The sequence below is a fragment of the Asterias rubens genome, chromosome 13, assembly GCF_902459465.1.
Source record: "Asterias rubens chromosome 13, eAstRub1.3, whole genome shotgun sequence".
Taxonomy (NCBI): domain Eukaryota; kingdom Metazoa; phylum Echinodermata; class Asteroidea; order Forcipulatida; family Asteriidae; genus Asterias; species Asterias rubens.
The window spans coordinates 14,996,742-15,121,440 of NC_047074.1; the positions used below are offsets into that span (position 1 = coordinate 14,996,742).

Here is a 124,699-nt window from a genome sequence, read left to right on the forward strand (position 1 = left end):
GGTGAAGATCTCTAGTTGAGAGTGTGAAACAATAAGAGGCGATGCCGAAAAGAGACAAACAAAAGAGGATAATAGGGTCCCCATTTGGGTAAAGGTCTATACTTGGGTAAAAGTCCCCATTATGAGAGTGTGTACAAAACAAATGCGAGCTGTTGCCAAAAAACTGTACAACCAAAAATGGACAATAGGAACCTAGTTGGGTGTAGATCTCCAGTTGGAGAGTGTGAAACAATACGAGGTGATGCCGAAAAGAGAAAAATAGAAGAGGGGCAGTAGAAGGTTACCGATTCTAGATGTTGACACGTTTTGCTGCGCGTGGTTTGTTTGTCGAGGTGTTTTTGGTTGGTTGGTGTCCCCCTCCCCCTTATCTCTCCCTTTCTCTCATTGCCCACACATTATAGTTGCATCCACGAGAAATGTTGCTCTTAAACAATAATATATTAACAGGGGATTCAACCTATAAGTGGCAATCCCCTCGACATTTGTTTGTGGGAGTAACTAAAATAAAACCAGAGCCTTCATTCCCATCCCACTCTTCGTTCTGATTGCTCACATACTGGACCCCGCACTCTTAAAGGTCGTTACTTCATTTCACGACCGTCAGTAAAGCCAGTTTGCAGTCGGAAACGTGTGCCCTAACGGCGTGCTTGCTTCCGTATAGCCTTTGTTAGCAATGCTGTCTGTGTGATAGGAAAAGTGTGCCCTAACGGCGTGCTTGCTCCCGTATAGCCTTTGTAAGCAATGCTGTCTGTGTGATAGGAAAAGTGTGCCCTAACGGCGTGCTTGCTCCCGTATAGCCTTTGTTAGCAATGCTGTCTGTGTGATAGGAAAAGTGTGCCCTAACGGCGTGCTTGCTCCCGTATAGCCTTTGTAAGCAATGCTGTCTGTGTGATAGGAAAAGTGTGCCCTAACGGCGTGCTTGCTCCCGTATAGCCTTTGTTAGCAATGCTGTCTGTGTGATAGGAAAAGTGTGCCCTAACGGCGTGCTTGCTTCCGTATAGCCTTTGTAAGCAATGCTGTCTGTGTGATAGGAAAAGTGTGCCCTAACGGCGTGCTTGCTTCCGTATAGCCTTTGTAAGCAATGCTGTCTGTGTGATAGGAAAAGTGTGCCCTAACGGCGTGCTTGCTCCCGTATAGCCTTTGTAAGCAATGCTGTCTGTGTGATAGGAAAAGTGTGCCCTAACGGCGTGCTTGCTCCCGTATAGCCTTTGTAAGCAATGCTGTCTGTGTGATAGGAAAAGTGTGCCCTAACGGCGTGCTTGCTCCCGTATAGCCTTTGTTAGCAATGCTGTCTGTGTGATAGGAAAAGTGTGCCCTAACGGCGTGCTTGCTCCCGTATAGCCTTTGTAAGCAATGCTGTCTGTGTGATAGGAAAAGTGTGCCCTAACGGCGTGCTTGCTCCCGTATAGCCTTTGTTAGCAATGCTGTCTGTGTGATAGGAAAAGTGTGCCCTAACGGCGTGCTTGCTTCCGTATAGCCTTTGTTAGCAATGCTGTCTGTGTGATAGGAAAACTGTGCCCTAACGGCGTGCTTGCTCCCGTATAGCCTTTGTTAGCAATGCTGTCTGTGTGATAGGAAAAGTGTGCCCTAACGGCGTGCTTGCTCCCGTATAGCCTTTGTAAGCAATGCTGTCTGTGTGATAGGAAAAGTGTGCCCTAACGGTGTGCTTGCTCCCGTATAGCCTTTGTTAGCAATGCTGTCTGTGTGATAGGAAAAGTGAGCCCTAACGGTGTGCTTGCTCCCGTATAGCCTTTGTAAGCAATGCTGTCTGTGTGATAGGAAAAGTGTGCCCTAACGGTGTGCTTGCTCCCGTATAGCCTTTGTAAGCAATGCTGTCTGTGTGATAGGAAAAGTGTGCCCTAACGGTGTGCTTGCTCCCGTATAGCCTTTGTTAGCAATGCTGTCTGTGTGATAGGAAAAGTGTGCCCTAACGGCGTGCTTGCTCCCGTATAGCCTTTGTTAGCAATGCTGTCTGTGTGATAGGAAAAGTGTGCCCTAACGGCGTGCTTGCTCCCGTATAGCCTTTGTTAGCAATGCTGTCTGTGTGATAGGAAAAGTGTGCCCTAACGGTGTGCTTGCTCCCGTATAGCCTTTGTAAGCAATGCTGTCTGTGTGATAGGAAAAGTGTGCCCTAACGGTGTGCTTGCTCCCGTATAGCCTTTGTAAGCAATGCTGTCTGTGTGATAGGAAAAGTGTGCCCTAACGGTGTGCTTGCTCCCGTATAGCCTTTGTAAGCAATGCTGTCTGTGTGATAGGAAAAGTGTGCCCTAACGGTGTGCTTGCTTCCGTATAGCCTTTGTAAGCAATGCTGTCTGTGTGATAGGAAAAGTGTGCCCTAACAGCGTGCTTGCTTCCGTATAGCATTTGTTAGCAATGCTGTCTGTGTGATAGGAAAAGTGTGCCCTAACGGTGTGCTTGCTTCCGTATAGCCTTTGTAAGCAATGCTGTCTGTGTGATAGGAAAAGTGTGCCCTAACAGCGTGCTTGCTTCCGTATAGCCTTTGTAAAAGCAATGCTGTCTGTGTGATATTCCCCCGTTAGCCCCCCTGCGGCCCTGCACTGCGTCCCCGATCAACTTGCCCCGCAAAAACAGTCATCCTCTGCTGACTTAAATTACCCTGCCTTGGAGGCATGCATCGTCGAAATTGGACACAATTCAAAATCATAACACTGGAGAAATACAATAATGGACCCTGGGATTGGCTTTTGCAATGAAATAAATTTTGGAACAGATTCTGTGAGGTCTTGGTAATCCCTTATACGGATCGTGAAAGCAAAGTGCTTCGCTGAGCCGCCCCGATGGAAAAGCAATTTCAACTTTTATTTGTACAAGCTGTTCGAACTATTTCTCTCATCAGGAGCAGCATGTTTATTTATATGCTACGTTTTACTTGAATGATGGAATAAGTCATTTGAGAGTTTGTGGGCTTTGCTCCATAAAGCTCAATTTGCCAGCGGAATCGAAGCTTTCTGACTTGTTTGTTATTCAACGGTAAATACATAATATTGATACACGATTTGAAAAGAGCTAAAAAGGCAGTCTTTTAAGGGTCTCCAGGCCCGTTTGTGTCCTTAAAAAACGGAGGTACTAAAACTGTAATCAAAGTAATTGCCCCGAATGAATTTTAAAATTTGGTTGTTGTGTCTTGTTACTATGAAACTACAAAACTGTCCATGTAATTTTGTGTAAAAGCCCTCAATCCATCACAACACATTTACCTGTTATCCTTTGTAAACAAAGAATATATTTTTAGTGTGTTTCCCTTCTGAAAAGGGGTAAGTACGTTGCCTTTATAGGTGAATGAAACATGACTAAACTTGTGAAAAATGATTGTTTCATTTATTTATAAATAAGGGTACTTATTTAGCTTATTGTTTATACTCTTTTGTTCAACTTTTTGTTTTGACTATCCGGTATGTTGGTCATTTTGTTTTGTGTTTGTGCAAAATAAGTATCATTCCACAAAATTTCGTTTTAACCGTACATTATGACACCGCTTACTTATTAAGTGCCTATTTTTAAACGGTCGGTACACCGCCATTTTGAATTGTAAAATTAAAAAAGGGACTGATATAAAGAAGCCAATATTTGTATATGTGAATGTGCTACAGAATTTGCCGAGTTGATTGTTGTCTTATAGCTACAATGTTACAACACGCGTCTGTTGGATGGTTGATTTTTGAAGCTCATTTAAATTCATCAAAATGTCAAACATAAATGTTTACCTTGTAAAATTAAAGTATAGCTTTAGCTTATTCTACTTTTCAGTCTTCACAGAAATTGTATTGGAATGTATTTAAATTGCTGTAGTAATTTACTAGTGTCTTCAATTTGTCAAGGGATTTATTGCTAAAACTGACATGTTATTCCTGCGAGACCTCGCAGATTGCTCAAGATGGTGAAATCCTTGCATCTTTTATTTAGTATTTATCAGTTCAATGGGAGCATGACTGTCCTGGCGTTCAGAAGAACTGTTCAGACCCTACTCAACATCCGCCATCCTAAATGTACCCATTTGTACCCCCTATGTGAAGAAAAAAGGACACAGCATCTTGCTTGGGGACTTTTTGAATCACCTTAACTTAAAATCATCGATGCTCAAAAACCGCTCGGACATGACAGTTTAGGGTGAAATCCTTCACAATGCTATTTGTTCACAGCCGTCTATTTCTATTTTACCTCCTAATCATTCGGCGTGATTGAAGTATTTACAAAGGGATCGTTATAAATATCTAGCCTTGGCCAAGTTCGAGGTGACCGGGAAATCCAAACTGCCTATCCTCAGAAAGCGTAATACTGGTCGGTACTTTAAGACTGTTATAAGTGAAGATGGATTAATTGAACGGACTTCGGGAACACTGGACAATAAAGGGAGGGACAACACACCTACAAGAAAGAACCGAATGATGACCTGATGAGGTTCGGGGTGTTTATTTTGTATTTATTTGTTAGGGGTCTTGTAGGGGTCTACATAAATTGTAACCTAAATGGAACCCATTGTTAAAGGACATTCTACTAAGTTCATACTTGGGTATTTTAATTTGATTAGGGTCCTTCGATATGCTTCTGAAATTACATTCACAATTTAGAAGAGTGTAAACTGATAATTCAATAACTGCGGTTTTATTTTTCATTCCTTTTTTCACGAAATAAAACAAAATCCTCAAAACATATAACACAGTACATAAGTCGTTTAAGGTAAACTTTCATGGCGTGTGTTATAAATGCACATGAGAAAGGCACATAAGAAAGACATCCCAATATTTATAAAATAGTGAAACAGATGTGAAAAGTACTACCTAGGATTTTATGACATTTAATCAACAAATGCAGAAAACCGTCAAAAAAATTGCATTGGTTTTTATACAAAACCTGTGCAAAAATCAACATTTAAACGCTTGGCATCACAACACAAATAACTCCCCGTTCATATAGTGATTGAGGCTCTCTTCACACAGTCACAATTTATACACAACCAACTGAATACAAAATTATATCCTACATATATTATTACAGATCGTAGAGTAGGATTTTTTGCCACAAAACGGATTCTGCCAACAATTCATCGGTTTCTTGTTTGTATAACTCTGGATTTATATTTGCCTTTTGGAGATATGTTGGATATCATAATAGGAGTGCACTTTTTGGTTTGGTTTGTACAGACACATGTACCCAAACCAAACAGTAACATAGTTATGTGTTCACCGTACCTTATTATGGCTTATTTGAGATACACGCTGTGTTTCCTGTAGGGAATGCAGCAGAACTTAACCCATAATAGGAGTGCACTTTTTGGTTTGGTTTGTACAGACACATGTACCCAAACCAAACAGTAACAGTAATGTGTTCACCGTACCTTATTATGGCTTATTTATTTGAGATACACGCTGTGTTTCATGTAAGAAATGCACCAGAATTCACAACGTTTATGTTTGTCGTAGACGAAGTGGAATGAGCCTTCAGGTAAAATCGACCAACGCCTCAAGCACAAAATGAGCAACTCAAGCTGAAAATATGAAGTGTGCACTAGACGTCATTTATCGGTAACCAACTCTTTTGATTTTATTACACAAAATACTGAAAAGGTGCACATACCTTACGTTTTAACAATAAATAATAGTTACCTAACTGTAGCCTATCTTTCCTAGATCTGTCTGATTAACTGTATTATTTTTTAGATAATATCTCTTCTGCATCAGCGGGAAAAAAAAAACGACCTACCGAAACGAGAAGGAAGAAATCGTTAAACATTGCACGGAGCGGCGAAATGTAAATTAACAGAAAAAGGAAATCGATCTAAATATCTTGACAGATGTTGATCCCACCGCTGCACCCTTTTCGTCTTATCTTTTGTTTATTGATCGACACTGTTGAATGTGCTGTAATTAAAGTACTAACATTATATTCTACGTGACCTAGTTATTATAAATACAATAAGTGTGCCTGAATATAAACCCACAGGATACAGAGCAGCTCAGATGGATGAACATTGTGTTATAAAGCAGACATGTGCAGCGATCACATGCGGTAAACGGGGTAGTTGGTAGATGGGTATTAGTGGGTGTGTACTGTTATGGGTAGAACAGCTCAGTAATGAAGTGGACTGCGTGTAAAAATGTCATACGATAGTGTGAGAGTCTCCAGCCGGCTAGTCGGTGTGTACGACTTTATCCCAGAATCCCCTGCCATTCAGTATTAACCGATCGGCTGAGGCTTACTCTCTCTATGTGTGCAGCCATACAACATTAATGTTGGCATAATTTCACCGCAGAACTCGTTAACATTACTTGTGTCAAGTACTTATTCACATTATTTGATGAGGATTCAATCCGTAACATGGCCGTCGGTTTCGGTATGTTGAAACAAACGCATGAAATAAACATGCAGAATGAAACTCAAACATTTCCTTCTGGTGCCGTCTTTAAAGCAATCCGTCAGATTGACAACGACACTTCTAATCTAAATCTGACAGTCATGCATAGTGGTTTGAAGGGATGTGACTTTTCACAGCTCAGTCGATCCCGATTAAAGGTCTCCGTCAGATTGACAACGACGCTTCTAATCTAAATCTGACAGTCATGCATAGTGGTTTGAAGGGATGTGACTTTTCACAGCTCAGTCGATCCCGATTAAAGGTCTCCGTCAGATTGACAACGACGCTTCTTATCTAAACCTGACAGTCATGCATAGTGGTTTGAAGGGATGTGACTTTTCACAGCTCAGTCGATCCCGATTAAAGGTCTCCGTCAGATTGACAACGACGCTTCTAATCTAAATCTGACAGTCATGCATAGTGGTTTGAAGGGATGTGACTTTTCACAGCTCAGTTGATCCCGATTATAGGTCTTTGGAGACAGGGTTTACAATTATTAATGGGATGCTATTTTACGCGGGTATATTTACTTATTGTTCATATTACTCGTGGTGCACACAGCTAGTAACCCGTTTGTGCTTGGCCAAGCACTGTACTGAAGTGTTTCCGAGCAGCAGAGTGTGTGTGTTCGAGTCCTGGTCGCGGCACCTGTGTCATTTGTCAAGATATTTTTTGTTGCATGATTTCTTTGCCCTTCAAGTTTTGCAGGAGTGTACCAGACAAATCATAATAATTATAAATCCGGCTTAAACGGCAAACCGGATTTGTGTCTTCCAAAAAAACAAACAAAAAACACCATTGTTCTTAGAATTTGACGGCCAGAAAGGATCTAGAAGTGCATCGTACCTTTTAAACTGTGCCACATTGATGACCCTTTATCAAACCGCACCGTGACTAAGCCGGGCGTGTCATGGCCGAGTGGTCAAGTTCTGGTCAAATTTTATAGTCTTGGAGAAACTGTAGCAAAACTAGTTGTGATATGTGTGATTGTTTATACCGGCATAAAAATGTTGCTTCCATTCATTTCTGCTGATTAAACTTAATAGGAGACCAGTCAAATTATTATATTTTGACATTTATAGCCAGTAATGGTTAGTTTTATACACCTTATGTTGAGTTTTTTTTTAACCAGTTTACAGTTAATTTTCTTTTTTATTCATTGCTGTGATATGTGTGATTGTTTATACCGGCATAAAAATGTTGCTTCCATTCATTTCTGCTGATTAAACTTAATAGGAGACCAGTCAAATTATTATATTTTGACATTTATAGCCATTAATGGTTAGTTTTATACACCTTATGTTGATTTTTTTTTTAACCAGTTTACAGTTAATTTTCTTTTTTATTCATTTCAGATGGTGGAATGAACACAAAGAACCCGAGCTCCTCTAACATCCGGAGCATGATGGGACTCGAACCGTGGTGTGGTGGAAAGAACACAAAGAACCCGAGCTCCTCTAACATCCGGAGCATGATGGGACTCGAACCGTGGTGTGCAGGAATGAACACAAAGAACCCGAGCTCCTCTAACATCCGGAGCATGATGGGACTCGAACCGTGGTGTGGTGGAATGAACACAAAGAACCCGAGCTCCTCTAACATCCGGAGCATGATGGGACTCGAACCGTGGTGTGGTGGAATGAACACAAAGAACCCGAGCTCCTCTAACATCCGGAGCATGATGGGACTCGAACCGTGGTGTGCAGGAATGAACACAAAGAACCCGAGCTCCTCTAACATCCGGAGCATGATGGGACTCGAACCGTGGTGTGGTGGAATGAACACAAAGAACCCGAGCTCCTCTAACATCCGGAGCATGATGGGACTCGAACCGTGGTGTGGTGGAATGAACACAAAGAACCCGAGCTCCTCTAACATCCGGAGCATGATGGGACTCGAACCGTGGTGTGGTGGAATGAACACAAAGAACCCGAGCTCCTCTAACATCCGGAGCATGATGGGACTCGAACCGTGGTGTGGTGGAATGAACACATAGAACCCGAGCTCCTCTAACATCCGGAGCATGATGGGACTCGAACCGTGGTGTGGTGGAATGAACACAAAGAACCCGAGCTCCTCTAACATCCGGAGCATGATGGGACTCGAACCGTGGTGTGGTGGAATGAACACAAAGAACCCGAGCTCCTCTAACATCCGGAGCATGATGGGACTCGAACCGTGGTGTGGTGGAATGAACACAAAGAACCCGAGCTCCTCTAACATCCGGAGCATGATGGGACTCGAACCGTGGTGTGGTGGAATGAACACATAGAACCCGAGCTCCTCTAACATCCGGAGCATGATGGGACTCGAACCGTGGTGTGGTGGAATGAACACAAAGAACCCGAGCTCCTCTAACATCCGGAGCATGATGGGACTCGAACCGTGGTGTGGTGGAATGAACACAAAGAACCCGAGCTCCTCTAACATCCGGAGCATGATGGGACTCGAACCGTGGTGTGGTGGAATGAACACAAAGAACCCGAGCTCCTCTAACATCCGGAGCATGATGGGACTCGAACCGTGGTGTGGTGGAATGAACACAAAGAACCCGAGCTCCTCTAACATCCGGAGCATGATGGGACTCGAACCGTGGTGTGGTGGAATGAACACAAAGAACCCGAGCTCCTCTAACATCCGGAGCATGATGGGACTCGAACCGTGGTGTGGTGGAATGAACACAAAGAACCCGAGCTCCTCTAACATCCGGAGCATGATGGGACTCGAACCGTGGTGTGGTGGAATGAACACAAAGAACCCGAGCTCCTCTAACATCCGGAGCATGATGGGACTCGAACCGTGGTGTGGTGGAATGAACACAAAGAACCCGAGCTCCTCTAACATCCGGAGCATGATGGGACTCGAACCGTGGTGTGGTGGAATGAACACAAAGAACCCGAGCTCCTCTAACATCCGGAGCATGATGGGACTCGAACCGTGGTGTGGTGGAATGAACACATAGAACCCGAGCTCCTCTAACATCCGGAGCATGATGGGACTCGAACCGTGGTGTGGTGGAATGAACACAAAGAACCCGAGCTCCTCTAACATCCGGAGCATGATGGGACTCGAACCGTGGTGTGGTGGAATGAACACAAAGAACCCGAGCTCCTCTAACATCCGGAGCATGATGGGACTTGAACCGTGGTGTGGTGGAATGAACACAAAGAACCCGAGCTCCTCTAACATCCGGAGCATGATGGGACTCGAACCGTGGTGTGGTGGAATGAACACAAAGAACCCGAGCTCCTCTAACATCCGGAGCATGATGGGACTCGAACCGTGGTGTGGTGGAATGATCACAAAGAACCCGAGCTCCTCTAACATCCGGAGCATGATGGGACTCGAACCGTGGTGTGGTGGAATGAACACAAAGAACCCGAGCTCCTCTAACATCCGGAGCATGATGGGACTCGAACCGTGGTGTGGTGGAATGAACACAAAGAACCCGAGCTCCTCTAACATCCGGAGCATGATGGGACTCGAACCGTGGTGTGGTGGAATGAACACAAAGAACCCGAGCTCCTCTAACATCCGGAGCATGATGGGACTCGAACCGTGGTGTGGTGGAATGAACACAAAGAACCCGAGCTCCTCTAACATCCGGAGCATGATGGGACTCGAACCGTAGTGTGGTGGAATGAACACAAAGAACCCGAGCTCCTCTAACATCCGGAGCATGATGGGACTCGAACCGTGGTGTGGTGGAATGAACACAAAGAACCCGAGCTCCTCTAACATCCGGAGCATGATGGGACTCGAACCGTGGTGTGGTGGAATGAACACAAAGAACCCGAGCTCCTCTAACATCCGGAGCATGATGGGACTCGAACCGTGGTGTGGTGGAATGAACACAAAGAACCCGAGCTCCTCTAACATCCGGAGCATGATGGGACTCGAACCGTGGTGTGGTGGAATGAACACAAAGAACCCGAGCTCCTCTAACATCCGGAGCATGATGGGACTCGAACCGTGGTGTGGTGGAATGAACACAAAGAACCCGAGCTCCTCTAACATCCGGAGCATGATGGGACTCGAACCGTGGTGTGGTGGAATGAACACAAAGAACCCGAGCTCCTCTAACATCCGGAGCATGATGGGACTCGAACCGTGGTGTGGTGGAATGAACACAAAGAACCCGAGCTCCTCTAACATCCGGAGCATGATGGGACTTGAACCGTGGTGTGGTGGAATGAACACAAAGAACCCGAGCTCCTCTAACATCCGGAGCATGATGGGACTCGAACCGTGGTGTGGTGGAATGAACACAAAGAACCCGAGCTCCTCTAACATCCGGAGCATGATGGGACTCGAACCGTGGTGTGGTGGAATGAACACAAAGAACCCGAGCTCCTCTAACATCCGGAGCATGATGGGACTCGAACCGTGGTGTGGTGGAATGAACACAAAGAACCCGAGCTCCTCTAACATCCGGAGCATGATGGGACTCGAACCGTGGTGTGGTGGAATGAACACATAGAACCCGAGCTCCTCTAACATCCGGAGCATGATGGGACTCGAACCGTGGTGTGGTGGAATGAACACATAGAACCCGAGCTCCTCTAACATCCGGAGCATGATGGGACTCGAACCGTGGTGTGGTGGAATGAACACAAAGAACCCGAGCTCCTCTAACATCCGGAGCATGATGGGACTCGAACCGTGGTGTGGTGGAATGAACACAAAGAACCCGAGCTCCTCTAACATCCGGAGCATGATGGGACTCGAACCGTGGTGTGGTGGAATGAACACAAAGAACCCGAGCTCCTCTAACATCCGGAGCATGATGGGACTCGAACCGTGGTGTGGTGGAATGAACACATAGAACCCGAGCTCCTCTAACATCCGGAGCATGATGGGACTGGAACCGTGGTGTGGTGGAATGAACACATAGAACCCGAGCTCCTCTAACATCCGGAGCATGATGGGACTGGAACCGTGGTGTGGTGGAATGAACACAAAGAACCCGAGCTCCTCTAACATCCGGAGCATGATGGGACTCGAACCGTGGTGTGGTGGAATGAACACAAAGAACCCGAGCTCCTCTAACATCCGGAGCATGATGGGACTCGAACCGTGGTGTGGTGGAATGAACACATAGAACCCGAGCTCCTCTAACATCCGGAGCATGATGGGACTCGAACCGTGGTGTGGTGGAATGAACACAATGAACCCGAGCTCCTCTAACATCCGGAGCATGATGGGACTCGAACCGTGGTGTGGTGGAATGAACACAAAGAACCCGAGCTCCTCTAACATCCGGAGCATGATGGGACTCGAACCGTGGTGTGGTGGAATGAACACAAAGAACCCGAGCTCCTCTAACATCCGGAGCATGATGGGACTCGAACCGTGGTGTGGTGGAAAGAACACATAGAACCCGAGCTCCTCTAACATCCGGAGCATGATGGGACTCGAACCGTGGTGTGGTGGAATGAACACAAAGAACCCGAGCTCCTCTAACATCCGGAGCATGATGGGACTTGAACCGTGGTGTGGTGGAATGAACACAAAGAACCCGAGCTCCTCTAACATCCGGAGCATGATGGGACTCGAACCGTGGTGTAAAAGAGATTACAAATGGAAAATAATATACCATTCCTATGGAAATCCCATCCCTATATATTTATCATTGTAGGCCAACAGAATGATGCCGTTGAATGAAATGACTTTTAAAACATGTTTTTATTATTGATTATATTTAAATATTGTGTAAACTCTTTCAATATTTTATTTCACCTCAACTCTACTTCACCCTTTCTCGGTAAAACCACGCAGTGTAAGTTCACGTACTCTCGGCTAGAATATACTACGTGATTGATTCTTAGGGAAAAGTTGTGTCGGAAGAGAGGAGAGGGGATCTTATGTCTCCATGCCTCACTCTATCTATCTTAACGCAATAGCGGGTACGTCGATTACATCGTTCAAGTGTCAAATCATCTTAATGGTGAATGTGATAATACGATTGTCAGCAACTGGCGTGTCTGGTAAGATTGTATTATGCTGTATGTGCCTCAGTTCGTTAATGAGTGATGCATTGTGATCAAGTGTCATGTGATCGATAACAGTAGCGTTTTCGAAATCAAGTCATGGGTATACACCGCGGCTTTGGTTATTCATCTTCTTATTATTAACTATTAAAAGAGATATGGCATGTGCCATTAATATTATAACACAATTTAGGTGGTCATAGTTTTGAAAATAACATTTAAACAAAAATTAAAACAAATCATTCGGGGTGCAACAAAATCTTTGGATTAGTAAAGAGCCGTTGCGGTCTCGATGTTTCGAATAGTAGTATACTCTGCTTGTCTTCGGGGGGAAAAAGCCTCTCTCCTAAGACAAACAGAGTAAACTTTTCTAAACGTTGTGACCACGTGCTCTTTTCAGAGCCAATAATCACCAACAAGGATTATTATACGTGGTGGGACCCGCAAGTTTACTACCTGAAGTTAAATCTTATTTTATGTCATATTTTGTTTGTTTTACCAGTTCATCCAAAGTGTGATGACCTTGTGAGCCAATATCATTGGTATCCCATACTGGAAAATTCCACTTTCTAGGTTTTTTTTTACCACTCAAATCAATGAAAGCGAAAATGAGGCTTCATGGGTAAAATAGTCTGGTCACCTTAAAGACACTGGACACTATTGGTAATTGGTCAAAGACCAGTCTTCTCACTTGGTGTATCTCAACATATGCACAAAAATAATAACAAACCTGTAAAAATTTTGCTCAATTGGTCGTCGAATTTGCGAGGAAATAGTGAAAGAACAAATACCATTGTCACACGAAGTTGTGTGCTCTCAGATGCTTGATTTCGAGACGTCAAATTTTAAATCTGAGGTCTTGATATCAAATTTGTGGAAAATTACTTCTTTCACGAAAACTACGTCACTTCAGAGGGAGCCGTATTATCCAGTAATACTATTGCAGACATAACAGGATACTGGTAATATTTTAATAAAGCACACCACAATCTAATATCATTCTGACCTCAATTTTAAAGAAGGGACAATTCATCTCCTAATAAATAAATAAAAACTAAACAAAAAAATATATATATATATAAAGCTCAAAGCTTTAAACTGTTTTTTTTTTTTTTTTTGTCAAATGTTTGAGCTCCTTGTGATATGGGTTCATGATCAAGAATGGTCTTAAAAGTATGTTTGGCGTCTCCATGTAACGACCTTGTGATCATTATACATTAAATTGCCCTTAATGACCTTATAGTACTGAGCAAACGAATCGCTTTGTTTCTGATTGGATCTTCTGTATCCAATTAACTTCACTCTGTCTACCAAGATTAAAATATGGAGTCCAACAGTCTTAGATTCGTTTGTGTTTTTGTTTTGAATTTTACCTGCGAAGCACAGTTATTTGATTTGAATACTTTGTAGTCTGGTTTCTGTGCGGCTTCTGGATTACCTCGGCGTCGAGATAGCGAAGCGATGTCTCTCATCAAACGGCTAAAACGCGCCGGCACACGAGATGCAAGGTATGAGTGCAAAGGCAAACGTGTTCTCGCATGATCTCGGAGGATTACACGTGACTTGCATAAGGTAATGGGTTTAGATACTTTGTGTATTCCCAATCTGACGTAATTAAGAGGCAAATTATACGCCTGTAAATTCCCGTATTTTCCTCTTCAGCACCACCTTGGAAGTCTTTAACGATACAGGACGTCCACCATATGTTTGCAGACAGGCAAGAAGGAAACAACCAGGGAAGTCTTTAAGATACAAGACGTCCACCATATGCTTGCAGACAGGCAAGAAGGAAACAACCTTGGAAGTCTTTAACGATACAGGACGTCCACCATATGTTTGCAGACAGGCAAGAAGGAAACAACCAGGGAAGTCTTTAAGATACAAGACGTCCACCATTGTTGCAGATAGGCAAGAATAAAACACCCTGGGTCGTCTTTGATTGTTTTGTTTACATATGTAAACTTGCTGCCTAAAATCGTCACCGTTTTTAGGAATTTAGAGACACTTTGGCCTCTCTGCAGCCAAAGCTTCATTACTAAATTAAAATATACGTTTGAAGCTAAACTAAGGGGACAATATAGCATTTTAAGAAAAAAATCACAAGGGGTGAAATTAATGCAAAACTGAAGAAAATTACAAGGAGTAGGCCTAAGGCCAGCATTTTTATCACATTATTGCCAAAAACTGAAAAAACTACAAGGGGTAAGTCCAGCATTTATGATTTTTATCAAATTTAGGCCAAAAACTGAACAAATCACAAGGGGTAAGTCCAGCATTTTTATCAAATTTAGGCAAAAGACTAAAACAATCACAAGGGTAAGTCCAGTATGTTTATCAAATTTATGCCAAAAACTAAACAAATCACAAGGGGTAAGTCCAGCATTTTTATTAAATTTAGGCAAAAGACTAAAACAATCACAAGGGTAAGTCCAGTATGTTTATCAAATTTATGCCAAAAACTGAACAAATCACAAGGGGTAAGTCCAGCATTTTTATCAAATTTAGGCAAAATACTAAAACAATCACAAGGGGTAAGTCCAGTATGTTTATCAAATTTATGCCAAAAACTGAACAAATCACAAGGGGTAAGTCCAGCATTTTTATCAAATTTATTCCAAAAACTGAACAAATTACAAGGGGTAAGTCCAGCATTTTTATCAAATTTATGCCAAAAACTGAACAAATTACAAGGGGTAAGTCCATCATTTTTATCAAATTTAGGCAAAAGACTTAAACAATCACAAGGGGTAAATCCAGCATCAATTTTAGGTCAAAAGTGAAAAAAAATTACAATGGTTAAGTCCAGTAATTTCATTAAATTAAGGTCAAAACTGAAGCAAAAAATCACATGGGTATTACAAGAGGTAGGTCTTATATTTTAACAAATTAAGTTCAAAAAGTGAGGGGAAAAATGGGGGTTAGTCCAGTACCCTTATCAGTTTGGGTTCCAAAGTGAAAAAAATCACAAGTAATTTTATCGAATTTAGGTTAAAAGTGAGAAAAAACAAATTAGAAGGGGTAAGTCCAGTAATTTTGTCGAAATTAAGTTCAAAACTGAAAAAAAAATTCACATGGGTTAGTTCACTAATTTATCATAATTAGTCCAAAAGTGAAAGTCCAGGATTTTATCAAATGTAGGTAAAACAAATATATATAAAAATAAAAAATAAATCACAATTACGGTCAAAAAGCGCAATAAAAGCACAAAGGGTAAGTCCAGCAATTGTGTCGTATTTAGGTCAAAAATTAAACAAAGAAGTGTTACAGTCGGTTATTTGTTATTTTAAATGAAGGACGTATGTCAGGACCTATCGATTTGACAGAAATTGCTGGATGAGAGTTACCCTCAAAATAATATTTGTTATTTTGGGAAAAATACTTGAAGAAGAGTCAGCAAAAGAGTCAGGGAGATTCTGGCGGCACACCATGGAAAGCTATTACGGAATTTTGTAATGCAATACGGGTACGGAATATTGTGCACGGTAATCCGACATGTCAACGCCGCGACACTGTGGCGACCTTAAGACAGCGTCAACCCCAAATGAGAAACAAGAAAGAAGACATTCTCACGACTAAATCTCTTACCAAGTTAATATCTAATTCTACAGCATCATCCGAAAACTTGGAAGCTAGCTTGGAAGCTGATTACAAATTAAATTCCTAGAGTATTTGTTTCGTCGACGTAACGGAGTACGGGGTAGCCAAGTATATATGTAAAGGGCTTGCGATTCAATCTCAGACAAAATGATGACACGACTTTGAAGCATGGCATTTTATGTTACCAGTCACTACACGTTAGAGGGGTTACCTATGAAGGGTTTAGAAATGCTCCTGAATTTGAATTAAGTATTACTTGTTATTACTCATCAAAAATAATTTTGGTAATGAAACCAAGGATGCCTCGTGAAATTAATCATTACAGCAGAGGAAACCTACCATAAAGACTTGCTATAAGTGAACCAGAATAAACCCTTTCTCTTACACGATGTTCTGGCTTATGTTATGTGCATGTCACAAGACAGTATAAGACACCAACAGCTTATAATGTCCTATCGAAACGATAAATCTTTATCTTTCTCAAGGACACAAGTGCCACGACCGGGACTCGAACCATTACTCTTCTTATTATGAAACGAGGGGTAGCTCGTAGCCTGAAACAAACTTGTAAAAAAAAAGGTACAGTTTGCTATGCGAGCTGAAACACCGCCGGATTAACCATACTCTTTCACGATGTTCGAGGTTCTCTTATGTGCACCATATCCAAGTACACGGGCAAAGTACACCTCGATCAAGAACACAAATGCCACGACCAGCACTCTAACCCAAGTCTGGTCTTCTCACAACTGCTCTGCCAGGACACGCCAGAAAGTGTCTCGTTGTCCATGATCAACGGCATTATTCGGCAAAGACTTGCGTCCGTGGCCACCTCGTCCTCGGATTGTAATGGGAGTGCACTCCTGGAGTCGCCACCATCACCATGGTGTCTTTCAATCGCTGCTCTTCTCAGCTCTCCGATGCTTCTTTTAGTCCACTTTGTAACGTTGTCTATCTGGTTTTCCCCGATGCTTAACATATGAATGTAGTTCGGATTTGTTCAACTCTGAGAACTTGATTATTGAATTATTGTACTGTTTGACCATTTTATCATTACCGAACTTTAATAACAAAACTGTCGAACTCAATAGTCTCCCGTCATTCACAAAAGCCTCATCAACCACTTCACATTACGCGATATAGACGTCAACTCTCGGACATTCATTTAAACAACTTGTAGTATTTATGATCGTGTGCAATTCCCGTTGAGTTCAATGACATTACCTCAAACACTCATCACACCCGGCCAAGTTCCCAAGCACTCAACAATCATCCCCTGATCTGGCCATATATTGATGACTGGGCAAGGATCTTTTCAATTAGTTACAGAAGGCATAAACCTTTCTCTCAGCGTTGAGGACTGACATTGATGTATACTCCATTACATGTTGTGGTAGGGGAAGGTATTCTGTTACAATTACAGATACTAATTTGAATCCACCTGCTCATTGGAGGATGTTATATGACAAAACAAAAGTCTTTAGCACAACAGGTACAGTTTCAATTTCACCTTTACTGTCTAACTGTAGAGACCCTGTAGGAACACCTTAGGGTGCGTAATCAGACAAAGAACAACTCTAGTGCGGATAAATAATGGAAACAATACTCCGCAAGTCTCGGTGAGGGTAGTGACTTTTAGTTCTCAATAATATTAATTGCCGGTACGGCTCGGCGATCGTTTAGCCAATCGATTTAAATCGACTTAATATCAGTATTAGTTTACAATATACAACACACGATTTGACTGTTGATATGTATCGGGGGGGGGGGCTTCTTCTTTTAAAGAGATGCTAGCTTTCAGTCCTTGATATTAATAAAAGTTTTAAAAACAAGTTGGTTGCCTAGGGACAGAGGATTTGTTACAAGCCATCTCACCGTCAATATTTGACTCAATATTTTTGCAAATCTTTCCAAAGATCACAAAGGAACAACAGTGATACTCAATTTTAAAAATGTGTTGTTTTCGACAGCTAAATGTAGAAAATATGAGGCTCTTATTTCAAACGGGAATACACTTGAATACTTTTTTTCAAAACTTTGTATAGAAAGAAAACAAGGAAAAAAATTGTCTTTGTCATGCAGTTTAATCTTTCCTTTCCTTAGCTGTTGAAACCTTCTATACAGCCAGGATCCATTTGCCGGTTGTGAAGTTTTCTTGTTCTGAAATAATGATATAGGCAGCGGCAAAGCGTTCAGTGAACTCAGTCACTCATGGCTCTGCTCTCACTACCCTTGGAAGGCTCAGTCTTAAACTATTCGTAAGCCATTATGTAAGCCCATGCTATAGGTAGATTGGTCCCCAGTCTTTATCCGCAAGACAGGCAATGGTCCAACGGGCTCTATCTATGATTTCATTCAATACAATTGTTCTGGTGGAACGCGCAATGAGTAATATAAGCTGAATGACCATTATGTTGATTAGTCCGATGTGATTTTTAGCAACTGCACTTTTGGCCGGTCGTCGGCATACAGCCTACAATGTACATGCGTAAAATGTGTTTTACTAAGTGAAGCCGTTGAAGGAATTGACTGACAATCTCCATGCCAAATGATTGTAAGGTCATAAGGTACATACGTACGGATCGAAACGTATGCGCAAGACTGGTATCAGGCGTAATTCACGAGCCTCAAAGTGTGACGTCAGATATTGAGTATTATGGCAATGGTATGGTCTGAGAGCAATGATGTGATTTCACTGTAACAGTCTCTAATGTGATAGTGACATGCTTATCTTATCATGAATGATCGCTCATTGAAATAGATGGCAATGTCATGGAGCGTTGTGTTAACGGAGCGCCTATTAAAGAGACACGTTCAACCTCGTTTCCAGTGATGTACGATCTCGCCGCGCCATTTTATTTGTTTCCTGTCCCAGACTGCCTTGACGAGAGGTTTCGACATTGCGCGCTGTTCAGGGAACTTGGGAATGGTCGTCACTATTTTTCTCCTGACTCAAAAAACGGAACAAACCCCATATGTCATGGGTTTGTTATTTCATGGGTTTTGATGGTTGATCATTAAAAAACATGAAATGCATTGGAATGTTTTTCTTTAATGCCATGTATAAAACAAAGATATACGAACAAAATAATAATAATGTTTAACAAAATCGTGAGTAAACCAATTTCAAATTAGTGAAAATGGTAAACGCACATTATGTGGGAGACAGTTTTGATCCCGACTTGCTGCAATGCGGTAATGAAACAAATTATCCTTTCTCCTCCTTAACTGTCCCACTCTTCAAACACGCTCGAATCTTGCACAGTCGCCGGGGATTTTGAGCACGTTTTTATAAGTTCATTAATTTTGATTGCGCCAAACGAAGACAAGCAACGGATATTTGGAACTCTTCAAAACGCTGTTAGAGTTATCGACTTTGACAGCGTTTTAGACTGTGAGGTTGGTACGTGTAGTGATAGCATCAAAGCATTTACAGACTTTAACCATAACAAGTTTTGTTTTTCTTGATTTGTACCAATTTGACTCGTTTTAAAGGCCCTGGACACGGTTGGTAAGCGCTAAATATGCAGATAACAATTTATTTGGTAACAAACAATGGAGAGCTGTTGATGTAAAACACATTGTGAGAAAGGACTACCTCTCATTTAATGTATATTTTGAGAAAGAAAATTTCTCACTAACATATTTTAACCTAACATATATAATGCCTCAGATTACATCTGATGAAGAAGTTATTGCTACGACACCTTTATGTGGTGTTTATGTAAAATCAGTTAACCTTTAGGTTTATCTACAACCTTCCTTGTTTTATCTATCAGACTTATTTTCTATGTTTACGACTCCTTTGTCAGCTGCTTGTTTCTTAGCCAAATCGCCACTTAGCCCGACATTGCGTTTAGAAGGTACTTGGCCCGACATTGCGTTTAGAAGGTACTCGACTACCCAACACATTTACTCAGCAAAACTGTACATTTCTTGTTTAGAGTCTATTACCTTTAAGGAAGAGAGTAATAGCCGGAGAGGCCAATGCTTTCCCCTCTCGCAAGACGGAGCAGTCGATTTGATAAGAGGCAAGATCTATAAAAGGTCAATCCAGGTTTCCAATCATCCATAGGAATAGTTTATCCCGGACTGGATAAAGATCAAGAAACGAATTTTATTAGCTCGAATTCAGAATCATTCGAGCTGAATAATTACTTTTTTCACTTCTCCGGCTTAGGATGCTGCTCAAAATGTGGTTAAAAAATAAAGACTACAATTTTCTATTTTCTTGTGGTTTCAGTTTATCTCAGTGTTTTCCTATGCATTTGTACAAGGTTTTATTATATTAAAATAAGGCTCTTAAAGGGAACTTACGCTCGGTACTCTTCAAATTGTCGGCAACACAAACTTACGTGGCAAGAAGTACAACAACTTTAGATAAAGCATTTTGAGAACCGTTTGCTTTGAAATGATGTGGTAATAGTTTAATACATCAGTTTTAAATTTCCAAAACTTGAATAATGTTACTGCCAGTAACGTCTCGCATAGTTTGTTCCAACACCGGGTTATTCTTCATGCGTGGACATAATCGCCCCGGATTGTCCGCGACCTTTTAAGAATTACTGTTCAAAGTTAGTGTTATTGTATGTACATATCTATTTTTTTTATCGGATTTTAATAATCAAACGTTTCTAGAAATCAATTGTATATTTCCCTTTAAACGTTGCACGGTTGTAGCCCATGTACTAGTCTTAAAACAGCATTAAGAGTCGTTCAAACATGAAATACATTGATCCGTAATAATGTTTATATATAAATCAAAATACTTTATAGTTACAGCCAACCCACTGCTTGTCACTTTCACTTTAATTCAGGTTCAGACGACTAACTTCGGGAAAAAGTATCACGGGTAGATCTGACATCTTAATTAAAATTCCTCAAATTGATATAAAGTAAAGCAAAAAACTCAAAACAATTCGTATAGTAAAGATATATTTATGACTACCGTGATTTGGTGGGATGGTTAAAGGGACACACTGTCTTTCGATTGAAAATAGGTAAGACGTAATGACTAACAAAAACTAATCTCGAAATTGTGTTGTTTCCTTTTACTTCGTGAACTAACACGGTTCCTGGAGTCAACAAACATTTTGTTAATGAAAATGACGGACAAATATTGGCAATTGATTTTCACAATAGATCCACGTCATTGTTTATACTGTATAGGTTATAAAGAATGGTCCAATGCGTGTGTATGTGTACGTCAGCCAATGTAGTGCCTTTGGACGGCAGTGACGACGCTTGGTCACCCGACCAATCCAGCAATCGGGCGTGGCTGACAAAGTTTTATGAATAGGCATAAAAACGCTTCAACTTGAAGATTAAGCTCTTTTTTTACCCTTTGGCATCCCTTTAATGTCAACATATCACTCTTTCAAAGCGCCCTCTTCGGTTCTTGATGTTTATGTGGAGGGTGTGGAGAGGTAACCTAAGCCTGTATCAAGTCAACCTGCGTTGACCTATATTGTAGAGTATACTGCCCTAAGCTCCGGTCAATATCAACGGAGCCAATCTGAAGGATTGTAGGATGTCTCTACTTCCGTATACCAGCGGTAAAGATTGATCGACGGTAGGCCATAGATACTTAGGGCTTCAGCTGCAGTGTGTGCACCTGACATGTCCGCAGGCTACCAGTTCACACGAAACGCCTTGGGTATGATCGGCCGTCAATATTTGCTCTGGAGGCGTTTTATACATTGACTTGGTGCCACTTTCCATGACACCTGTAAAACACTCTATCTGAATGGGATGTACAACGTTTGTAATTACCAAAGGCACGACTTAAAGGTGTGACAATGCATCATGTTTAGAAGAGTAAATCAATCTTCATCTTTCTCAACATTGGATCTTTCTGGAAAAGTGAATTAATATCAACCCACTAGTTAGTAGTGCCCAAAGTGTGTCATGTTGTGCACAACTTTGTTCAAAAATTACAATATATAGAGAGGAGTAGAGCAAGGTAGACGTTTCAATAAGGAGACAGAATCCAAACACACAAGAACAAGACAACTCTATGGGCAAGAACGGCAAAAGATAAGAGAACGGGGGGGGGGCACACATCAGTGGATTATAAAGCCTGATGATAAGGAATCAAAGTTTCTGAAAGAGAAAGTTACAACACAATGTAAAAGTTGATGTTGTTGTGAATGTTCTTCTTGTTGTTATTCTCGATGTTGAAATGAAATAAAAATACAAAATAATGTCAATTATCGATATTTAGGCTACCTGGCAACAGTTATAGGCAACAGTTACTACCGGGAAAAAAATGCAGGATTTAAGACATACACGGGTGTTCGTCTGAATGCTAAAACCAGATTCGTCAAATTAATATGACCAGAATATGAGTAAAGGTACAATATTTGTTATCAGTGAGAAATAAATGTTTGGTCTGACTTCAGTTTATTGAAGAATCGTCGTTTTAGTCAATGCTATCAGTACGGTTCATATTCAAGCCCCACGCAAAGCCATTCCCAATGTTGGTCAGTAACGCCTGGTGCAAGTGAATCCGCTTCATTGCGACAATAAACGTGAAGTAGATCTTTACATAACCGTCAGAGCGATCCAGCTCTTAAACCCCAGCACAAAAAGAGTAGACATTATTTATTCTATAAAACTCAACACCGTAACTGTTTCTTTAGCAAGAAGCCGTGAGCCTTTTGCTTCTTATGTTTGCCCTTAATTTGGGCTAATCACCTCTAGACAGTCACACATGATCTATTTATGTCAGCCACGATTAAACCATAACCCAATTCGTCACATTGGCGCGGACCACGATGCCCCCAGCGATCTAGATTCCAAAAACAAAATCAAAGTATAAAGAAAACGATGATAGTGAATCCTTCGTGGGAAATCCACAATCCTAAGTCAGGACATGGTGCTGCCACCACGTTGTGTTTCTCCGCGAACCTTCTCATGATGGCGTATAGGCCTACTGTCTGACCGGTAACAAACGAAGTTCCATGGTAAACGCTCCTCTAAATATTGAGATCCAATGCTTCGAGCTAAAGGAAATTGTGTATTCGATTTGCCTCAGACGGGAAAGTGGTTCGCGTTGTAACCTATTGATTTTTTTTTTTTTTTTTTTTTTTTTGGTCTATTGGCATGAAGAAAAAAAAAATTCCCTCGAAACCAAAACAAAGTATTCCCCAAGAAACACAAATCCAGCGCTTGCATGCATTTTTAACGAGTCCCATTTAGGAGAAAGTCCCTGGTTGGACTGGATACAGGCTATCAACCAGAAAGAATAGAAGAGCAAACAGCCGTAGACTCTACTATCTAACAGCTAGCAATAGTTATTACTCACTGTTTGACCGGCAACTTCCAAGCCCGTTAATTCTATTTGAATAGTTCAGATACAAAGACGTTTCCTCTGAAGAAAAGACTGCCACCCTAATGACACCAAATTAGGCTAAAATTTCATGCGGTAGACTCAAACTTATTGCATTGGAATGAGCAAGGCTTACCTTAATTTGTAATGAAATCAATAAAACAAGATACGTTGCTCACAAACTGAGATCTGTAAATCTAGCGAGCCATTGGAAACCCAGTAGTATTAATTGCATTTGCCCGGTGCACACACGGCCGACAGTTGCTTCTCAACAATAAAAGAAAGAAAAAAAGGCACCGGGTGCATTTCTTGTTAATGGTTTTAAAAATTGATTCTTTTAATTAATTTGTGGGCCGATGATCTAGTTTCAACCGGCGTTCTTCTGTGGAGATGCCGGTAGTAATTGAATAACGGTTCATATGGGATCCCGAACGCATGGAGGGGGGGACCAATTAACCAGGAACATAGTACAGAATACGGATCTCTACCCACAAGATCCAGTGGCAAATAATACGGGCTCAAACCCTAGTGGCACATTTCGACTACAAAGAGTTAATTCATAATTTTTTGGCGAAGTTATTTATTCAGGCGGGCCAGGCGAAGCTATGCAATTTTCATTTATCCACGATTGGGGCGGAGTGGGAGTGATAAAATGCTTGAACATGGTTGTGGATTGCTATTTTTTATATTAATAAATGGATACTCTGGGGTCGAGGCCACTCTGTTGTTTAGCACTGATTAAAAAGTATCAGAAAAACAATCAAGAAGGATTTGCAGTTTGCATGAAATGAAGAAGGGCAATAAAGAGGTCATGTTGATAACCACCTCGACCCACCCACATCCAAATCATAGTGTAATCCAAGACTGCTCAATCTTCTACATGTTAAGTTAACTTCAATCAGTCCGTTGAACTTATTCATCATAAGAGTGAAGCTTATTCCGTTCTCCAAGGTTCAAAAAGATATCAATATAAATAAATATGACTTGAAAGTCAAATTTAAACATGTCATTTAATAAAAGGGTTCTGTTTGAACTAGAATTGTATTTAATAAAACAATCTTTTTTTTGTCCTTGATTTTTTTTAAAGTGATTTTGCTGGCACCATTTGAAACAACAATCAATGGAAATATTTCTCACGAGAACTCAGGGAGATTTCTGATTTGAGTCGATAATGTTTCATGCATTACTGCAATATGAGATCTCAGTTTCCAATCAATATCAATTATTGTCGAAGAATTCCTTGCCCTTTGCCTTTATACCATTTGAAAGTTCACTCCTAATAGGTTTGGTTCTTCCCCAGTGAATCCTATGGGACATGTCATACGTCAGAGAAGTCAACAAATAAATGACGGGTACAAGATGTTCTCTCTTTGTTCACCTGTATTAAGAAGGGGTGAAACCTTGGATGTACGTGTGCTCATCACAAAGGAGCACTAGCAGAGTTAAAAATAGACCGTCATACTTCCGACGTCAAACTGCTTCCCATGTGGGCGGTCCCTCCACTTTCTGAAATATTCTCCAACGTGCAACGCTGAGCATGTTTTTTTGTATTAAAGGTAAACTATACCTTTGGTTTTCGGAACCGTTTTTGTTTTTTAAGGCCTATGTAAATGAACACGTATACATTAAACTAATTATATATGAAAGTCTTATTTCAAATGGTGGTCGCGGTTTTCTTGTTCGATCCGAGAAGAGACTGGTTGGAGTCAAACTGGGTTATTAGAGTCAATGACATGACATGGTATCAACAGACCTTCCTCACTGTACTAAGATTTGAGAGTACTACCCCTGGCATGATTTGAACTGGGACCCTAAAGGTGCAAGTCGAGGATACCAATGCGCCGACCTGACCCCCCCCCCCCTCGATTCAAGAAGAGGTTGGAGTCAGACTGAGCCATTAGAGTCAATGACATGGTATCTACAAACCTTCCTCACTGTACTAAGATTTGAGAGTACTGCCCCTGGCATGATTCGAACTGGGATCCTATAAAGGTGCAAGTCGAGGACACCAATGCGCCAACACGACCCCACCCCCCCCCCTCGATTCAATAAGAGGTTGGAGTCCAACTGAGCCACTAGAGTCAATGACATGGTATCAACAGACCTTCGTCACTGTACTTAGGTTTGAGAGTTAACCCCCCCCTCCCGATGTTTCATTAGTGTATTCATCGTCCGCCCCAAGTTCAACTCGTATAACATAAAATTACATGTAAAGATGCGCTTGTAAACGTATAGGCTTCGTTTAAAATTCCATTCAAAGGAGCGTGTGCGAGAATATTGAATAACACCAAAATATTTACTCGCTGTGCAACCAAGATATGGAGTGGTGGTGGCGTAAGATGAAGTAGGTCAATACAGCATAACAAAGTCACCTAACAGTTCGACCCCCACCCTCACTCCAACGTCTTCCATACCAAACACCATTTGGTCGTCATGCAAGAAACAGACAGAGGCGTGTTTCAAACCCTTTTGGTACTAGACCACGCTAATGACATTCCCTGGGCGGGAGACAAATTGCCTTCATACGTTCACCTTAACATTACCATGGCAACCGATTTGTCACCTTTCGTTAAAGTCAAAGCAGTGATGCACGTGTGCAGTGGATGAAACGTGGACCTAATAACCGTTTATATTCAATTGGGCGGGAAAGTGAATCACGCATTCGTCTTGTTTGAAGGTTGCATTTTGTACGTAGCGCACGTCCCACCATAGGAGTGGGAGGCAAGACAAATAAAATACGCCTTTCGTTAAACAATTTCAAAGTTTGCATTTTGCGCCATATGCAAAACATGACCATGACCAAAAAAACGAGTTCTGTACCATGCATTAAGATGAAGAAAATTTGATTACAAATCGGGGTCCCTTAAATTGATTAGATTTTATCCTTTTGTTGGGCTACTATAATTTCATAGTTCGCGGTTATTAGAATGTTGACGACGATTTGAATAAGACGTAATAGAAGAAAATGTAATAAGCCAACCATTTGGGTTCGCTCACAAATCGCACATTTCCATGTAGCAATTTCAGAATAATGGCAGCATGCAATAATGACATTTTAGAAAACACTTACTAGCTAGACAAAAGCAAATATTTTTAACACAATTACCGAATGGTTTTGGAATGTTCGAACCTTTTCGCCCCTTACTTTCATCCATTTGCGTGTAGAGTCTCTTGGGGACTTGATAATGTGGTGAAACTTTAAATCAAACAGATACATAAATACAATACATTCAAATGAAGCATGATAAGTCGATGTTGTAAACGCACAACATCTTGCAAGTAGCGAACGATGAGGCAACCAACCAGTGCAGTGGTACGCCAAAGAACAAAACCACGCATCCCAAACACACGCTTTACGATAATCCGGGTCAAGGTTCGGTTCAGCGACCCATTTCTTATGCACACAAACCAAACACACGCTTTACGATAATCCGGGTCAAGGTTCGGTTCAGCGACCCATTTCTATGCACGCAAACCAAACACACGCTTTACGATAATCCGGGTCAAGGTTCGGTTCAGCGACCCATTTCTATGTGAGTGCCATTCGGAGTGTGTTTTTGGAATGGACCTGAAACGGCCCTAACTAAGAAATCCTTTTTTGTTTAACCAGTTTCTGGGTCAGCACCCCTGATGGAACCCAGAGTTTGGGTCAATTCCGACCGATGGGGTCTATTTCACAAAGACGGTCCTAACGTAGTCCTAGGGATCTTTAGCAGTTATTAAAAACCTAAGGGTAGTCAATAGAGTAACTCGTCCTAGCTTAAGATAAGACTAGTCTCAACTCTTTTTGAAATCCAGAAGATGCAGAAAGTCTGGTTTCACACTCAAACAGTATAATAGTATTAGGAACTAGGTCGGACATTCACTGAGATACCCACAGTTCGTGCTTTGATAATCCATTATACAGTGGAAGAGCAGTAACGGAAAACACAATACGAGGGAATGCATTTAATTTCTTTAATTTTATTTATAAGATATAAAAGGAGCCAAAGGTTCTCAGCAAAGGACGCCGAGAATAGCGTCGGACTTTAACCACTGAACTGGCAAAAACCACACGGAGACAAAAATAATGAAGTCTTAGTTTTAGATTTGAGAGGAAAACGCAGAGAGTTGTTCCAGGAAAAACCAATGCAATCAGAAAACCCAATACACAAAGTGCCCCCGGTGGGATTTGAACCGGGTCCCCAGAGGTGAAAGGAGGGAAACGAGGAAAGAAACCAGAACCCAAACCCAACCCCTGTACACATTTCAGTTATTGTGATACTACAGGAAATATTCGGGTCACTATTGACTGTAGACAACACCTCAATTAAGTAACGCAAACCAGTAACAACCATGGTGAGAGTAAAAAGCAAAATGAGGAACTCAACAAACACCGCCGCAGTTAGCTCTTAAACACCAACAACAGCCTACAGAATAAGTTCATTATAATGTTAATCTTGATAATGTAATTAATTAAACAAGGCAGAGCAGAATTAAACACACTGCAGGGCAAATGGAAATCAAAGCGGATTTTACAAGGAGATACTGGACGAAAATAAAAAACAAACTTCAATTCATCGACTTAGAACAGATGGAAAAAGTACCGCACTCTTCTTTTCCCGCCAAGAGTTGACACAGCTTGATATCCCAAATACTGTAGGTCGATAGAGAGGCATAATAAGTACAGTGAACAATTGCGCTGGGGAGAGATAGTAGGTCTAGGAGTGTTTAGTCAATAGTATGGTACTCTTCGTTTGCCTTTTACCTTCTTCTCGGTACACTTGAATGGATGCAGAGGGTTGCAAATATTTCTCAGGTAATGCTGATGTGGATCGGTAGATACTAGATTGAAGTTTCATGCCCGGTCTACGTCATCATCTTGTTAGAGGTAACCATCGGGGAGCAGGGCGTGGTGATAAAAACAAGACGAGACAAGCCAAGTATGACCTGAAAACAAAGCATGTGGAGGCCTACTCCTTGCAAAGCAGAGTTTTCAAAATCACAAAGAATTGGGGGGAAATGAAGCATTATTTAGAAATCGCACTCTTCTAAACCGGTTTGGTTTATCCTGATACGGAAATGGGTCAGGCCCGTGACCCAGAATCCCGGAATCCGGGTCACTCTCCCGGGAGTGTCTACTTTTAATAAGGGGAAGGGGTTGGGGCATTTACAGATGACGTGTCCATCGTCTAAGCTCAAGTTCTACGTCAGAAGATCAAGAGTCGTTCGAGCAAGCATCATGCCCCTTCTCCTTCCCGCCCCCCCCCCCACCCCCACTTTCCAAACACACCGTTACTGTCTAGATATTCTTCGTTCCGGAATATCCCTAAACCCCAACATGTTTTCTCAAGAGCCGGAAGGTATCATTCTTGATATAAAAACATTCCTTCTAGGAACTCTTGTGAAGCGTGTTCAATAAAATGCAATCAACTGCAATGTATAATTTATATATATAGAGAGAAACCATGTATCCGAGAAGAACCCCCCAAAAGCAATCAGAGCCAAATACTCCATTTCATGATTGCCGTTTCTGCAATGTTGGAGTTATTGAACTGCTGGAGCAGCACACCTCGGACTTTTCCTCGAGGGACCAGTTCACACTCATCGACTGTACCGGGTCATAAACGAAATCTCATCGGTAGGACGAACGAACCATAAACACCCCCGAGCCCCAAGCCTCGTTTAATTATTTTCACCTCGACGGAATGTGTACGTCTTCCCCAAACACCCTAAAACCATGCAATAATTTGTTCATCCAATGATTCGTTTCAGTATATAGTTTCTGATTATGATTCTGTGGCTGTGAGGTGATAGTTTCAAGATTTGTTGTGTCGACCAGTGTGGATGCTCGTTCTTGGGGCGCCAGGGCTAGGGGGCGATGGTAAAATAACACTCTGCGAATCTTCACAGCATGCCTGAAAAACAGTTAATTTTCTGACGTGATGCTTTCGGCTTTGCCTTTCCGAATAACAGAAACCATTGTCGTGGTACCAAAGATGGACGATTCAGATTCAGAAAACTACCAAATAAATCCGTCAGGAAAATCTCTTCCGAACTTGCAAGAGTCAGTAAAAACATTTGGGTGTTAGAATTGACACCATGCAATGCATAATAATAATCGAAATGGAAGTCTTACATCCTACGGTGTCAAAATAACACTTATTTCAAAACAAACAAAACTACAATTCTGTTACTTTAACACCCTAAGATGTTACTTTAACACCCTAAGATGTTATTTGTTATTCTCTCCTCGGTATCTATATGTGATATTATCCATGCGGGGTTCGTTTCTATCACCCCGGTTTTGGGTTGAGTGTTATGGGTGCTACGCGCCGAGTAAAACAAACGTGCATACTCCTTATTACAAGAAGTTGTTTTCAACACTGCAAAAACAAATTGTAAAAAAACAGTATCTGGAAAAAAGAGAGAGAAGAAAATTAATAGAATCTTAGTTTCCACATCAACCTCATCTCCAGACGGCGACAATCGCATGCGTGCAAGTGTTTTTCCAAGTTGATCTTCAATATAAATGGTTGGAATATGATAAGGGTTATTTAAAAGTGTTTATGTGAAAAGCTATGCCAAAGAGAAAGTCCTCTCGCAAGGGTCTCAAATAAGCAAAGAGCTCAAAAATACCAAATTTAGAACAAACAAAGTAAAGTAAGCACTTAGTACAAACTTTGAAAGTCCTACTTTTTACTTATCTACTGATGGGAATTATAGTAGAGTCTGAAATAATTTGGATCGCAATAAATTTTGACCCCGGGTAAAGGAGATGCACGACTTGACAAAAACAAAGTCACACACGGGAGTGCACCGATTGGCAAAACATCTTTAAAGACACTGGACACTATTGGTAATTGTCAAACACCAGTCTTCTCACTTAGTGTATCTCAATACAATGCATAAAATAAAAAACTTGTGAACATTTTTAGCTCAATTGGTCGTCGGAGTTGCGAGATAACTATTAAAGAAAAAAACACCCTTGTCATACGAAGTTGTGTGCTTTCAGATGCTTGATTTCGAGACCTCAAATTCTAAACTTGAGGTCTCGAAATCAAATACGTGGAAAATTACTTCTTTCTCGAAAACAATGTCACTTCAGAGGGAGCCGTTTCTCACAATGTTTTATACTATCAACCTCTCCCTATTACTCGTTACCAAGTGAGGTTTTATGGTGATAATTATTTTGGTTAATTACCAATAGTGTCCACTACCTTTAAAACACAGAATGTACAAACTATTCTTAAGGAGGCTGCTTTCTGAAGTTAAAAAATCATGAGTAAAACACAAAATGGCGACATCGTTTTATTTTTCTAAAAAAAGATAAGTATTAATGACACCTTACGTCTGAAATAGAGTCATCACCCTACCTACCAAGTCAGCGTATCGAATCTTTTAATATTATTATCAAGGGACGCACGGGTGAAACTTCAAGCTTGATCGGCTCCAATCAATGTGCAATGAGTTTATAGAAGGCGTAGATTAAACTCACAGTGGTTGACTGCGGAGGTAGTTGCCCTGTTTGTTATTGGTTAGCCTTTTGTCGAGGCCCTCGTGGCTTGGACAGCTTCGTTTAGCCGCGATCCCAAGCGACTGGAAGTTTAGACCAACCACCAAGTGGTGGCGCTGCACACAGAGTGGCGACAAGCGCCTATAAAGGTCTCCACTTCAATCGCTTCGTTAGTTGGCCTTTTGTCGAGGCCGTGGTGGCTTGGACAGCTTCGTTTAGCCGCGATCCCAAGCGACTGAAAGTTGAGACCATTTAGAAGAGTGGTGGCACACAAAGTGGCGACCAGCTCACATGGTCTCCACTTCAATCGCTTCGTTAGTTGGCCTTTTGTCGAGGCCGTGGTTGCTTGGACAGCTTCGTTTAGCCGCGATCCCAAGCGACTGAAAGTTGAGACCATTTAGAAGAGTGGTGGCACACAAAGTGGCGACCAGCTCACATGGTCTCCACTTCAATCGCTTCGTTAGTTGGCCTTTTGTCGAGGCCGTGGTGGCTTGGACAGCTTCGTTTAGCCGCAATCCCAAGCGACTGGAAGTTGAGACCATTTAGAAGAGTGGTGGCACACAGAGTGGCGACAAGCTCACATGGTCTCCACTTCAATCGCTTCGTTAGTTGGCCTTTTGTCGAGGCCGTGGTTGCTTGGACAGCTTCGTTTAGCCGCGATCCCAAGCGACTGGAAGTTGAGACCATTTAGAAGAGTGGTGGCACACAGAGTGGCGACAAGCTCACATGGTCTCCACTTCAATCACTTCGTTAGTTGGCCTTTTGTCGAGGCCGTGGTTGCTTGGACAGCTTCGTTTAGCGGCGATCCCAAGCGACTGGAAGTTGAGACCATTTAGAAGAGTGGTGGCACACAGAGTGGCGACAAGCTCACATGGTCTCCACTTCAATCGCTTGGTGGACAGCTTCGTTGAGCCGCGATCCCAAGCGACTGGAAGTTTAGACCAACCACCAAGTGGTGGCGCTGCACACAGAGTGGCGACAAGCGCCTATATGGTCTCCACTTCAATCGCTTCGGATAGCTCTATGAAGCTGAAGGCCTTGGCAAGAGGCTAACTAACAACCACTAACTGTTAATGTGCTTATTATTGGGTGCATTGGAAAGACATAAACAAATGGGGAAATAAAAGGTTTAATTGATGGACTTTACGATATTAATGTGTGCAATGGGAAGATGTTAAGTTGGCTGGTAATAACAAAGTAATGCTCCACAGGGATGCAAATTAATTTTTTGAGAATTATTTGATGACTTTATTAAAGAGGGCGCCCTTGCTGTGAGCAGTTCTGTTACAGTTGACGTTACGTGCACGATGCCAGCATTTAACCTTTATCCTAAAACAAAATGGTTATAAAACCAAATCTTGGTAAACATGCCAAGATATGGTTTGGGTGAAATATTGTATTATCTTCTCATAACGAGATGACGGCCCTACATATGCGAGAACCTGGTCCCCTGTGTTTCTAAAACGTTTCATGTCAGTCTTGAATTTGAGTGTTTCTTCTAGACTTCCGCTGTATTATTGATCATAACACACTTTCAAATGGACTTTCGGCTTTCCCTCTAGCTGATATCGAAAAATCAAAATTCCAGAGAGTCACAGAGGAACGGATGTACTTCAGCGCTGACGTCATAATGTAAACAGATTTAAAGTGAAGGTATAAGTTTGGTTATCATTCTTAACATTAATGGCAATACCTTTGGTATGAAGTAAAGCTTTCAATTATTGCAAAAACGCATTTTGAGAAGTAATGTGGGAATGTAAAGAGATATAAGTTGTTATTCCCCAAAACTTGAATATGAGAAGTGTTGCTGTGGTAGCGCTCGTCAGATATAAAGAATCATGTTTTATTGTCACTTGTAAAAAACAAATATATGTACAGTGAAATGCGTTTTGGTTTTGCGTGTCTAAATATATATTACATGAAATTAAAAAAAAATTTAGTTATAAAAGAAAACCACGTGTGTTCGTTGTTAATTGGTGGTTATTGTTTCTGCGTGGACATACTCAGCGATATATACAAAACGCGACTACTTTGTTAAATAAAGTTTCCACATTATAGTTTTACTATGTACATTTATAGAGGATTAAAACAATTGAAATGTTTCAGAATCCAAATGTATGCCTTGCCTTTAAGATAGCGGGTTTCAATGCATGAATACTCATAGTTCGAATGGCCTGTGGGTATTTATGACAGTTACTGCATGTTTAACATTTTGTGGATTTAATCAAGGGTCATAATGTATTATCGACGGACACTCGAAGTCTAGCGAGAAATAGGATCTGTACAGCCCGGGGTATAGCCCGAGGTTAAGCGGCGTGTGAACAAGTCATTACATTGGATATGGCATGAGAAAAGTGTTTCGAGGAAAAGCAAGAGTTTATTTTGACACTAATGCGCTTTGGGTTAAATTTTATTGTGAAAACAAAACAAAACTAGATTGCCTTAGCTTTCGATCCAAACCGGACCTTCTACAAAGGCACAAAACAAGTACAAACATACATCCATTTATAGAAAGAGAGAGGGGAAAGGGATAAAGGGAAGGATCCAGAGAGACGTGGGAAAATAACAGCCAATCAAAGTTTCTATTTCAGAAACAATTGGTTGCTATTAACCAATAGGAGTAAAGTGGCGAGGACAAAGGATGTTTAGTATGAAAGGATGGGTTACTGGACCATATAAGTGGTAAATGCAATGCAGGGAAACATGAAAAAGTAGAATTAGAGAGCAAGTTGCATCATGATGCAACTAACAATGGTCAATTTATTAAGAAGAGCAAGATCAAAGGTAGGATGGTATTAAAAATAGGTATGAGGGACCTGTGGAAAAAGGGGGGGGGGGTACTTACATGAGATGGTTATAGTAACAAATTTATAAAAACAACTTAAAAAAAAAATTAATTTATACTTTATTTGCAGAATAAACAACATATAAGTTCTCAGGCAGGAGTGAAGTGGAGGGTAATGGGAAGTTATTTAACACCAGTGTTTATGTTAAGTCCAAAGGGTTTGACTGTCTTGAGTTGGTGAATCCAGTGTGATTCTCTATGCTATGCTTGCGGTGTGTATCATCACCATTGCAAGCTTCAATCACCAGAAGTTCATTATCATTGACACTATGATTGGGGCTGTTAAGAGACATAATGATTCGCAAAGCGAAGACTGAGTTTTGGTCTTAGTCTCTCCCACATATTGCAGCCCTCATGTTGTGAATGCGTGTGAATTTATTTATGGTTCAGTGAGTATAGGTGGGTGGTTGGGGGCGACAATTAACTTTTATTTATATTTGAACTGAATGTGTGATTTATTATCAGTTCCTCTCAAAACGTGAGGCCATGCAGTAACAACATTTTGCACATCATCTTATGTGCACCATGAAGTTGTGGTTGGAAGCAGTTTGTAAACAGTAACATCTATCATCTTTTGAAATAAAAACCAGAAATGACTAATGCCTATTTACTAGCCCTAAAGTGCTGGAATGTGACAACCGAAACCACCCTATAGTTTGAATTTGTCGTGTGACATTGTGTCGTTACAGACGTCGGGTTGCAAGTCTACAAAACCCTGAACCGAACTCCCTCTTACGAGTTGTCTGATTGGCTGGAGTCACGAGCGCTATCTCCTTACATGTGTTGTTGTCTGGTTTTGATATGGGCCACTTGTTGGTCGAAGGGGGAAGCCGTAGGCTGCACACAGAGTCACCTCTGTGGTTGTCTGGTTTTGATATGGGCCACCCGTTGGTCTAAGGGGGTGGCAACCTCGGACTCCCATTAACATTCCAGAGTGACTCATTGATGTTTCGCAGTTATACCATTATGTACAGGGGGGGTTTAATTTCGCGTGTTAAATAAGAAACATTAGGCTTTAATACATGCATCTGTTACATATGTGTTTATTACAATTAAGTCACTCATGCAGGCCTACCCAACTTTCCAGCATTTTTTAAACGCATCAAACAGCAACCCACTGTTGTGAAACTTTATTTGTTCCATTTAACTCTGCACCATTAGTGGTACAGTCCATAGTCATCCCCCACACACAGAACGTATACACGCACAAGTTGAAACATTTTCAACAAGAAAGTAAATACATTACTGATTCTTTTCATATACATTGTATAGGTTTTGCCAGTTAAACCTACAGAAGAGTACATGAAATCACCGTTTAAGAATAGTATGCTTTCATAATTACGAACTTTGTGAAACATCAACGGCTGTTTTGAAGCTGTAAATTAATAAGGCCGACGCTCTGTTACTCCCAAAAGCGGTGGTAAAAACAGTAAATTAGATGTTGCACAGCATGTTCCGAAAACTCGCTTTATTTGGTGCTCAGACAACTTTGTGTGCGTCGTTGGACGTACGCTCAATAAATCACGATGAATGGGGCCTTAGATTCTAAAATCGTGTACACGTCATTGGAAACAAAGCAAAAATCATTCAACAGTTATAGCAACCAACAGTTATACACAACCCACTGCACTATACGTGACATAACTTCCTAACTGAATGTTTGTTAATGCGCTACTGTGACCGACAACTCCTACGCGATGGCTTCTCAATTAGTGTCTCACAAACTTCACCAAGTTTTCTCACGTGCTTTTTGTTTTACAAAACACAGGGCTTGGTATGGATGTTTACAGCGGGCAAATGGGAATTACAATCAAGCAGCAATGGCCACCAGGGGAATATCCTCAGCACTTGGGTTGAATAGACAACCAAGCACCCCAGAGCAGGTACCATCAGAGGCTGATGTTGTAGTCGTCGGGAGTGGAATAGTAGGGACAAGTTTGGCTTATTTCTTGGGGAGTATGGATGCTGCTAGGCGTACCCCTGGACAGCCTCCCCTCAGGGTACTGGTCATCCAAGGAGATGACAACGTAAGTATATTACCTTCTTTCTTACATAACTATTACGTCAGCTTAAGCTTCTAGCGGCCTTCCGTCACATCAAGTATTTATTTTCCTTTCATTTTATAACATTTTGTGTTTTTGCTAAAGTTTGCAGAAACTGCCTCCTTCAGTTCGTTTGGTGGTATTCGTCAGCAGTTTTTGACGCCAGAGAATATCCTGATGCCATTGTTTACTTCTAACTTCGTCAAAAACGCTCAGGTAGGCCAGCAATATAATTGGTTAAAGGGGCAGTATTGTAATGATTAAAGGTACAGGTATTGTCATTATTAAAGACGGCCAGATTGTACATGGATTCTGACCTTTCACCCATACAGCGAGCACGCGCATTCACCACGGTAGTACGGAGCTTTACAGCTGTACGTTATGCGAGCAAAAGCGTGCACGTGAACGTCAGAAAATTGTGTCATTTCCAGGCGACGTCACCACTTTGGGCTTATTTCAGGCTCACGTATGTCGTCTGCACATGACGTGAGAAATAGTATCTTCACGTGTATATACTTAAAATGTGATACTTTTACAAAATTGTTGACGTTCACGTTCATGTTCACGTGTCTGCTCGCGTACCGTTCTGCAGCTAAACTTCCATAATGTTAGGGCGTGGCTGTAACTGGGTGAGTTCATAACTCCGTATACACAATCAGTCTGCTTTGATCATGACGTCACAGTTTCCATATCAGCTCAAGCACAAGAGTCACCAGCATGGTGGTTCGAATCCCGTCTTGCTCCATGCACGATTATATTTGCCTATTTTCACTTATTGTTGGAGGTGTGTGTTTATTTGTTTGTTTGAAACCTTTCCTATACCTGGTTCCCGGTTTTATAGAAAAATCTTCATGTTGAAGGCGAAGATGTCCCAGATGTTGAGTGGCGTGAACAGGGCTACCTTTTCTTGACCTCTGACCCAACTATCGCCGAGAAGATGGTAACGGGCAACAAACTACAAAGGTAATTTGAATAGAACAATTCAATGTAACATTCAAGTCATTGATTTGTGTTTCTAGCTTCTCTGAAAAGGGTCAGAACTAAACCTTTCCCGGGTCGCGGCGTCAGGCTGACCCGGAGAATTGAAGGGTCACACCTAAACCCTTCGGTTATTTGAATCATTCTGACAAATTGCTGGGTTCAGTCAGTTGAATTTAATTCTAGAAATTTCTAATTAGGTAGGGTTTATAAAGAACATACAATTAATATACAGCATTTACAATTTATTCGATTGTCTGTAATTTGTTCTAGGGAGTTAGGGGCTCATACTGACCTGCTGACACCAGATATGATCAAGGAAAGATACCCGTGGGTCCACACAGATGATGTTCTCCTTGGATCGTTAGGTAAGTCGTACGTTGTAGTGGATAAAGATTAAGGGATTTACAAACCAGTACACAGTTCCTGAGCTTACAATGCGAGTATAACACACTGAAAACATTCCACCATCTATAGAAGGGGTAGACGGAACCTGTTGTGTGGGGTCGTGGGCGTGAACACTAGCAACCTTTTCATATCCAGGCACCTTTGAATATGGTTCCAAGAGCATACACACACAACCTTGAATCACAAAGCCACTGACTGCCTAAGGGTGAAGGCTTAGTTGGTTATTGTTCAACTGATTTAGGCTATTGACCAAACTCAACTTTACAATGGGAGCCTGTCACATAACCACGGGATGTGGCTCCAAACAACAAATGTTGTCTGACCTCCCTGATAGCAGACCAGGTATAATTTACAATACCAGATTACTAGTGACAGAGCCTGTACGTATTGTGACAGAGCCTATAAATGCAAATGGCCAGCGATCAAATTTCTTTTTACAATGATTCATATTGTGTTATATAACACCCAAGCAGATCCTTGCCATTTGATTGGAGGATTGTCCGTCACGTGATAGCAAATAAAAGTACCATTGCACGCTGAGTCACTCACCGTGCTTTTTCGTTCCATCTGAAAAGTACCTATGCACACTGCCAGCGTGCAATGGTACTTTTCGGATGGAACGAAAAAGCTGAGTAAAACATCACTGCGTGCGCGTGCCTTTGGTAACGCTGCAGCAGTGTTACTGCAAGGCATACAAATTAGTCAAATTACTAGCATTCGGCTTCTACAATTAAAAATTGTAGGCCTACGCTTTGTTTGTTTTGAAAGTTGTATCTTTCAATCAAAATGACAAAGGTCTACTTGGATGTTATATAAAACAAATAATGAATGTTTTTCATTCGTGCAATGGTGCGAGTATGTTCATTCGTTGAAAGCTGGAATGTTCCATTCAACTCGGCTATATACGCCTCGTTGAATAGAACATCCAATCTTTTAACTCATGAACATATTATTCGCACCATTGCATTCATAAACATTCATTATGTGTATATTTTATTCTATTGCAACAATATTGTTCGTTTATCATCATATCACATCAGGAATATAGGTAAGATTCGCAAGTACTTGGACAAAAGTGCCACTGAAAAGGTCATTCGTGCATTTGTTACTTCTCGTCTTGACAACGGCAATGCTCTTCTCTACAGTCTTCCTAACAACCAGATTTCCCGAATTCAACGGCTCCAAATAACTGCTGCCCGCATTGTGACATTGTCTAGAAAATCCTGTTCTATCACCCCCATTCTGAAACAACTACACTGGCTCCCTTTCTCTCAACGAATCATCTTCAAGCTGATGCTCATTGTCCACAAAGCTCTAAATGGCAAGGCTCCCCACTATATTTCTGAACTGCTTCAAGTTTACACTCCATCAAGGAATCTTCGATCAAGTTCCATGCTTCTCCTCATTGAACCCAAGTCTCGACACTCATGGGGTGACAGGTCTTTTTCTTCAGCCGCGCCACGCATCTGGAACTCTCTACCACTTAATCTTCGATCTTGTGTTTGTACCGCAAAATTCAAGTCTCTTCTCAAAACTTATCTTATGTCACAGGTTTTCAATGACTAATTTTGTTGTGTCTGTTTTTCTTTGTGTTGTGTTTTGTTTTTGTTTTGTTTTTGGTTTTACTGCGCCTTGAACACCCAGCAGGGTGGATATGTGCGCATTACAAGTCGTATTATTATTCTTATTAAAGAATAGCTTATAGAAAGCATCTGACGAATTCCCAGGCGCGTGTATGAAAACGAAACAAGCACTATAAAGAAATCAGGCAAGCGTCGAGATCGAGGTCTTAAAAATGCTTTATTATTTATAGTATTAATACTTCTCGATTTCTGTTTTTTTCCGTACAAGGTTCGAAAAATGAGGGTTGGTTAAACTCGACGAAAATGATGGCGGCCCTTCGACTTAAATCCCAGTCGCAAGGATGTAGATTCATACATGGTCGTGTGACTGGTTTTGGTATCCAGGGTATTAATGGAGACTCCAATCTTGATTATGATTGTGAAACGGCTGATCGAAGAGTTCAGTCAGTTCAGGTAAACAGCTCTACAATGGTCACGTGGTAGCGTTTCTCTTTGACGTGGCTCAATATTTATTACTATGTATTTAAGCAGCGCAATCCGCAACTGCATTTAATAAATATAAGTTAACTTGTTCCATTCGATATAAGATTGTTGGTCGTTAAACCCGGTATTAAGAACAATATTTGAATTGTATAATTATAGTAAAGTTTAATTTGCAGTAACACCTTGTAATGATAGTCTCTAAATGAGTTGGGCGTTGGTTCTGAAGATGACTGTTGGTCTCACTCTCAACTCAAATTTTCGATCAGTGCTCTGATCGTCCTCTAGAGAAAGCTGATTTGGAACTCTGTTGTGTTTTCATCTTCAGGTTAAGCTGGCAGACAGCACTAAGAATGAAACTGTTGAGATACGAAGTTCAGCCGTTGTTCTTGCTGCTGGTGCAGCGAGCAAGGCTCTCGCGAGATTAATGGGTATAGGGGAGGGTCCAGTAGGGTCACTTCTACACTCTCCGATACCAAGTGAATCTGTAGTACGTCATGCCTTCATCGTACACATTCCTGGTGGCTTGGGCCCTGTAGACACACTGCCGTTCTTTGTGGATATCAAGGGTACCTATTTCAGGCCAGATTCACAGCTGCATGATCACTTCGTCATATGTCGTGGTCCAAAGGAAGGGGTACGTATACCAATGGCAACGTGGGGATGGTTATATTATAATGTTGACTGCAGTGCATGAACTATATGACCTAGGTAGTGGTTTTCTTAAAACCTCCAGGTCAGTATTGACCCGGATCCCGTGAACTTGACAAATTAGAGTCAATGACTCACCGCAGTCCTAGTTAAACCGTCTTCTGCATGTTCCGTCGGCCGGGTCATTCTAACCTCGAAATAGGTCAGGCCCCTGAAACCCTGAAACACAGGTCAATGATTTGACCCGGGTGTTTTTAAAGTGTAAGATACCAATAATAATTAGGAAGATTATAAGGCGTGTACTTCAAACAAATCAATTGCAAAAGGGAAATTTCATCTGATAAAAAAAAAATGAATAAACCCGGCGTTGAGGGAAGCAAACGGGCCAAATGCTCAATAATATCGCTTGGAATGATTTCTTCTGTAGGTTGTTCAAGCCTGGAATGAAGTGGATTACGACTTGTACAATGACGCCATCTTTCCAGAGCTGTCACATCGTATTCCAAAAATGAAGAAGATGAAGGTAAAATAATGTGGTTACATGTATTTTAATAATCTTTTACCCATATCAACATACAGCAACAGTGGTCAATATATCAATCATTATTGTAACCAATTGGCAGGCAAGACAACAACAAAAAACATGATCGGAAACCTCCAGATAGGCCTATAGTTGACTATTAATGATCAGGAAAAGCTGTCGTTGTTGTTGTTGTTGTTGTTGTTGTTGTCGTTGTCGTTGTTCTTGTTGTTCTTGTTCTTGTTGTTGACAAGCCTCTCGCCTCTCGTCCTGCAGGTTGTGAAGGGCTTCAGTGGGGCTTACGATGCAAACAGCTATGACAGCAACTCAATCATTGGTGGTCATCCAGCATTCACAAATCTCTATATGGCAACGGCCTTTAGCGGACACGGTACCATGCAATCAGCAGCTGCCGCAAGAGGGCTCTCTGAGCTGATTCTCTTTGGGGGTTATCGAACTCTGGACCTTTCTAGGTTTGGGTTTGAACGGTGTATGGCAGTGCAAGAACACTCCATCGAAAGTGAGTTAAACTTCTGTTAGTAATAGCAATGTCATAAGGTTACCGGTCTTGCTTTATCCATGCGTCACGCAAGATGGCACAGAGACACTTTTTTAAATAACAAACCATGAGACAGATTTGAAAGAGCATGGGTGTTGGGAGTTAGATACACATATGAAAATAGGGGGAAATAAACAATTGAAATAGTAATCATAAAAATAACGGTTTTGTAATAAATCAAGGCGAAACATTACGCCTGAGGAAAATGTCTGGCGAGAAAGAATAAATAAAAAATAATGACAATTTATATAGCGCCTGTCCTTGAAACATGCTCCTGGGCGCTGAACAATTGAAAAGAAAACATATTAATATCCGTACAGTGATAAAAACTATAAAAACTCAGAGAAAATACAGTTAAAATGTAATTTAAAAAAATCGGAACCGGTACACCAAGAATTAAACACGGCGAGGGTAAACACTAATTAAAGAGCTGGCAGTGATACAGGAAATAAATATGTTAAAGGTTTCTAATCTTAGATAAGTTGAATTAACACAAATTAATCAAAATGAGAGGAGACATTATGAGAAAAAGGAAAGTTTATTGGCAACGTGGTTGTAGTAAAAGGTCACAGTGTAATATAATTTTTTACTTAACAGATACATTTATTAAACACAGCACTGCCCTTAATAAACTTCATGTGGCAAGGTGTTTGTTTCTTTCATTATTAGGGACTTTTCGTTTTCGACAACGAATGGTTCTGCGACGGTAAAGATGACATTTGGCGTCATCTGCGCATGCGTCGGCTTTGAGGACGGTCGTCTCTCAATTTCTATGACAGTACTTGGGATGAATCTTCGTTGTGCTGAAAACGACAACGTTTAGCTGAACAACCGTCGCAGAACCATCCGTCGTCGAAAACGAAAAGTCCCTATTGTTAAGACACTGTAGAACAGCCACTGTGCTGATATTTGTATTCTATGTATAAAATCATAAACACAAAAAAATATATAAACATAGCAAACAAATTCCCGGTTATTGCTCAGAGTTCTCATCACACACGTAGCTGAAAAACATCCTTAGTTCTTCTAGAATTACGGGCAGGGGCATATGGATTGAGTTCTCTGTAGGGTACGCCATGTTCATCGCCCAAATCGGCAAGTACCACACCCCAATTCCAGAGAAAGCATCGCGGTTAATTTCATCAATTTCCTTGAGGAAGAAATCGCTAGAATACAGTACTGACGAGAAAGACTCGTGGTCTCGAGCGTGCGAACCTTTCAAGACGATTTTTACGTCAGGGCACTTTTTGCGCATGCGTAATAGCGCTTTCCGTAGGAGTTGCGTCCTCTGTACGTAGTTTGACCTCACCCATTGCGTGTAGTGCGCCCAGGGACTGATAAGAATTATGTAGTTGCAATATGAGTCGTTTAATCCGTCTAAAACATCTACTTCATAATTGACTTCATCAGTGAAGACTACGAGACTACCGACCAGCTGAGGTGGGGACGTGAATAAAATGGTTGCGTTTAAAGACCTGTGATACCGCCGCCACGTAAAGTTCTTTTCGTTTTTCCCCCGGTTGAAGGGACTTAGCAAAAGTCTATGAATCAATACAAACCACTGGCGTGTCGTTGAATCTCCTAAAAGAATAAGGTTTTTATTACGTAAGCATGACGACAGCTTTCCTAGACTCGTCCAGTCGGTTATACTGCAGATTAGAGAAATCCAGTGGTCTTCAATCCAGTAACCATGGCTCGGTGGTAACTTCTCATCCGGTAAACACCTAAGAAGCTTCGCCTTGCCAGCTGCGGCCCGGAATGTTCCTGTATGGTAAAAGAATTATCACTATTAAAAACATTATTTTTAATCTTACAACCCTCCCGATTACTGAACCAAAGCTGCAATAAAAATGTTGTTATAAGACCTTCTGGGAGGGTTTGATGTGTATGCTGTGTGCTGACCCTTAAATGGTGGGAGCTGACCACCAACCCCCCCCCCCCAATCCTCAGTGGAATAGTCCAGTCTAGGGTATCAAGTAAATTCAAGTTGCTCTGGGAATTGCAACTGGAGGGAAAGACGCAATACAATGTTCACAGCTTGTGACGCCTGTCAGTGGGAAATGGGACTCGCTTAAAGGGTTTGTGATTGCGAATCAATTTTAGTTCCTCTAAAATTGAAAAGAACTCAGTATTGCATTGGATAAATAAAGCAACAAACTGTCGTTATAAATGTGGTTGCTGCAGCTACATTAGAGATACAGTACCCGATATAGTAATGGTTGAATTTTCCACATGAATTTGATGTCGGTAATCTCGGTTTCTGTGGGGGAAAAAATAGAAGTAAAGATACGTATACAAAGTTCAAAATGAATTACAAAAGACGTTAAGCATACTTCTTACATAAAATGCAACGTTTTTAAATTTATTAAATGTTTTCGTTTGTGTACATTTTGCGTACATGTTGTGGCTCGTTAAAAAGGAAAACTATAGTATAATATTAATAATAACAAATAACAGAAATGTCTCACTTGTCAAACAGCTTCTCTTTTCCAATAGCCAGCTCGGTCATCTTCTTTTCTATTAGAGCCCCATCACTCTTGGTTGCATACAGAGAGTTGCAGTTAATCCCCGGCAGTTTCTCGCATAGAAACACAGTGCTACCGAGAGCTTTTAGGTGCGGATAAACACACATTCCCGACCAGTTCCCATGACTACGTAGTGTACACAAAGCGGTCTTTGACTGCTTCGTACTGGTGTTGGTGCCTTCAACGTAGAAGAAGCCCTGCCATACAACTCTATCTTCCGCATTCCACATCACATCTTTTAAAAACGTAACTGCTTCGCGGGTAAATACTCGTACTATTGAAAGAGTTGCTTGGCCGCTCCATCCAGCGTAGAAATACGCACTGTAGGTCCCGTTGGTGTGATCTACGAAATGACCGGCGGTACTGGCTTTGGGGTGGTGCCGTGATGATAACGTGGCTTGGTAAAACTCACCGCCAGTGTCTGTTAGTTTGGAGTGGATGTGATAATGGAGAAGGTCGCCAATTCGAATGGAATCGTACCTTGGTGAAACTAGGGTCACCTCGTGTGTGATTTGATGGGGTACAAAGTTTGGACTGGGTTTTGAAAGTCGATGAGTCCCAATGAGTTCGCCATTCGGGATGTAAGAGATTATCTGCATACAATAAGGAACATGTTCAACAGTGTACAACTATAGGCCTACGTTAATACGTCATAATTCTGCTCAGATTTTTACTTCTTTTCTTGAAACATTAATAAACTATTTAGAAAATAATATGAACATTGATTAGACTGTACACTGCGAATATTTTGCCTGTTTGCCTTTGTATTGTTTTTGTCACAGTCAACCTGGGGCGACTTTAAACCGATAGACTCTAGCTATTCTTGAATGAAAGTCTGTTGACATAAAACTATTAAATGTTTACCGTTGTGTACATTATTATCCAATTTGCTATTTTTACGGTGTGGATAAACTTTTTTTTCTTTTTTTCAATTTAAGCTCAAGTCTTGATCCAGAGTCCGGGACTAGGCCTTTCCTTATCCATATATAACATTACATACACCCGGTACATTTTGAACAGGTACATTAGTTTAAGTTTAATAGAATAAGCTGGTTTACTCACCACTAAACAGAGTACCGCCAAAAGGGCACAAAAGGCGAAACCAGTTTGGGTTCGAACGGTAGGCAGGAGGTTGAACAACATGCTGATATAAGCGGAGACTCAACGTTTCGTTTGGTTGTTCTGCATGGATGCAAACATCTATCTGTCCATAAGTACGACGCGATTTATTTACATGGGTAAGTACCTGAAAACGACGTAGAAACAATCGGGCCGATGCATTTTTCACCCGTCGTACATCGAGATGTTCAAGCAGAATAAACGCTACGGATGAAAACAGCCGAGTTCCATTGTCGTTCTATCCCAAAGTACGCACTAGGTTATATTGCGATCCCTTGAGGGCGTTTTAGAGTTGTTCAAGTCTGTATAGAGGCAAGTATGTATCCAAGCGCTAACCAGGAAGGAACTCATTAGGACGTGAACCTTCAACTTCTGACTCGTCACACCGGAAGATGTTATTAGATTCCCACATCATGCCTCGTTCACAGTGAAGGGGGGGGGGGGTTATGACGAATCGAGGTCAATTAAGGTCAATTGGCGTCATTCCTTGACTCATACCAACTATATAGCTGGTCAAGAGAAGTAAGAGATGTAAGATTGGGATCCTATAATTTCTGTTTTGTTCTCTTTGAACTTTACTACTCGACTCGGTGTTACTCTATATTATACCGTAAACTCTGTTCTGGAATACAGTTTGCGGATTAGCACATTCTGTTCGGAGAGTGCACTCGTCCGTCAGACCTACGATCCCTTTAATTTATCATTAACTAAGTTAATATTTAGCAGTTCAATCATTGCTTCGATGCAACATTGTACAAGTGATCAGTGCTTATTTTGGTTTTACCCTTATTATGCACCGATGTGTGTTAGCAATATATAATCGGTACTTTACCGAGCTCTGCGAAACAAATTTATCGCAGGCATATTACTCGGGTGGGATTCGAACCCACGACCTTTAAGAGCAGTGTTTTACCAACAAAAGATATCCCCGTACACATTCACAGTACAACCCTTTTGTTCAAAATGGCACGCCCCAATAAACACGTGGCTTCTCTCATGCCATAGGCAAAATCGCAATATAAATGCTATTAGAACTGAAATGTTTTCTCGATATTTTCAACGTTAATAAGACATTCAACTTATTTGTTTAACACACCGAATAATTGATTAGTTACTGATTAACAATATATGTTATTTCCAAAGTCATACTTACAGTTTAATTGCAGGAAATCAGGCAAAGAATGGAGAGTGTAGCAGGTTGCCGAAGTGCAAATCGCACGTGGGGAAATTTATTTGTTTGACACAAGATCAGACGGTCTAACTTATTGGCCAATATTTCTTTATAAAATATGGTGAGTTTTTGTCTCGACCAATCAGAGTATACTTTACATCAATGGAAAAAATAAGATGTTGCGGATCTTTACTCGGTTGAAATAGTACTCCATTGAGGAAATACGGTAAACAAACGACGCGCTGTGGTGTCTAAAATAAGATGTTGTGGATCTTTACTCGGTTGAAATAGTACTCCATTGAGGAAATACGGTAAACAAACGACGCGCTGTGGTGTCTAAAATAAGCTGCCCCAATAAGATGTTGTGGATCTTTACTCGGTTGAAATAGTACTCCATTGAGGAAATACGGTAAACAAACGACGCGCTGTGGTGTCTAAAATAAGCTGCCCCATAGGAAAACAAACCAAACTCACAATTTTGAAACCCCGAAATACGTGGTGGGGGGAGGGGTTTCTTTGATATCATGTTTTGATTAAATCTATTGTACAAAAAATAACACTTCAGGAAACCGTTTTACTCGTTTGAATAGGCGGAGAGGTTAAAGAGTTATGTTAAAAAGTGTAAAAATATGAAACCTTTTACCCGGTTTTACTACCAAGACAGTGCGTTCCGACAAAAATCACTTGTTAGAAGGGAACATAAATAATTCAGCTGCTTGCCGCTGCTTTACCGCGGAAGTCTTCTTTTGGTTTTCAATGATTTTCCGCTCATGTATACGGTGTGTCGAAGGTCCGAGTTTTATGGCATTAAAGAAGGGCCTAAAATTAAAGAGCTTCATAAAACAGAGAAAGTCAAACTCAAGAGCAGATCCAGGGCAACTACAAGTGCAATCTGACAAACTGCTTGGACTAATCATAACGTCATAATATTAAGGAAGCTTACGTCACAGCACGTTTATCCAATGAAATCAGTGCATCCAATGAAATCATTGAGCGTGCGCACGACCGGTATTCTTGCGGATAGAGAAAGGGGACCTGTCTGGCTTCAGAGAGTTACTTGCCAGTAATTGGACGCTTTCAAACGTTAGGTGACAGTTCAGTTCATTACAGTTCAATTTATTTCCACTCAATCGGTTTGCTTGTACACAATACAACATAATACAAAGTCACAATTACGTGATAGGAGTTTCATACAAGCAAGGCTGGGTGAGGACCCCGATATTTATGTCACTGAGTTTAGAAAATACTAAAGAAGCCTACAAGAATAATAACATCAAATTAAAAACATTGTGTATATTATGGTATGCTCACATGGTGTCCAAGCAAATGCACAAAAAAGCAAACCTGCAAAAAGTTGGGCTCAGTTGGTCATCGAAGTTGCAAAATAAAAACAAAAGAAAAACATTATGAAGCCTTTCTCAGATATAACTTTTGCGAAAAATTGCATCTTTGTTTTAAAACTACAGTTTTGTAGTTGTTTTATAATATCCACAGCTCTCCAGTGCTCGTTACGGAGTAAGTTGTTATGATTATTAATAGTTTTTGGAGTTATTAACAAAAGGTAAACTACCCACACAAAGTGGACACTGGGAAACAGTAACAGGACAGCACTATACATGAGGAGGCCCACTGAACGGCAAATACGTGAGTACAAGAGACTTGACAGGTTTTCAATGTTATCATTCAACATTCGGTGTAGGCCTATACTATGGTGGCCCTGAAAGGACATTGAACATATATATTTACGAGATCATTCACGTAAATATATATGTTTGATGTCCCTTCATGACCACCATACTATACACAGGGCATTAAATACACTTCATACATTATTAACCTATAATAAATACTAACAAATTCTTAAAATAAAATACTCAATAAATACTTCAGCAGTCTCGCAAACTCTTCAAAACAAACCATAGGACTATTATCAACTTCAGATTTTTTTTTTTTTTTTGCCAGCCGGCCATTTGGACTTTTTGCTTATTTCACAAGAAAGTACCCCTTTACCCCCCCCCCCCTCAAAAAATAATAATAATACTAATACTAATAGTAATACTAATAATAATAATAATAATAATAAATAATAATAATAATAATAATAACAATGTAGTTTTTTGTTCGAAACCGACGCTGCCAGTTTAAAATAACGATTTATCAGATCTCAACAAAATTAAAGATTTGCCGCAACAAAATAAAAGTTTAATGTAAGCACAAAGGACAAAGGTTACTCTTTTTGTACACGTCACGAGGTGATACAGTACTACGTAATAAAGACAACTATTATAACACAATTAAACTAGTTTCTTAAAATGATAACAGTTACCACAAAACAGTGAGCATTTTTTGGGAACAGAGGTAGAGCCAATTAAATGTTTAATATACCTTCATTATACTTGCCTTGATTCAAACATTAGGAAAATAGGTTGACTGGCTATTGTTTAGATTTAATTACTTCAATTCATTTGAACAATTCACAATATGTATCTGCATCAATATCTGACAGCTACTGTTTACATAGGCTGTCAAAAACAAAGTCAAACACATTAATTAAACCACAGCACAACATAAAACAACTGCTCCACAAAGCAAACAAAATGTTCATAGGATATGGATAACTTAAACAAAAAATTCACACAGACACTAATAACACAAGCTTCTTAAAAAGCGTTGTTTTGAAAAGGTGATCCAAGATCAAAACAATTTATGATCATTTTCCTTAAAATATATAAAGTCATAATGAAAACAGGGAGGAATTTAAAATCTTTGCTCTTTGAACCTTGTGATGTTCCATTTTCATTTTCATTTAATTCATTCTTCTAAGACTCTTAGAAAAGTGAACTTAATCACTGTATTAGCCAATAAATAGATGGAGATAAGTCAGGGAAGAGGTTTCAGTTATGTAGGAGGAAAACCCATGAGAATTATTCTCGTGAAATTCCACGCAGTCTGGTAGGGACTGAAAACCCAATCCACATAGTGTCTCGGGCTCAAGCATTTTTGTATTCAATTTTTTTATTTTTTTTTGACAAAGCGATTGTTAATTTGTATAAATTACATTGAAATAGCTGATACATGAGTGGTTTGCAAACTGTTATTCATAAAATGGACAGGAACAAAGTGTATATCCCTATTGTGGCTGTTCAATATTTATTCTGGTATGTTGCCCCATAGAGTAAGGACTCTGTTCACTATTTATTCTGGTATGTTGCCCCATAGAGTAAGGACTCTGTTCACTATTTATTCTGGTATGTTGCCCCATAGAGTAAGGACTCTGTTCAATATTTATTCTGGTATGTTGCCCCATAGAGTAAGGACTCTGTTCACTATTTATTCTGGTATGTTGCCCCATAGAGTAAGGACTCTGTTCACTATTTATTCTGGTATGTTGCCCCATAGAGTAAGGACTCTGTTCACTATTTATTCTGGTATGTTGCCCCATAGAGTAAGGACTCTGTTCACTATTTATTCTGGTATGTTGCCCCATAGAGTATATAAGGACTCTATGGTTACCCTAATATTCCGTGAGCCATGGTTTGTTGCGCTTGTCTAGTCGACCCTGTCTGTACTGGATCCTCCCCGTATAGGACTGGGCGTACATGTGTTCATACATGTACTTCAATTCATGGTAACCACCTCTGAACTCAGGAGTAAGTTGCTTAGTCTTGAAATCATCTCTGCTTACCAGCCAGTAAGTCTGGGGAAATGAACTCTGGTATAGTGGTTTGGAAAACAGAGAATAAATAGATAAATAAATAAAACCAGATCTTTTATAGCGCAATTCCAAAGAAATTATCAATGAGCTTTACACCCAAAACAATAGCAAAACATATTTAAAAAGATATTAAAATAGGAGAAGTGTCTTTATTTATGCAATATTTAGAATTATAGTTATTGTCAACTTTCGGTTACCCCCTTCACAGTCCGTATAAGGATATAGGCATTTGTATCATCCACTAGGTTCATAGAGCAACCAGCTCACTTCCTAACAAGATAATAAGTCTAAATTAAGACTCACTTAATACCGGTCGAAAGTGAGAGATAAAAGTCAAAGTAATAACGTCTAAGTAACTAAAAAAAAACTTAACATATTTAATTGTGAGATGGTTTCAAAACAACGAAAATACGTAGAAAATTGCATTAGGCTAACCTTCGACTAAAATTCGTGGAAAATTATTTCTTTCTCGAAAACTACTCCACTTCAGAGGGAGCCGTTTCTCACAATGATTTATATGTCCAACCTCCCCCTTTACTTGTTACCAAGTAAGGTTTTATGCTAATAATTATTTTGAGTAATTACCAAAAAATAGTGTCCACTGCCTTAAAGTAACCTTTCTTAATTTAAACTCAAACTGAATACAAAACTTTAACATTTTTAGGAAATAAATATAGAAGTGAATTTACATGGCTTACAGTGTCCTTCCGTTTCATCAGATAGAACCCTCCTAACTCCAGTAGAGCCATGTATGATGCATCACTGACTTGAATACGGCTGGCTGTAGCAATCATGGGGGCAATATTGAGATAATTATATTAACTTGGTTTATTCGACCTGTGTTCTGGGTAATGTCTTTAATGGTTGCTAGTCAGACAGCCGAATTAGCCATGTCTGATATCATGATCGACGTATCGTTATGGTCAATCCATTAAGTTCGACAGTTTTTTTTTATGTTCGACCCTCGTGTACCAATGCACATACTCTGACCTATAGTTGATACTGTCCAATAGGCATTTGCCTAATAACTACCAGTATTGGTAGCGTTTGTCGATCGCGCTTCCTTGTTTTAACACACTTTTAAGTGTAAACCAAAATGATTGACTGGCGCGGTATTGGTCATAACAATGTGTCGGGCATAATTGGGTTTCATTTCGATTGTCGAACATAATAATCATGTCGGCCAAAAGATTATCTCGAACAAAGCTTAATCTTACAATATTGTTATAAGTGATCCAATTTAAAAAATATTGTTTTTGGTTTTTTTTTTTGACAAATTTACTCACAGAGTCCGGTGGATTGCATGCGGGATGCCATGGTAACAGTTTTACCGAAGATACAATAACGTGGAATGTCCAAACCAACAACGCCCGCAACGACTGGACCTGGACAGGAAAACAAATAACGATAAAACAGGGAAATATCGGTTACATTATTGATAAGTAGGCCTATGTTCATTTTGATGTATTTTTTTTTCTTTTTTTCTCTTTGGACAAACAATAAAACAAGCACAGGCCATCAAGGGACGGGCAAAAGTAAAAAAAAAAAAACTGTCATAAAAAAGATGTGCCCTCCCAGACCAATCCCTTGTTTCCAAGAGTTTCGAATATTTATCAATCTTGTCAAGGAAATCGACAAACAACGGGCAATTACTTCAATGACGAACACCTGTCCGCAACTCTGTTCATTCTGACAATTTATTATATCCATCTGACCAGTTTATAAAGCAAATTACTTTATGACTATACATTTTGTTGAACGATTTCAAATTATAGCTGCGTAAATGAATGGTCGACATACAGCACTAATCGACCCAAATTGATCTGTTATTGGCGGATTGTTCGCGATCAATACTAATTATTATGGTTATCTATGCAATGGTAAAAGTTATTGATCGACATCACTTATTGACATGATCGACAAATTTAGGTGGCACGGTTGGCTTGTGCGTAAGGCGCTCGCCTCTCACCAAGGTGACCCGGTTCGATTCCCGGTCGGGGCTATATGTGAGTTGAGTTGTGCGTTGGTTCTCTGCTGTGCCACGAGGGTTTTCCAGACTATCCGGTTTTCCTCCCTCAGAAAAAAATCAAGCACTTTCGATCTTGGCTGTGCTCCGTGGTCATAATGGGTTGATGTGGCTGGCAGCTGAATGCGCCCTTGCATGCCTGCTTCTCGAACACGTTGTAGCCGCGTCCTTCGCAATTCAGCTCTTAGCTGCGAGTAAGGATGATTAGCCCCCCAAATTATTATTATTATTATTATTATTATTATTATTATTATTATTATTATTATTATTATTATTATTATTATTATTATTATTATTATTATTATTATTATTATTATTATTATTATTATTATTATTATTATTATTATTATTATTATTATTATTATTATTATATTATTATTATTATTATTATTATTATTATTATTATTATTATTATTATTATTATTATTATTATTATTATTATTATTATTATTATTATTATTATTATTATTATTATTATTATTATTATTATTATTATTATTATTATTATTATTATTATTATTATTATTATTATTATTATTATTATTATTATTATTATTATTATTATTATTATTATTATTATTATTATTATTATTATTATTATTATTATTATTATTATTAACTGTTCGTTATCGCCGTACTGATTTATTTTTAGTGGTTGATACTTCTATTTGGGTATTATGTCACCGACTGATCAGCAATACTGATCGACATTAATGGTCGACAACCTTGATCGACATCATGCTTACCTGTATGGAAACCAATCCGAACCCGGAAGCCAGATTGTGGTTTATGAGGCACCTCTAGAAGACTGATGTGATGAACAATATCAAGAGAGACTGAAGCGATCTCAGCTACGTGTTTATCGCCATTACGATTCGGAATACCTATAGACAACCAATGTATAATCAAACAAACAAACAAACAAACGTATTCTAAGTAGGATGACAACTATATATGGAATGTCAGAGAGGTTTGCGGAAACACCATGCGAATAATGTATGTCTTTGTGAGTAGTTTTAGTTTTTAAAAGAACCGATGGTTAACGACTCCACATCCCAATAATGCTGGCTTTGTATATAGAGCTAGTAAGTGACGCTCAAGAGGCTTTAACACACAGTTTATTCCTACAGGGTATGTGGGACTGCGATTGAATTATGAAATATATTCCTTTTACATAGCACCATGTAATGGTTTACAAGGTGCTTTGGCACAAATGCTGCCAATCAAACCAGGGACACGGGGCAAACCCGTTCTTGTAAACCATTACATAGCATTATGTAAAACGAGTAGAGGTATCATAATTCAAACAGAGTCCCACATACATTGCAGGAAACACTGTATGTTAAAGCATATTGAGCGCCACTGAGTGACGATACGCGCGCTATTAATTATCGACTTGTAATCTATAATGTATACCTGAGGCCAGCATGAAGGTACCACCGAGGGTCTCAGCATTGTAGACGTCATAATTCTCAATGCAGGAATCAAAGACAATATAAAGTCCATTGACCATCTCCACCACCTAAGAATAGCAAAACAAAAAGAACATTACTGGGGAGCCCCAAGGTGCCTGGTCAATAACAAGGGGTGAATGTTTTAATAAAAGGAGATTAAGCAATGGGTTAAGGTTCAGGCTGCAAAATTAATTAGGTATGACGACAGAGCTGATGTCACATTGGGGCTTGATGGGTGTAAGATTTATTGCTTCACAACTAAACAAAAAAAATTAAAACAAATTAGAGATTTCAAAATGACGTTAAGTGTGTCAAAGATTGCATCTTGATAGTCTGGCGCACTAAAGTTAAGTTCTGTAATGTTCTGTTACTAGCGTATCGTATCTAGTGATACGTAAGTCGTGCTAATTACTGTCATTATACGAAGCTATGTGTTAGGTCCTGACTTTGTTCGATAGACATAAATAATTTGATACAACTCGATTTGCAAAATTGTGTGAACTTTCAACCCATGAAAAATCTCTGACTTACTTCATTTGGAGTACTCTGTGTGCAGATGCGCCCAAACCCTACCAGATCACAGAACAACAGAGTGACATACTCATAGAAGGAGGGTTTAACGGATCGCTTCAACATCAACTCTGCTGCCACCGTCTTCGGTAACAGGGAATACAACAACCAATTAGACTTCTTACGTTGCTTGTTGAGTGCTTTGGTCTGGCTGGCTAGGTTGAGGGCGTAGTTCTGGATGTCAGTAGTGAGAGACCAGAAGGCTCTAAGAATTAGAGGACAGGTGACAATGACGATGACAACCAGGCAGATACTGACAGCGATGGAACTGGTGTCGTTGTCCAGGTCGCTCTCTAACCGTTGCAGGATTTGGTTCGCCATTTTCTTCTGCATGCTCTCCAGGATGTTGATGTATACGGTCATGCTGTCAAAATATCGGGTAGCTGCCTCAAAGTTGGGTTCTAAACCATCGACAGCATTGTCGAGAATCTCCTGCCTCAGGTCATCAATGGTGCTGGTGAAGTTAGCATCCATGGTTGTCTGGAACTCTTCGTAAAGACTATTGATGAGTGGAGAGTACTTCTTCGATGCCTCGAAGTTCCACGTTCCCACGTCGTTCTTGCCAAGGTACCAGACATAATCATTGAAGCTACTGAAGCCACCACGGGCAAAGAAGATTGAGCCTAGAGTACGGGCGATACCAATGTCGACGTTACTAACTATAAGGAGCTGATAGGATACCAGGGTCTGCCACAATCCATGCCCATTGGAATTACCCACGCTGTCGTAAAGCCAGTCGATGAAGATTTGCAATACATCCGTATAGAAGTCGATTTCCTGGTAGGCCGTAGTGTTGGAGCGGTGGAGATTGTGTCGGTGCTGCGAGAGGTAACCCTTGAAGTCTTCCTTCTGTCGGAAGAAGGGTAACTCCTCCACGATGTACGTCTTGACTGGCCAGTCTCTCAGCTCATCTAGGGCCTCGTCAGTCTGCGGGTAGGTGGCGGTTACAAAGGAGTCCTGCTCGGGGCTGATTGCACTGACGAACAGGGCAACCATGTCTCGTTCACGCTGGAGACAGCTGAGAAGAACCCCAATATCTCGACTGAATCTGATGACATTGCGAACCTGAGAAAGTAGTCAGAGGTTATTAACATAGTTTAATCTTTAGTGAATTTTTCCAAGTTGCGTAACGTAATTTAAAGATTAAGTGGTCAGGTCAAGTTGTTTACCCACTGGATTTTTACCAACATACACTGGTCCATTGTTTCGAGTGTGTTTCACATTGACTCGTCCTCACCCGTGGAAATATTCATGGCTCCGCCCCTTGAATGGCGAAATACAATCTTTTCAGACCATCTGACCAATATTATAGCTTATCCTCGGTATAGACCTTTCTTTTGTTGATAAACAAACCGCCTTGGTTGGCATGGTTGGCCGAATGTTAGTAAAATACTCAATCGTAAAAACAGATGTTTCAACAAAATTCAACAATTTCAGCAAATTTTCAATTAAATAAAATACCTCTCATGATAAGTTCCTTTGTTTTAAACAAAATCAACAAAAAATTTGAATAGAAAAATGAAACAAATTGTGTTACATTGTTACCAAAAATAGCGATCTATTCTTGATTTGCACTAATGGCTCTCTATAGTTTTCCAATCTGGGTTGGCAAAAACTCGGGCTGTGACGTTGCAAAAGAAAGGTCTATAGTCGTCATCTGACGGTCATTATCTTGCAGGGGTTATAATCCTGCAGGGTTCATTATCCTGCAGGGGTCATTATCTTGCAGGGTCATTATCCTGCAGGGGTCATTATCTTGCAGGGGTCATTATCATGCAGTGGTCATTATCCTGCAGGGGTCATTATCTTGCAGGGGTCATTATCCTGCAGGGGTCATTATTCTGCAGGGGTCATTATCTTGCAGGGCTCATTTCCTGCAGGGCTCATTATCCTGCAGGGGTTGTCTCTTCAGCATCTCAACATGGGTTATTTAGTCACAGATTCCGGGTCACACTAAACCCAGATTTGAGTCAGGCCCCTCTGAACCCGGATCTAAGACAACTTTATATATGACCCAGTAGTTTAAGTGTGCACAGTTCTCATCGGTATTAAGATTATAAGCTTGTAGTGAATCTTAATTACCTCTACATTAAGACGGTTATTGAAGGCGATACCATGGAGATCAATACCAGCCAGTACGGCTAGTGAGATGATAGGGATGATGATAAGGAGAAGCATCTTAGCAAGTTGGATCCGCTTCCCTTTATGTGTCAATGGGTTCTCACGGCACCGGCCGATTTCATTCGGATGGAGGAGTAGGTCTCGAACAGCATCATCAACCTAGAACGGAGGATTTTCACTGATAATAAGCATTTACATAATAGCCCTATAATGCACATTACTACTAGACAACATAAAGGCCCTATCACAGGCATGTGATCACCAGACAACATAAAGGCCCTATCACAGGCATGTGATCACCAGACAAGTTTTTCGGTCATCTTGCAGTCAACCACTATTGCATTATTTGCAAAAGGCACATTTTCGGCAACACAAAAGACAATCTTCTCGATATACCATTCCCAAGAAAATGAATCTTATTGGAGATTTGGTGGCATTTAAACTAGTTACCTGAATCGACTTTATAATAATATGTTCGCTTATTGGTTGACCGCCTAATTTGATATTATCAATGCAAATTAAGTTAAAGTCACCTGGAAGTGGTATTTTTTCAAATTAAAGCTTTTGTCACTAATGTATGTGTTTTGATTAGTGGAATGTGAATAAACAGTTAGCTAAAGTTTTAAAAAATCAGCTCTGATGTTATTTACAAATTTAAGAGTAGACCCCGACCTGAGAGGGCGCTGTTCGTGACGTCAATCGAGGCAGACTTTGCCTGTAATGCGTAGAGTAAACACAATTGCAAAGTACATGTACGGACCAAATCGTGAGTTTGTACGTTTCAAAAAAAAATAAAAACGTTTTTTTCCGGCAATGCCGACCAGGTGTATTGCTGCTGAATGCAGAAAAACACTTTTTGAAATGTACCAACTCACGACTTGGACGTACATGTACTTTGCACGTGTGTTTACTATACGCATTGCAGGCAAAGTCTGCCTCGATTGACGTCACAAAAGAGGTAGGCGGAGTCAGCCCCCAAACAACTTTATATTTTGTAAATTCAATGTAATTTTGCCTATGGCAACTAATTTGAATGTTTTTAATAAACCATGAATAATAATAATAATATATTTTTTAAACATAATATAAATCGTGACAAACAATTACTAAAAAAAAAGTTTTATTGTTCGTAAGCATATTTATACTCTTATGTTTGAAAGAAAAACATTTCCAGGTGACTTTAAATTTTCAATAGGTGGATTATGGAAAACATGCAAGGAGATAACAAACAGCTTTTAGCCTAGAATGTTCAAGATTCCATTTTGCATTAGTTAACATTAAAACCCGCATTTATTTCGGGTGAATGTAGAACTTGCCTGTGACAGTGAACCAAACGACGACTGCGAATTATCCACTCTGACCTGTCCGTCTTCAATGACCTCCCGATAAAGGTTCCCACCAGACGGGCTGGCCATCTTAGCACCAACAAACGTTAGCGCCGAAGACGCTTTATAAGAATCTGACGATTCCACGCTACACCACGGTAAGGCCTTTTATGGCCGATCAATGTGGAATTGTTTCTAGTTCTGTCAAGGCAAACGCGCTCTCACTGTAGTGGCCGCTTCAAGATTTGCGAGACAATACTGTTGAAATTGTACTTATGGCTGCTACTTCGACAGTCGGAGCTCAGAGTCGAGACAAACATACATCACGCCTCGTTTGGGTGTGGTCTCCCCCGGGTTGGGCGAAGTCTCTTCCCGTTTGGGTGCGGTCTCTCCCCGTGGCCCTTCAATGTTTGCAAGACGACAATGGTGTTAAAATCGTCCTGATGGCAATTGTCCTAGGAGAAAAGACAACATTCCTCGTTTGGGAGAAATGAGTGGAGATAAAAATGCCCACTTGCAAGGGAAGAGACGAGGCATGTATGTTTCTTAAGAACAGACTGTGTTCTTCCCAAGACGATGATAATTATTGTTGTCCTCGTATAGACGGTAAGGGAAGAATACTCCCCTGGTCAGATGACGTATTGCGGACAGAAAATAGCTTTTGGAGAAGATGTAGATCTAAATGACATTACCATCAAAGATCACTGATGACTCCTCTATATAATACCAAAGGAAACACTATTACATAAAAGACTAGTAATTACTGACAGGTAGTGGAAAGTGTTCACACAGATGTGGCATTCAAGAGAGCAAGATATTCTACTCCTCCAGAAGCAGATAGGTCTACTCTAAAAGTGGAAGATTTTAGTTCTTCGATTTCATCTGTATTCTTTGAAAACAGTCAAACTTCAACACTGCTGAAAGCAATAACTCTACAAGAGTTTTCCGTATGTCGTGCATAAATGATTGTCAACCAAAAGAAATACTTTTGCGGTTCCTTACACAAGTACGGCTGTTGACATGCAAAGAAAACACATCCAATATCTCCTCAAGTATTACTAACATGCCTTGAAGAGACTGACAAACACTCTGGCGCACAGACCAGCAGCAACTTCGTCCGTTTTGAAACTATCGAGCGCTTCTTAAAATGGCCTTTACTAACTGAGTGACATTCAATTTTAGGACAACGGTTTCCACGGCAACCTCTCATTAATTTGTGTACATGTATTGTGAAAAAAATTGTTTCTTGAAGAGGTACAAGTGTAGATAAGTGTTCGGTTAGGACAGGCCGCAGAAGGGCACGAAGCTAATGAGGGAGGGCTGTAGTTGTAGGCTTTGCGGGGGAGATATTGTTTTTGGAAGTGTGCGCATGCTCAGAGTTACATAAACAACATTGAAAATGTCATAATCTACTGCCACCTAGAGTCGCACAGTCCCACATTGGTTGGGGTTTTCGTTTGTTAGTTGAGTTTTTCCCCATTCTCATTGTGGATTGTGCGTTACCATGGAATGGGGTGTGTTCCTTGTATAAACTTAGACGTTGGTCATAAATTGTCGAATCCGTCTTAATGTGCCTATTATTTGTTTCTGAGACACACAGTTCTAACACACATCGGTGTATATTATGGTTAAAACCAAAGTTAATATTCTTTAGCCTAATGCATATTTAACATGTTTTAATATGCCATAAAATTATAGGTTTGTTCACAACACACTCTTCTTGATTTGTTCAATTGATTGAAGAAAACGCCAAAGTGAACAACACGACGGTGACTGCCCGGCGCTATAGTTTCAAACTTAAATTCAATGGTACAGGCTATAGCTAACAGAAACATACACACAAAAATACATTATATTTAAAATACAATGTTTTCATTTTGTCTGCGTGATTATTGTTAAGAGGAAAACGTCCTGCGCATTTGTTGAGCTTCCTAAACCCCCCCACCCCACCCCACCCCACTGTGGTTGAGAAAGTTAATGAGGAAGACATAAACCATAATGCCAGAGCTTGTTAGAAATAAATCAATGGTCTCTGATCAACATCGTAAATGGTTTCTGTCGTTCACGGATAATTATTTTTATGTCGTCTCCCTCAGTCGATTTCAAGCATGGAATTTCAGCTTTGAGAGAGCAATGTCGATGTTATAAATATATCTTTTGGTTAACAAGGGGCACTTCCAATCACATTGGAGATATTAAAGTAAACGCCAACCATATGATGGGGCAGAAACGGCACGAGATGGGGATAAAGATGCGTATTCCAGGCCTTCGATCTACATGTATTACCAAAGCCAGGCCGATGCGACAGCTTGCATTCTCTTCTCTATAATGTTGTATTGTCCATTGAGAATTCCATTTATATTTCAATAAATGTAGACAGGAGTGAATGCTATCTATACATCACAACAAGGGGGGGGGGGGTCTGCAGTGTTTTCGGTGGCAGTGTCTTCTCATGCATCACTTTGAACCCTTATCAGACAGTCCGAGAAAGTAATAATTACGAATGTCGGAGTGTAAAACACAAACAGAATCAATTAATTAACCAAATGAATTAATATCCTCTGGGACAATCCAGTTTTTTTTTACCAAAGAATGTTTATTATTACTTATATGATGCTTGACATATGAATACAAATAGTACATGTTCTTAGGTTGGCCAATAATGACCTAATAATAATGAAAATATTCTTGTCATGTAGTGGTGTGTCGAAGGCCGCAGACAGTTTACTGGAAATGTTTACTTTAAATGGGATAGCACAACAAAAATAAATGGGCAGGGATATGATATAATTGGTTTTACCCTCAGACTGGCGTTTCCTCAGTGGGAATTTCAGTGGGAATTAGAACCCTGGTTTGACATCAATGAAGTCTCAACCTGCAGACAACAAAGCGTACTGGTTTAGCAGGAGGTTCAGCCCACATGTGGATTGGGATGACATTTCATCTGATGCCATCTTTTGACTAAACTTCATTAAGCCATTACATAGTAATCACAGTAACTTTATCAGTGACTATCCAGTAGGACCAATAAGCTTGTCACCCCACCAGTCCCCCAGATTGTCCATACATTACATTAAATAGGATGCTTTTTAACATTGAACTGACCACCTTGATTGACTACTCGGAGAGACTTTTGACTGGCTGTCCTGTGACTCTACTAACACTTGGCCAGCGAGCTATACAGTTAAGGGAGAATGCTGTATAGGTGGTTGAGAATAACCCCTGACTTAAGGTACAAGCACCAAGATATAACATGCCGTCTTACGTTGCAGTACTCTGATAAATATTGGCAGGCTAAAGGTGGGACAGACCAGAAGTGAATGTTTTTACCTCAAATACTTTTGGGTGAAGGTATCACTGAAATGTACTAAACCTTCAGCAAGACACATCCAATCATTAGTATGTCATGTGAAAATTGTTTATTTATGTGAACATATCTGCAACCAATAACAATGCATTTTTCTGCAAGCCATTTGTGGATGAGAGACGCACAAAGCCAGCAGGAATCTGGCTTTCACTTGATATTCCCTCTAATTGAAACTCATGAGTTAGTTCAACTCGAGTTGCATATAACATTAGTTTAAACCCCAAAAAAATCTCAGCTTTGATTTAAATAGATTTATATGAAAAATTTTACTTTTATGAAGTATTGTCGAGAAGATGATCTGAGGTGCTATTTACAAACAAGGTTTTCAAATCTCTTGAATTTCTACACAAAGAAAAAAATCCAAAGTGGCAGTTACTGTACAAAGTGGATTGTCTCAATTTCATCTTCTTCGTTTCTTATGAGATGAAGTTGAGTGCCTACTTGGGGATTTGGACCGTGACCTTCTTGACCTATGGGGTGACCCTGATCTCGACCTTGACCTCCGGGATCGACGGGGTGACCTAGATCGAGATCTATGGGACCTCTTAGGGGAGGAGCGGGACCTGGCATGGGAGGACCTCTTAGGGGAACCTGATCTAGACTTCTGGATGGGAGAGTCGGAGTATTCACGAATGATGGAGAGGGGAGAGCGATCCATCGGGGTTGAGTGGATCTGACGCCTTTCAGAGACGGGTGATCGGGACGGGGAGTGGCTGCGCTTGCCGACAGGGCTTCCTGATCGACTACGACGACGTTTTCGCTCTCGGCGTGATGGTGGTGCTTCATCTGCAGAATCATCAGATACGTGGCTAAGTCTCTCTCTCTCTCGCTCCCTTGCTCGTTCAAATTCCCGAACACGGTCCAGCTTCTTTTCTCGCTGGCGTTCCTTCTCTTTATCTCTTTGCTTCTCAAGATCCTTCTCTTGTTCCTGAAGAAAAATAAGAAATCCAGTGTGTACTTCTCAAATACTTTTAGTGGTTTTGTTTGCCCAAGTTCCTGGAGTATCTTATTTCTAAATTATACCTTGTAACTAAATTCCAATGGTTTGTAGAGTGACATTCAAGTTTGAATGGCACATAAGAGAATATATAAAGAGGAATTCAGCTGATCCGAGGAAAAGTTGCATGCATTACAAGACTATAGTTTGGACCCCTTGCTACTGAACAAATAAACTCACCTTCTGAAGGAGCTTGGCTCTGTATTTGCTGACCTGATCTTGAATGGTTAAGCCATGTTTACGACTCCTTCTACCCGCCTCCAAGTCATCTTGAAACTTCATCACCTTAACCTGTCAAGAAAGTGAAGCAAGAAGAGGTCAAGAAAGTTCCACTCAGGCAAATTGCACTACTTTTAAGAAGAAAAAAAATATATAATAATATTAGTAAGTCGGTATTTATAAAGCGCCTTATGCTACGCCTCAAAGCGCTGAACACAAAACAAAAATACATTTACGTAAAAAGCAACATGTAATACAGAAGAACAGTTCAAAACCACATAGAAGAAAACAAAATATTAAAACTAAACAAAACAACAAGGAGCAAAAATTAGATACTCATTCGAAATTAACTAAAGTAATTAACAGAAAAAAAGTAGTAGAGATGAGAGGCTGCCAGCACCTCACCCTATACGTAGAGATCCTCAGCATCTGACATTTAGGAAAATACTTAAACAGTTCTGCATATGTGGCTTCTGACTGGCTTCATTCAGAGTGCCCAAAGAGGGTGCCATAATTTACCTCAATCTCCCGAAGCTTGGCTCTTCTCTCTTCAGTCATCTCAGTACTCTTCAGTGGAATGTCTTGAGATGTAACTTCATGCTCTGGACTCTCCTCTTGCCAATCTCCTTCAGCATCATCCTCATCTTGACCTCTGCAAAGACACAAACACACCAAAGATGACAATTATGATGTTTATTTTATTTTGATTTTATTTAATTTAATTTCATACAACATCCAACATTGCAAGGATGGATACCAGATTTCATAAACACGTCAAAATTAAACACATTAGATACATGGTACATGTACATGGTGACAAAAAATAAACCCAGAAACTACAATGGACCCAGACTAGTTCAGACTAGGAGAACTAGATAGATGATGGGGTCATCAGCTGAAATACTTGATCAATTCAATGAAGGTCTAATCCAAATTTCAAAGAGCTGCTTAATTATATAAAGTTGCTAAGCACAATAACATTATGCTTATCAAAATCAGGTTAGCAGCCATACTACCATGCCCATGTACAAATTGTGACTGGTATCCTAAACATCTAGAGAAACCAATGTCAGACACTTACCCCGTCTCCTTATCATCTCCATCTTCATCTTCATCTCCCTCTTCATCCTTCTCAAGTAACTCCCACTTAGAGGAGGTCATGGCCTGAGCTTCAAGAACTGAAGCGTCTACCGTCTCCCACTTGGAAGGAGCAATCTTGAATCCTGGGGGTTTCTTGTCTTTAAGATGTTCTGAGATTGGAGTACCGTCAAGATCTACTTCCTCTTTAACTGGCAGAGAGGACAGAGATTAACGAGTTGAAGAGTGATCAATGGTTGGAAATGAAATCAAGTGCCTCTAGCAGTTACTACAGCCGACACCTGAAAATCAGGGCCCGAGAAGTTCTTAAAGACACGCCCCGAGTAAAAGTTCAATCCACACCCGAGCATTACCTAGAATGCAAACATGTCTTAAAGGCAAGGTTTAGAGAACCAAATAAGTTTGAAGTTAAATGTTTCTTAAACTACCAAAAGCTGCTGAACTTCTTAACAAAATTGTTTCCATCGCCATTAATTGTAAGAGTGATGTACCTTCTCTTTAAATACTACTTACTTGGCGCTCCATCATAGTCCTCTACCACCCCAAGGGGCATCCCATCTAGATCCATGCCACCATCCTTCAACGGCATCCCATCTAGATCTGAGTTTCCCTCAGCGAGTGACTCCCCATCCATGCTATCATCATATGGCAATGGGGCTCCGTCTAGATCTGAAGACTCTTCCTCAACGACTACTGGTGGTAAGATCTCTGGGGCTTGTGGCTCTGCAATATCCTGATCCAAGAGTGCATTCAAAGACAAAATACAGAATACAATATATCCAATTATCAGAGAATTATCCAAGAAAATTAAATCAAATAAAAACTTCATCTGACACCAAACTTTTCACAATCCACGTACACACCACTCTGATACTTCTCAAACTCTGTTCTAATGTTTCGGAATGAACTCCTTTCCGATATCACTACATATACCAGCTTCAAAACACACTTGATCAGTCTCATGTACCTTACAGTACTGGCTATAGCAGAGTTTGTACTACGCACCAGTGGTGTCTTCCTGACAAACATGGTGCTTTACTAATGCCCATTATTGTTATTTTGACTCAGTAGATGTAACAAGAATCTTACCTCGTCATCTTCTCCTTCTTCATCTTCTGCTCCTTTCATTGGCATGAGACCCAGGAAGACATTCTGAAGACGTACCAAGATGTCATACTGGTAGATGGCCCACTCATCCCATGAACGAAAACAGGCCATTACCTTTTGCTGCAATTGTAAAGGAAGGAGTCTGGTAATCAGTCTTTAGATTAATTGTAAAGGAAGGAGTCTGGTAATCAGTCTTTAGATTAATTGTAAAGGAAGGAGTCTGGTAATCAGTCTTTAGATTAATTGTAAAGGAAGGAGTCTGGTAATCAGTCTTTAGATTAATTGTAAAGGAAGGAGTCTGGTAATCAGTCTTTAGATTAATTGTAAAGGAAGGAGTCTGGTAATCAGTCTTTAGATTAATTGTAAAGGAAGGAGTCTGGTAATCAGTCTTTAGATTAATTGTAAAGGAAGGAGTCTGGTAATCAGTCTTTAGATTAATTGTAAAGGAAGGAGTCTGGTAATCAGTCTTTAGATTAATTGTAAAGGAAGGAGTCTGGTAATCAGTCTTTAGATTAATTGTAAAGGAAGGTATAAGTCTGGTAATCAGTCTTTAGATTAATTGTAAAGGAAGGAGTCTGGTAATCAGTCTTTAGATTAATTGTAAAGGAAGGAGTCTGGTAATCAGTCTTTAGATTAATTGTAAAGGAAGGAGTCTGGTAATCAGTCTTTAGATTAATTGTAAAGGAAGGTATAAGTCTGGTAATCAGTCTTTAGATTAATTGTAAAGGAAGGAGTCTGGTAATCAGTCTTTAGATTAATTGTAAAGGAAGGAGTCTGGTAATCAGTCTTTAGATTAATTGTAAAGGAAGGTATAAGTCTGGTAATCAGTCTTTAGATTAATTGTAAAGGAAGGTATAAGTCTGGTAATCAGTCTTTAGATTAATTGTAAAGGAAGGAGTCTGGTAATCAGTCTTTAGATTAATTGTAAAGGAAGGAGTCTGGTAATCAGTCTTTAGATTAATTGTAAAGGAAGGAGTCTGGTAATCAGTCTTTAGATTAATTGTAAAGGAAGGAGTCTGGTAATCAGTCTTTAGATTAATTGTAAAGGAAGGAGTCTGGTAATCAGTCTTTAGATTAATTGTAAAGGAAGGAGTCTGGTAATCAGTCTTTAGATTAATTGTAAAGGAAGGAGTCTGGTAATCAGTCTTTAGATTAGTTGTAAAGGAAGGTATAAGTCTGGTAATCAGTCTTTAGATTAATGGGAATAAAACATTATTTGACAGTACATGTACATTGTATAAAGGATTTTGAGAAACATTTAACTTTGAAGTAATGTGAATATAAGTACAAATATGTCAGTTTTTATGCCAAAACTGCTTCTAAACCAAAACCATGTAAACTAGGGATTATTCTTTCTGCATGGACATATCCGCTCCGGATTTTCAGCGATTTATTAAAAGACGACCGCCTTTTGAACTTAAATGTGCACATGTGTGCACAGGCTACACAGCTTTGTCTATATCACAAAGGCGTTAATGAATGGCTAGTGTTTCTGTATAACAAAATGATGGATGGATTTGAACTTCACCTTGAACTGCTCTGCTCTCAATCGTTGCTGGATCCTGACGTGAGCTTCTCTAAGATTCACAACGATGACTGGTAACTTCACCTCAATAAACTTACGGAAGTATGAAGCGTTGGCCACTTTGGTGTTGGTGTTGAATAAGATATCGGAAATCAAGAACAGTCTACCGAGCTGGAAAAGAAAGAGACCACGAGAAAAACAAGGGATTAGTTAAAGGGAAAGTGTAATTGTTTACTGGAAGAGAAAATTCCTTAATCCCATGGTCTAGTTGCCTACAGGTGACTACGATCCTCCCAATATGCTCCTGTTCAAAAATCCAGAGCTAACATTATGTCCATAGTCTTGAACTCATACAAGGGGCTAAGATTGAGCTAAACTGCAAATCAATCTCTTATGTCCATATTCTTGAACTCATACAAGGGGCTAAGATTGAGCTAAACTGCAAATCAATCTGAACTCATACAAGGGGCTAAGATTGAGCTAAACTGCAAATCAATCTGAACTCATACAAGGGGCTAAGATTGAGCTAAACTGCAAATCAATCTCTTTTGCTAAAGCGAAGTGTGGTGGCACATTACAAATCACTATGGTAATACAGACAACACGTTTGTGAAACCAAGCCCTGAAATAATCTAAGATTGAGCTAAACTGCAAATCAATCTCTTTTGCTAAAGTGAAGTGTGGTGGCACATTACAAATCACTATGGTAATACAGACAACACGTTTGAGAAACAAAGCCCTGAAATAATCTAAGAGCATCAACCCAATAACCCTCAAAGACAAATACTTGGAAAAATCACTTCTTCTAAATTAGATTTGAAATATCATTCTGATTCCTCTCACAAAACCAACATGTTCTTCCCAAACCTGTTATTTTCTTACCTTTTTATGGATTGGAGTTTCCAGGATAGACAGTGATTCTGAGATGCATTCAACGATCTCCTCAGCCGACTCAGCATGGTCCAGACAGAAGACCATAGATTCAGCAATCTTAGATCTCTCCATGGTAAGACCTCTCAGCATCTCCTCAAGCTTGTCTCGTTGGCTGCCGGAGAAAAACAAAATAAGATAACATGCTTTTAAGGGAAAATATGCGCTTGGTTTAAAAAAAAATGGCTTGGTTTAAAATTAATGGCAATACAAACTTTAGGTTAGGCCAAAAAAAATTAAATAATTAAATAAGTTACAATTAATGGTATGTTGGCGTGTAACCCCTCTCAACTCAGCAAGAGTATTTTGTGCCAAGCAATTTGCGATTATGAAATTGAGCCTTGCTTGGGCAAACATTTGGTTAATTTTCTGCTTAGCAAAACTAACCACAAAAAATAATTTTAACCTCATTCTAGTAAGCATTATTGATTTGTGCTTAGATACATTGTTGTACTGAAGCAGCTTCATGCAATTGGCCATGGGCCCAATCTCCAAGCACCCCAACTTGCTAAGCATATAAAAGTATTGTTTAACAGCAACATGTTACCATCTGAAATCACACTAAGTTTACATTGTTGTGACTGGTGCCCAACTCAATGTTTGCTTAGCAAAGAAAGTTTATCCAGCTCAGATGTTTACCTGTCACTGAGTGATCCTTTCTTCATTGGCTCAGGTTTAGGAGCTAGTTCCTCAGGCATGCCCCGTGTGTATGGATTAATGGGTGGGGGTCGCCATATTGAACCAATCTTAAACATCCGGAAGTCTTCTGTTCTCCATTTGCCGATTGAGTCTCCCTAAAAGTAAATAAAGACAACAGGGCAAACAAAAATATTGAATTACAATAGAAATATTGATTCCTTTGGTCCGTGTAGCGTTTGAGTTTAGGGTTAACATAATTTTAATAAACATGTTAATTGCAAAAATAGAATTATGATTTTTGTTTTTTTCAAACTGACTAGGCCTCTCAAACAGGGATGAGGTTTTCCAGATGTGAAAATTCCTGACAGATTGCTTGCAGGCCTCTAGGATACCAAGAACCCTCACCACGATACATAATTAATCAGCTGGTTAGATGTATATCTGTCCATCACCAGAAATACAGAACTACAGATTCAGACACAATGTAGAATATTTCTTTCCCCCATTGGTGAGTGCTTTACTTAAGCTGGTTACATCTGTCCATCACCAGAAATACAGAACTACAGATTCAGACACAATGTAGAATATTTCTTTCCCCCATTGGTGAGTGCTTTACTTAAGCTGGTTACATCTGTCCATCACCAGAAATACAGAACTACAGATTCAGACACAATGTAGAATATTTCTTTCTCTGCCCATTGGCTATTGGTTAACTTTTCTAGGAAAATGTGAATGCTAAAGGATAATTAAAAAAAAAATCCTTAAATCAGAAGTAAACAAAATATTAAGAAACCACAAACTTGTCTCAAAGTACCTTTACTACACTATTACTAACCTGTTCACCAAGCCCTTAGGTTGCCTATTATTTACAATGATTTATAGATCAAATATCAAGTTGATGGCAGGAAACAAGAGAAAGACTCAGCGACTACTTGTTAAGTAAAGACAAACAGTTTGGGATGTCTGGACCTGAAAGATGATAAACTTATTATTCATACCTGAAGTATGGAATACAACTTCCAACGATAGTATATATGAGCTGGTGACTTGTTGTCAAACAGAAATCTAAAAAGATACAAAGTTAATATTATTACATGTATATGTTTCTGGTAAAGAAACCAAGGATGCCACGGCAGTGGCTCACATCCAAGGTTTGGGAAATATCTCAACTTTCTCTCTAGACAACATTAAATTTTAAAACTATGGGCACCGTTGTTTTCTTTTCTTTGTCAAGTCAGTGTTTCAAGAAGCTCCAAAAAGAACTACGGGTGGAAACAGAACTAACATTGGACATAACCATTGTCAAACCGTCTCGAGCCGAGTTCGGTACGAGTAGCTTACTTTATATAATGTAATGTACCAATCAATACATTCACAAAATACTACCTAGGTGTAAAAAGCCTCACCTGTACAACGGAGTCTCCAACTCTCTATTCATGATCATAGCTTCAAACATAGGACCTTCACGAACCACAAACTCGATCACTCGATGGATTGCTAAGAGCAGAGACCTGTAAGAAAAATTCAAACATTGTTTTCCCCAATTGGCCCTAACCTAAAGTTAAACATCACTCTCCTACACTATTTAAAATAAACCTACTAGAAACAAAAACCAAAGTTATTCTGTTGTGTGGATTTATCGTAACATAACATCAATGGTTTCCAAGCTACTGAGAATTTTTTTAGCAGCAAAAACTAGGTTTAAAAAAATAATAATAATTTGGGGAGAAGATGCAGGCATTGATAAGAAGCTTATGTTTGTGTTGTGTTTTGATTTGAAAGCATCTGAATTAAGTACATGAGTCAGGAGTTTGCTCAAAGTCTTATAGACTCATCCACACCGCAAAACTTTTGAAAACTTCTTACACTGATAAGAGACCCTTGTACAACATAAGAGGTTCGTACACAACTCTCCAGTTTAATGAAATCTTTGAGATCAGAGGTTCATTTGAGGTTTTGACGAGGTTTTGACAGAATCTCAAGTTCACAATTTTAGTTTTCTTAGTAATTTAAAACTGACGAGGCTCATTTAGCACCTCAAGACCCAAGACAAACTTCCCTCATTCTATAAACATTCTGAGCAAACGCCAAAGGGGGTTTCCCTCTACAGATCTACAGAATATAGTCAAGATTTGATGTATTTAGGTTTCACTGAGAGAATGTACCATACCAGTACTAACTCAATACTTATACCGTACAGTTCATCAAACAAATTGGCATTTTGTTATCAAGCTTATTGCTAGGCCTTGCAAGGTATATTGACTTCATAATTCAAAGCCTGATACAATCTAAAGCAAACAATCTCATTGTACCAAGTCCACAAGGGAGAAGTGCAAAATTAAACGGGTGGTAACTCAAGATAAGCCAGACTTGAGGTTTACTAGGGTTTTTTCAGGGTTCAACCTGAAACTACCTTTTGCTCAACTCTGCAATTTTCCCAAAACATTTGTCAATGTGTTCATCAACTAGTGAGCCAAATACTAGTATATAAACCATCAATAATCATTTTAAACATTACATTTGAAATTATATACCCTCCTAATAAAGTTAAACCTGAAGTACTCAAATAAGTTAATATAAATTTATGATATGAAATTTGTCAGAAATCTCGTCGCTATTTTGCTATTGGTTTACTTCTGTCCATTTATATGATATCAAGTGTGATTGAACTGTATCTGGCAAATTTAATTCCGAAAGGAAGTTTCTCATTTGACTTTGTACAGTACAGCCCCCATACATGCTCAATGCTCAACGCATCAACACACACCCATCCTGCCCGCCATTATGCGAGTCAAAATGTACACAAAGGAAAACAGATTGTTGACTACTGTCCTGTTTGTGCAAGTGCAACGTTGATGATGTATTTTTTTGTTTATTCTATTTTCCAAATTGAATAAAGAACCATAGAATACGTGCAATCTTTCGCCTCATCACAACTAAAAACTATTTCCGTTCTTTTTCTTGTCCCCCCCCCCCCTTCTTCCTTGTTCGAGTACATTGAGTGTACTTTTTCTACCTAGATGTATTATACCTAACCTTATAGCTGTTTGGATCTTTTTTACACAACAAGCGACGCCATAAACATTACATGTGATGTCATAAAAGTATGCACCATCTCTTAAAGACCCTTATCACGCCACAACCATTTTGGTCTGAATCCCAACTCGCAATAATATCCAAAGCATAAAACATGCTCCTGGAAACCAGACTATTTTCTAGCCTCACTCTGGTCCTGTGGCTTTGTATGGCAGACAGACAAAATGGCCGCATCGTGAAAGACCAAACTCATCATCTATAGAATAATCCATACTGAATTGCTCTAATAACCTACATAGCTACTCTACGTACCTGTTGTTGAGATGGCCGCATGATGTGACGATGGGTAGGTTTTGTTTTATAGGGGACTAAATTTGGCGGATTTCACAGCCATTGCTTTGGGTGCTGTTTGGCAGCCTTTAAATCAATTTTCTTAATATTTGCAAAAAGAATGTGTGGGTTTGTGTGAGAAAAAAATGTTTCTGAGAGCTCTGATAACATACTCACGAAATATTTTAGGAATTACAGGGGAAAAAAAGGTAAGCTCAAATGTGATCTTTCCATTAAAACAATTTAACTTCTCAATAGTTTGAAGGGTTTATAAAATGCTAAGAATTTTTGAACTTTCAAAATTTGTATAAATAAATTCCCGATTTAAAAAATGCATTTTAGGATTCTCAGCTTTCACAGATGAAGTTGTTATTTTAGAATACAAACTAGTTTTAACATCAATGTATGTCAAAGGTTACCAAACAGCAGCTTACATCAATGTCCACAAAGCAAGGGCTGTAGATGTGATTTTTGTTTTGTCTTTCTTTCACAAAATTGTTTAACTTCAATCTTTGTTCTGTCTAGTGTGAAGTGAAAAAAAATCGGAGTAGAGAAAAAAAAAGCCTTTTTGGGGGCGTGTACCTTTCGGTCGGGATAACCACTTTTACAACTGCATCTTTTAAGGTCTGGTGGAAGAATAGGTTTAACAGGCCAGAACAAGAAGACGAAAAGATGAGTCAATTGATTCACACAACAACAAATTGAAACAACTTTCAAAAAAACAAAATTGCTGTGTTTTGTATCAAGTGTTTTGAAATGCTTAGCTGAGTGTGTGTCAATTAGAGACAAGATGTAAAACCATGTTACATCATCAAGGGATAACTTTTATAATCTTTCATTTTTGGATACAATTGATACTTTCTGTCTTTATCTACAGGGCACACTTTGTTTTATAATCTTTCATTTTTTGAGACAATTGATACTTTCTGTCTTTATCTACAGGGCACACTTTGTTTTATAATCTTTCATTTTTTGAGACAATTGATACTTTCTGTCTTTATCTACAGGACACACTTTGTTTTATAATCTTTCACTTTTGGATACAATTGATACTTTCTGTCTTTATCTACAGGGCACACTTTGTTTTATTGTGAATGTGTCTCAAACACTCGGCCAGACATTAAAGACAGACAATGTATAGCCACTACCGCCTCCATCACTGAGCTTGTCCTGGTGCCCCTGTTCAATGTCTCTGTGCCACCGGCTGACTTTTAAAAGTTATCCCTCAAGAATGTTTTTAGTTAATTGTATAAAAATTGTACTTGAAAAGATTTACACAAATGTAATAAAATTCAAATTTAAGTGTAAAAAATACAACCACAAAGGGAATTTTTTAATGGACTACTAATACATAATTTTTGTTAAAAAAACATTATGACAATAATAACTGATTTCAGTTTTTAAAAGAAGGGTGGAGTTCTGTATCTGTTTGGATTTTGGTTTCCATTAAAAAGCCAAATAATGTTTTAGCAAGGAATTTTTTTTCAGATAAATTCAGCATTACCTGCATGTGGCTTGTACTCACTTAACAGAAGTTCTTAGAGGTATAATTTTTTTTATAGAATAAACACGGAAGGCCAGTATGGTATTCTTGGAAGTGTCCACATGCAAGCACGAGAAGAAAAGAAAATTAAGAGAAAAAAAGCTTTTGCAGTCAAACCAGGAAAGAGCAAATACCTTCAGAATCTCTGGATCCTCTTCAGAGACAAGTGGGTTGATCGGAGGTTGCCTTGTCTTCTTATCCTTGCTTTGGGCATTGAAGGGTAGACCAGATTGAGGGGGTGGTATGGTGAGGTCCAACATCGCCTTAGGGATGTAGACTGGATTGGGTGGGATGGGTACAGCCTTTCCCCAGCCTAGTTTCATCTCATAGTTCATGAATTCCACACCTTGGTAGTGTGGGAAGAGGAGGCAGCAAGCACAATCATTGAAAAGGAACAATAGGATCACATAGCAAGATCTTCACGCATTGCGGAGCAGCCAACATTGACATCTTGCAACCAGGAAGACTTTAGGTAGGGTTTGGGTAGCACTGTGTGTAAATCTTATCTTAGTAGTGTTGATTCTGAAAAGAACTCATGGTTGACAGCTAAACATACTATAGACAAAGTTTTTAAGCTAAGGAGTTTTACAAGTGACAGTTAGAGTTCCTTTGTTTCATAATCAGAATGCGATGATAACAGTAAAGCACATCTGTGCTAAGAAACTTTCTGTGCTTACCACCAAATTAAACAGTGGCCTCAAACGAGGGGTAACACCTGACTTACCATTTAATGCTTTAATGGCTCTCTCTGCATCTTTTCGCGTCATGAAGGCGACGAAACCGCAATTACGATTCCTACTTCTCTCTTCATCCGTCCTGGGCCACATGATCTTGACGCTGGCTAGAGGGCCGTACTTCCCAAACTCTTCACATAACATTTCCTCATCCATCTGGAATCATGCAGTGTGGTGTTATTGTCATTTCATTTTGGTCTTTATTAGTGTTTGGAGCATTATTGGCGTTTGTTAAGTTCAGGTGGAAATTGTTAGGAATGATTTTATGAGACGGTGGCAACATAATACAACGACTTGAAAGGGATACAGTGAGTTTGTGTTTTGCTGCTAGGCAATGCAAGAACCATAAGGAAAAACCCCCATCTCTTGTTGATAGGTGCACTTGGTTCTTGTACGTGCATATCAACAGGATCTATGGCAATAATGGTTAAGTGTCAAGACCGGAACTCAAACCCACACTCTGCTGCTCAAAAACACCACAGCTTGAGTCCAGTGCACTGACCTTAGTCATGGCACGCACAATTGAACAAACTTATTTGGACGTAGGAATTTAGCAAAATCACTAAACACTCTCTTCTCAGATACTGTACCTTTGGATTGATGCTCCCCAAGAAAATATTTGTTGTACTTGGATCTCCGTAGTCATGGGAACCATAGGAATAATCTTCCATTCCGGCTACAATAAGGACAGAGTTGAAACAAAGTGTTACAAATGTTATAATACTTCGGGAGTGAACTTGGAACATTTTTAGTTCATTTTAAAGTCAATAACCTTAACGCGCGTGAGTGATTTACATTGCTCTTTCCTCACTCTCACAATTCCAACACCAAGCTTGTCTTGACCTATGTTGATCTACTTTAGAAGGGACATTGGTTTTGTGACAGCAGGAGGGACAGGGACTCAATGGTGGATTGTGCTTACCTGGTACCCTGACATCCCCTGAGGATGAGGATTGTGACATTTCATGATGGTCTTCAGAATCATGGTACGATGACGAGGACTTGTCTCTCTTCTGTCGATGGCGTTCTTCTCTTGCTTGCTGAATACTGAGAACAAATTACAATATTACTTGCCAATGTAAACCTACGACAGATACTTCATGACTGAGAAAAGATGAAAATATTACTTGCCAATGTAAACCTACGACGGATACTTCATGACTGAGAAAAGATGGAAATATTACTTGCCAATGTAAACCTATGCCTGGTACTTCACGGAGGCAACGACAGCAATTACCTCCATTGCCCCTGGTCGTTGCCTCGGTGCCCCTCCAAATGTTCCAATAGAAAATTTACAATTTCCTTATAGAGCTGCCCTTCACCAAGGACAAAACGACTAGATGCCCTAAACACCAGTTTAGATAAATTTGGCAAGTTTACATGTCAGTCGACGTGAAGTGGTTAAATAAAACATATTATTAAATTATGCAGGAAACTTTTTCAAAAGTCACATCCCCTTGCTGCCGCTTCCCAGATTGCATCGTAACCTTGGGTGTGATCCCTGGTAACATGGCAGTTAAACGGGTTGCATGGCTTCTTACTGCCACCCCGAATAAAGATATTGACCTAAAAGAGGGACCGCCAACATATGGCTAGATAGATTAATCAGTTGGTAGAGCACAGGCACATAAATCCTGAGGTCATTGGTTCAACTCCAGCTCAAGTCAATTTGTCTTTATTCATCACCAAATCAGTAAATATTTTACTTACACTTTGAGTTCTTCCTTGAAGAGTTCGAGATTACTCTTGGACTTCTCCTTCTCCTTTTTCTTCTTGGGAAACTCCTGCAAGAAATAATAGAAACAATAATGTTGTTTGAATGACAGATGTGCTATGCAAACCTGGAGTATGATATGGTAATACAAAACACAGGCACGCAGTGCTGTGGTCAGTTACTCTAACCTGTGCAAGTTGAATGGTTGCAAATAGTTGATCAATGCACTGGCAAATGCTGTGTTAACCCTGCTTATACACTGGTACCATGGACTGCCACAACACAGTTTCAAATATCATTTGGTAATTTTTAAATTTGAATGTCCATATTAAACAGCAGAAATATATAAAAACATATGACCTCCATTACAATTAAAAATTCTCTGTATTATTTGAAGTTTGGTGCCTCCAACGTTTGACAATAATTTTTCTTTCTAGATCATGTACACATAGCGTGGAATATAGATCACTCATTTTCTAACGCTTTATTTGTTTGATCTTACTGGTCTATCTTGTCTTTCTCTTTCTGCTCTGATCTCCGCAGCTTCTTTTTCTCGTTGTTTGCGAGCGATGATCGCTTCAGAAACCTTAGATGATGGTCTGTACAACTTTCCAGATTTATGCTCCGACTTCTCCTCTGAATTTGACAAAAAAGACGCAAACGATCTAATATTTGAATGACGTTGCAACCTGACAACTAACCACACTGAGCTGTTTTTGGAACAAGCATTAAGAGAAGATTTATCAACTTTTTTCCATACTCAATGGAATTGAAACATATATTTATCAGTTTAAGTTAAAAATTCAAAAACACAATACTGCCGAATTTGTACGGTGCCAAGTTTAATGGCCCGATGCTAAAAGCACTGGCTTTGCGCCTGCAGTAAAGTGTAACTTTTGAGCATAGTAGTAAGCCATGCAAAATAAATGACTTTGGTTCCTTCGGTTGTGGTCTTCTCAAAACTACGACATTAATGTTGATGACAGCTATCAGGGTATAAAATAAATCTGATATGGCATACCATCTGTATTAATTGTTGACCCTCTAACAAATGTTTTGGCGAGGTTGGAAGTGTCTTCAAAGGATGCAACAAATTCTTCGTAAACTTTGGCAGCCTCCTTTTCTTGCGCCTGGAGATAAAAAAAGAAAATTCCGAACAAACATTAAATTGCATTAGTTTATACACCTGGGTGAAGGGAAGCGATCATGCTTTACAATGCCAATAATCAGGTAAATTGCATTAGTTTATACACCTGGGTGAAGGGAAGCGATCATGCTTTACAATGCCAATAATCAGGTAACTTGTATTCAACTGCCTGGGTGAAGGGAAGCGATCATGCTTTACAATGCCAATAATCAGGTAACTTGCATTAGTTTATACACCTGGGTGAAGGGAAGCGATCATGCTTTACAATGCCAATAATCAGGTAACTTGTATTCAACTTTTGTTTACCTTTTTTCGATGTTCTTCTTCGGCTCGTTTGGAAAGCTTTTTCCCAAGATTCATCTGCCCCACGCTGAAGGCTTTCAACTTGTTCTGGGAAATGGTCTGCAAATCAAACAAAAAAATAACAATCTGAGATGTAGTGTCCATTACACTCCAAGACCATTTAAAAATAGCTCCCATTTTAATTATACAATACATTCGTGTACAATGTTGCACTCACTGGCCTAGCCCTAGCTAGCTAGGATGGTCTGGAACTTTTTCTGTCAGGGAGGAGAGGGGACTGGGAGGGGATTTTGACTTTGAGGGGGGGCGGCAACTTTTTGTAGTGTAGAGGAACCTCTACACTACAAAAAAATGTCGTGACTTTGCTGTGGGGGAGTTGAATGGCATTCAGGCAGACATGACAGACCAGACAACAGATTCAAAAGTCAATCATGTTTTTTATATTATTTTTAATATTTTTTAATTAGGGCCTAGCGTAGACTAATAATACGGTCCCCGATGCGATCGGCGATAGTTTATTTAATTTTTTTGATCAGGACATGCTTACAATATCCTGGTGTCATGTGTTTTCAGTAGGATAACAGGAAAATTGTTCACAATCAAAAACTAAATATTTTTTTTTTTCAAATCATCTATCCAATTTTTTAACAATAACCATTTCACTTCATGGTGTGTTGAAAATTTTTAAAGTTTTGGTTTTACGTTGCGAGAGACAGTCCGCCATTAACAGTGCTTATGCATGCACGACATTGGAGCAACGTCATGTTTTCACACCTTTCATTGGTTGGTATTTTATTGAATATTCAGAAGCTAGTATGGCGTGCAAAATAAATCAAAAATATTATTCAATTACTACTTAACAAATTTAATTACATTTTTGTCCTAAGGCATTATGGCTACTATATTAAAATCCAGAGATATCATAAGGCATGAAAGTAAAACACCCCACCCCCCCCCCCCTTGATGCACTCACACTTCATAACAATCCTTTTTCCCCCATTTCAGACCAGTAATGTTTGGTTTCAGGAGATAAGAAACCAATCTATGATATTTTCTCTTTAATGTAGACTTAATATTTATAACGCTTATCGGAATTTATTACAGTATGCAGTAAATCAACAACAAAAAATTGTTGTCATTTTCACTTAAAATATTTTAATATTTTCCCCACATTTACACACCATAGAATCCCAAATATTAACCACCTCACGTGATCCATCTAGTGACTAAAGTAGAATGAAACTCAATCTAGCTGATAGTAATTTTGCTTTGAACTTTCGAGGTTGGATGTTTCTTTGACTCATTTGAATGTTGGCATAATAATGCAGTGATTAGTACCAAAAATCAATCATTTTATAAATGTTTGAGCATAACCAACGACAGGAAACTTTATTCTCAGCATGATTAAGCCTAATGAAAATACAGACCGTGAGTAAACTGCATAGCTTCTGTCACCGGTGCAGCTTGCACAATTTCGCGGTAAACGGGAATCAAAGTTGGGGACCGAAAACATATGAGGGTCAATAACGTATGACGCTACGATACATTCATCACTCAACAACGAACCATGCAAACAGCAAAGTATGACTAGCTAGGGAGGGCTGTAGTGTAAACTAGAAAACTTGAAAACGCACGTCATGGGCTGACGTGCTGGGGACGGTCGACGACGGACGACGACGGGCAGTCACTGTGTCCAGTGGCAGTGCATTGGCCAATGCATTAAATATGCAGGGGGCGACGTGGAAATGGGGCGAATTAAACAACACGCTATTTAGTATTTCTGTGTCCGATCAAAAATGTTACACCGTTTGGTTTTACAGTATTTTTTTAGACAATAAATTTCAAATTAAAACATATTGAAGTTAATAAACTAATCTTAAGAATTAGTTTTCAAATGAGACAAAAATACGTTATTTATACCTTCATTGACCCTGGCGTTATTCCCTCGTTCTGCATACCCCACGGAAGTTTATCCGCCATTTTTGCAGAAATTGGTACCTAATGATATAGCTGGTAACCTTACATACGCTTCTTTGTATATATCTTCACAACGTCCGGGTACCACTGAAAATATTTTTTTCTGCGTACTCCTTCACAAGAGGGCGCTCTAAAAAAAAACACATAATTGATAACTGGTAATCATTTGCAAAATCAGTATTGCATAGTGGAAAGCTTAGGTACCAGCGGGTTTCTAAATTTGCAGACAATTTTCGCGAACTTTTTGTCTTCCCGCGGAAAACAGAAGCCGGAGGTAAATATACATATTTTTTTATTTTTCTAAGCAATATTATTTAAAATGCTGTATGCAATATTGAAGAGAGATGGTATATAGTGTTGTTTTTTAGTTTTTCAAGGCAACAACCGTGACAATTCGTTCAATTTGTGTTCATTGGACATTTGGGTTGGCTCAATATTTCCCGGGAAAACACACACAGATGCAGGGGGATCGGACCGTCGACCGTGCGTGTAAACAACAGTCAACACACGTCCAAAAAAGACGTAGCGCATCATGATGATGATGATGTCTAGATCATGATCAGAGCATCAGAGACAATGATTACCAATGCCAATGTGGAAAACTTTCCGTAGTCCTTCATACATCATGTATGATCCTGCCAGTGCCAACACTTTTTCAAAGTAATTTTTTTATAATTTTTTATTAAAAAGAAAAACTAAATCACTTCATTTGTTCATCAGGACAGAAGTTCCGTCTTCATCATAAATTATATAAACAATCATAATGAACAAGATTTAAAGCAATCGCACAACATCGGTAAAGAGCATTGTCCAAAGGCCCACACTTCGTGTATCACAACTTGTTAGAAAATTTAGGCTCAATCGGTTATCGGAATTTGGGAGAAAATAACGGGAAAACCCACCCTTGTTGTTTCTGCACGTTTCGCGGTGTCATGACTTGTGTTTAAATCAAATCCGTTATTCTCGAGATCGAGAATTGATAATTGTTTGAATGTTTTCTCAAAAAGTAAAGCTTTTTATGGAATAATATTTCAAGGAAGTGAAGTCTTTCACCATTTAGGCCTACCTTCTGTAAACTCTGTAAGTTATTTGTAAATCTGTGAACTTTTAATTTTTGTTCTGTTCAGAAAGTGTCCAATGGTTTTAATATAACTTATAAGTAAACTAAGTAAGATTGAAATGAAAGTGGTCACAGGATGCAGACAACATTCACCTTGTATATTGTCTACCATACCATCCTTATGATATTGTATTGATGATAGACAATTGAAAGGTTCTCTTTTTTGTTTATTTTAAAGACAGGACAAGGTTCAGGAAGTATTTCTTTAGTTGGAGGTTGTTTTCAGGACTGAAAACATAGAAGGGAGCAAGAGAAAGGTTGTTTCTAAAAACAAAGGAGTGCTCGTTTGAGATTGTCAACAATATGGACGTGCCACAGTAAGAGATCACTTAGGCCTGGGCGAATTATTCGAATATCCGGTTAATGGCAAACAGGTTTTCCTATCCGTAACCGCGAATGCCTTTTTTTTCTTAACCGGATATCTGCATAGGGCGCGAATACCTATTTATATAAACCGGATAGTTCTGTAATTACAACCAAGTAACCGGATATTCTTTAATATCCGAATATCCGCGAACGTCGGGCGACAACTGATATGAATGTTTTGTCTGAATCCTTATGAAACTTCTATTAAGACAGCATAAAACAGCATAAATTAAGTATTTATCTATGCTCACCTCCGTGAAGAGTTAAAACAATGACATTTCCGACGTATTTTGTTTAAAGATTACAAAAGTTTTCCTTCACGTAGAGTCAATCACGATCAAAAGAAAAAGCAAATCGCCATCTTTAAATTAGATCCGGTCATTTTTATGAATGAACCGAGTGACACTGTCTAAAACTAATATCAATCCGCCCATAAGGTCTCATTCACAAACGAACAACGCCCTCTAGCGGCAAAAAAACTATTCGAATATCCGGTTAATTTCGGATAGTTGGCCAGCGGTATCCGAATAACAAAATTTCACTATTCGCCCAGCACTAATCACACTGTTATTCCCAAATCCCCAATATTGATGCAACAGGGCTCGATTTTTGGCCATGATTTTTTGGTTAAGTATTGTTGTAACCTTTCACTTCTAAGGTTCCTCTGTATGGCAGGCCTTGAATTATTTTAAACCCCCTTGAATTAAACCACAGAACAGTGGTTGCCATGGTTCCCCAAGCTTTTGCTGTGATGCCCTTTGCAAATAGCCCTTTGCAAATATCCAATACAAATATAAATTTTCCTTATTGAAGTGCCCCTTACGCTATGGTAAAACTCTGTATTGAACATTATGAACATCCACAAATCTGGTCCGCTGTTAGTTTGGTAAAAATCACCACTACTATTTTTATTCTTTTCCATCCAGGGCAGAGCACTCTGATGACAGTGATTTTGATGAAGGAAGAGGGAAGAAGAGATCGAAACATGAAGGGGTAAGTCAAGATGTACCTTCCCTCCCCCCCATCCTTTTTCTCATGACTGGAAACACCCACCAGATGGCTGCTTTTTTTGTATCTGAGAGTCATTAAATGAATGAAATGAAATTTATTACACTGAATGTAAACACTTAAGCATTTTACTAAATGAAAGGTCCACAAGACTACCAGACTTTGCCTGTTGTGAGTTTACTGGCCCGACATTATAATCACTGGCCTCGGGCCTGCATTCAAGTCTTATTGTTTGAGCCTTGAATTGAATTTTTTTTTTTTTTTTCAGGCTGGGAAGAAGAGTAAGAAACATAAGAGCAAACCAAGACCAGAAGTGGAAGTAGAGAACGTTGGAGAACCCGTCACCCTCTTTGAGATCGTCAGACAAGGAAAAGGAGCTCTCCAGGTTGGTCCAATAAATGCTTTCATTAGAAAAAAATTATGCAATCAAGCTTAGTGAGTTTTTTGTCGGAAATACCGTTATGAATAAACACACTAAACAGGCCAACAATGAAACTGAAAAAAATGTGTGTCTTTTTGTAAACTTTATGTAACTTATTTTATATTTGAATCCCAGTCGTGACACTTGTGTCCTTGAGAAAGATGCTTTACTACTATTGCTTCTCTTCACCCAGGGGTATAAATGGGTACCTGCGAGATTAGAGGTTGATATTGTGTAACAGCCTTCGGAGAGCCACAGCAGCCCAGGGCTGTATACTCACAGGGAGCTGAGAAAGATTAAAGGGATGTTATTGGCCAAATGACCAGGACACTAATGTAAAGTGCATTGATAGGGTTATTGTAAAATGCGCTGTATGAGAACTAGTAATTAGTATTATTTTTATTATTTCATTTTATAGACCGTTGTGGATGAATGGATCGAGTCATACAAAGCGAACCGCGACACAGCTCTCCTAGATCTGATTAACTTCTTCATCCAATGCTCTGGATGTAAAGGAACCGTCACTCTTGAGATGTATTCCAACATGGAGCATAGTGACATCATCAGACGGATGACGGAGGAATTTGACGAGGTACATGAGGACAAAGATAATCTTTTCATAATCAGAGGCAGTTGCATGTGAGACTGGTGCAAGCTGTGTAACTGTATTCAGTTCAGATATACATTTATTTCCTTACTTATATGAAAAATAACGACAAATACATGTAAATATGGAGAAAAGCAAAAATATCATTAAGTAGCAGGAAGCAAAATTTGTACCTTATAGTTCTGAACAGAAGATAAGTGAAGTATTGTTTTATGACCATAATATGTTTTCTATTATTTATTATACATTTTTTATTTCCTAGGAGAGTGGTGACTATCCACTGATAATCAACGGCCCGCTCTACAAGAAGTTCAGACAGAATTTCTGTGATTTCATTTCTGTGTTGGTGCGCCAATGCCAGTACAGCATTCTGTATGATCAGTTTATGATGGATAATGTCATCTCGCTGCTGACTGGTCTCAGCGATTCACAGGTCCGAGCTTTCAGACACACTAGCACGTTGGCAGGTATGTACAAGCTGGCAATTTGGATTTACTGCTTCCAAATTGTATTGTACATTGATCACTCGAACTATAATTAGAATAGTTCTTTTTATTTTTTTTATTTTTTATGGAATAGTGACAATAATGGTCTTAACCAACTCAAGCTGGGACCATTAATTGTGTATTCAGAAAATGAGTTTGGCACGATTGTTAACTCAATACAGCATTGCAGCCAAACTAATAAATAGTAACTTGTCTGTAAGTTTCCCTCTGACTATTTTACTGTGATCCTTTTCTTGACAGCTATGAAACTCATGACGTCGCTAGTAAATGTCGCCCTCAATCTCAGTGTCAATTTGGACAACACGCAGCGACAGCACGACACAGAGCGTGCAAAGCAGTCCTCTAAACGAGCCAGCGAGAGAATCGAGATGCTGCTGGCCAAGAGGCAGGAAATCATTGAAAATACCGAAGAAGTCCAACAGATGATGAATAACATCTTCAAAGGCATCTTTGTTCATCGTTATCGGTAAGGATACAAGGTTTTTTTTCTTCACTTTGGTCAAGTTGAGCTGGGCAGCTAACATTTGGCTGCCCAAACTAAGCGCTCACAACAAGTGTATTAGACAAATTAAAGCACATACACTCACTCCAAATAAAGTAACAGTAGACACATTAGAAAAATATATGATTCACATGTGAATAGAAAGAAATGTACGCATTTTAAACATTTATCCAAATTATATTACTCCAAAAGGAATCCTTTCTCAAAACTTGTATACTATCAACAGCTGCACTATTTCTCAGCAAATAAGTTTTTAGTCATTCATTTTTGTTGTTTGTGTTTGATATTAGTGATACACAGCCAGAGATTCGTTCCATCTGTATGGGAGAGATTGGTCTATGGATGAAGAACTATAGTGAGATGTTTCTGAGTGATAGTTACCTTAAATACATCGGATGGACTCTTCACGACAAGGTACTGCAACAAAGCTGAAACTTTCTCTTGATTAGAGGAGACTGATGAGGAGGGGGATAAGTCAACTCCTTTTTGACTGGAGTACTTTGAGTGTGCAAGTTTGGTTATTTAGAGATTGCAGGTTTGAATCCTTGCCAGTCATGGTATTCTTGCTACCTTTAGTCCGAATTCTCTTGGGGAAAATTCAGACAAAATTGTGATTGAATAACTCAAAAATCTATCTATCTGTCGATCTATTTGAATTTTGTTATGGTAAATGGTGTCAGAGTTTCAGAAAATTGTGGACTTTGGAGGATTTAGGAAGGTTTCCATTGAACATTTACAGAACTAGAGCTAAGCAAGAAAATGTTACCATAATTTGCTTTTTAATTCTTTGGGATTGAGTATAAGTAAATGATCTTGATCTAAATCTACATTCTACCCCAAACCAGGTCGGTGACGTTAGGCTCAAGTGCCTCTCTGCCTTACAGACTCTCTTCAGCATCACAGAGCTCGTCCCAAAGTTGGAGCTCTTCACAAATCGCTTTAAGGATCGCATTGTTTCCATGACACTGGACAAAGAGACTGAAGTAGCTGTGCATGCCATCAAACTGACCACTCTAGTTCTAAAGTAAGGAATGAGACAATGTCAATCAAATAAATGTATGGGCTCGTAGACATTTTTACTCTACTAAAATCCCTGGAATTGTGTAAATTTAACTAAGTGAGCTCCTAAAAACTTGGTCACGTTCCTGACACAAACAAAATACATTTCCGTAGGCACACGTTGAAACCCGTTGCTAGACAGCATCATTGTACGGAGTTATTCTACAAAACCTGCTGGCATCCTTGGAACGTCAAACTACATATGTATATTCACTTCAGTACATGTAGTTTTGCTCCTGTAATTCGCAGGTCAATCCCCAAACACATACGGTGGAGTTGATGGCCGTCTAAACACAGACAAATCAGGTCCGAAGTTTCCTCGTAAGTTACTTCACTGCCAATCTCCTATTAATGCCTCTTTGTTCCTCTTTAGAATCAACGATGAAATCTTATCAGCTGAAGACTGTGAGAATGTTTACCAGCTAGTCTATGCCTCAAGCCGTGCCGTTGCCCAAGCTGCTGGGGAGTTCTTGAATGAGAGACTATTCAAGAGGGAAGATCCAGACAGTAGTAAAGCTAAGAGAACCAAAAGACGGAGTGCTAATGCACCCCTCATTAAGGACTTGGTGCAGTTCTTCATTGAGAGCGAGGTAGGATTCTGAAGAGACATTTGTTGTGTTGTGCCAAAACCGTGATTTTTTAATTACACTGACACACATCGATGTAAGGGTAAAACCAAAATTAATATGACTTGTTTTTGTTTTATCTTAGCTCCATGAACATGCAGCTTATCTAGTGGATTCTCTATGGGATATCAATGATATGGTAAGAGATTGGGATTGTATGACGGAACTCCTTCTTGAAGAGCCTGGACGTGGTGAAGAAGGTTAGTGTAACAGGGTTTACCCTTAATCTGTGACTAGCCATCAGAATCGGGCTTTCTTTTCTATTTTTTTTTTTTATGATGTGGCATGTCTTGCCCGAGCGGCATAGAGCATTGTGGAGTTCTTGTTGAGATGACACGTTTTGATAAAGTGTGTTTATTTCATTTGCAGCGATGGACGATCGACAGGAAACTGCACTGATTGAGATCATGGTTAGTGCGGTGCGCCAGGCAGCACAGGGTCATCCTCCAGTCGGCCGTGGCTCTGCCAAAAGAGTAAGAATTAAAACGCAGAAAGTCTCAAAGTTTGTAAAATGTTAATATGCTATCCGAGCAGACATATAGTTTCCTCTGTTACATGTATTTAAAAACTTGCTGCATGTATTTCCAAAAAATCATATGTGACTCGTCTTTAATTTCAGCAGCAGATGTTGACCAGTAAAGAGAAGAAAACAGTGCAAGACGATCGACTCAAACTCACAGAGCATTTCATCGTTAAACTACCAGAACTCCTCTCCAAGGTACGTCAATATCGTTCCCAAGGATGTATGATCTCGCCCTCATTCCACCAGAATGCCTTGCGCTATCATAACCCCTGGAAGTGACTTTGAAATGTCCAATTATTGATAATTTTAAATCCTGTGGTTGATCTACACACTCTGCACACACTCTCAAAAGGGTCACAGCCCACACCCCCCTTCACTATAAAGCGTCAAATCACAAAGCAACTGGTTCCCTCTCATTCCTTTGATCTTGTAACATGGTCCAATTAAGTCCACTGTTTGGAAAAGTAGCTACTTGGAGATAACAGGTGTAAGTTGACAGATGGAAAGATGTGTCTTTTTAGCCTCTTTCTTTAATTTTTATTCCTGTTATTGTTGTGCGTTGAAGAATAACACATCTTAGCAACAACCTTAGCAAGAGTTGCAGCCGTAGCTGCCAAATTCCAATACGGCTTTACATTCACAAGCAGACACTCTCCTCTTTCTTTACAGTACAAAGTGGATTGGGATAAAGTGTCTAATCTTCTGGAGATCCCACAACATTTTGAGGTTGAGATCTACACAACGAGTCGTCTTGAGAAACATCTGGACTCACTCCTCAGAGAGATGAAGGAGATTGTTGAGAGACACACAGAGAGTGAGGTCAGTCATTTCATGAATATTCAACAAGTGGCAAGCAAGGTCGTATGGCTTTTGTTGCCCCAGGTCTCGGCCTTTCAATGGAGGTGCCCTTTGCAAAATGAAAATGGCCTTGCCCTCTTAAAGACCTGTAGTTGCCAAATCATTTTTCCAGTTTTATTAACCCTATCCCCTAGGTCAACCAAGGCTCGACCAAGGCTCAAATTTTGGCGGGAAAAACAAGACTGCAGGGCTTGTTACTCAAAAAAAAGTAAAAGTGTCTTCTGATTGATTGATTGATAATTGATTGATCGATTTATACTGTTGTTCACAGGTTTTGAACGCTTGCTCCAAGACCTATGAGTGCTTAATGAGAGAGCAGTACAGCACAACGCCTAAAGTAGACGTAGCTAGGAGTACTTTACTGGATAGCATTGCTGAACGATTCAATCTTAGTTATGATGTTTTCCAAACTGTGAGTATACTGTTCCTTTGAGTTGTGGCTCTTTATATGTATTACTTAAGTTGTGTTCGCATTGGCCTTGAAGCATGTTTGTCACTACATCCTCTCTGAGAAAATTTGAATCAAGTCTAATGAAATTGGCCAAAATCAGTTTTTTTATCATTTGTTCAATTCAATTTCTTTGCTTTTCGCTATAAATGTTTAATGCACAGTGTTTGTGTTCTGTTCCAGACAAGCCAACCGAATGAAGATGAAGTGTATGCTTTGTCATCTAGCATCAAAAGGATAACCGCATTCTTTGTGTACGTATTTGTTTCTATTTTAATCTTTAAGGGTCCACTATTTACTGGCTCCCACAGGAAGCCAACAACTTTTAATGGCAGGGAGGAGGGGTGTCTTTGCAAGATATCTGTAATCCTGCTACAAAGAACTGATTGCTTCACTTTATCAGAGGGTTAGATCAGGGTTTGTCTGTATGTTGGTACAATGTTGTCAAGATCACTGTTCAAAGTGCCACTCATTTTCAGCACAATCTCAACTAGACATTGTATTTTGATTGTGTTTTCTGTGTTTTCTCACCAGCTGTCATGATTTGACGCCATGGCAACTGTTTGACATGTTATTTGGATTAGTGAAGAAGTCTCCAGAGCGAGGGGATCTACCTGAGTCAATCTTCACCAATGCTGTGGCATGTACTCATTACTCTTTACTGTGGAGTCTAACAAGATTGAATGAACACAACCCAGATAAGGTAGGGATTGAGGCTTGTTATGCCCAAGCAAACTAGAGTATTGGACTCCAGTTTTGGTGGCTGTGGCCATAGCACATAGTGCAACTTCAAGGATGACATTTTGGAGACCTTTTGTTGAAAATCCCACTTTGTGATCTAAATGACAATCCAACTCAAAAAATCAGTCCTGGTTTTCTGCCTTGGGAATTATTGTTTGGGGGTGGGGGGGGTCCATCTGTCATCAGGCTGATTGTTCTAAAACTTGAAATGCTTTGATGAAGACGAACACTTCTAGTGTCATGTGTGGTCATGTAAAAGAAGTTTTTGATTGAACTTTGCAGCAGTCACATTCACTTTCCGTCCTTTTTGAGTGGTTAATGCAATCGCCAAGAAGAAAAGCCATTCAAATTACAATATTCACAGCATTTACTTTGGGATTGTCAATTATTGTTAAACAAATCTAAATTCTTGTATGAAACTGTGTTCTATTTGTATTCCAAATTTTCTTCAGTCTGAAATGTTACATCTTCGTAAGCGAACCAGTGAGGTAATCCGAACCTGCTCCAAGCTTCTCTTAGACAGCAGTGATGCCATCAAGGAAGAAGGCTTCATCACTATCTGTGATCTCCTCATTGTCTTTGGGAAGCAGATGGGTTCCAATGCTGTCCTGGCGCCACTCATCTATGACCCTAATGAGAACCTGCAAAACATGCTCTCAGACTTCGTCCAGGAACATGTCTTCATTGAGGAGGAGGAAGATGGTAAGCAGGAAATAATTGCTAAACAGGAAATTCTAAGTGTCTTCCAAATTGCAAGTCAAGGATCGACTTCTTCACGGTATTGGGTTCCCAAAAACATAACAATATATAAATAAATAATAATAACCAGTTCTTATATAGCGCATTTTACAATAACCTATCAATGGTCTTTCCATTTGTGTCCTGGTCGTAGGGCCAATAACATTCCTTGAATCTTTCTCAGTTCCTTCGGGAGCTATCTATCCCTGTGTTGACGGCCTCCCTAACTATGTTACATGGTAACTATTCTTGTACTCTGTATTTGTGTCTCTCCTTTGTTGTTTTTTTCTCCTATAAATGTCATCTTTTCTTATTTTCTTGAAGATGATGATGAAGAAGGAGATGATTCCCATAAGATTGAGATTCTTCATAAGAGACGTAATCTCCTCGCCTCCTTCTGTAAGCTCATTGTCTTCAATGTTATCGAGATGAAGAATGCTGCTGGAATCTTTAAGCACTACATGAAGGTATGTCGCTCAAGATGTTATAGTTTTGTCTTTGTGTATTGTTATGTTAACCTGTGTAGGTTTGCTGCTAATTTCTTAAAGTGACTGGGGAAGTCCCCTTGTGGCACATTTATTGCATAACTTCAGAGCTTGAACTAAACAAAATTATATATAAAAATTAACTTAATTGTGTTTTGTTTTTGCTTGTATGATAGTACTACAATGACTACGGAGACATCATTAAGATGACACTTGCCAAATCCAGGGAGAATAACAAGATTGCTTGCGCCCAAACCCTCGGACTTAGCTTGACTCAGGTGAGTAGAAAACACAGGATTTATCTGGGTTTTGTCTTGATTTTAAAATTTAAATCTTTTTTTGAGTTATGTTGGTTCTGAAAAGAACCGGTTGTTGATACTCTTCGCATTGATCTCATTGTTTTGTTAATTTCATTTTGATTTAGTTGTTCCGTGACATGAAGAGTGAAGAAGGTTATGACGATGTGCGAACCCAAGCTCAGCTCAACGCCATCAAGGAGCTGGCTAGAAGGTTCTCTCTTACCTTTGGCTTGGACCAGATTAAGACCAGAGATGCCGTGGCTGCACTTCACAAGTAAGTTCGAATTACTTGTTGCAAAATTGTGACCTCAAAATTTGTATCGCACCCGCATACGCAGGAAGTATGAATCGGGTTTAAGGGCACAAGTGAAGCAAATTTCTATTGTTTTTCTGCTTCTATTTCTGTTATTCAGGGAAGGTATTCACTTCAGCCTAACCCCGATGGACAATCCAAACGAAGCAGACGGCCCGCCACCAAACCTCGGCTACTTAGAAATACTGGCTGAGTTCACAACCAAACTCATGAAGATGGACAAGAAAACTGTGTAAGTCTTAAAATTCACTTGACCTCGTTTCACACTATTCTTTTCCTGGAAATAACGACCGGTTCTTCATCACACTTGGATTGCTTTACCCCTGATCTACCCACCAAATGGGCTTACATTCCGGGGGAAAAAGACAATCTGGAGTAGGGATAAGGGTAAGGGATAAAACCCTGAGGTATTCTTGAAACATGCAACAGTAAGTCCTTGGAAAAGGGAACCCCTGTAATCGCACATACTTTAACCCTGATTTTCGGCGTCAACAAATTTCCTGCAAATGCTTTTACCGATTTGATCCAATTTTCACAGTTTGATTGGGCGGTGTGTTGATTGCAAACTGGAGGACATTATACATCTTTGGAAGAAAAGAAAAAAAATTCTGTATTGGATTCTTTAGAGAATTTGAATGCTTAAACACTTTCAAAAGTAAAGCCGAACTATTCTGTCTCTGTTTTCATCACAGCTTAACCTACCTTGAGAAGAATCTGAAAGAAGGCATGCTAGGCAGACAAGAAGATCCGTGGGCTCCACTGCGGACGTATCGCAACAGCTTACTACAAGAGGCTCCTGGTGAACAATCTGGAAAGTCTCATAAACACATAAAGAAACATCGCAAGGGTGGTGTCAAGAGAAAGCTAGCCATGCAAGGAGGTGAGTATTTACTGCCAAGTCTTCAACTTTTACTTCTTCATCCATACTCGGCATTAGTGGCGTGTCGTTGTAGAGCAGATAAGAACAACTGACTCAAACTCTGGTGTTTCTGATCCCCCTGAGTGTGGGTTCGAGTCCCAGCAAGACACCTAAACTTTACTGCTGCATCCTTTGGATGGGAACCCAGCACACTTCTTAAGAGATGGGGTTCAACCCGGTGTTCCTGGTTTGATTGACAGCATACTGTGCCACAGCACCTTGTAAACCATTTCATTGTGCTTTAAAGGAATAGACCTCATACTTCAAACGTTGTTCTACAGTTATGAAAGCTTGCAGTAGTTATTCATGTTTTTTGTGTCTTCCAATCCTACAGTTGATGATGGTACAGACAGTCAATGGATGTCTAAGCATCCTCACATGGGTGGCAACCAAAGCATGATGAAGCGCCCTCGCTTGGAGGAAGAAATCTCATCCACGCAAGGATCTGAACGAGATTTTGAGTAAGTTATACACCCTAACCCACTCTATGGAATGTGTTTTAATTGATCCCAAAGTTTGTTTGTTGCATGTCTGTAAAAGCAGAGATAAGAAATTTCTGACTTAATGTCTGCTTGTTGAAGAAAAATGCTGCCATCTTTTCAGTTATAGATAAATCCTGCTCTCTGATTTACTTCTGTGATGCTGAAGATACTGTTCCCACAAGCTCCTTGAAATATTGAACTCCAGGGATTACTAATAATTAAATGTGGAAATGCCATCATTTTAACATATGTGTACCTCCTACATTGTGTATTCTGCTGGTTTAAGACCTTTTGTCCACAATGACTCTCGCCTCTGGTAAAAGTGGTAGAAACACTTTATGAAAGTTTTCCTGTTTGACATTGACTCTGGCTGTGGCATTGTGGCTGCTGCCCTAGCCATAGCTAAAGTCACTTTATGAAAGTTTTCCTGTTTGACATTGACTCTGGCTGTGGCATTGTGGCTGCTGCCCTAGCCATAGCTAAAGTCACTTAATCCATAAATCCAGACACAGTCTTTCTCTTAAGTTTCTTTTCACTGATACATTTACTGTGTTATTAGAATTAGATGAATGGATCAAAAAAATATGGATAAAAGAAACTAAAGTTTATAATTAGAAATAGCTTGTTAACCCTATTGAATAATTTGAATAATAGCAATGCAAAACTCAAAACAAACTAGTGTTTGGTTATAATCAATTGTACTAGAAGTCAACCCATCTCCCAGAGTTCAACATCATCATGGTTAAGAAGCCAACCCAAGAAGAGTCGCCAGGCAAAGAATAAGAAAAGTTATCCCGGCGTTGGCTCCCGGACCAGATCCGGCAGATCAGCGTCTAGGTAGTCCTTCATTCTAAACTCAAGTTTTGAAGTTCAGTTCCGTGTTGATGAAGTTTATTGTTTTTATATATCAGACCTTGAATATTCATGCTAACAAAGGGTGAAGTTGACGGATCCTTTTAGCTCCATCATCCTGCATGCTCTGGACACATCACAACCAACAAGAAAGATTTTAGACAATGTTGACAACCGCTTTGTTTCATCATTTCAATAGTTTTGTTTTTTGTTGAAATTAATTCATCTTTTATTTTTTCAAAGGAAGGTACGATATTGGTTTTCATTTTCACTCTTTCAGTGCCAAGGTTGCACATGTATGATCTATTTTTGTATATTCCGAAAGGGGCTTTATCACAGATGTGCAAGCTTTTTATGCATCCACAAACTGTCATCAATCGTACATGTACGACCCATATGTTTTCACAAGAGGGCATTATCACTCAAGAATTACACACAAGAGCATCATACATTTTGTTTGTAAAAAAATGACTTTTGTTAACAGAATTGCGAAAAGTAACCTGAAAAAGCTGGTAAATTTTCTGTTGAAAACACAAAAGAAAAGCGGGCACTGAAAGAGAAACAAAATGTTTACAATGTTTGTTTGCTGAAGTCTTTGGCACTTAAATGTAATTCGTCAGGCGTGATATTGTTCCAACTACAGTCAAGTTTTCCCAAGTTGTTTGCCTTTGGAAAACGTTGTTCTTGAGGCCTGAAAAATTAACTAAAGCCTACACCATGTGTACATGTACTTGTTGCCAATGAAATGGCCCTACTTTTCCCCCAAATGGACACATATCATGCGATAGTGATAACCAATGTTGGACCTTCCAAAGTATCCCCTATTTTTTTATTTTTTATTTATTTTTTTTTTTTTTTCTTCCCCCGCACCTCTCATTGGTTTCCTCTTTTCATCCATAGTTATGGCTCACAATGGACACCAAGGTACTAATTCATCCATAATTCCTGTCTGTCTTTGAGTTCATCTTAGTCTTCGATTTTCAATGCTTCCATCTCTCATTCTCTTTCACTGTTCCGTACTAATTCATTCATAATTCCTGTCTGTCTTTGAGTTCATCTTAGTCTTCTCTTTTCAATGCTTCCATCTCTTGCTCTCTTTCACTGTTCCGTACTAATTCATCCATAATTCCTGTCTGTCTTTGAGTTCAGCTCATTCTCTTTCACCGTTTCCAACTCCGTTCTTGTCTTCACCCTAATGTCCCTCCTCTCGGTAATGTCTGATGGGTTTTGTCCAATGTCACACACTTTGCACGTTTTTTGTTTGTGGCTGAAGAACCCGACACTTACACATGTACATGTAGAAACCAAACCTAGAAAACAAAACAAAAACACTGCCTTGTTTTGTACCCTCGCATGTACAGGTACATATCTTGTTAGTTTACATAAGTCTTCTCTGTTGAATACCTAGGGCCTTACCCTTAATACAGAAATGTATTATACTGGTCTCTTTCTATTTCATCAAGAACTTGTTTTTTTTTTTAATGATGTTGTTTAATGATATTATAAATTGTAGTTAAAAACACCTAGATAGTACTATGTATTTACCCAGTGCTTTTTAAGTACTAGAGAACGAACAATCCACAGGCATACAATACTTGAGTGGGATTTGAACCCGGAACCCTCAGTAATCTAAGGCAGAGTTCTGAGCTACTCTAGACCAGTAAGCATGTCCGTGGTGAGACGCTAGGATCGAATCCGACTGTTTCTGTTCAGTTCTTTCTCCTTTACCTTTTTTAAGTTCACCTCACTCTTTTCCTCATTTGGTTTTTTTTTTACTTCATTTTATTGCTGTTGATGTTTTTAGATTTTTTATCTTTGGCAGTGTAAAGCACCAAGATTTCCAAAGTTTTATTGACTGAAATGCCAAATAGTCGTTGGAGATTTGGATCATTTCTTTTTCGCATTGTTGAGTTTTTGTTCCCAATTCTTTCATTAACTTTCTTAAACTAAACTTAGAGTGTTGTAAGCAAAATTTGTATCTCTAAGTAAAATAGTGGGGAGAGAGAGGTATGGTGTCTTTGTATAGCAGCAGTGCTTTCCTCGTTAACCTCCCCCCCCCCCCCCCCCCCCCCCCAATCCCTGAAACTCTGTACAGGAACAGTCAAAATCAACCAACGTGAGCTTATGTAGGATCCGTACCTTGCCTCAATCCATAAAATCAAACGATTTGAGTTTATGTTGGATCCCCTGTACCATCATATCGGCGAATTTCAAATTTATCTCTGTGCTTCAACATCATTCAAATCCCGTAGTCGATTTTGGAGGACGCGTGGAAATTTCAGTTGATCACATGGAATCTGTATTGAATAATGCGTACATCATTTCACAAATAGTTGCCTTTCAAAACCAACACTACTCAAAAGAGATTTCCACATGGTGCTACCTCAAACTTAATCTAATTGTACTCCATGCAAAGTTTCAAATCCTACTTGAACCGTTGCCATCTTGAACCGTTGCCATCTTGAACCGTTGCCATCTTGTTCTCTTTCTTACAGGCATCCCCATCATCACCACGTCGATGAAGAAGAAGAAGAAGAAGAGGAGGAAGAAGAAGATGAAGAAGAAGATGAAGAGGAAGATGAAGAACAGGAAGATGATTTCCAAGAAGGCCAGGCCATGCAAGTTCTTGTAAGTCGAAACACTTTCCTCTTTTCCCGGACACTAAACTTTATTTAAAAATTTAGAATACTAAAGGCTCATATCTATAACTCATGATGCTCAAAGCGCTTCAATATTCAGTATTTTCATTTAAGGTATTGTGGAGATTAAAGTATCAGACCAATTTCTTGAATGACGTAACATTGCATTTTGGCCGCCTAATTTTCTGGCTTACCTGTGAAATACGCTTATAGTCATTATAAAAAGCACAACAATTGCCTTGATGTTAAGCAGCACTATGAAATTGGCCTGTGGTATTTTAGGCAGCAGAATGTGGGTTCGAATCCCAGCCATGGCACTTATGCCGTATAAAAATGTCAAACATCCAACAGAATAGAGAGAATGATTGTTTAAAATGGATGTTGAAAAATATTTTTATATAACTATAATTGTAGCTAGATGTTAGTTGACTTTGTTTATCTTCCCCCCTCCATGTAGAAAACTAGATCTAAGAGTAAGAGTCCCCCTGTAGTACGTAGACCAGACCAAAACAAACAGAAATCTAGAATGAAACGTGCACAACCCCGGAACAAACCAGCGGTGATTGTAGGGGTGCAAGAAGAGGAGGAGGGCATTAATGAGATAGAAAGAAACAAGCTAATGATGAAATGGAAACGAATGTGTGGGAAGGACGGAGAGAAGTCTCTCATCGGTCGGAATCAAAAACGACGACATAGGAAAGTTGTTTTGCCCAATCTCTTTGAAGATGAGATGCCGGATATTCAAGACGAATCATCTGTAGGTCATAGGTCATTGTCTTGTTGGTTTAGTTCAAAGTTCTTTGTTACAAGCATTGAAGTTTGTTGTTACGAGCGTTGAAGTTTGTTGTTACGAGCGTTGAAGTTTGTTGTTGCAAGCGTTGAAGTTTGTTGTTGCAAGCGTTGAAGTTTATTGTTGCAACGCTGAAGTTTTGTTAATACAGGTGTTGAAGTTCAAGCCTCTGAAGCCTCCCGTTGATTTTTTAAGATTGATGTTTTACTGGTTTTAGTGTAGACAATTAAGACTAGTGTAAAACCAGCAGTTCAAGTGTTTTGTTCTGAGAGAGTTTGGGTTTATTTCTTCAGATTTTTATGGTAGTCGTTCCGTCAGTTGAAGAGTTGTTGATATTTATTATGTGCGTTTGATTATTAATTAACCTTTTTTTCTGTTTGCATATTTTTTTATTGTTTTATTCGTTTGGTTCTCATTAATTTGTTGTTAAGTTTTACCTTTTTCTGAATAGGTAAAATGAACATTGTTCCCATTTTTAAGGATTTTTGTTAACCTCTTTTTTGTTACTTGGTTTAATGAATAAAAGTGTTCCAAACTTTGAGGCATGATATTCCTAAATTAGTCAGATTTTCCATTTTGGGAAAATCAGACAAATTGTGAAGAAATAAGACTGAAAAGTCCATTGGAGCCGACACCATTTGCAGACCCCTATTTCACGCCTGCTGTTTGTTTTAGTACTTCACTTTGTTATCACTATTTTCCTTCTCTGCTAACAACGTATTGACCCTGGCAATACCAAAAACAAGTACCAAATTTGTATTGATAGACTCCTTGCATTAATTGCGTCCCAACCTCAAAAAGTGCCCTCATCGAGAGTTGAAACCAACAGTTCTTTTCAGAACCACACAAACTCATTAGAGATAGTCATTACATGGTGTTACTGCAAACCTTTCTATATCGTATTTTCACCATGCAAAGTTTCAAATCCTACTCATCGAGGTCAATGAAGACCTATCATTCACGGAGAGTTCTGGCAAACACTACACCACTGTTTGACCTTGTTGATGGTGGCCTTTGCAAGGGGTCTATACTTTCATGCAAAATCTCTAACATTTCGTCTGTTCTTTTATTCCCCTCAGGAGGAAATGCAGATGGGACCGTTCTAAGTGCTGTGATTTTGCTGGATTCGTCAGACTGTGTCTTGTTGGATTCATCAGAGGCTGCGATGGTGTTGGATCCTTTAACAATGTTAATACAATACACTATATTCTGGGTGATTGTTCATTCTTTGTTGCGGGGAGGGGAGGGTTTAACCCAGTGGCTAGTGATGTCTGGACATACAATGCGATGATCACACAGATATGTATGGTCTCTTTATGGTTAAATTAACATGGGGAGGGGGAAGCGGGGGTTGTACAGTGATGGGTCTTTAATGTTTGTCAATAGTTTGTGCTTTGTAGCCTTATACATTTGAAAACAAAATCAGTTCTGTTGGTGGTATTTTCATCATACAAAGCCAAAATTGCCGGATGATTAAATCTGAAGTTTTTGTGAAACTCTGTGTCACTTCTCACTCTTGAATTTTCAGAATTTCTATGGACCAAAGTTGATCTTATCACGTTATTATAAAGACAGAGTTTTTCTTAACGTTAGTTGCAAAAGGTGTTTAAATTATTGTTATTTTTACCAGAATTTAGAGAGCAAAAGAAATTACGTCTTGTATTTCACCTCATGTTTTATTAAGATTAATGTAATGTCAATTCTCGTACCTACCTACTAGTAATTTTCCTTCAATTGTTTTTAAAACCTTGTATATATACTTTATTCTGCCATCTTTATTTAAAATGTTGTATTTCAACCTGTTACAAATGGTTATTTCAGTGCAAAAAAATATCCACTATTGGTCAATGTCTAAAGATTTAAAATAAATAAATGTTGAAAGTGTTTGAGTCGCACCTCCTTCTATTTCTCCAAGATGACACAAAATGACAGCATTCTGTCCAAATGCTAGCTAGCTAGTAACAGCTGAGTGGTGCTTGACTAGTTTAGCATTAGCTTTGGTGCAAGACCTTGTTCATTATCAAGTATCACGATTCACTCTCCACACACATTAATATCAAACAATCTCTTGGGCGCTGTAGGGAAAACGGCCTCTATTGGTTGAATAGTCGTAACGTGGGTAAGCGTTGAGTGTATGTAACGTGGGTGGCGTTGAGTGTATGTAGGCACACTGTGGTTTTACTGTCTCAACAAGAATACCTTGCATCAGGACTAGTTCAGTATCTGTATTTAATATGAAACGTGGAACAGTGAAATGACAAACTAACTTGTCCCGCTTTCGTTTTTGCACTGACACATTTTTTTTAACTTGATTGTGTTTTTGATTAAATATCTTTATTTGGAAAACCTTCATGGACAACTCATCAAGTCATGGAAATAAATGTTTTTTAAAACGCTCCGTAAACAGATTTCCAACTGAGTTGTGTTTTATTTTAAATTCAAATTGTTGACTTCAAGGTCTTATACAGGATAAACAAATCACCGTTTAATTTTATTCTGAAAGCTTTCTGATTACAAAATGAAACTAGAACACATTTTCCATCTTAAATGAAATCATATATATTCGAGTGAACTGTATACAAAAACCTAAACTAAAATGCAAGGTTAGGGTTATGTTCTCAGACTGTTTATAAACTAATATAAAACAAAATGTGTTAACAAATCTAAAAAAACTAACTACGTATCGCTGAACATAATTTTATTTGTTCCATTGTTTAATATTGATTACCAAAAATATAATATTTACTTTAGTATATTTAAAGAAATTTATTGATTCCAGTTAAATAAAAAGTATTTATTTGATTCCAGTTAAGTATAAAGAAAAAAGACAAAAATTGGTAGACCTACACAGATGAACTTGATAAATAGGTATGGTAAGACTACGAAGTTGGAAGAAAAACTAAAGGGCCATTTTCCAAACGTTGGATTGGGCTTCGGATCTGGCTTGTGAATTTTAGAGCATCGACAGTTCGCAAGTTGCTTCAACAAGAAACAGAGTCCGAAGCCTGTGCCAAGTTTTCTTTTAAAAAACTCCTTGGTCTTTTTCCCTGACTGTTATACAGGCACACTTATTTATTATACTTAAGGCAATATGCACCAAGCGTCCTTTTAAGAATGATCTAAAAAATTGTAAAACTTCCTACTAAAGATTTATTTATTAAGAATATTACAGTAAGTAAAAACAAACACAAAGAAAATGTCCATGCAAACACACACTTAACTAAGGAATACATGTCTTCTTTCACAAGACAGACACCAACCATTTTTTATTTCACAATCCACCTCATAAGCAGTAATTATGAGAATGTAATGTAATGACACTCAATTGCCCAGGGCCCAAGTTCATGGCTCTGCTTACCGCCAAATTCTGCACTGATCAGCAGTGTTTGCTTTAAGAGAGCAAGAGTCAATTTCATGTGTAAGCGAAGATTGCCTAGTAACGTGGAGTGAGCACACGCAAAAGCCCTGCTAACCACTAATAGTTTAAATTGTTAATTTTTTCATAGTGTTTCTGCATAGTGATATCCGCCGTTTGACATCTATCAAGGTTTTAGTGAACTTGGGGAGAGAAATAAAATAATACTAAATATGCTTGAATACTCACTTAAGTAAGCGCTGATTCTTTGCTTACAGTTCGCAGAGCCATGATATTGGGTCCTAGAAGGTGAATCAACTGGTCAAAGTAAAACACACCTTCAGCTCGGAGACTGTAACGGATAAAATTATCCTTAATCATCTAGACTTCCCTGGTTGTGTTGGGCAGCAATTAACATCCCACTAAATTGAGATTTAGGATTGGCCTGTAGGACTTCCGGCTTGTCAAACTCGGCAATCTGTTCATCAGCAGAACAAAAGAATACAAACAGGAAATGAAAGATCAATGTTTGGTTGGGGTCAGCGTCTTCTAAGCACCTTGTAAACACAAAGGCGCTACATAAATTAGTCTCAAAATTCATTAACTTTAAAACCCGTCTTAAAAAATTGTTTCTCTTTGTTTGAGCACCTAACATTACAAGGCCACGGATGGCCACTTAAAGGTGAGAAATAAATTGATCCAAATCAACTGCCATCAGGGGAACGTTGCCACCTACTCCTGGGCTGAAAACAGGGTTATCATCTACTACGAGCATGGCTGGGAGTGCAAAAAGCACCCAACTTTTTATGAAGCAATTATTGTTTCATGAATAGGATTCAAAACACACACTTTGCTGCTGACAACAGCTTAGGTCCAGTGAACTAGACCGCTCAGCCACGACACGTGAGAGGGAAAGGTTTAGTGCCTTGATCAAAGGCTCAAGAGGCATGAACTGGATTCAAACCCACACTCTGCTGCTGACAACACCAGAGCTTAGGTCCAGTGAACTAGACCACTCAGCCACGACACGTGAGAGGGAAAGGTTTAGTGCCTTGATCAAAGGCTCAAGAGGCATGAACTGGATTCAAACCCACACTCTGCTGCTGACAACACCAGAGCTTAGGTTCAGTGAACTAGACCACTCAGCCACGACACGTGAGAGGGAAAGGTTTAGTGCCTTGATCAAAGGCTCAAGAGGCATGAACTGGATTCAAACCCACACTCTGCTGCTGACAACACCAGAGCTTAGGTCCAGTGAACTAGACTACACGGCCACGACACGTGAGAGGGAAAGGTTTAGTGCCTTGATCAAAGGCTCAAGAGGCATGAACTGGATTCAAACCCACACTCTGCTGCTGACAACACCAGAGCTTAGGTCTGGTGAACTAGACCGCTCAGCCACGACACGTGAGAGGGAAAGGTTTAGTGCCTTGATCAAAGGCTCAAGAGGCATGAACTGGATTCAAACCCACACTCTGCTGCTGACAACACCAGAGCTTAGGTCCAGTGAACTAGACTACACGGCCACGACACGTGAGAGGGAAAGGTTTAGTGCCTTGATCAAAGGCTCAAGAGGCATGAACTGGATTCAAACCCACACTCTGCTGCTGACAACACCAGAGCTTAGGTCCAGTGAACTAGACCGCTCAGCCACGACACGTGAGAGGGAAAGGTTTAGTGCCTTGATCAAAGGCTCAAGAGGCATGAACTGGATTCAAACCCACACTCTGCTGCTGACAACACCAGAGCTTAGGTCCAGTGAACTAGACCACTCAGCCACGACACGTGAGAGGGAAAGGTTTAGTGCCTTGATCAAAGGCTCAAGAGGCATGAACTGGATTCAAACCCACACTCTGCTGCTGACAACACCAGAGCTTGGGTCCAGTGAACTAGACCGCTCAGCCACGACACGTGAGAGGGAAAGGTTTAGTGCCTTGATCAAAGGCTCAAGAGGCATGAACTGGATTCAAACCCACACTCTGCTGCTGACAACACCAGAGCTTAGGTCTGGTGAACTAGACTACATGGCCATAACACGCTCAGGTATAGCCTCCTAGGGTCTGTACTTTGCTCTCCTACCTTCCTGAAACTGAAAATAATATAAAATATCTCACCTCTCCTTTATCCATGAGCATGACCTTATCACAATCCAGTATGGTATTGAGCCGGTGTGCTATGATGAGGATTGTACATTCCTTGAATGCATCACGTATCGTTTGTTGAATCAGACTGTCTGTCTCAGTATCAATGGCTGCCGTAGCTTCATCCATCAATAACACCTGGGGTATGAGGGAAAATAACATATTGTGTATGGTAGGATTGGAGCTTCATCCATCAATAAAACCTGGGGTATATAATCAACACCATCAGACTTTTAATTCAATATCAGATGTATATCAGATTTCAGATTTTGTTTGCCCCCACCCCCCAAATTATTATTATTATTAATTGTATTTAAGATTAAATTCATAAAACAATGAAGATCAATTCAAGTGGTCTATACCTCACCTTACTGTTTCTTAGCAGCGCTCTTGCCATGCACATGAGTTGTCTCTCACCAACGGAGAAATTCTCCCCGTTCTCGATCACCGTAGCCTCTAGTTGGTTATCCAAGCAACTAATCTGTATCAAAAGAATTTACATGTAAATAAAAACAGCAATGAGACAACCTCATTCCCAGGGGTGATTGATCTCACCACGCCATTTTGTTTTTCCAGCCTTTGCTGCTTACTAAAAAACCCTTGTATTGGTGGCACATACTAATAAGGCATGCCTGTGGTTGATCCACTCTATGTGCACACTAAAGTATGCTAGCCTGTAAATAAAAGACACTATGTCAAAGAGCCACTCATAATTAATTAAAGCCACAAAGGGTTGAGACATTAAGGTCTAATTACCGTTTGTTTAACGTATGTCTTTTCCAGTGCAGCCCAAAGTTCCTCATCAGTATGCTGGTTGAGAGGGTCCAAATTGAATCTGCAGAGCAAGATGAAAATGAGTTTTTTTAAATGATTGTCAGAAAAAACTTAAAATAATCCATTGCAGGGATCAAGAGTAGGGTCACGCTTAGGGCTAGAGCTACACTGTATGGCTAAGCCTAGAATAGGGCTAGACATACCGTTAACCTAATAATAATTTATGCATTTATATTGCGCCCATTCCATAAAATGTACACAAGCGCATAACATAATAATTATAAAAATATTAACAATTTACAACAGGAAAAAGTGAGGAAATACAGCAATCCATACAAATGAAAATTCAAGAATCTAAGCCTAACCCAACAACCCTTACCTTAAACCTTATCCTAACCCAAAACCTATAATCCATAACCCCAATCCTTATATACCCTTGCGGCATCCCTTACCCTAAATAAAATCATATTGCATTTTCTTTCAAAGTTGGCTGAATGATGATAAAATCACAAGGGGTAAGCCTTGCATTTTCTTAAAAAGTTTGCGAACAAGGATAAAATCACAAGAGGTAAGCCTTGCATTTCCCTTAAAAATTTGCTGAAAGTTGATAAAATAACAAGGGTTAGGCCTTTTTTTTTTTTAAATGGTCCTAAAATGAAAAAAATCCCAAGGGTAATAATAATAAAACACATTATAACCCCAAATCCATTAAAAGCCATTCAAATCATTTAACCACAAAAAGCAAAATCATTAAGAGGTCCAAAATGAGATCCACAAAATATGATCATAAAACAATATAGATAAAAGTCGGGTAAACGGATATATATATATTATAATCAATCAAAGGCATTTAGGGAAAACCACACAAATTTTCCTAAGATACACAAACAGAAAAAATAGAAAAATGCAGCCAGTATAAATCACAAAAAGGAGGTGTAAAACACCATTGCCGTTATAGAACCACAACAATAACAACCGCAACAATGATGTAAAACAATTACATTCTCTTTAAAAATGAGCCGAAAAAGGAAAAAATCACAAGGGGTAAACCTTGCATTTTCTTTCAAAATTGGCTGAAAATGGATTAATCACAATGGGTAAGCCTTGCGGGAAAGCACAACTATGTGTTAGTCAAATATAACGTATGTGGCTGATGGGATTTCTGGAAAATCCTTTCATGATTGGTTGTTAAACAACTTGGCTGCTTAGACAAATTAGAATGTTTGAAACCCAAGCTGCCTGCAAAGATGGCCTCTTACAGGAACTACATTATATTACACACCTAACAGTTCCAGCAAAGAGTACTGGGTCTTGTGGTATGATGGATAGCTTGGAGCGTAGATCATGGAGTCCAACTGTTGATATATCAACGTCATCTAGAAGAATCTGACCTGAAACATTCTCCACCAAGCGGAACAGGGAAATACCTAGAGAAGACTTGCCTACAAGTAAAAACCAGGAGCATTCAAATAGAAAGTGTAACTTTAGAACTTGTAATAAAGGATTTTTTTAAAGCTGTCGTTCTGTGAAAGTAAAAGGACTTCTACATGTCAAACTTAAATTTGGGTTGAACAAAATATAAATTGACTAGAGCAGCAATCTTTTTCCACCAACTTCTTAACAAAGACTTTTAAATATTTGTATTTATATTTATTACATTTCTGGGGATTAATAATTACAATAGTGCACACTAAAAAGGTAAAAGAAACTTGAACAATACAGCAAAGAGCAATTTAAATACAGTCAAGAAAAAAACCAGCTGGAGCCCTCGAAGGATTGCCTACAATAAAACACAGTTCCTGTCAAGAGGCTCTCCTCTCCATCCAGCTCATCCAAAAAAGAACAACAATAAAATAGAATTATACATATATCATGTATATAGGTATTCTATATACATGTAGCAGGCAAAAAGCAAAGACACATAAAAATAGACATACAAGGGCATACAAGCAAGGTAAAGACATAAAATAAAAAACACCTTACAGATAAAATGAAAGCACAACAATATAGATTATAGTATACAATGAGTAAAAAAAAATTGAGTTAAAAGTGAAATGAAATTACTTTCTAACGTTTTGGCAAAATATTTGTAATTACTTTTGAGTGTTGTTTTTATATATTATTTGGAGTTGGGTGGGTTGGAAATAGGTAGAGTTCTGAAGAGGAAGGGGTGGGGGTGCATAGGGTTGGGGGAGGGGTGTGTTTACGCACCTGATCCTGTTCTACCCACAATGCCAATCTTCTCCTTGGGCCGGATATGACACGTAACTCCCTTCAGAACTAAAGGCAGCTTTGGGCGGTACCTCATCTCCAAATTCTGGATTTTTAAGTCGCCCTCTGCTGGCCAGTTCTGATCAGGTTTTGTGTCCTCGATGTGGGCATCTGCCTCTGAAGGCGTTTTCTGCAAAGATCAAAAATTTTGTTTTTAGAAATTGTTTGACATAATATACCTTCTTTCTTTTGATGATCAGTTGACTTGTTCTATGGTTCTTGCCTTTCTCTGTTTCAACCCAACCTAAGTTTGTTGAAGGCTTAATGGTTTAATGATACAGAACAGACTGCTGAAGACATTTCATAGTGTGCGAAAGAGCTGAATAAGCCATAATTTAATAAATTCAAGTTAAGTCCCAAATCTTTCAGGGCAAATCTCCAATCAAGTTCCAAGTATTTCAAAGTAGGTCTTAGAAGTCAACAAAGTTAAGCCTATGTCTCACTTCAGTCAAAGTCTTAGACTCTTAGTGTCTGAACCAAGAATAATCTGCGGTGATTTGTTTCAAGAAACAAACATATGACACTGTGTAAATGACCAAGATGTATTCTTACCTGAATATACTCCAGCATTCTCTCTACAGATAGGAATGAGCTCTCAGTCTGTGTGCAGGCAATCAAGACCTCTTGAAGGAGTCCACCTGAAAGCTGTAGCAGTAAAAAGAACAAACACAAACTTAGTGTCTGTAACTGTTAGAGTTTAAAAGTGTTTGACCAAAGTCGACGATGGGCTGCTCAAGGTCAACTTGGACAAAGAGCTGTTCACACCCCACTTGGACATGGGAGGCAGGCTACACTTAATGTACACATTTTTAAGTATTGTGGTTATGTAAAATATATATCAGTTTTTATGCCCCAAAAGTTGAATCTGAGATTGTAAAGTAAAATGGCAACCTGTTTCTTACCCCAATAGCTTGCTGTAGAGCCATGGCAGCAATGGCTGCTGAGAATATATTCTCCTTATTCAATAGAATAAGAAGAGCAAGAAATAAGACGAGTGTCGAGGACATCAGGTCCATGCGAGCAGCAGTCCATCTCGGTGCCATACTAAACAATTCCATGATCAAGGAGTTTGTGTCAAGCAACTTCTCGAACCTGGGTAAAACAAAAACACGTTCATTAAGGAGCAGGCTAAGACAATGATCCCTGGTCAATAAATGGTTTATGAAATATACAATAATAACAATAGTTTGGGTTTGAAAAAAGAAAAATTTACTGGAGCGGGAGTTTTACTTATTACCACTCAGGTAAGGGGATGAGACTTACCTGTTGATGAACCTCTGGCCTTGTCCATATGCCTTGATGGTGGTTAATCCCTGCATCGTTGCTGATATATGAGACACAACCTTAGAACGACTAGTGTTGTCCATCCTCTTGATCTGGCAGTAGCCCTTGCGGAAGATGATATAGAGGACCAGCCCGATGACAATAACGACAGCGAAGGCAGCAAGGTAGAGAGGGAAGATGAAGATAATGACGAGCTGGAGCAAGAAGAGAACACTAAGGAAGAGCAGGCAGCGCTGGAGATATATGGGTAACATCATATCCACTGTGGACCAAATGAGAATCAACGCGACAACTATTGATGGACTGATTGGCAAACAAACAGGATTAAAAAAACATCACATCCACTGTGCACCAATTGAGAATCAAGGTCAAAAGTTAAAGAAATATAACAAGTTCTCAGTTCAAATGTTTTTTAATTGAAATATTGTCCGAACCATATCAATCTTAAGAGGCCTTTCTCAAGAGGTGCATTGCATCTCACCAAGTAAGTTTTTATGGTCATTTACTTTTTTGGAGTACTTACAAACAGTGATTTAAAGGTATGGTCGTATTGATAAGTCACTTATCAATACGACCCTACCTTTCAATCACTGTTTGTTATCCTTTCTCCATGTTTTATTCTTCTTATTTCAAACCCAAGAATGAGCCAATCTTTACCTTCATCCATATCTTTGGAGAATCTGTTGAGAATACGACCCAGTGGTGTAGTGTCAAAGAATGCCATTGGACACCGCATTATCTTACGCAGTAGTCTATCATGGATTCGTGTAGTCGCTCGTAATACAGTCTGTTGAAAGAGAAAAAAAAAAAAAGTTTGGTAATATTTTAAGTCTCAGACTAAATATTGCTAGCTCACTGATTAGATCACATCTATTCATTGCATCAGTGCAATAAGATCCAAATAAGTATAATTAATTCCTATGCTTTAGCTTCAATAAACAAAATCTTCTAACCGACCTATAACTGGCTAAAAGTGTATAAACTTTTTGGCTTGAGAAAGTATGAAGCATTATCAAATTTGAATCTGAAAAAGCATCACTGTCGTGAACGTTTCTATGATTGCGTATTCAATCAAGTTCAATTCAAAAAACTTTAATTTAAAGGATGATAAAAGTTTTTTTAATTGAATTGAATTGAATTGTACTCCTATTAGGGATTCTTCTTCCTGCATAGACATGTTCGCTCCGGATTTTCTACGCTATCTAAAAATGCAACCACCTTTTGAAATAGAAATTATCACAGGCTAGTTTTACTGTATAATCTACTTTTTTACACGCCTTGAGTTTTGTTCCTCTGGTAAGGGGTATTTCTTTGGTAAATTTCAATTTGTATTAGAACTTTGCAAAGGGCACCATGGCAAAAGCACAGGGCACAATGTTAATTGCTGTAATAGCATTAATCCAAAAATCAACATATACTTTCCCATTAAGGTTTTAGCATTTGTTTTTATTCTTTTTTTAACTAACCTTAATAAAGATGCAGCAGGCCACGAAGAGGATGAACCAAGTCAAGACAAAAATCCCAACATAGACGGAGATAAAGAAGATCATGACGCCCTCATCTTGGGCTGAGGGGGTCCCAAGGGTGGAGTCAATGTAATAGTCATCATCATAGTCAACACTGGTCCCATTGATGACATCACTTAATGAATTATTCATGAGGGGAGTGGAGCTCCATGGTAGTGAATCTCTGGTGAGGTTGGGGGCAAAAGATTGCATCTGGTTTGGAGATTATGCAAAGAGTAAGTGTGAGGTTGGGGGCGGAAGATGGCATCTGGTTTGGAGATTATGCAAAGAGTAAGTGTGAGGTTGGGGGCGGAAGATGGCATCTGGTTTGGAGATTATGCAAAGAGTAAGTGTGAGGTTGGGGGCGGAAGATGGCATCTGGTTTGGGGATTATGCAAAGAGTAAGTGTGAGGTTGGGGGCGGAAGATGGCATCTGGTTTGGGGATTATGCAAAGAGTAAGTGTGAGGTTGGGGGCGGAAGATGGCATCTGGTTTGGAGATTATGCAAAGAGTAAGTGTGAGGTTGGGGGCGGAAGATGGCATCTGGTTTGGAGATTATGCAAAGAGTAAGTGTGAGGTTGGGGGCGGAAGATGGCATCTGGTTTGGAGATTATGCAAAGAGTAAGTGTGAGGTTGGGGGCGGAAGATGGCATCTGGTTTGGAGATTATGCAAAGAGTAAGTGTGAGGTTGGGGGCGGAAGATGGCATCTGGTTTGGGGATTATGCAAAGAGTAAGTGTGAGGTTGGGGGCGGAAGATGGCATCTGGTTTGGGGATTATGCAAAGAGTAAGTGTGAGGTTGGGGGCGGAAGATGGCATCTGGTTTGGGGATTATGCAAAGAGTAAGTGTGAGGTTGGGGGCGGAAGATGGCATCTGGTTTGGGGATTATGCAAAGAGTAAGTGTGAGGTTGGGGGCGGAAGATGGCATCTGGTTTGGGGATTATGCAAAGAGTAAGTGTGAGGTTGGGGGCGAAAGATGGCATCTGGTTTGGGGATTATGCAAAGAGTAAGTGTGAGGTTGAGAACAAATGTAAATAAATGGCACAAAGGTTGAGAGCAAGACTACATGCAAACAATGGTTAATGTAGAATTCCTGACTCCCAATGCTAACCCCAACTAAGAAAACCATCATTAATCCCCAAAAACTAAACCTAACCCCAACCAAACCCTGCAACCATCCCCACATGAAAGAAAACACACAAACACTAGCCCTATCCAACCCCAAAGCAAACCTAAATACAGCGCATCCCAATGACACAAAAAACAGGGAATTGTAACTAAGTATCAAAGCTCTTTACACGTGAATTAACCATGTCCAACAACAAAAACTCAAAAGTTCCAAACGCTTACACTAAATTCCTTAGGAGTATTCAGAACCACATTGGTGCAATAAAAATAACTTGCAATAACAATCTCTATAGTTCAAGCAGAGGGGTGTTGAGATGGTTCCAATTTACTCTATTGCCAGAACTTAAGAGTTGATCTAATCTCTGTCCTTCAATCCCAGACCCTCAACCTTTATCCCATTTCCAACCCAAAGACTAACCCCCAACCCCCTATTGAAACTCAGTGTGCACCACTTACTGGTGTGTCGTCCCAGACAGTTACAGCCTGAACCCAAAGACTAACCCCCAACCCCCTATTGAAACTCAGTGTGCATCACTTACTGGTGTGTCGTCCCAGACAGTTACAGCCTGAATCCAAAGACTAACCCCCAACCCCCTATTGAAACTCATCGTGCATCACTTACTGGTGTGTCGTCCCAGACAGTTACAGCCTGAATCCAAAGACTAACCCCCAACCCCCTATTGAAACTCAGTGTGCATCACTTACTGGTGTGTCGTCCCAGACAGTTACAGCCTGAACCCAAAGACTAACCCCCAACCCCCTATTGAAACTCATCGTGCATCACTTACTGGTGTGTCGTCCCAGACAGTTACAGCCTGAACCCAAAGACTAGCCCCCAACCCACTATTGAAACTCAGTGTGCATCACTTACTGGTGTGTCGTCCCAGACAGTTACAGCCTGAATCCAAATTGACAGCCATATACTTGTTGCAACGGATGACAACATGGTCAGAAACATCAAGAGAGGGACCAGGAAGGCCCAGAATCTACCCCCAGTGAATCGAACGAAGCTCTGGTAGGTAGCGTAAGCAACAGTCCCCTCTCCTTCACTCTCTGTCCCAATGAGTTTCACTGCAACAATAAACAAGAACAACAAACTGTATAGCATTATTGGCATAGGTGGCTAGTGTGTTAAGAGCTGACCTCTAAAACTGCAGGATTTGCAATCACAGGGATGTGGGTTCGAATCCTTCACAATACAGGCCCCTTACCAGAGGAATATTGCTGTGCCCCTTTAAAGGTCAAGTTCAAGGCCTGCAATGACTACAACAGTTATTGTTGGGTGTTTTTTTGTTTTGTTTTACTGAATCACAATTTCTTGATTTTTGCACTTCATAATCATAGATGTTAAACCAACTTTAAAAATGAGAGATGGCTGTTTGCCAGCTTGGTGTTTATATCCCCTTGTTTGAGCTTCACCAAGTTGACAGGAAGATCATCTAAACAAACATACAAAAAAGAGACGATCTATGGCCCTGGTTTGATTCCAAGCTAAAGCCAAATATGACATGACAATTCTGATTTTGTATGACTCAATTATTTCTACATTTTCCCCATCCAACGTCCCAGTCCCAGAGATTTGTAAAACTGCTTACAAACTTCGGTAACTTCCTTGTCCTCTTCCACACCATCATTGACATCTTCATCTTGGTGCTCCTTAATTTCATCTCCCGCATCTGCCATCACCTTATCATCAACGATGTCTTCCTCCTTAGGTGGGATATCATCGTTGACATCTTCTTCATCCTCTTCTCCCTTGCCGTGGAATGTCTCAAGGAGGCGGGCATATTCCATGTCAGCTTGGATAAGGCTATCATGAGTGCCTTGCTCTGCTATGGCGCCGTCTCTCATCAACACAATGTAGTCGCAGTCACAAAGATACTGTCCAAATTTAAAATGAAGGTTACATATTTCTTATAACGACTTGAAATAGATATATTATTTAATAGACTTTGTAAATAAAAAAACTTTGTACTATAAAGTCTATATACATGGATTTCAAGTTGCATCACCATTTTTGGGGGCAAAGGACAAAATCATCTTTCACAGGGGTACGTCGCCACCAGCTACTCCTGGGGCTGAAGAAGGGTTACTCCTTACAGTCGGTAATGATGTAGGCATGGGGTATCAACCACTAGGAGCCTGGCTGGTAGAGCAGACTGCACTAGGAGAGGGCTACTACCACCATAGGCACATTGCCACCTACTCCATGGGCTGAAGAAGGGTTAGTCCTTACAGTCTGTAATGATGTAGGCATGGGGTATCATCCACTAGGAGCCTGGCTGGTAGAGCAGAATACACTACCTTCCCAACTTTTTACACAGCAATTATGGTTAAATGCCTTGATTAAGGGCACAAAGGACCCACACTCTGCTGCTGACAACACCAGAGCTTAGGTCCAGTGAACTAGACCACTCGACCACAACGCGTGAGAGGGAAAGGTCTAGTGCCTTGATCAAAGGCTCAAGAGGCATGAACTGGATTCAAACCCACACTCTGCTGCTGACAACACCAGAGCTTAGGTCCAGTGAACTAGACCGCTCAGCCACAACACGTGAGAGGGAAAGGTTTAGTGCCTTGATCAAAGGTTTAAGAGGCATGAACTGGATTCAAACCCACACTCTGCTGCTGACAACACCAGAGCTTAGGTCCAGTGAACTAGACCACTCGACCACAACACGTGAGAGGGAAAGGTCTAGTGCCTTGATCAAAGGCTCAAGAGGCATGAACTGGATTCAAACCCACACTCTGCTGCTGACAACACCAGAGCTTGGGTCCGGTGAACTAGACCACTCGACCACAACACGGCATGACTCTTTTAATAAAATGGAAGGATACTAGAACTATTATATTCACCTGTAGTTGATGAGTTACAAACAAGATTGTCTTCCCTCGTAGTACTCCATTGATGCAATGATTAAAGATGTGTTTACCAACGTGTGCATCTACAGCACTCAATGGATCATCTAGAAGATAGATATCACGATCTGAGTAATACGCTCGAGCCAGACTAATCCGCTGCTTCTGCCCACCACTAACATTCACTCCTCGCTCACCGATCTAAGAGTATAAGATTGAAACCAACATGACCAATGAAAATATACAGGTTGATTTATGAAGAGGCAAAGCTTATTGGTCCAAGGCTAAAAAATTACACAGACCAGCAAGCCAAAGACCAGTGATTATAGCAAACACAGTAAACTCATGACTGGTTTTTGAGGACACAAACATCAAGACCAAAACTTGATCCCAAAGACTGACATTTCTTGAAAGTATACAAACCTCTGTTTGGTCTCCATCTGACATGATTTCTAAGTCTCTTTCCAAGCAGCAAGAGAAGATGGCTTTCTTGTATCTCTCCTCATTGTATTCTTCACCAAATAAAATGTTGTCTCGAACAGTTGCATTGGTAATCCAAGCCTTGAAAAAATATATAGTTAAGGAGATTAAAAATTAGTATCAAATTTTTGTTCTACAATTTACATTGTCAGGCATCCAGTGCCTATTACATGTTCACCGATTGCACGCATCAGACATGGTATTAGGTTGCTCACTGTGGGAAACTCCCTTTTACATTGTTGTGCTGGAATTGCAATAGTTTTTGAGAGACGAGTAAAACAATACATGTTGTTCCTAAATTCAATGTTTTAAAACGGTTTAGTCATAACAGGATTTTGAGCAGTTTTTTATTATTCTATGTTACCTCTCAATACAATTAGTTTTTACCCTAACACCGATGTGTATTGAGCACACTATACCCAGTACTTTCCTGACTTCATGAATGAAAAAGAAGTGGCAAATGACTTGAGTGGCATTTGTTGAACCCTGTTGAGTATCCTAAAGATCATAATCACCTGTTGTGAAGCAAAAGCAAAGGATCCTTTCAAAGCGATGTCCCCCTTTAGTAGGTTCATCTGATCCATCAGACAATTCAGAAAGGAACTTTTCCCGCTCCCGACAGAGCCGCAGATGCCTATCAGATGAGACTGTAAACAACAACAACAAAACAATGTTAAAAATTTACAATCACATAGACAAAGTAATAAACCACAAGGGAAACTGACTGGGTTGAACAGAGAGCACTCACTCTAGGAACATTGAGATTGATGTTCTTGAGTGTGACTCCAGACGCTGTTGGCCTCGTCTCCTCCACCAGCAAACCATCAGACGCTGCTGCCTCCTTCCCTTCCTCCTTCAATTCATTCTTCGCATCTTTGTTCTCTTCATCCACTTCTTGCTTGACCAGGGTGTACTTTGTGGTTGCTGGTTTGCCATTCCCTGGATCATTGTTATTCGACTGGGAGTTGGAGTTGGGCGGAGCATCCCAGCTGAAGGAAGCATCTTTAACCTCAATGGCATTGTCTGAGCTTTCGGGCAAGGCCCAGTCATGGTTGCTCTCATCCATCAACAAAATCGGCTGAACAGCATAAAAACAAGAATCAAAAAAATATTAAAATTTTTCTGTCGGGTTTCTTTAAATGATTTTGTTTTCTGTGTCCAGTATCTCATCTTAAGAGAGGGACATCTCCTATAGTTTTGCCATTCATCATTGCATTATGAGATCAGTCCTGTAGCAAGAACAAAAAAAATCGGCAGACAATCTCCCATATTCTCAAGAAAACAGTTAAACTACATCACTCAACTTGCACACTGATCATTTTTTATAAGTCAGTGGTGTGTCATGGTCGAGTGGTTAAGCACACTGGACCGACATGACTGAAGCTCTGGTGTCCCTGATCAGCAGAGTGTGGTCCCAAGTCTCAGGATTTGGATCCCCACCCTGCTGACCAAAACACCAGAGCCTGAGTTCGGTTGACAACACAACTCATCATTAAATATACACCTTGTTTTACAAGCCCTACCTGGATGCGTCTCAATGCGACGACAGATTCTGATATTGGCTTGAGAGCCAATGGGATGACAAACAAGGTACCAGTCAGACTTCCAAACAGGTGTACCAAGGTAAAAGCCTGATGAGGAAATAATGAAACAATTAAAATTCAAATCACCGAAGTTCAAGGTCATAAGAGATGCGAACAAAACTCTGACAGTTGGTTGTAATTAATCCTAGCTGAACCAATCACGCCACTTGTGTCATAAGGAAAGAAAATTCAGGGCTCATGGCAAGTCATTTTAGCATTGGGACAGCAAACTCAATGATGGTCTAGGGGTCTTTTGTTTGTGCTCAAATGGTGACTTCCAGTCTGATAAATTCTGTTGATTATTAAAGAATACTTACCCATAATACAAATGAGATAAATTTTCTCTTAGTGCTTTTTCAAATTGCAACAGTTCAACTGTTAAAGTTGTGTCGAACATTTTTTCTTATCACTATACTCATTTAATCACCTTGCTAAGCCAAGAACCCACAAGGAGAGAAGACAAGAAAGGAAGTTTCAGTTTTAGAGGTGGGGGGAAAACACTAGTAGATAATTATTCCTGGGTAAACCCATGCAATCAGGTAGGGACTGAAAACCCTATCCACAGAATCGAGGTGCAATGGGGAGGAAGGATACCCTACATCGACCCGACCAGCCCCATACCGCTTACCGTAGAGGCCTTGACAACGTTTCCAAGTAGACTATAAGTGACGATTGAGGCCAGGACAATGGCAGTAGTTATGGTGATTGACAGACCCACGGTAAAGCATTGCAGTATTCCTGATCTTGTCAGATATTTCTTCTCGTTACTTCTAATGTCTGAATAGCAAAGTAATAAATTAAACTATTATCATAACATCTCAGATGAGTTTGTATAGAAAATCATCTTCTCTATATAAATTTGGGGTTAAACAAAAACAAAATGTACAAGAGCGGGACTTGAACCTGAACCTCTGGATTGACAACACTCTGCTCTACCAGGCAGGCTCTTAGTGGGCGATACCCATGCTTTATACATCCTTATCAACTCTGAAAGGGAAAACCCTGTTTCAGCCCCAGCAGTTGGTGGCAATATGCCCTTGGTGACAGTTGATTCAGGTTGGCAGCCTAAATGAGTTAAATGTAGCCCTCACATTGAGGTTGCTGTTTGTGACCATGTAATGTTTTAAGTGATATCTCATCAATAACAAACAACAGAAGTGTTTTCTTCTTTTCTCACCAGCTAGCCTTGCTCAAGGCAGTCGCATTATTCGTTCCGAAAAGACGTCGCTGTAAACCCACCCGTATACCCTGTGCGTGGTGCGTGCGATCACACCGCGTGACCCACCCGTATACACACTCACATCGTACGACTACTGTGCACACAAGTCATCCGCACTCGTACCACTAACCGCATGCGGAGGCCGTCAGGCCGACAGCCTTGTCGGGTCTGTAACTTCCGGGTTTAATGTGTTTCATGAAAAAATGTCCACTCGTGGAAAAAAATGGGGGGGGGCTCCCGGATATGCTAGTATGCAGTTCATGAATATGTATATCTTTCGTCAGACCTATCAGACAACACAGGATGTGAGGCAAATGAATTATTCTTTTTGACGTCCAATCACGCACTTCCCTTATCACGACCTTTGGACCCTATCATGCTCGCTGAGCGTCCGTGGTGGTGGTGTGTGATGTAAACATGTCTCGTCTTTCACGGGCATTATGGTAATGAGCTGACCGTGGAAACTCTTCGCTTATTATAGTAATGAGGTCAGTGGCTTTAACACAGACCCTACAAGGCTGTCGGCCTGACGGCCAATGCATGCGGATAGTGTACGGGGGCATCGTGTCGTGCGATGTTACGCACAGTGAATACGGGTGGGTTTTTATACAGCGGCAGTCTTTTTTCGGAGTGAATAATTGGACTGCCTTGAGCAAGGCTACTCACCAGCAATCTTCTTCGGAGTGAATAATTGGACTGCCTTGAGCAAGGCTACTCACCAGTAATCTTCTTAGCAAATGATTCCTCCCAGGAGTACATCTTGACCAGTTTGATGCAGTTCAAAAGCTCGTTCATCAGACGAGTCCTCTGATCTGTAAACACCACACACTTCTGGCGGATTCGAACGTTGATCTTCGCCAGAAAAGCCTTTTGTAAAGAAAAAAAGGTACAGTTTATTTCTTTTAAGAATGTAGCATTTATCTACACTTAGCAAGGTGACAGTGGGTGGGTACCAACCACTTCCTAAGATCCCTTGTGCTGTGTAAAATGCCCTTAAAAGAACCCAGTGCATTTATCATTAAGAGAAGGGATTTGCCTTGGTGTTTCTATAATGGTGGCTGCAGATTTGGGTCCATAATTATGATTTTTAAAAATTACTACGGAAAAGATACACTACTCTTTATTAACAAACCTGGATGGAGAAGAAAAAGATGAGCGTTGCCATGCCGACCAGAGCTGGGATGGGTCCAATCACAAAGACGACGCCAGTGAAGATAAAAAGAAAGAATATTGGAAAAGAGAAGAGAAGAGGTCCAAAGAGCATGGAGTCGTGCAATCGCTGGATGTCATTCACACATATGTTCACCATCTGATGGGGGTAAAAAGAGTTAAGACGAGTTAGTGCAGAGATAGTTTTAGTGCCCGAGTTGGCTGCCAGAGCTGAGATTATTTAGTTTACGCTGAGGTATTGATAAACAGGGGTAATAAAGTGAGGTGTTTAAGTTGAATACTTAGCTTGAAAAGAACATACACTTTTTTGTTAGAAATGGGAATATTATATGATCTTGTTTTCTGAGATGATCTCATTAATAATTAGAAACCAAACAGGATAAATAATATAAGGTTAAAGCGCAACTTGGCCGGACAAAAAAACACATATTTTAATAAATAAAAGTGTTGTTTGAAAACCAGAAATTGCAACAGTTTTAATACACAATTTCATAACTTAAAAAGATTATTTTTGTTTTGCTTACCTCGCCAACAGACACTTTGGAGGTGCTCCGCAGCCTCGCCACTTTACGATAAATCAAAAGCATAAGAGCACTTCGTAGACGTACGGCACTTCGGATATTAATGTAGAATACAAAATTGTTTCCCATGACTCGGACGACCGTTGCCAGGAATATTCCAAAACCAAGAGTGATGGAATAACCAATGGAGCTTTCTGGACTCTCCAGATAAATAATCGCCAGGTAAAGAAGATAGGCCTGAAGAAGGGGAGCAAAGTTTTATGTATTGTTTACTTAATAAAATCAATTTGTTTAATGTTTCTGAGTAGAAAACACTACCTTGTTTATGAAAAGTTTCTGTATGGTGCCACCCCTTTTTCACTCTTCACTCGATATGAAATAGTATCTAATTTACCTCAATGAGATTGCCCTCTTTGTAAAAATGAGTGAAAAAGTGGGGGCGCCATACAGAATTTATTCCTTGTTTATTTTATTTGGGTCATTTCAGTTAATTTTATTTTAGTTTCAATATTTTGGAAATTTAATTTCTATTTTTATAATTTTGTTTAATTGTTACTTTTCTTTTAATACATTGGTGTTTTATTTTTTGAATGAAATATTTTGTTGTTCATGTGGGGGGATTAAAAACACACAGGCAATCAAAATAAATGTAAATAGTCCTAATACATAGACAAAGTAAAATTGATAAACGTGACAATAAAATCATAAAATTATACAGTTTTGTTTTGATTTACATCAAATCCGACCAACAACAAGAGGGCGGTACAAATATATTGACTGCCACTTTTTAGTTTTTTGATGTTTTTTTTTCCTCACAAAAATACTCAAAACTCATTCATAATCATAGATCATTGAAACAGTATTCCCAGTATGCTAACATAATAATTTGCAGTAAAAAATATGGGGTGGTGTGGCAGAATGTCCTTTACCATAGGGAGAAATTAATTAAATGTTCACAAGTTGTCAAGTGATTGTGAGTTGGTGACCGGGTGGGTTCGTTTACCGTGAGTAGGAAACCACTGCTGTTGGCGATGATTTGCACCGCACACGACATCAGAACACGCGTCCGTACAAAGCGGAGCACAGCTCTCTTAAACGACGCCTCTTTCTCCCCCTTCTTGGCCAGTTCCTCTTCCCATAACCTCTCCAACCTATAAGCAGACAAACACTTCTAGTTTTAATAAAATACAGCGGCATTGTGTACACCTTAAAAGTGAATTTGTATCTGACTTGTTACTCCATAAAGTGTGGCACGGGGAGAATCACCGCGCGCCTAGAGCTGACAATTCGTAAATTTAGTCAGACACCAACGACGGCTTCAATTCTTCTGTGAGAATCGGCTTAGAGTCGTCTAGGAGAGTGTCGTGTTATGCGATGCCGTCTGCGATTTGCTAAACTTGTGCAAGTCGTTTTAACATTTAAAAATATACTAACTATCGCGATCAGTCCCCCCCATCCCCCTCCCCTTCCTCTGTAGGCCAATGGTTTGTTTTTCTTTCTAATAAGACATTTTCTTTAGAATTGCTTGGGCAGATTTTAATTATAATTTTACCTGTGGCTGTTGCGGGCGGCTGCTTCCCTGTCTGACATGAGATACATCAGAGACTCTTGGGTAATTCCTTTACGATGTGATTTCCAGTAAATGGCTGTAAAGAACGAGTACAGCATTGTACTGATCAAACCTGAGGTATCCATTGGACTTCTCTTCTTATTCCTAGTCAAGAAACGATGATAAGAAATATGTATCAAGGCTTTCCCAGTAAACAACTAAGAATCTTATCAAAGAAGTGACGAAAAATCTATGAGAATCCTAAAAAACATATTTAAATAATAAATATATAGTTATTTCTAAATAGGCATTTCGCCTATTATAGGACTTTCTGTAAGAGTTGGTGTTCAAGGACAATTCAATAGGCCACACGCACAAAAAACTGACACCCGGCGGGCCAATCAATTTCGCTTGAAAATAAACACTCCGTTGATTCAGTCAAAATGAGTAGGCCCTAATTAAATTTCACAGCATCCACTTAAAGACATTGGACACTATTGGTCATTGTCAAAGGCCAATCTTCTCACTTGGTGTACCTCAACATATGCATAAAATAACAAAACTGTACAAATTTGAGCTCATTGGTCGTCGAAGTTACGAAATAATATTGAAAGAAAAAATAAACCCTTGTCACACGAAGGTGCTTTTAGATGGTTGATTTCGAAACCTCAAATTCTAAATCTGAGGTCTCAAAATCAAATTCGTAGACAATTACTTCTTTCTCGAAAACTATATCACTTTAGAGGTAGCCATTTCTCACATGTTCAACCTCTCCCCATAACTCGTCACCAAGTAACTTTTATTATAATAATAATTTTGAGTAATTACCAATAGTGTCACGTTCAATTTCATTAGGCCGCAAGACTCATTCATTTTCGTAAAACTTTGTTCCACCATAAGTTTAGCTACGGTGGACAACATTTCGGATTTAGAAATTTAAGTGTGTAAGTTGTATGCCTATCAACGGAATATGACTGAAACGAATCCGAGTGAGAAAAACAAATCGTGTGTAAACGAAACTTCATTTTTATTTTCCGGTAATAAGCTTAGCTACGAAGGAAGGAAATCTAGACATGATAGGGTTTTGAGTGGGATTGGGGAAAATGCGTGTTGATTAAATTAAATTATTGGTAAATATTGGGGGAAAATTTAAACTAGGCATAACAAGCAAAGCTCAGAAGGAGAAAAACCCAGAATGACCTAGCCTGAAGCCTTTGAAAATAAAACAATGGCAGGGAAAGTGAACCATTTGCACAGATCGCGCTTGCTCAAAAGGTCACTCTGATTTTCAAAATTATCACGTTTTTTTTATTGGGGCCGGCTGATGCATACGCGTTTGCCTACGTGTAGGTCTGGTGTCAGATGCAATTGTGTCCGCCATGCAATACTGTCCGCTCCGGACACTTTTGCATATGCAATCGTGTCCGGGGCTATGGAAAAACCGTCCGGTACATGTACATACATGTATGTGCGTGCATGCACTGAACCTACGTATAAGCATTATGAAGCATGAATATTCACGTATTTTATGACTGCAGCGAATACCCAACGGCCGAACATTTTACATGTCATTCATGACATGCACTTAGCATGTAAAAAAATTGCGATATGTTCCGTCGACCACGGGCGTTTAATTTACTGCAAGGACAGTTTTGCACGGGGGATGACACAACTGCATATGCAAATGGACACAATTTGCATTATGCAGCAGCGTCCGAGCGGACACGATTGCATATGCAGAACCGTCCGGCGGGCATTATTGCATATGCAATAATGTCCTCCGGATAGTATTGCATAGCGGACATAATTGCATGCCTACATTGTATGTGTGAGTAATTAGCATGATTCTCACTACTATGCTAATGAGGCTTGCACCTAAAAGGGGCAAAGTACAATGTTATTAATGATGGTACCCGTTTTGTGTTTAATTGCAGAAATAAAATCCGTACCAATCCGATGTATATGAAGCAAGTTATATGATTCCCGGTGCCTAATAACTAAGAAATCATAAGCAAGCTTCAAATCCCAGTCAATATTTTCCTTCAAGATTAACCCTTTAGACGTTGTACCTTTTTAATGCGGTCATCAGAAGAAACACACAACCATGCATAATTGTCTATAAAAATTGCTATTTAAATTCACTGATGTAGGTCTATACGGATGTTTTCACCGCCTGTCTTTTGAAAAAATAAATATACTTTACTGGCAAATCAAGACCAGAAACGAGAAGAGTAAGACGTAAAATATTTAAAGTTCTGATGATCGTAAAATGGGTAGTTCTTGTTATAGTCGGCAAGCATCCTAGAGGGTGATGATGGAACATCACAAACTTTTTGTAGGGGAGACAAAAAAGAAATTGCAGTTTAAGACCCGGATGGGAGGAAACCCCTAAAGGGAAAACCCAAGCAGTCAGTGGTAATGGACTGAAGACCACATCCACATAATGCAAAGCTCCAGTCCGGGAATCGAACTAGGGACAGAGGTGAAAGGAACGGACAGAAACCACTGAGCAAACCCGACTGCCCCCAGCTGTCCCCGGACTCCGACGGGGATCTGTTGTCTCAGCACATTGTCATGGCGCACCTGGAGTTGTCTTTTATTCCAACACTTGTCATGTATAATCTCTATGATCGTGTTTTAGGCTGATATCAACATTATTATCAAGCGTGTAAATATAACCACTCGAGAAGAGTAAATAGAAATGATATATGACGTGTTATACATCGTTGAATTGATCTGACAAAGAACTTCAAATACATCATGTTTAATATTTATATCGGAAAAGTCACGTGGTTCGTTGTGCGGCAACTTCGTTTGAGATGACAAGTATAATATAGGCCAAGATGTACGTTTCGGACAAAAGTTATCTTATACGGATATGACTCGACTGATAACGAAGCAATTTGTATTTCTTTAATTTACAGGTAGAGTCAACTTGTTCTTGTCCTTTTAAACGACGTCTTACCTTGGTCTAAACGGAAGCAGGACCTTGGCGGAGTCTGGTCTACCTCTCTTCTTTGCCTTCTCTTTTACTCCATGTTTTGTCTCATCATTTGTGGCAATTTTCTGGTAGCCTGGTCCTTGGTAGGATACCGTTGGCTCCCCATTGTCCGCTGGTTCTCCTTTTGACGCCATCTTGTTTGCACCTATACAGAATAAATGTCAGTTTAACCCATTTCTGGGTCAGATTGACACACTAGGTCCAGGTCATTACTGACCCAGAAACCGGTCACGAAACATTTTGGCGACCCCAAACAGAAATATTATGTTTATGAGCTTTGGTCATCGGTTGAGCGTTTTTGCGTGTTCGATTGAACCGCGGTTACGTGACAGTTCACCAAACGGTTAATGAGTCGGTTAGGTTTATTTTAAGAAAACGAATTTTCAATTTTCATGTACTACGTCATGAACGTCATGTTTTCGCGTAGCTCTTAAATGTTGTTTCACTCAGTGATTTTTTTATTTTAGCAACATGTTTCCGGTTGTTAAAGTTGACGGTACCATTGGTGTTGTTACATAGTTAGAGAGAATCAAAATTAACGTCGTTATGGTGTTAAAATAACACTAATGTAATTGTTTTGCCAGAAGTATTATTTTAACACCATATTGTTTGGGTTGTTGTTTTTTCTTGGTGTCTATTATGTGAAAGTACAAATCATCCCCATTTTTTGCAGCCAGGTCCCCTTGTAGCCTAGTATAAGAATGCACAATAAAACACTGCACATTACCCATTGATGTTCACATAATATAGCACGCACCATTATTTACCGGATATAGCCCTATAATAAAACATCATACTAGGTTCCATTATCATAAAATATATAATAATAACAAACAATACGCACCGGGTAAAAATAATTCGAACTATTTTAAAAACATGCATAATTATTATTCATATAAAAAATTTGCATATCAAAATTTGCAACGCTCGTAGTTTCCCCCCACACTGGTGGTCAACACTAACCTCTCCCACCCAATCCCCATTAAACAAAAAAATCACCAGACCAAAACAAAATATAGTTTTTTTAAGTTAGCGTAACATATTTTATTAACTCACCTTGGCTATAAAAATTATCTCGTGATTATTACACGGTTGTATATGCTTCACAGCTGTGCCATTAACATGAATAGCATTACAATATTGCTATAATATGATGATGAATTGCACACAGTGCTACACGATGCTATGGCGGAACTAACGGAAGGTATAATATAGTGTTGCAGTGAGCTGACAAAAGCAATGATCTACAGAGAGACCACATCACCATCAGGATGATGTACGGGTGGGTCTTCAATATCCACGGCAGACGATGGAGTAGATTTGACCCGGTATGCCTGCATCCAATGAACTCCTCCTCATCGCTGTCTCTGTGTGTATCATCAAGGGTCACGCACAACACTCACTCTCATCCCCGATCAACAGTCGAGTTCAAGTGCACTGCGCATGGTATTGTGTGTCTATATACACACACGCGGCCGCCCGAACAACCGGAGCAGTCCTCCACAATGCTTACAAAAGTCTGCATCAGGTTATTTCAATACATGCTGGGAAATCTCTCTTCCGTGACAGTTGGAGCTGCAACAATGGTGAAAGTGATATGAATGCCTCGAGCAAAGTTATAACAAACAAATTGTATTTGGCGTTGCATATTATTGACCGAGTTACGCTCAGTCTCGAATGACCACACTACACAGACACAATTGGGTGATAGTTCACTCAGCTTGGCTTTCAAGTTCACTGTTTTTTAGTCTGCAATATGAAAAACATGCGGTGTTTTTTCTTGTATACTATAAGGCCACTACGGCGCCATTCTCTGATTGAGTACATCCTATAACCCCAACCTGTTAAACCCCTCGACTTGATGCATGAAACATCCGGTAATTAAAGTGTTTTATCATATGAAGGATCGATATACCCATGCCAAACCAATACTCAATATAGTTCTGCCACTTTACGATTTGAAGCAACTGACATCCTGATGCCCCCCCCCCCCCAGCACTCACCATCACCACTTCACCATTTCGCCATCATGTAGCTTTCAATAATAAATTATGGAAATTATATGTATTTTGTATCCTGTTACCAATAGTCAAAACCTCACACATTGCCGAAATAACAATTAAATAATCCAAACTGCGACATAATATGCAGACTATTTTGTGTATCATTTTAAGCACCAGCAATTGCACTCATCTTGGCGTGGCGTCACTGCTCAATACATAGTTTACATAAATCTAAAATTGTATTTATGTTTGCCAGGCGCGTAGTGTTGAAACCAACCGATATTTACTCTGGATGTATAAACACACCCGACGACCTATTGATATGCATAACAAGCATCTATCAAACAACATTATAACTGCTGGTTGAACGTACGATGGTTTCGGATAATTATTTACAACCTAGTCAATAGTTAAAGTCACCTGGAAAAAAAATTCTTTCAAACATAAGAGTACATGCTTACGAACAATAAAACAATTTTTTTAGTAATTGTTTGTCACGATTTATATGTTTAAAAAATAATACATAAAGTTGTTTGGGGGCTGACTCCGCCTACCCCTTTTGTGACGTCAATCGAGGCAGACTTTGCCTGCAATGCGTAGAGTAAACACACGTGCAAAGTACGTGTACGTCCAAGTCGTGAGTTGGTACATTTCAAAAAGTGTTTTTCTGCATTCAGCAGCAATACACCTGGTCGGCATTGCCGGAATTTTTTTTTTTTTTTAAACGTACAAACTCACGACTTGGTCCGTACATTTACTTTGCAATTGTGTTTACTCTACGCATTACAGGCAAAGTCTGCCTCGATTGACGTCACGAACAGCGCCCTCTCGGGTCGGGGTCTACTCTTAAATTTGTAAATAACATAAGAACTGATTTGTAAAATCTTAGTTAACTGTTTATTCACATTCCACATTAGTGACAAAAGCTTTATTTTGAAAAAATACCACTTCCAGGTGACTTTAATGGAACATGTATAATTGTTGCTTAAACTTAGTTGTCCTTTATTGAAAATATATTAATTAAACCAAGATCTTTTCTGTAAGACTTTGCCTGCAATGCGTAGAGTAAACACACGTGCAAAGTACGTGTACGTCCAAGTCGTGAGTTGGTACATTTCAAAAAGTGTTTTTCTGCATTCAGCAGCAATACACCTGGTCGGCATTGCCGGAATTTTTTTTTTTTTTTAAACGTACAAACTCACGACTTGGTCCGTACATTTACTTTGCAATTGTGTTTACTCTACGCATTACAGGCAAAGTCTGCCTCGATTGACGTCACGAACAGCGCCCTCTCGGGTCGGGGTCTACTCTTAAATTTGTAAATAACATAAGAACTGATTTGTAAAATCTTAGTTAACTGTTTATTCACATTCCACATTAGTGACAAAAGCTTTATTTTGAAAAAATACCACTTCCAGGTGACTTTAATGGAACATGTATAATTGTTGCTTAAACTTAGTTGTCCTTTATTGAAAATATATTAATTAAACCAAGATCTTTTCTGTAAATCGTTGACCAACACTACATCAATAAATGCATGCAGCTTCACTGTTGTAATCGTTTCATTTTCATCTGGGGTGGCTCCCCATTGAATTTAACAGTAGCCTTGTGTACTACCGTACACGAAACAGTGTACAAAAAAAATGAATAAAGGAACAATAATTTGATGATCATTTGAGGCCTTAAAATGTGTCGTCATATAACAAAGCGCCTATGATAATAATTCAACCTCCTCCATGTAATTGTAAGTGTTCTAAACTACATGAACCTGAAGTTCTTATTGAAAAGAATGTAAGCTTATTCTTTTCAAGGCGGTATTCAAGTGTCGCGTATTTTTCGGTTTACGGGAGTGGAGGAGCTTGTTAACGAGAAACATGTTAGCGTATGTATGGATCATAAAGATTCCTCACGGAAACGAAAGGACTTCGCCGCAATGAAATGTTATGCGGAAACCACATCCCTCAAAAATTCAGCATTCCTTTCGGGAAAATTCACTACGTTTGAAAGAGTAACAAATCAGCCCAGAACATTAAACACTTATAAATCATTGCAGGCAACCTAAACACATCGCATGATCTGGAAGGGTTAGTTGTTGACGAAAGCCGTAAAATATAAACTGCTTCAGAATTACAATAATAATGACCTGATTTCTTTTCTCTGCGCAACTTTTGACAGTTTAAATAGTCACGTTTGTTTAGAGTGTCAGCTTGTTCCTATATAATTGAGTAAAACGCCATCTTTAAGCCATTTATTTAAAATGACCAATTATAATCCTGCCATTAAACCGTATTTTCTGTGCCTTTCCCAACAACTTGTCTATAATAATGAGGTCCCAACGAACTAGTTACAAAGTAATTGGTTTTATAGAATAATATATTATCTGTATATTCAATATAAATTGCACATCATTATATTTAACCTGGTTACCCACTAACCCTTGACGCCGCTAATAAATGGCATTTTTTTCTTACATTCCAGTCTACCTAAGCATTCAATAGGGAGACACACAATTTTACTACATCACGGTTTCGAAAGCATAGGTGTTGCCTAGACCCGCAGTGAAGTGCAATAAATTGGCGTTATTCACCCCCAAAAACACCCTTCAACACTTCAAGTACATGCAAGGCGACACCAAACACCAACTCGTACAAACAACACACCCTTTTGTGTTACTGCCCATGCCATTCATCAATAAGGTCAAGTCTTTTTATGTGAGTGATTTGCCGAATCTGAACTTGTTTGTCTAATTCGAAAAGTTGTTCTTGACGGGTCTTTTTACAAAGCAGTTGTAGAAAGCCCGTTAGGTCAATAAAACTGTTTGACTATTCCAGGGACTTTATTTAGTTGACTTTGAAGATTTGGTTCATTTGGAAGCACCTTCTTTCCAATAAGCACAACCTACAAACCAATTATTGTGACGTTTTCATCATGGACCCAAAAGAATTGTTTAGCAAGGGAATTTGCGCAGGATTTAAATTCGATTCTATTATAGGTTTTCTCGGTCAATTTCGGAAAATGAGCGGCCAATTTAACCACCAGCCTGTTCTACTTCGCATGAAATCGAATGCTACTGAAAAGGTTCATTCGATTTCGTATTATGATTAGTCGAATGTAATGTTGCGTCATTCGGTTTAACAAAATAATCATTCAATTTAACAATTCATCAAAGCAGCTTTCAAATTCGCAGACGCTTCTTGGGGCGTATGTGTCACGAAAAAGAATGACGGTATGCTAAATTGAACAGAGTGCAAAAGGAATTTGACTCGACTCAAAACGAAATTGAATGGCCGAATTCTGAATTTGAAACGCAGTAAAAACCGGAGAGGCAAAATAGCTTTAAAATGGCTGCTCATTTGTCGAATTTGACCGAGAAAACCTATATTATTACCGCTGCACATTATTGTCAACGAGTATAAAAAGACTAATTTCAGCTGCATCATACCATTTCACTCTGCACCCCAGTACAAATAACAGACAGGACAGGTTGTAGAGAGGCTAAGTGGTGTTTTCTCAGCAGTCGAACAGTTGCAAACATCTCATAGGCCTTTAGCTCACCAAGAAATCACCCGGTGTTAGAAGTGACCGGGCCCTCTCTGGGTCAAGCTTGACCCAGACTCCAGATCCATGGACCCTCTCTGGGTCAAGCTGATCCGGAAACCGGTTAAACATGAGTGCGATTTCGATCCGGAAGTTCTGCTTTAATTTGAATATTGGGGGTAATGTTGCCACAAAAGTTTCTTGCAGTTATCATAAACCTTGCTCCTGATAAAATTGTGGTTGTCACGAAAGCTGATGCTGATATTTATCGTGCGATAATTAATTTCCCTTTCTTCGACTATACCTGACTACCCGCCACTAATTAGACGGTGGTCATTGAGCTGTGAATTTAATCAGCGCAGGAATTCTCAGATAATTTACATGTATAAGACATGACTAACCAGGAGCTGTAAGAGGAACCCTTAACGGTGGAACCCTTAATGGTGAAACCCTTAATGGTGGAACCCTTAAGAAAAC

The 124,699-nt window shown here is 39.6% G+C and overlaps 6 protein-coding genes across 10 annotated transcripts; 2 read left to right on the forward strand and 4 right to left on the reverse strand.

The window, feature by feature from the left end:
* Positions 1-34,934: 34,934 nt before the first annotated feature.
* LOC117298914 (FAD-dependent oxidoreductase domain-containing protein 1-like) lies at positions 34,935-41,543 on the forward strand. 2 transcript variants are annotated; one of them, XM_033782292.1, is made up of 8 exons: positions 34,935-35,654; positions 35,775-35,885; positions 36,511-36,632; positions 36,921-37,015; positions 38,907-39,091; positions 39,447-39,755; positions 40,197-40,292; positions 40,566-41,543. In XM_033782292.1, the coding sequence occupies exons 1-8, from the start codon at positions 35,325-35,327 to the stop codon at positions 40,827-40,829; spliced, it is 1,512 nt and encodes a 503-aa protein (XP_033638183.1). In that variant the 5' UTR covers positions 34,935-35,324; the 3' UTR covers positions 40,830-41,543. The 2 variants fall into 2 exon arrangements, with proteins under 2 accessions (XP_033638183.1, XP_033638184.1); XM_033782293.1 differs by lacking the exon at positions 34,935-35,654 and having other exon boundaries at positions 35,661-36,298.
* A 123-nt stretch (positions 41,544-41,666) lies between these two features.
* On the reverse strand, positions 41,667-44,738 carry LOC117298848 (NXPE family member 3-like). The gene is made up of 4 exons (XM_033782196.1): positions 44,436-44,738; positions 43,317-43,966; positions 43,053-43,108; positions 41,667-42,612 (listed from the first exon to the last, which is right to left on the reverse strand). The coding sequence occupies exons 1-4, from the start codon at positions 44,514-44,516 to the stop codon at positions 41,822-41,824; spliced, it is 1,578 nt and encodes a 525-aa protein (XP_033638087.1). The 5' UTR covers positions 44,517-44,738; the 3' UTR covers positions 41,667-41,821.
* A 4,439-nt stretch (positions 44,739-49,177) lies between these two features.
* LOC117298297 lies at positions 49,178-56,964 on the reverse strand. Its single transcript, XM_033781451.1, has 8 exons — positions 56,866-56,964; positions 55,511-55,708; positions 53,390-54,493; positions 52,821-52,926; positions 52,151-52,288; positions 50,665-50,763; positions 50,068-50,159; positions 49,178-49,375 (listed from the first exon to the last, which is right to left on the reverse strand). The coding sequence occupies exons 1-8, from the start codon at positions 56,962-56,964 to the stop codon at positions 49,178-49,180; spliced, it is 2,034 nt and encodes a 677-aa protein (XP_033637342.1).
* Positions 56,965-59,451: 2,487 nt separating this feature from the next.
* LOC117298324 (U2 snRNP-associated SURP motif-containing protein-like) lies at positions 59,452-77,549 on the reverse strand. Its single transcript, XM_033781508.1, has 21 exons — positions 77,484-77,549; positions 75,567-75,662; positions 75,135-75,243; positions 74,616-74,749; positions 74,110-74,183; positions 73,322-73,446; positions 72,990-73,075; positions 72,390-72,555; positions 71,800-72,011; positions 70,705-70,748; positions 68,163-68,267; positions 67,755-67,821; positions 66,757-66,911; positions 66,070-66,232; positions 65,191-65,358; positions 63,645-63,782; positions 63,069-63,288; positions 62,539-62,746; positions 61,977-62,109; positions 61,419-61,529; positions 59,452-61,169 (listed from the first exon to the last, which is right to left on the reverse strand). The coding sequence occupies exons 1-21, from the start codon at positions 77,541-77,543 to the stop codon at positions 60,642-60,644; spliced, it is 3,102 nt and encodes a 1,033-aa protein (XP_033637399.1). The 5' UTR covers positions 77,544-77,549; the 3' UTR covers positions 59,452-60,641.
* Positions 77,550-77,746: 197 nt separating this feature from the next.
* On the forward strand, positions 77,747-96,250 carry LOC117298495 (cohesin subunit SA-1-like). Of its 4 annotated transcripts, none has more exons than XM_033781778.1 (27): positions 77,747-77,814; positions 78,839-78,977; positions 79,953-80,019; positions 80,303-80,419; positions 80,874-81,047; positions 81,325-81,529; positions 81,809-82,034; positions 82,361-82,484; positions 82,916-83,094; positions 83,503-83,719; positions 83,841-83,955; positions 84,125-84,228; positions 84,375-84,473; positions 84,948-85,097; positions 85,408-85,548; positions 85,768-85,838; positions 86,119-86,287; positions 86,778-87,027; positions 87,388-87,530; positions 87,725-87,826; positions 87,973-88,121; positions 88,261-88,392; positions 88,853-89,040; positions 89,414-89,540; positions 91,314-91,337; positions 92,909-93,041; positions 94,922-96,250. In XM_033781778.1, the coding sequence occupies exons 2-27, from the start codon at positions 78,964-78,966 to the stop codon at positions 94,946-94,948; spliced, it is 3,447 nt and encodes a 1,148-aa protein (XP_033637669.1). In that variant the 5' UTR covers positions 77,747-77,814; positions 78,839-78,963; the 3' UTR covers positions 94,949-96,250. The 4 variants fall into 4 exon arrangements, with proteins under 4 accessions (XP_033637669.1, XP_033637671.1, XP_033637672.1 ...); XM_033781780.1 differs by having other exon boundaries at positions 84,378-84,473; XM_033781781.1 differs by lacking the exon at positions 91,314-91,337.
* Positions 96,245-120,454, reverse strand: LOC117298494 (multidrug resistance-associated protein 5-like). Its single transcript, XM_033781777.1, has 26 exons — positions 119,739-120,454; positions 118,647-118,827; positions 115,685-115,846; positions 115,136-115,283; positions 114,136-114,369; positions 113,574-113,750; positions 113,161-113,308; positions 111,851-111,999; positions 111,163-111,270; positions 110,388-110,717; positions 110,155-110,286; positions 109,583-109,720; positions 109,157-109,360; positions 107,896-108,181; positions 107,172-107,371; positions 105,134-105,385; positions 104,325-104,454; positions 103,647-103,929; positions 103,286-103,475; positions 102,936-103,028; positions 102,324-102,513; positions 101,395-101,554; positions 100,095-100,173; positions 99,706-99,819; positions 99,312-99,476; positions 96,245-97,675 (listed from the first exon to the last, which is right to left on the reverse strand). The coding sequence occupies exons 2-26, from the start codon at positions 118,814-118,816 to the stop codon at positions 97,571-97,573; spliced, it is 4,347 nt and encodes a 1,448-aa protein (XP_033637668.1). The 5' UTR covers positions 118,817-118,827; positions 119,739-120,454; the 3' UTR covers positions 96,245-97,570.
* Positions 120,455-124,699: the final 4,245 nt, after the last annotated feature.

Excerpts from the sequence above, each read along its gene's own strand:
- LOC117298324 (XM_033781508.1), bottom strand. The coding sequence starts at position 77,543 with ATGGCGGATAAACTTCCGTGGGGTATGCAGAACGAGGGAATAACGCCA. Across the intron at positions 72,556-72,989 it reads TGGGGAGCATCAATCCAAAG|ATGGATGAGGAAATGTTATG; the intron begins GTACAGTATCTG and ends GCATGATTCCAG. Across the intron at positions 66,233-66,756 it reads AAAGGATCACTCAGTGACAG|CCAACGAGACAAGCTTGAGG; the intron begins GTAAACATCTGA and ends TTTCTCCGGCAG.
- LOC117298494 (XM_033781777.1), bottom strand. The coding sequence starts at position 118,816 with ATGGCGTCAAAAGGAGAACCAGCGGACAATGGGGAGCCAACGGTATCC. Across the intron at positions 115,284-115,684 it reads GCCGCCCGCAACAGCCACAG|GTTGGAGAGGTTATGGGAAG; the intron begins GTAAAATTATAA and ends GTCTGCTTATAG. Across the intron at positions 99,477-99,705 it reads CGCTGCTAAGAAACAGTAAG|GTGTTATTGATGGATGAAGC; the intron begins GTGAGGTATAGA and ends CTCATACCCCAG.
- LOC117298848 (XM_033782196.1), bottom strand. The coding sequence starts at position 44,516 with ATGTTGTTCAACCTCCTGCCTACCGTTCGAACCCAAACTGGTTTCGCC. Across the intron at positions 43,109-43,316 it reads AAAGAGAAGCTGTTTGACAA|AAACCGAGATTACCGACATC; the intron begins GTGAGACATTTC and ends TTTCCCCCACAG. Across the intron at positions 42,613-43,052 it reads TTCAACCATTACTATATCGG|GAACATTCCGGGCCGCAGCT; the intron begins GTACTGTATCTC and ends TTTACCATACAG.
- LOC117298914 (XM_033782292.1), top strand. The coding sequence starts at position 35,325 with ATGGCTTCTCAATTAGTGTCTCACAAACTTCACCAAGTTTTCTCACGT. Across the intron at positions 35,886-36,510 it reads ACTTCGTCAAAAACGCTCAG|AAAAATCTTCATGTTGAAGG; the intron begins GTAGGCCAGCAA and ends CCGGTTTTATAG. Across the intron at positions 36,633-36,920 it reads ACGGGCAACAAACTACAAAG|GGAGTTAGGGGCTCATACTG; the intron begins GTAATTTGAATA and ends AATTTGTTCTAG.
- LOC117298297 (XM_033781451.1), bottom strand. The coding sequence starts at position 56,964 with ATGGCCAGCCCGTCTGGTGGGAACCTTTATCGGGAGGTCATTGAAGAC. Across the intron at positions 52,289-52,820 it reads TACCTTCATGCTGGCCTCAG|GTATTCCGAATCGTAATGGC; the intron begins GTATACATTATA and ends GGTTGTCTATAG. Across the intron at positions 50,160-50,664 it reads CATGCAATCCACCGGACTCT|CCAGCCGTATTCAAGTCAGT; the intron begins GTGAGTAAATTT and ends TGATTGCTACAG.
- LOC117298495 (XM_033781778.1), top strand. Across the intron at positions 84,229-84,374 it reads GCCGTGGCTCTGCCAAAAGA|CAGCAGATGTTGACCAGTAA; the intron begins GTAAGAATTAAA and ends CTTTAATTTCAG. Across the intron at positions 87,028-87,387 it reads CATTGAGGAGGAGGAAGATG|ATGATGATGAAGAAGGAGAT; the intron begins GTAAGCAGGAAA and ends ATTTTCTTGAAG.